The sequence below is a fragment of the Cupressus sempervirens genome, chromosome 9 (genome assembly GCF_028749045.1).
Source record: "Cupressus sempervirens isolate cs-2001-9-10 chromosome 9, ASM2874904v1, whole genome shotgun sequence".
Lineage (NCBI taxonomy): Eukaryota > Viridiplantae > Streptophyta > Pinopsida > Cupressales > Cupressaceae > Cupressus > Cupressus sempervirens.
In genome coordinates, this window is record NC_143126.1 from 469,230,089 (window position 1) to 469,374,267 (window position 144,179).

Below are 144,179 nucleotides of genomic sequence, written 5' to 3' on the forward strand. Positions count from 1 at the left end.
ATTAATTAGAGACACTTTTTTATTTAATTATATAACCTCATTTAATTAATTAGGATTGGCTTCTTATTTAATTAAATAACTTTGTTTAATTAATTAGAAGTAAGTACTCTGTTTAATTAAATAATTTCATTTAATTATATGAAAATTCTTTTTGAAATTAGTCAACTCAAGTCAACCGTGGCTAAATCTAATTAACTTTTGGTCAATATGATCTTTGCGTATGTAAATATGAGAAAATGTGAGTATGAATTCTAGCAACAATTTGATGCAAATTCTCATTCAACCTTCCAAAATGAAGAGATGAGGGTCTCTTAAATAAACTTTCTTGAAATTTATCAACAGTTGAGATCGATTTCAATCAATGGTCAGGATTAAAGGTGAAGTTCAGTCATAAAGGGAGATTTTCAAATTAAAGGGAGTTAATATATTTAATTTGAGTAAAATAAGGAGTTAACTGATTCAATTTGAGTAGAAAAAAGAGTTAACTGATTTAACTCATTTTTTATCAATAGTGAACTCGAAATTTCCCTTTTTGAACTAAAGAGAGATTTTGTTGAGATATTTAATTTAATAAAATGAGATATGCTCTCATAATTACTTTTTCTATTTAATTAAATAATCTTTAATTAATTAGAGGCAACTTTCTTATTTAATTAAAAAACTTCATTTAATTAATTAGGAATGGCTTCTCATTTAAATAAATAACTTTGTTTAATTAATTAGAAGAAAGTACTTCATTTAATTAAATAATTTTATTTAATTATTTCAAAATTATTTTTGAAATTAGTCAACTCAAGTCAACCATGGTTAAATCTAGTCAACTTTTGGTCAAACTTGATCTTTGCGTATGTGAATATGAAAAAATTTGAGTATAAATTCCGGCAACAATTTGATGCAAATTCATTTTCAACCTTTCAAAATCAAGACATGAGAGTCTCTTAAAGAGACTTTCCTAGAATTCATCAACGGTGGAGATTGATTTCAATCAACCATCAGGATTAAAGGTGAAGTTTAGTCATAAAGGAAGATTTTCAAATTAAAAAGAGTTAACAGATTTAATTTGAGTAAAATAAGGAGTTAACTGATTCAATTTGATTAGGAAAAGTAGTTAACTCATTTAACTCATTTTTTATCAATAGTGAACTAAAAATTTCCCTTTTTGAACTAAAGAGAGATTTTGTTGAGATATTTAATTTAATAAAATCAAATATGCTCTCATAATTACTTTTTCTATTTAATTAAATAATCTTTAATTAATTAGAGACACTTTTCTTATTTAATTAAATATCATCATTTAATTAATTAGTAAAGGCTTCTCATTTAATTAAATATCTTTGTTTAATTAATTAGAATTAAGTACTCCATTTGATTAAATAATTTCGTTTAATTATTTCTAAAAAAAATTCGAAACTAGTCAACTCAAGTCAACCGTGGTTAAATCTTGTCAACTTTTCGTCAAACTTGATCTTTGCGTATGTGAATACGAGCAAATGTGAGTATGAATTCCAGTAACAATTTGATGCAAATTCTTGTTCAACCTCTCAAAATGAAGAGATGAGGGTCTCTTAAATAGACTTTCTTAGAATTCATCAACGGTTGAGATCGATTTCAATCAACGGTCAGGATTAAAGGTGAAGCTCAGTCATAAAGGGAGATTTCTAAATTAAAGGGAGTTAATAGATTTAATTTGAGTAAAATAAGGAGTTAACTGATTCAATTTGAGTAGAAAAAGGAGTTAACTAATTTAACTCATTTTTTATCAATAGTGAACTGAAAATTTTCCTTTTTGAACTGAAGAGATATTTTGTTGAGATATTTGATTTAACAAAATGAAATATGCTCTCATAATTACTTTTTCTATTTAATTAAATAATCTTTAATTAATTAGAGACACTTTTCTCATTTAATTAAATAAGTTCATTTAATTAGTTAGGAATGGCTTTTCATTTAATTAAATAACTTTGTTTAATTAATTAAAAGTAAGTACTCTATTTAATTAAATAATTTAGTTTAATTATTTCAAAAAAAATTTTGAAACTAGTCAACTCAAGTCAACTGCGGTTAAATCTGGTCAACTTTTGGTCAAACTTGACCTTTGCGTATGTGACTATGAGCAAATGTTGAGATCGATTTCAATCAACGGTCAAGATTAAAGGTGAACTTTAGTCACAAAGTGAGATTTCCAAATTAAAGGGAGTTAGCAGATTTAATTTGAGTAAAATAAAGAGTTAACTGTTTCAATTTGAGTAGAAACAGAAGTTAACTGATTTAAGTCATTTTTTATCAATAATGAGATATGCTCTCATAATTACTTTTTCTATTTAATTAAATAATCTTTAATTTTTTAGAGACAGTTTTCTTATTTAATTAAATAACTTCATTTAATTAGTTAGGAATGGCTTCTCATTTATTATAATAACTTTCTTTAATTAATTAGAAGTAAGTACTCCATTTTTTATTAATAGTGAACTGGAAATTTCCCTTTTTGAATTGAAGAGAGATTTTGTTGAGATGTTTAAATTAATAAAATGAGATATGCTCTCATAATTATTTTTTCTATTTAATTAAATAATCTTTAATTAATTATAGGCACTTCTCTTATTTAATTAAATAACTTCATTTAATTAACTAGGAATGGCTTCTTATTTCATTAAATAACTTTTTAAAATTAATTAGAACTAAGTACTCCATTTAATTAAATAATTTCGTTTAATTATTTCAATTTTTTTTTTGAAACTAGTCAACTCAAGTCAACCGTGGTTAAATCTGATCAACTTTTGGTCAAAATCTATCTTTGCGTATGTGAATATGAGCAAATGTGAGTATGAATTCCAACAACAATTCGATGCAAATTCTCATTCAACCTTTCAAAATGAAGAGATGAGGGTCTCTTAAATAGACTTTCCTGGAATTCATCAACGGTTGAGATCGATTTCAATCAAAGGTCAAGATTAAAGGTGAAGTTCAGTCATAAAGGGAGATTTCCAAATGAAAGGGAGTTAACAGATATCATTTGAGTAAAATAAGGAGTTAACTGATTGAATTTGAGTAGAAAAAGGAGTTAACTCATTTAACTCATTTTTGATCAATAGTGAAATGGAAATTTCCCTTTCTGAACTGAAGAGAGATTTTGTTGAGATATTTAATTTAATAAAATGAGATATGCTCTCATAATTACTTTTTCTATTTAATTAAATAATCTTTAATTAATTATAGACACTTTTCTTAGTTAATTCAGTAACTTCATTTAATTAGTAAGGAATGGCTTCTCATGTAATTAAATAACTTTGTTTCGTTAATTAGAAGTAAGTACTCCATTTAATTAAATAATTTCCCTTACTTATTTCAAAATTCTATTCGAAACTAGTCAACTCAAATCAATCGTGGTTAAATCTGATCAACTTTTGGTCAAACTTGATCTTTGCGTATGTGAATACGAGAAAATGTGAGTATGAATTCTAGTAGCAATTTAGTGCAAATCCTCATTCAACCTTTCAAAATGAAGAGATGAGGGACTCTTAAATAGACTTTCCTGGAATTCATTAACGACTGAGATCAATTTCAATGAACGGTCAAGATTAAAAGTGAAGTTCAGTCATAAAGGGAAATTTCCAAATTAAATGGAGTTAATAGATTTAATTTGAGTAAAATAAGGAGTTAACTGATTCAATTTGAGTAGAAAAAGGAGTTAACTGATTTAACTCATTTTTTTATCAATAGTCAACCAGAAATTTTCCTTTTTGAACCGAAGAGAGATTTTGTTGAGATATTTAATTTAATAAAATGAGATATGCTCTCATATTTACTTTTTCTATTTAATTACATAAACTTTAATTAATTAGAGACACTTTTCTTATTTAATTCAGTAACTTCATTTAATTAGTTAGGAATCTTGTCAACTTCTGGTCAAACTTAATCTTTGCGTATGTGAATATGAGCAAATGTGAGAATGAATTTCAGCAAACATTCGATGCAAATTCTCATTCAACCTTTAAAAATGAAATGATGAGGGTCTCTTAAATAGACTTTCCTAAAATTCATCAACGGTTGAGATTGATTTCAATCAATTGTTAGGATTAAAGGTGAAGTTCAGTCATAAAGGGAGATTTCCAAATTAAAGGGAGTTAACAGATTTAATTTGAGTAAAATAAGGAGATAGCTGATTCAATTTGATTAGAAAAATGAGTTAACTGATTTAGCTCATTTTTCATCAATAGTAAACTGGAAATTTCCCTTTTTCAACTGAAGAGAGATTTTGTTAAGATATTTAATTTAATAAAATGAGATATGCTCTCATAATTGTTTTTTCTATTTAATTAAATAATTTTTAATTCATTAGAAACACTTTTCTTATTTAATTAAATAATTTAATTCAATTAATCAGGAATGACTTCTCATTTAATTAAATAACTTTTTTTAATTAGTTATAAGTAAGTACTCATTTTAACTAAATAATTTCGTTTAATTATTTAAAATTTTTTTTTGAAACTAGTCAACTCAAGTCAACCGTGGTTAAATTTGGTCAGCTTTTGGTCAAACACGATCTTTGTGTATGTGAATATGGGAAAATGTGAGTATGAATTCAAGCAACAATTTGATGCAAATTCTCATTCAACCTTTGAAAATGAAGAGATGAGGGTCTCTTAAATAGACTTTCTTAGAATTCATCAACGGTTGAAATCGATTTCAGTCAACGGTCAGGATTGAATGTGAAGTTCAGTCATAAAAGGAGATTTCCAAATTAAAGGGAGTTAACAGATTTAATTTGAGTAAAATAAGGAGTTAACTGATTCAATTTGAGTAGAAAAAGGAGTTAACTGATTTAACTCATTTTTTATCAATAGTGATCTGGAAATTTCCCTTTTTGAACTGAAGAGAGATTTTTTTGAGATATTTAATATAATAAAATGACATATGCTCTCATAATTATTTTTTCTATTTAATTAAATTATCTTTAATTAATTAGAGACACTTTTCTTATTTAATTAAAAAACTTCATTTAGTTAATTAGGAATGGCTTCTCATTTATTTAAATAACTTTGTTTAATTAGTTAGAAGTAGGTACTCCATTTAATTGAATAATTTCAAAAAATATTCGAAATTAGTCAAATCAAGTCAACCATGGTTAGATCTGGTCAACATTTGGTCAAACTCGATCTTTGCGTATGTGAATATGAGCAAATGTGAGTATGAATTCCAGCAACAATTCAATACAAATTCTCATTCAACCTTTCAAAATGAAGAGATGAGGGTCTCTTAAATAGACTTTCCTGGAAATAATCAACGGTTGAGATCGATTTCAATGAACGGTCAGGATTAAAGGTGAAGTTCAATCATAAAGGGACATTTACAACTTAAAGGGAGTTAACATATTTAATTTGAGTAAAATAAGGAGTTAAATGATTCAATTTGAGTAGGAAAAGGAGTTAACTCATTTAACTCATTTTTTATCAATAGTGAACTGGAAATTTTTCTTTTTGAACTGAAGAGAGATTTTGTTGAGATATTTAATTTAATAAAATGAGATATGCTCGCATAATAACTTTTTCTATTTAATTAAATAATCTTTAATTAATTAGAGACACCTTTCTTATTTAATTAAATAACTTCATTTAATTAATAATGAATGGCTTCTCATTTAATTAAATAACTTTTTTAAATTAATTAGAAATAAGTATTCGATGCAAATTCTCATTTAACCTTTCAAAATGAAGAGATGAGGCTCTCTTAAATAGACTTTTCTGGAAATCATCAATGGTTGAGATCGATTTCAATCAACGGTCGGGATTAAAGGTAAAGTTCAGGGATAAAGGGAGATTTTAAAAATAAATGGAGTTAACATATTTAATTTGAGTAAAATAAGGAGTTAACTGGTTCAATTTGAGTAGAAAAAGAAGTTAACTCATTTAACTCATTTTTTATGAATAGTGAACTGAAAATTTCCCTTTTTCAACTGAAGAGAGATTTTAATGAGATATTTAATTTAATTAAATGAGATATGCTCTCATAATTACTTTTTCTATTTAATTAAATAATTTTTAATTAATTAGAGAGAGTTTTCTTATTTAATTAAATAACTTTATTTAATTAATTAGGAATGGCTTCTCATTTAATTAAATAACCTTGTTTAATTAATTAGAAGTAAGTAATCCATTTAATTAAATAATTTTATTTAATTATATCAAAATTCTTTTCGAAACTAGTCAACTCAAGTCAGCCGTGGTCAAATTTGGTCAACTTTTGGTCAAACTTGATATTTTTGTATGTGAATATGAGCAAATGTGAGTATGAATTCCAGCAACAATTCGATGCAAATTCTCATTCAACCTTCCAAAATGAAAAGATGAGGGTCTCTTAAATAGACTTTTCTAGAATTCAACAACGATTGAGATTGATTTCTATCAACAGTCAGTATCAAAGCTGAAGTTTAGTCATAAAGGGAAATTTTCAAATTAAACGGAGTTAACAGATTTAATTTGAGTAAAATAAGGAGTTAACTGATTCAATTTGAGTAGAAAAAGGAGTTAACTGATTTAACTCATTTTTTATCAATAGTGAACTGAAAATTTCCCTTTTTGAATTGAAGAGAGATTTTGTTGAGATATTTAATTTAATAAAATGAGATATGCTTTCCTAATTTCTTTTTCTATTTAATTAAATAAATTTTAATTAATTAGAGACAATTTTCTTATTTAATTAAATAACTTCATTTAATTATTTCGGAATGTCTTCTCATTTAATTAAATAACTTTGTTTAATTAATTAGAAGTAAGTACTCTATTTAATTAAATAATTTCGTTTAATTATTTCAAAATTATTTTTGAAACTAGTCAACTCAATTCAACTGTGGTTAAATTTGGTCAACTTTTTGGTCAAACTTGATCTTTGCGTATGTGAATATGAGCAAATGTGAGTATGAATTTGAACAACAATTCGATGCAAATTCTCATTCAACGTTTCAAAATGAAGAAATGGGGGTCTCTTAAATAGACTTTCCTAGAATTTACCAACGGTTGAGATCGATTTCAATCAACGGTCAGGATTCAAGGTGAAGTTCAGTCATAAAAGTAGATTTCCAAATTCAAGAGAGTTAACAGATTTAATTTGAGTAAAATAAGGAATTAATTGATTCAATTTGAGTAGAAAAAGGAGTTAACTGATTTAACTCATTTTTTATCAATAGTGAATTGAAAATTTTCCATTTTGAACTGAAGAGAGATTTTGTTGAGATATTTAATTTAATCAAATGAGATCTACACTCATAATTACTTTTTCTATTTAATTAAATAATATTTAATTTATTAGAGACACCTTTGTTATTTAATTCAATAACTTCATTTAATTAATTAGGAATGACTTGTCATTTAATTAAATAACTTTGTTAAATTAATTAGAAGTAAGTACTCCATTTAATTAAATAATTTTGATTAATTATTTCAAAATTCTTTTTGAAACTAGTCAACTCAAGTCAACCATGGTTAAATCTTGTCAACTTTTGGTTAAACTTGATCTTTGCGTATGTGAACATGAGCAAATGTGAGCATGAATTCTAGCAACAATTCGATGAAAATTCTCATTCAACTTTTCAAAATGAAGAGATGAGGGTCTCTTAAATAGACTTTCTTGGAATTCATCAATGGTTGAGATCGATTTCAATCAACGGTCAGGATTAAAGGTGAAGCTAAGTTATAAAGAGAGATTTTCAAATTAAAGGAAGTTAACAGATTTAATTTGTGTCAAATAAGGAGTTAACTGATTCAATTTGAGTAGAAAAAAGAGTTAACTGATTTAACTCATTTTTGATCAATAGTGAACTTGAAATTTTCCTTTTTGAACAAAAGAGAGATTTTGTTGAAATATTTAATTTAATAAAATAAGATATCCTCTCATAATTACATTTTCTATTTAATTAAGTAATCTTTAATTAATTAGAGACACTTTTCTTATTTAATTAAATAAATTTATTTAATTAATTAGGAATGACTTCTCATTTAATTAAATAACTTTGTTTAATTAATTAGAAGTAAGTACTCCATTTAATTGAATAAATTTATTTAATTATTTCAAATTTTTTTTGAAACTAGTCAACTCAACTCAACCGTGGTTAAATCTTGTCAACTTTTCGTCAAACTTGATCTTTGCGTATGTGAATATGAGCAAATGTGAGTATGAATTCCAGCAACAATTCAATGCATATTCTCATTCAACCTTTCAAAATGAAGAGATGAGGGTCTCTTAAATAGACTTTCCTGGAATTCATCAACAGTTGAGATCGATTTCAACCAACAGTCAAGATCAAAGGTGAAGTTCAGTCATAAAGGGAGATTTCCAAGTTAAAGGAAGTTAACAGATTTAATTTGAGAAAAATAAGGAGTTAACTGATTCAATTTGAGTAGAAAAAGGAGTTAACTGATTTAACTCATTTCTGATCAATAGTGAACTGAAAATTTCTCTTTTTGAACTGATGAGAGATTTTGTTGAGATATTTAATTTGATAAAATGAGATATGCTCTCATAATTACTTTTTCTATTTAATTAAATAATCTTTAATTAATTAGAGACACTTTTCTTATTTAATTAAACAACTTCATTTACTTAATTAGGAATGACTTCTTATTTAATTAAATAACTTTGTTTAATTAATTAGAAGTAAGTACTCCATTTAATTAAATAATTTTGTTTAATTATTTCAAAAAAAATTACAAAACGTGTCAACTCAAGTAAACCGTGGTTAAATCTGGTCAAATTTTGGTAAAACTCGATCTTTGCATATATGAAAATGAGCAAATGTGAGTATGAATTTTAGCAACAATTTGATGCAAATTCTCATTCAACCTTTCAAAATGAAGAGACGAGGGTCTCTTAAATAAACTTTCTTGGAATTCATCAATGGTTGAGATCGATTTCAATCAATGGTCAAGATTAAAGGTGAAGTTCAGTCATAAAGGGAGATTTCCAAATTAAAGGGACTTAACAGATTTAATTTGAGTAAAATAAGGAGTTAACTGATATAATTTGAGTAGAAAAAAGAGTTTAATGATTTAACTCATTTTTGATCAATAGTGAACTGAAAATTTCTCTTTTTGAACTGAAGAGAGATTTTGTTTAGATATTTAATTTAATAAAATTAGATATGCTCTCATAATTACTTTTTTTATTTAATTAAATGATCTTTAATTAATTAGAGACACTATTTTTATTTAATTAAATAACTTCATTTCATTAAATCTGGTCAAACTTGATCTTTGTATATGTGAATATGAGCGAATATGAGTATGAATTCTAGTAATAATTCGATGCAAATTCTCATTCAACCTTTAAAAATGAAGAGATGAGGGTCTCCTAAATAGACTTTTCTAAAATTCATCAACGGTTTAGATCGATTTTAATCAACGGTCAGGATTAAAGGTGAAGTTCAGTCATAAAGGGAGATTTCTAAATTAAAGGGAGTTAACAGATTTAATTTGAGTAAAATAAGGAGTTAACTAAATCAATTTGAGTAGAAAAAGAAGTTAACTCATTTAACTCATTTTTTATCAATAGTGAACTGGAAATATCCCTTTTTGAACTGAAGAGATATTTTGTTGAGAAATTTAATTTAATAAAATGAGATATGCTCTCATAATTACCTTATCTATTTAATTAAATAATCTTTAATTAATTAGAGACAGTTTTCTTATTTAATTAAATAACTTCTTTTAATTAGTTAGGAATGGCTTCTAATTTAATTAAATAGCTTTGTTTGATTAATTAGAAGTAAGTACTCCATTTAATTAAATAATTTCGTTTAATTATTTTAAAATTCTTTTCGAAACTAGTCAACTCAAGTCAACCGTGGTTAAATCTGGTCAACTTTTGGTCAAACTTTATCTTTGTGTATGTGAATATGAGGAAATGTGAGTATCAATTCCAGCAACAACTCGATACAAATTCTCATTCAACCTTTCAAAACGAAGAGATGAGGGTCTCTTAAATAGACTTTCCTTGAATTTATCAACGGTTGAGATCAATTTTAATCAACGGTCAGGATTAAAGGTTTAGTTCAGTCATAAAGGGAGATTTCCAAATATAAGGGAGTTAACAGATTTAATTTGAGTAAAATAAAGAGTTAACTGATTCAATTTGAGTAGAAAAATTAGTTAACTGATTTAACTCATTTTTTATCAATAGTGAGCTAGAAATTTCCCTTTTTGAACTGAGGAGAGATTTTGTTGAGACATTTAATTTAAAAAAATGAGATATGCTCTCATAATTAAATTTTCTATTTAATTAAATAATCTTTAATTAATTAGAGACACTTTTCTTATTTAATTAAATAACTTCATTTAATTAATTAGGAATGCCTTCTCATTTAATTAAATAACTTTGTTTAATTAATTAGAAGTACTCCATTTAATTAAATAATTTTGTTTAATTATTTCAAAATTCTTTTCGAAACTAGTCAACTCAAGTCAATCGTGGTTAAATCTGGTCAAACTTGATCTTTGCATATGTGAATATGAGCCAATTTGAGTATGAATTCCAGCAACAATTCGATGCAAATTCTCATTCTACCTTTCAAAATGAAGAGATGAGGGTCTCTTAAATAGACTTTCTTGGAATTAATCAACGGTTGATATCGATTTTAATCAACGGTCAGGATTAAAGGTGAAGTTAAGTCATAAAGGATGATTTTCGAATTAAAGGGAGTTAACAAATTTAATTTGAGTAAAATAAAGAGTTAACTAAATCAATTTGACTAGAAAAAGTAGACAACTGATTTAACTCATTTTTGATCAATAGTTAATTGAAAATTTCCCTTTTTGAACTCAAGAAAGATTTTGTTGAGAAATTCAATTTAATAAAATGAGATATGCTCTCATAATTATTTTTTCTATTTAAATAAATAATCTTTAATTAATTAGAGACACTTTTCTCATTTAATTTAATAACTTCATTTAATTAATTAGAAATGGCTTCTTAATAGTGGCATGTTGTGATGGTTAAGTTGTTGTGTTGTTATCCTTGCCATCAAGGTTCAAATCTCATGGAGATGAGGTCTCCTATTTGTGGCCTCGCTAGTTCATAGCTCTAGGTCAAAGCATTTACCCCTCTTTCAAGTTCAGTCATAAAGGGAGATTTCCAAATTAAAGAGAATTAACAGATTTAATTTGAGTAAAATAAGGAATTAACTAATTCAATTTCAGTAGAAAAGAGAGTTAATCGATTTAACTCATTTTTTATCAATAGTGTACTGGAAATTTCTCTTTTTGAACTGAAGAGAGATTTTGTTGAGATATTTAATTTAATAAAATGAGATATGCTCTCATAATTACTTTTTCTATTTAATTAAATAATCTTTAATTAATTAGAGACACTTTTCTTATTTAATTAAATAACTTCATTTAATTAATTAACAATGGGTTCTCATTTAATTAAATAACTTTGTTTAATTAATTAGAAGTAAGTTCTCTATTTAATTAAATAATTTTGTTTAATTATTTCAAAATTCTTTTCCAAACTAGTCAACTCAAGTCAATCGTGGTTAAATCTGGTCAACTTTTTGTCAAACTTGATCTTTGCGTATGAGAATATGAGCAAATGTGAGTATGAATTTCAGCAACAATTCGATGCAAATTCTCATTCAACCTTTCAAAATGAAGAGATGAGGGTCTCTTAAATAGACTTTCCTGAAATTCACCAATGGTTGAGATTGATTTCAATCAACGGTCAGGATTAAAGGAGAAGTTCAGTCATAAAGGGAGATTTCCAAATTAAAGGAAGTTAACGGATTTAATTTGCGTAAAATAAGGAGTTAATTAATACAATTTGAGTAAAAAAAAGAGTTAACTGATTTAACTCATTTTTGATCAAATTTTTTTTCGAAACTAGTCAACTCAAGTCAACCGTAGTTAAATCTGGTCAACTTTTGGTGAAACTTGATCTTTGCGTATGTGAATATGAACAAATGTGAGTATGACTTCCAACAACAATTCGATGCAAATTCTCATTCAACCTTTCAAAATGAAGAGATGAGAGTCTCTTAAATAGACTTTCTTGAAATTCATCAATGGTTGAGATTGATTTCAATCAACGGTCAGGATTAAAGGTGAAGTTCAGTCATAAAGGGAGATTTTCAAATTAAAGATAATTAATAGATTTAATTTGAGTAAAATAAGGAGTTAACTGATTCAATTTGAGTAAAAAAGGCAGTTAATTGATTTAACTCATTTTTTTATCAATAGTGTACTGGAAATTTCTCTTTTTGAACTGAAGAGAGATTTTGTTTAGATATTTAATTTAATAAAATAAGATATGCTCTCATAATTACTTTTTCTATTTAATTAAATAATCTCTAATTAATTATATACACTTTTCTTATTTAATTAAATAACTTCATTTAATTAATATGGAATGGCTTCTCATTTAATTAAATAACTTTGTTTAATTAATTAGAAGTAAGTACTCCATTTAATTAAATAATTTCGTTTAATTATTTTAAAATTCTTTTCGAAAATAGTCAACTCAAGTCAACCGTGGTTAAAATTGGTCAACTTTTGGTCAAACTTGATCTTTGCGTTTGTGAATATGAGCAAATGTGAGTATGAATTTCAGCAACAATTCGATGCAAATTCTCATTCAACCTTTTAAAATGAAGAGATGAAGGTCTCTTAAATAGACTTTTCCTGAAATTCATCAACGGTTGAGATCGATTTCAATGAACGATCAGGATTAAAGTTGAAGTTCAGTCATAAAGGAAAATTTCCAAATTAAAGGGAGTTAACAAATTTAGTTTGAGTAAAATAAGGAGTTAACTGATTCAATTTGAGTAGAAAAAGAAGTTAACTGATTCAACTAATTTTTGATCAATAGTGAACAGGAAATTACACTTTTTGAACTGAAGAGAGATTTTGTTCAGATATTTAATTTAATAAAATGGGATATGCTCTCAAAATTACTTTTTCTATTTAATTAAATAATCTTTAATTAATTAGAGACACTTTTCTTATTTAATTAAATAACTTCATTTAATTAATTACGAATGGCTTCTCATTTAATTAAATAACTTTGTTTAAATTAATTAGAAGTAAGTACTCTATTTAGTTAAATAATTTCGTTTAATTGTTTCAAAATTCTTTTCGAAACTAGTCAACTCAAGTCAACCGTCGTTAAATCTAGTCAACTTTTGGTCAAACTTGATTTTTGCCTATGTGAATATGAGCAAATCTGAGTATGAATTCAAGCAACAATTCGATGCAAATTCTCGTTCAACCTTTGAAAATGAAGAGATGAGGGTCTCTTAAATAGACTTTCCTGGAATTCATCAACGGTTGAGATCGATTTCAATCAATGGTCAGAATTAAAGGAGAAGTTCAGTCATAAAGGAAGATTTCAAAATTAAAGAGAGTTAACAGATTTAATTTGAGTAAACTAAGGAGTTAACTGATTCAATTTGAGTAGAAAAAGGAGTCAACAGATTTAACTCATTTTTTATCAATAGTGAACTGGAAATTTTCCTTGTTGAACTGAAAAGAGATTTTGTTGAGACATTCAATTTAATAAAATGAGATATGCTCTCATAATTACTTTTTCTATTTAATTAATTAATCTTTAATTAATTTGAGACACTTTTCTTATTTAATTAAATAACTTCAATTAATTAATTAGGAATGGCTTTTCATTTAATTAAATAACTTTGTTTAATTAATTAGAAGTAAGTACTCCATTTAATTAAATAATTTCATTTAATTATTTTAAAATTCTTTTCAAAATTAGTCAACTCAAGTCAACCGTGGTTAAATCTGGTCAACTTTTGGTCAAACTTGATCTTTACGTATGTGAATATGAGCAAATGTGAGTATGAATTCCAGCAACAATTTGATACAAATTCTCATTCAACCTCTCAAAATTAAAGAGAGTCTCTTAAATAGACTTTCCTGAAATTCATCTAGGGTTGAGATCGATTTCAATCAATGGTCAGAATTAAAGGTGAAGTTTAGTCATAAAAGAAGATTTCCAAATTAAAGGGAGTTAATAGATTTAATTTGAGTAAACTAAGGAGTTAACTGATTCAATTTGTGTAGAAAAAGGAGTTAACTAATTTAACTCATTTTTTATCAATAGTGAACTGGAAATTTCCCTTTTTGAACTCAAGAGAGATTTTGTTGAGATATTTAATTTAATAAAATGAGATATGCTCTCATAATTACTTTTTCTATTTAATTAAATAATCTTTAATTAATTAGAGACACTTTTCTTATTTAATTAAATAACTTAATTTAATTAATTAGGAATGGTTTCTCATTTAATTAAATAACTTTGTTTAATTAATTAGAAGTAATTACTCCATTTAATTAAATAATTTCGTTTAATTATTTCAAATTTTTTTCTGAAACTAATCAACTCAAATCAATCGTGGTTAAATATGGTCAACTTTTGGTCAAACTTGATCTTTGCGTATGTGAATATGAGCAAATGTGAGTATGAATTCTAGCACCAATTCGATGCAAATTCTCATTCAGCCTTTTAAAATAAAGAGATGAGGGTCTCTTAAATAGACTTTCCTGAAATTCATCAACGGTTGAGATCGATTTCAATCAATGGTCAGGATTAAAGGTGAAGTTCAGTCATAAAGGGAGATTTCCAAATTAAAGGGATTTAACAAATTTAATTTGAGTAAAATAAGGAGTTAACTGATTCAATTTGAGTAGAAAAAGGAGTTAACTAATTTAACTCATTTTTTATCAATAGTGAACTAGAAATTTCTCTTTTTGATCTGAAGAGAGATTTTGTTGAGATATTTAATTTAATAAAATGAGATATGCTCTCATAATTACTCTTTCTATTTTATTAAATAATCTTTAATTAATTAGAGACAATTTTCTTATTTAATTAAATAACTTCATTTAATTAATTAGGAATGGCTTCTCATTTAATTAAATAACTTTGTTTAATTAATTAGAAGTAAGTACTCCATTTAATTAACTAATTTCATTTAATTATTTTGAAAATTCTTTTTGAAACTAGTCAACTCAAGTCAACCATGGTTAAATCTAGTCAACTTTTCATCAAACTTGATCTTTGCGTATGTGAATATGAGCAAATGTGAGTATGAATTCCTGCAAAAATTCGATGCAAATTCTCATTCAACCTATCAAAATGAAAGAGAGTCTCTTCAATAGACTTTCTTGGAATTCATCTAGGGTTGAGATCGATTTCAATCAATGGTCAGAATTAAATGTGAAGTTTAGTCATAAAGGGAGTTAACAAATTTAATTTGAGTAAACTAAGGAGTTAACTGATTCAATTTGAGTAGAAAAAGGAGTTAACTGATTTAACTCATTTTTTATCAATAGTGAACTGGATATTTCCCTTTTTGAACTGAAGAGAGATTTTGTTGAGATATTTAATTTAATAAAATGAGATATGCTCTCATAATTACTTTTTCTATTTAATTAAATAATTTTTTATTAATTAGAGACAGTTTTCTTATTTAATTAATTAACTTCATTTAATTAATTAGGAATGGTTTCTCATTTAATTAAATAACTTTTTTTAATTAATTAGAAGTAAGTACTCCATTTAATTAAATAATTTTGTTTAATTATTTAAAAATTCTTTTAGGAACTGGTCAAATCAAGTCAGCCGTGGTTAAATTTGGTCAACTTCTGGTCAAACTTGATCTTTGCGTATTTGAATATTAGCAAATGTGAGTATGAATTCCTACAACAATTCGATGCAAATTCTCATTCAACCTTTCAAAATGAAGAGATGAGGGTCTCTTAAATAGACTTTCTTGATATTCATCAACGGTTATGATCGATTTCAATCAGGGGTCAGGATTAAAGGTGAAGTTCAGTCATAAAGGAAGATTTCCAAATTAAAAGGAGTTAATAGATTTAATTTGAGTAAAATAACAAGTTATCTGATTCAATTTGAACAAAAAAAGGAGTTAACTAATTTAACTCATTTTTGATCAATAGTGAATTGAAAATTTCCCTTTTTGAACTAAATAGAGGTTTTTTTGAGATATTTATATTAATAAAATGAGATATGCTCTCATTATTACTTTTTCCATTTAATTATATAATCTTTAATTAATTAGAGACACTTTTCTTATTTAATTAAATAACTTAATTAAATTAATTAGGAATGGCTTCTCATTTAATTTAATAACTTTGTTTAATTAATTAGAAGTAAGTACTCCATTTAATTAACTAATTTCGTTTAATTATTTAAAATTTCTTTTTGAAACTAGTCAACCCAAGTGAATTGTGGCTAAATCTGGTCAAGTTTTGGTCAAACTTGATCTTTGTGTATGTTAATATGAGCAAATGTGAATATGAATTTTAGCAACAATTCGATGCAAATTCTCATTCAACCTTTCAAAATGAAGAGATGCGGGTCTCTTAAATAGGCTTTCCTGGAATTCATCAACGGTTGAGATCGATTTCAATCAACGGTCAAGATTAAAGGTGAAGTTCAGTCATAAAGGGAGATTTTCAAATTAAAAGGAGTTAACAAATTTAATTTGAGTAAAATAAAAAGTTATCTGATTCAATTTGAGTAGAAAAAGGAGTTAACTCATTTAACTCATTTTTGATCAATAGTGAACTGAAAATTTCCCTTTTTGAACTGAAGAGAGATTTTGTTGAGATATTTAATTTAATAAAATGAAATATGCTGTCATAATTACTTTTTCTATTTAATTAAATAATCTTTAATTAATTATAGACACTTTTCTTATTTAAGTAAATAACATCATTTAATTAATTAGGAATGGCTTCTCATTTAATTAAATGACTTTGTTTAATTAATTAGAAGTAAGTACTCCATTTAATTAAATAATTTCGTTTAATTATTTTAAAATTCTTTTCGAAAATAGTCAACTCAAGTCAACCGTGGTTAAAATTGGTCAACTTTTGGTCAAACTTGATCTTTGCGTTTGTGAATATGAGCAAATGTGAGTATGAATTTCAGCAACAATTCGATGCAAATTCTCATTCAACCTTTTAAAATGAAGAGATGAAGGTCTCTTAAATAGACTTTTCCTGAAATTCATCAACGGTTGAGATCGATTTCAATGAACGATCAGGATTAAAGTTGAAGTTCAGTCATAAAGGAAAATTTCCAAATTAAAGGGAGTTAACAAATTTAGTTTGAGTAAAATAAGGAGTTAACTGATTCAATTTGAGTAGAAAAAGAAGTTAACTGATTCAACTAATTTTTGATCAATAGTGAACTGGAAATTACACTTTTTGAACTGAAGAGAGATTTTGTTCAGATATTTAATTTAATAAAATGGGATATGCTCTCAAAATTACATTTTCTATTTAATTAAATAATCTTTAATTAATTAGAGACACTTTTCTTATTTAATTAAATAACTTCATTTAATTAATTACGAATGGCTTCTCATTTAATTAAATAACTTTGTTTAAATTAATTAGAAGTAAGTACTCTATTTAGTTAAATAATTTCGTTTAATTGTTTCAAAATTCTTTTCGAAACTAGTCAACTCAAGTCAACCGTGGTTAAATCTAGTCAACTTTTGGTCAAACTTGATTTTTGCCTATGTGAATATGAGCAAATCTGAGTATGAATTCAAGCAACAATTCGATGCAAATTCTCGTTCAACCTTTCAAAATGAAGAGATGAGGGTCTCTTAAATAGACTTTCCTGGAATTCATCAACGGTTGAGATCGATTTCAATCAATGGTCAGAATTAAAGGAGAAGTTCAGTCATAAAGGAAGATTTCAAAATTAAAGAGAGTTAACAGATTTAATTTGAGTAAACTAAGGAGTTATCTGATTCAATTTGAGTAGAAAAAGGAGTTAACAGATTTAACTCATTTTTTATCAATAGTGAACTGGAAATTTTCCTTGTTGAACTGAAAAGAGATTTTGTTGAGACATTCAATTTAATAAAATGAGATATGCTCTCATAATTACTTTTTCTATTTAATTAATTAATCTTTAATTAATTTGAGACACTTTTCTTATTTAATTAAATAACTTCAATTAATTAATTAAGAATGGCTTTTCATTTAATTAAATAACTTTGTTTAATTAATTAGAAGTAAGTACTCCATTTAATTAAATAATTTCATTTAATTATTTTAAAATTCTTTTCAAAATTAGTCAACTCAAGTCAACCGTGGTTAAATCTGGTCAACTTTTGGTCAAACTTGATCTTTACGTATGTGAATATGAGCAAATGTGAGTATGAATTTCAGCAACAATTCGATACAAATTCTCATTCAACCTCTCAAAATTAAAGAGTCTCTTAAATAGACTTTCCTGAAATTCATCTAGGGTTGAGATCGATTTCAATCAATGGTCAGAATTAAAGGTGAAGTTTAGTCATAAAAGAAGATTTCCAAATTAAAGGGAGTTAATAGATTTAATTTGAGTAAACTAAGGAGTTAACTGATTCAATTTGTGTAGAAAAAGGAGTTAACTAATTTAACTCATTTTTTATCAATAGTGAACTGGAAATTTCCCTTTTTGAACTCAAGAGAGATTTTGTTGAGATATTTAATTTAATAAAATGAGATATGCTCTCATAATTACTTTTTCTATTTAATTAAATAATCTTTAATTAATTAGAGACACTTTTCTTATTTAATTAAATAACTTAATTTAATTAATTAGGAATGGTTTCTCATTTAATTAAATAACTTTGTTTAATTAATTAGAAGTAATTACTCCATTTAATTAAATAATTTCGTTTAATTATTTCAAATTTTTTTCTGAAACTAGTCAACTCAAATCAATCGTGGTTAAATATGGTCAACTTTTGGTCAAACTTGATCTTTGCGTATGTGAATATGAGCAAATGTGAGTATGAATTCTAGCACCAATTCGATGCAAATTCTCATTCAGCCTTTTAAAATAAAGAGATGAGGGTCTCTTAAATAGACTTTCCTGGAATTCATCAACGGTTGAGATCGATTTCAATCAATGGTCAGGATTAAAGGTGAAGTTTAGTCATAAAGGGAGATTTCCAAATTAAAGGGATTTAACAAATTTAATTTGAGTAAAATAAGGAGTTAACTGATTCAATTTGAGTAGAAAAAGGAGTTAACTAATTTAACTCATTTTTTATCAATAGTGAACTAGAAATTTCCCTTTTTGATCTGAAGAGAGATTTTGTTGAGATATTTAATTTAGTAAAATGAGATATGCTCTCATAATTACTCTTTCTATTTTATTAAATAATCTTTAATTAATTAGAGACACTTTTCTTATTTAATTAAATAACTTCATTTAATTAATTAGGAATGGCTTCTCATTTAATTAAATAACTTTGTTTAATTAATTAGAAGTAAGTACTCCATTTAATTAACTAATTTCATTTAATTATTTTGAAAATTCTTTTTGAAACTAGTCAACTCAAGTCAACCATGGTTAAATCTAGTCAACTTTTCATCAAACTTGATCTTTGCGTATGTGAATATGAGCAAATGTGAGTATGAATTCCTGCAAAAATTCGATGCAAATTCTCATTCAACCTATCAAAATGAAAGAGAGTCTCTTCAATAGACTTTCTTGGAATTCATCTAGGGTTGAGATCGATTTCAATCAATGGTCAGAATTAAATGTGAAGTTTAGTCATAAAGGGAGTTAACAAATTTAATTTGAGTAAACTAAGGAGTTAACTGATTCAATTTGAGTAGAAAAAGGAGTTAACTGATTTAACTCATTTTTTATCAATAGTGAACTGGATATTTCCCTTTTTGAACTGAAGAGAGATTTTGTTGAGATATTTAATTTAATAAAATGAGATATGCTCTCATAATTACTTTTTCTATTTAATTAAATAATTTTTTATTAATTAGAGACAGTTTTCTTATTTAATTAATTAACTTCATTTAATTAATTAGGAATGGTTTCTCATTTAATTAAATAACTTTTTTTAATTAATTAGAAGTAAGTACTCCATTTAATTAAATAATTTTGTTTAATTATTTGAAAATTCTTTTAGGAACTGGTCAAATCAAGTCAGCCGTGGTTAAATTTGGTCAACTTCTGGTCAAACTTGATCTTTGCGTATTTGAATATTAGCAAATGTGAGTATGAATTCCTGCAACAATTCGATGCAAATTCTCATTCAACCTTTCAAAATGAAGAGATGAGGGTCTCTTAAATAGACTTTCTTGATATTCATCAACGGTTATGATCGATTTCAATCAGGGGTCAGGATTAAAGGTGAAGTTCAGTCATAAAGGAAGATTTCCAAATTAAAAGGAGTTAATAGATTTAATTTGAGTAAAATAACAAGTTATCTGATTCAATTTGAACAAAAAAAGGAGTTAACTAATTTAACTCATTTTTGATCAATAGTGAATTGAAAATTTCCCTTTTTGAACTAAATAGAGGTTTTTTTGAGATATTTATATTAATAAAATGAGATATGCTCTCATTATTACTTTTTCCATTTAATTATATAATCTTTAATTAATTAGAGACACTTTTCTTATTTAATTAAATAACTTAATTAAATTAATTAGGAATGGCTTCTCATTTAATTTAATAACTTTGTTTAATTAATTAGAAGTAAGTACTCCATTTAATTAACTAATTTCGTTTAATTATTTAAAAATTCTTTTTGAAACTAGTCAACCCAAGTGAATTGTGGCTAAATCTGGTCAAGTTTTGGTCAAACTTGATCTTTGTGTATGTTAATATGAGCAAATGTGAATATGAATTTTAGCAACAATTCGATGCAAATTCTCATTCAACCTTTCAAAATGAAGAGATGCGGGTCTCTTAAATAGGCTTTCCTGGAATTCATCAACGGTTGAGATCGATTTCAATCAACGGTCAAGATTAAAGGTGAAGTTCAGTCATAAAGGGAGATTTTCAAATTAAAAGGAGTTAACAAATTTAATTTGAGTAAAATAAAAAGTTATCTGATTCAATTTGAGTAGAAAAAGGAGTTAACTCATTTAACTCATTTTTGATCAATAGTGAACTGAAAATTTCCCTTTTTGAACTGAAGAGAGATTTTGTTGAGATATTTAATTTAATAAAATGAAATATGCTGTCATAATTACTTTTTCTATTTAATTAAATAATCTTTAATTAATTATAGACACTTTTCTTATTTAAGTAAATAACATCATTTAATTAATTAGGAATGGCTTCTCATTTAATTAAATGACTTTGTTTAATTAATTAGAAGTAAGTACTCCATTTAATTAAATAATTTCGTTTAATTATTTCAAAATTCTTTTCGAAACTAGTCAACTCAAGTCAACTGTGGTTAAATCTGATCAACTTTTGGTCAAACTTGATCTTTGCGTATGTGAATATGAGCAAATGTGAGTATAAATTCCAGCAACAATTCGATGCAAATTCTCATTCAACGTTTCAAAATGAAGAGATGACAGTCTCTTAAATAGACTTTCCTTGAATTTTTCAACTATTGAGATCTATTTCAATCAATGGTCAGGATTAAAGGTGAAGTTCAGTCATAAAGGAAGATTTCCAAATTAAAAGGAATTAACTGATTCAATTTGAATAGAAAAGGAGTTAACTGATTTAACTCATTTTTTATCAATAGTGAACTGGAAATTTCTCTTTTCGAACTGAAGAGAGATTTTGTTGGGATATTTAATTTACTAAAATGAGATATGCTCTCATAATTACTTTTTCTATTTAATTAAATAATCTTTAATTAATTAGAGACACTTTTCTTATTTAATTAAATAACTTCATTTAATTAATTAAGAATGGCTTCTCATTTAATTAAATAACTTTGTTTAATTAATTAGAAGCAAATACTCCATTTAATTAAATAATTTCTTTTAATTATTTCAAAATTCTTTTCGAAATTAGTCAACTCAAGTCAACCGTGGTTAAATCTGGTCAACTTTTTGTCAAACTTGTTTTTTGCGTATGTGAATATGAGCAAATGTGAGCATGAATTCTTGCAACAATTCGATGCAAATTCTCATTCAACCTTTCAAAATGAAGAGATGAGGGTCTCTTAAATATACTTTCCTGGAATTCATCAACGGTTGAGATCGATTTCAATCAACGGTCAGGATTAAAGGTGAAGTTCAGTCATAAAAGGAGATTTCCAAATTAAAAGGGAGTTAACAGATTTAATTTGAGTAAAATAAGGAGTTAACTGATTCAATTTTAGTAGAAAAAAGAGTTAACTGATTTAACTTATTTTTCATCAATAGTGAACTAGAAATTTGTCTTTTTGAACTGAAGAGAGATTTTGTTGAGATATTTAATTTAATAAAATGAGATATGCTCTCATAATTACTTTTTCTATTTAATTAAATAATCTTTAATTAATTAGAGACATTTTTTTTATTTAATTAAATAACTTCATTTAATTAATTAGAAATGGCTTCTCATTTGATTAAATAACTTTGTTTAATTAATTAGAAGTAAGTACTCCATTTAATTAAATAATTTTGTTTAATTATTTCAAAATTCTTTTCGAAACTAGTTAACTCAAGTCAATCATGGTTAAATCTGATCAACTTTTTGTCAAACTTGATCTTTGCATATGTGAATATGAGTAGATGTGAGTATGAATTTCAGCAACAATTCGATGCAAATTCTCATTAAACCTTTCAAAATGAAGAGATGAGGGTCTCTTAAATAGACTTTTCTAGAATTCATCAACGGTTGAGATTGATTTCAATCAACGGTCAGGACTAAAGGTGAAGTTCAGTCATAAAGAGGGATTTTCAAATTAAAGGTAGTTAACAGATTTAATTTGAGCAAAATTAGGAGTTAACTGATTCAATTTGAGTAGAAAAAGGAATTAACTCATGTAACTCATTTTTGATCAATAGTGAACTGAAAATTTCCCTTTTTGAACTGAAGAGAGAATTTTTTGAGATATTTAATTTAATAAAATGAGATATGCTCTCATAATTACTTTTTCTATTTAATTATATAATCTTTAATTAATTAGAGACAATTTTCTTATTTAATTAAATAACTTCATTTAATTAATTAGGAATGGCTTGTCATTTAATTAAATGACTTTGTTTAATTAATTAGAAGTAAGTACTCCATTTAATTAAATAATTTTGTTTAATTATTTCAAAATTCTTTTCGAAAGTAGTCAACTCAATTCAATCGTGGTTAAATCTGGTCAACTTTTGGTCAAACTTGATTTTTGCGTATGTGAATATGAGAAAATGTGAGTATGAATTCCAGCAACAATTCGATGCAAATTGTCATTCAACCTTTTAAAATTAAAAGATGAGGGTCTCTTAAATAGACTTTCCTAAAATTCATCAACTATTGAGATCGATTTCAATCAACAGTCAGGATTAAAGGTGAAGTTCAGTCATAAAGGGAGATTTCCAAATTAAAGGGAGTTAATAGATTTAATTTGAGTAAAATAGGGAGTTAACTGATTCAATTTGAGTAGAAAAAAGAGTTAGCTTATTTAACTCATTTTTTATCAATACTGAACTGGAAATTTCCCTTTTTGAACTGAAGAGAGATTTTTTTGAGATATTTAATTTAATAAAATGAGATATGCTCTCATAATTACTTTTTCTATTTAATTAAATAATCTTTAGTTAATTAGAGACACTTTTCTTATTTAATTAAATAACTTCATTTAATTAATTACGAATGGCTTCTCATTTAATTAAATAACTTTGTTTAATTAATTAGAAGTAAGTACTCCATTTAATTAAATAATTTTGTTTGATTATTTCAAAAAAAAATTCAAATCTAGTCAACTCAAGTCAACCGTGGTTAAATCTGGTTTACTTTTGGTCAAACTTGTTTTTTGCGTATGTGAATATGAGCAAATGTGAGTATGAATTCTAGCAACAATTTGATGCAAATGTATTGCCTACCCTCGTCCACATCTTTAATTGACATTGTTATTATTATCAGACTATGATAGACTAGTCTTATGTTGATGGATTAGTGGTATTGTTTTGACACTATCAGACATTATGTTATGGATTCAGTGGTTATATGATGAGATCATTTAGATTTTACATTTCATGCATACATGATGATCATTATACTATTTTTAGTTATTATTGATGATTAGATGGATGGTTTATTATCTTATGTGTTTTATTATGGATACTTACCCTATAATTGCATGTGTATGGTCTACGGCGACAACAATACTACGTACCTGCTGTCGGTGCAGTGCTTGCGACTGTAGGTACTGCGTACTGCAACAAGTGTTTTTGGGGTTATTAATGTTAATGTGATGCAAGAAAAAAACGTTTATGTTAAAACATTTATAAACAATCAATTTCTCATTGCTATATAAAATGAAGTCAATCAAAATTGTTAAATCAATTTTATGAAAATGTATTAATATATTTACATATGTATGTATATATATATATATATACATATATACATATATATATATATATATATATATATATATATATATATATATATATATATATATATATATGTATGTATGTATGTATGTATGTATGTATGTATGTATGTATGTATGTATATATGTAATATGTAAATATGTTATTTATAAATTTAAGTTATTTTTATTTGATAAATAATTTATATTGAAGGTTTATTTTCATAAGGTAACTCTTTAATAACTTTCAACTATTTAATAATTTAAATGTTATGTGATGGAATGCTCTATGTATTGGTTGTGATTACTGATTGTTATAGTTGAGATTCTTATTAATGAGACACTTGACTTAACCATTATTTTTGGTCATCGATGAGTTATCCTTGGTTTATTTTCTAGTTGCCATGATGGGACTAAAATGTAAATTTATTTTTAATGTTGTCATGTTGTGACATGTTTGACTTAACCATTTTTGGAGTCTTCGATCAGTATGATTGATATATATATATATATATATATATATATATATATATATATATATATATATATATATATATATATATATATATATATATATATATATATATATATATATATATATATATATATATAGATAGGTTATTGAGAACTATTGGATATTTGATTATCAGTGATACTTCAGTTGCCAATAGAGAGCTGTTGTGTTCATGATTTTCTATAGATGTTAGCTCATGGAGATTTGATGCTTTTATGCATATTTGATGATTTTATGGATTATCTTTTGTGATTTCTAGATTTATGATTCCATGAGCATTAGGGTAGGATATCTGCATGTAGTGATGGGAAGTGGCTTGCAATGGGGGTCGGGGCCCTAAGAGGCTGCCAGGGTAACTCATTGTAAATTGGATTAATAAGCGATAACATTCACACCTAATACTAACTGAATGAACCTAAAAAGATAAGTGTTTTGTTCTCGCCCATGCTTTGAGTGCTTGTACAGACTAGAATGCGAGTAGTGACACGCATGGTTGTGACCTTGCATTTTGTAGTATGTCTCATCAGTACGAGAGGATACTAGTGGCCACATGAAATCAGTATGGACCCATGAAGTTTAGCTAACTACCAGGGTAACTTGTACGTGATAATTGCGATGACACTTTCCCGCTTGCATAGTAGGTTCCTACATATCATTTTGTGCCTCTGAGATTAGATGTCAGATTTTGTGTTTGGAACCTTTGAGTTAGTATACTTTTAGGATTCCTAGACTTATAGAGATATGTGCTATGTGATTTTGATAGCCTATTTGGGACTTGAGATTATCTCCTTAGCACGGTGGGAGTGGACCACTTAGGTACCACGCGGTCGGGTGGTAGTGTATTTTCCACTCTTATTATTTTGAGATTCATTGAGACATCGTGGCTGATGCATCCTTCATAATGGTGGATATGTATCCTTTTCATTGATGATTGGCATATGTTAGATGATGTTATCTTATGATTTTATTTGCATGTTAGATTACTTCTATATATGATGTTGTATTTATTAGGGGTTACATTCCTACTATGTAATACTGATGATTTCTTTGGTGATTTGGAATGTTACGCACGGAGGGATGGCTAGGATCCACGATGGTCTAATGATGCTATTGATGGTTGGGAGGAACCATGCACTTAGTTTATTATGTTTGATCTTTATGATGGATGTATATATTTTCTATGATGTTGTATCATGTGTATCATGTGATTATCTCTACTTTGATGTATCATGGCTTAGAATAGGATGATGCACCTTATTGTATGTATGTATATTATTTTGAGCTTGTCATACCCTGTGACATGTACAGTGGATGATTAAGTATTTAAAATGTAATGTATAAACATTGGAATTATCATTATTATTTCATCTGGATGTTGTACTAGATAGATTCATGTATGTAATTCAACGTTAAAGGATCTTAAAAAATGTAATCTGTTATTTATGTTATGTTTAATTTTCAGATGGACATTGCTATTGCTTCCGTTATTGTGCATAAGTTATTTGTGGTGTTTACTTCCATTAAAAAAAAATGCTACTAATCTTAGTGAAATTCTAAGTTAATTCTTTGGATCCCTTGGCGGGGCATTACATTTGGTATCAGAGCCAGGTTCTACATTGGGAGCTATGGGTATTTTGGAACAACTAGGACTATGAACTATTAAGTGTAACTTTTCGGACTTGATCTGGAGCTTTAGAGATAGGCTCCGCTCCAGGAATTAGATCAATGCTAAAATCAATGTCCCTCTTTGGAGGCATGCCTGGAATCTCACTTGGAAAGACATCTGCGTACTCCTGTAAAATCAGGTGATCTAAAGTCTTCTTCACGGGATCTTCCTCATCAAGATCATTTACCATAACAATAAATATTTGACATCCCTTATGGAAACTTTGCTTCAATTGCATAGCAGAAATCATCCACAGAGATATAGGCCTCGATATCCCAACTATCTTCACATCATTCCCTTGGTCATCTTGGTACAAAATAATATTCTTCCTACAATCTATACTGGATCTATGAGATCCAACCCAGTCCATGCCTAGAACCACATCATAGGAACCAAGGGGTATGACTCGAAGATCCATAGTCATATCAAACCTCCCTAAGCTAAGCCCACACTTAAGAACTATAGAATCCGTGGAGGCCTTAATCCCTGAGGCTAGTTCCACTTGCCAACCATGATCTTGCTTCACCGCATCCAGCTTACACTTAGAAACTATAGATGGTGAAATAAATGAATCTGTAGCTCCTGAATCAAATAATACTGAAAGAGATATACCCTGAATAGCACCTGTGGTCTCAACAACTATTTCGTAATGATCTGCCTGACGCTGATCAACTGCAACAAAAACTCTATAAGCTCTCCCTGCATCACCAACTGTGGGTTCTGAAGCTGTAGGCCTAGGTCTTGAAAAATGAGGTGCTCGTTGTGGACATTGAGCTGCAAAATGTCCAATTTGACCACATGAAAAACATTATGTATTCCTACTAGATCCTCTTCCTATAGGTGGTACATTAGATTGCTGGCGACTGTTCCTGCTTACAAAAGATTGGCTACTTTGACCTGGCTGATTGGACTGATTTTGTTTATTGCACTGAGCATTACAGTTGTTCTTAAAGTTAAAACCTTTGCCACCACCTTGAGTCTGAGAATTTGATCCCTTCTGCTACTACGTCTGCTGAGACTGCTGCTGATACTATTTTCCCTTAGAAAAGAAAGGCTTCTTGTTACCACTTGAATTGAAGTTGCGTTTAGATCCTGATGCTGCTGGTACTACTACAAAACCACCTTGACCGAGGTTGACACTTTTCTCAATAAGGATTTCTCAATGTACCACATCCTTGAGAGTTTTTGGCTCAAATACCTTGACACCCCCAATTATACAGTTACTCAAACCCCTAATAAAGTGTTGTGTCAACTGAGCTGAATTTTCACTGAACCCTGAAAAAGGCATAAGCTCATAAAACTTATGCTCATACTCGGTCACTGACAAAGTGTACTGCTTGAGATAATGAAACTCATCTGCCCTTTGTAGTTTCCATTCCTCTGGTAGGAATTGTTCACAAAAACTCTCTAAGAATAGTTCCCAGGTGACACTGCTCATATCGATTCCCAGCTTCTTCTGCTCAATCGTCCACCAAGTGGCCCCAAAATTCTCTAAATTAGTGATCGCAAATCTTGCCTTAACATTGCTATCAAAATCTTGCATGGCAAAAATCCTGTCGAGGGAAATCAGCCACTGCTCGGCCACATAACTAGAACCTTGCCCATTGAAAGGCTTGACCTTGGATCTTGAAAGATCCTTCATCTAAGTGGACATAATGGACCTCTGATGGTCCTTCCGACGACTTCTAGATTTGGGTCTATGCTCTTGTTCTGTCTGATGCACTTTAGGTTGTTCTTGAACAGGAGGTAGAATTTCTAAAATAGTCTACATCATCTGTCTCAAACCAACCTCTTCAGACTCAACCTTGTCCTCTCTACGGCTCTCTTCCTACTACCTATTAGAGTGCTCTTCCCTGATCTCTACATGAGCCGATCTCTCATGGGAAAACTCATGGGCACTGACAGCTCTGCCATGACCACGACCTCTTCCTCAGCCTCTACCACAACCTCTAATAGAAGACCTATTCCTAGACACCATCTTACAACAGAACAAGGTACTATTACAATCAAAAGACACATGTTTGCAATAGACTAAATTCAATTCTATGTTTAGGTTTAAGTAAAATCTCCAGTTTTGAAAACTAAGTGTTGAAGTATGAAAAATATTCAAGTAACAGTTCAGGTTCTGTTTCAGTTCACCTAGTTTCAAGTTGAAGAGATACACTTAATAGTTCATAGTTCTAGTTGTTCCAAAATACCTAGAGCTCCTAATGTAGAAACTCAGGTTTTGATACCAAATTTAATGCCCTGCCAAGGGATCCAAACAATTAACCTAGAGTTTCACTAAGTTTGGTAACATTTTTTTTTTTTTAACATGAAAGTAAATACCATACATAACTTATTCAGAATAATGGAACCAATAGCAATGTCCATCTAAAAAGTAAACATAACATACATAACTGATTACATTCTTTAAGATCCCTTAACGTTGAATTACATACATTAATCCATCTAGTACAACAACCACATGAAATAATAATGATAAGTCCAATGTTCATACATTACATTTCCAAATGCTCAATCATCCACTGTACATGTCATAGGGTATGAAGGCTTAAAAGAATATACATATGTGAAATAAGGTACATCATCCTATTCTAATCCATGATACATCAAAGACAATCACATGATACATATGATACATCATCATAGAATACATATACATCCATCATAAGATCAAACATAACTAACTAAGTGCACAGTTCCTCCCAACCGTTAATAGCATCATTAGACCATCGTGGGCCCTAGCCATCCCTCTATGCGTAACATCCCAAATCACCAAAGAGATCATCGGTATTAACATAGTAGGAATGTCACTCCTAACATATACAACATCATATGTAGAAAGTAATCTAACGTGAAAATATAAGCATAAGATAACATCATCTAACATATGTTAATCATCAATGAAAGGATACATATCCACCATCATGATGGACGCATAAGCCACGATGTCTCAATGAATCTCAAATGATAAGAGTGGAAAATACACTACCACCCGACCGCATGGTACCTAAGTGGTCCACTCCCACCGTGCTGAGGAGATAATCTCAAGTCCCAAACAGGTTATCAAAATCACATAGCATAAATCCCTATAATCCAGGAATCCTAAAAGTATACTAACTCAAAGGTTCCAATCATAAGAACTGACATCTAATCCCAGAGGCACACAATGACATGTAGGAACCTACTATGCAAGCGGAAAAGTGTCATCACACTTATCACGTACAAGTTACCCTGGTAGTTAGCTAAACTCCACGGGTCCATACTGATCTCATGCGGCCACTAGTATCCTCTCATACTAACAAGGCATACTATGTAATGCCAGGTCACAACCATGCATTCTCACTACTCCCATCCTAGCCTATACAAGCACTCAAGGCATGGGCAAGAACCAAAACACTTATCTTTTTAGGTTCATTTAGTTAGTATTAGGTGTGAATGTTATCACTTATTAATCCAACTTACAATGAGTTACCTGGCAGCCTCTTAGGGCCCCGGCCCCCATTGCAAGCCACTTCCTATCACTACATGCAGATATCCTACCCTAATGCTCATGGAATCATAAATCTCAAAATCACAAAAATAATCCATAATAAAATCATCAAATAAAAGCATCAAATCTCCATGAGAAAACATCCATAGAAAATCATGACCAAAACAGCTCTCTATTGGCAACTGAAGCATCACTGATAATCAAAAGTATCCAATGGCTCTCAATTACCAACAATATATCTCAAACACACTGATCGAAGACTCCAAAAATGGTTGAGTGAAACATGTCACAACATGACATCATCAAGAATAAATCCACATTTCAGTCCCATCATGGCGACTAGAAAATAACCAAGGATAACTGATCGATGACCAAAAATAAGGGTTAAGTCTCATAAATAAGAATCTCAACTATAACAATCAGTATTCACATCCAATACAAAGAGCATTCCATCACATAACCATGGTTGGGATATAAAGATCAAGATTAAAACATCATCGTGGCATCAAAGTCACATAACCCCCAAGCCTCTGGTAGACATCCTATACTGGTCAACACTAGTCAACCCAAAACCGAAAACAATAGCATAAGGAAAACACAATGTAAACACATGTTTTGGTTTTGATAAGATTATTGAATTTTTCCAAATTATAGCAAGTGGAGAAATTTCACGTTTTTCCTAACCCAAGTATTCGTTTGATAGATAAAAGTTTCTCCATCAGACTCAATTTTCTGATTGATTTATATGACATTGTTTGAAAATTGACATTCTCAATGAATCAAAAACTTCAATTATATATTCTAATAATTAAGCTTAATTAAAAAAAAAACTAAGTTTAATTAAATTAATTATTAATATCTCTTCATAATTGACAAGCTTAATAGCAATATCTTAATCATTAAAAGAGTGATCCATTAATTGAGAACTTTATAATAATCATTTATAATTAATAATATATATATACATATATACTTATATATATATATATATATATATATATATATATATATATATATATATATACATAAATATACATCCATACATATAAAAAAAAAAAGTTTATAAAATCAAATATAATAATCAAACCACAATTCGCAAATCACAAAATTGCGTCACAACCTTGGAAGTCAATTCATATATATCTATATCACTGCACAGAGGAGGTACCATGCGGGCCTGCTATCGCAGGCCTGCGATAGTGTCGCAAAGCCTGCGACAGCAGTGCCGCCGGCCTTTGCCACATATACATAGTAGGGTGGGGGTATGGGCTCGGCCATCCCCCCCCACCTCAATTTGCATTAAATTTCTTTTAAAAAAAAAAAAAAAATTGCTTATGCGATTTCCATTCGTGAGTATGCGATTCAATTTTTAAATAAAGTTCAACGTTTTTCAAAAAATGATTTTGATTAATGATTTAAAAAAAAAAAAAATATATATATATATATATATATTATATATACATATGTATGTATATATATACGTATATATGTATATATATATATATATATATGTATATATGTATATATATATATATGTATATATATGTATGTATATATATATATGTATATATATGTATGTATATATATATATGTATATATGTATGTATATATATATATATGTATATATGTATGTATATATATATATATGTATATATATATGTATATATATATATATATGTATATATATATATATATATGTATATAAATATATATGTATATATATATATGTATATATATATATGTATATATATATGTATGTATATAGATATGTATATATATGTATATATATATGTATGTATATAGATATATATATATACATATCTATATACATACATATATATATACATATATATATATACATATATATATATACATATATATATACATATATATATACATATATATATATATACATATACATACATATATATATATATACATATATATATATATATATATATGTATATATATATATATATGCTTGCAGAATTAAAAAAACATCACAACATATAATCATGTATACAGATTTATATATATAATTGCATATATATATGTATATGTGTATGCAGATTAAAAAATATAAACATGTATATACACGGTTTATTTAGAAATTCTAATTTTCAAAAATTTCCTATAAACTTTGATCTCAAATTTATCCAATAAATAATCTAATGGGTTTGGCTATGAATTAACCCTAGCCCCATTTTCTCTTTTTTTTTAAAAAAAAAAATCCATGCATATAAAATTCTCAAATAAATTTAATTGCCCAAATTGAAAATGCATACAATAAAAATATGAAATTTCTCAGAAGACATATCGAAGACACGAAGAAGACATGAATGCATGATGCGGAAATAGCATAAGAAAAATCATAAGAATCTACCCGAATTCTGATGCTAATTCACTTTTCCTCAAAAAACCCATAGAGAAAGCTCCCTTCTTCAAAGTTCTTGAGTCCTCCAATGCTCCAATTGCTCTCCACACTCTCTCCCTAAGCTTCTATGAATGCCTGAATATAAAGAGCTCTCAAGAAACCTTTGGAATGCTTTCTAAAACTGCTGAAAGGTGTCACCAACTAAGCATGGGTCTTTTCCAACCTTTTGATGAGTCATAGAATTGTAGACACCTTGCGCTTAATTGATGCATTAACCCCCGTGTTGTTGACACATGTTAATTCCCATGCAAGCTTATAACTCTAATTTACTTTTTAAATAATTTCTATTTAAATTTAATAACTTTCATTTTAATTTTTATAACTTTTATTATTATTTTTTTATTACTTTATTATTATTTTATAATTATTATTAATTTTAATTTCTAGTTTTCCTTTATTTAATTCCTTTCCTCAATAATTCACATTTAATTAATTACAATCAAAATATCAAAGATCATGATATTTTAATAATTTTTTCAAACAAATAATTTATTAATTAAATCTATTTATTAAGACTTAATTAATGGAAGATTCACCATAGACCTCCAAGATAAAATATGAAAACCCATCATAGAACAAATCATACAAAATCAATCTAAAGGGTTAAAAATCACAAAATATGTCATCAGACACATCTAGTGGGTATTCAACTCTGATACTTGTCCTAACTCACTAGGACAAATGGTTTTTTTAGGTTTGGGATTTGGACTTGAGAATTTATCTCCCTTTTCTTATCATTGAGATAGTATAATAGGGTACGCTCATCTTGGCAATTCAGAGAAGTCGATACCCGGTACCTGTAACCTGCAGAAAAACCATGCATGTACATACAATATTTAATGCTAAGCTAAACAGACAATGGCAGGAAGTGGTGCATCGTGTAGATCCTGACTAAGCAGGTGACTACGACTCCCTTCCTTAACCACATTAGATACGCCATACAATAAGAAAACACGCACACCATACACGTGTAGGTATGGGGTAAGTAACCATAATAAAATACATGAGATAATAAACCATCTAACTAATCATCATTAATAACTGAAAATAATGTAATGATCATCATACATACATGAAATGTAAAGTCTAAATGATCTCATCATATATCAACTGAATCCATATCATAATATCTGATAGTGTCAAAACAACACCACTAAACCATTAACATAAAACTAGTCTACATAGTCTGATAACAATAAGTCTAGAAAAGATGTGAATGAGGGTAGGCACTACATCCACGCCCCCTTGAATTAGGCTTACTCCTGGAAGCCTACAAACAAATAGGGATATAACTCCCTTAATCTAGCTGCATCCTCCCAAGTAGCTGAAGAATCATCAGTAGGGTCCCATTGGACCCTTACTTGCTCGATGGTTCGACCCCTGAGGGTCAACTCTCGCTACTCCAGAATATGAACCGGCTCCAAAGCTAGCTGTCCATCCTCTACCTGCATCGCATTCCAATCAAGAACATGCACAATATCAGGAATATACTGCCTAAGCACTGAAACGTGGAAAACATCATGAATGCGAGCTAAACTGGGCGATAGAGCAAGACGGTAAGAAATTGAGCCAATCCTCTCCAAAATCTTCAATGGTCCCACAAAGCGAGGTGCTAGCTTAGAACCCTTTCCATACCAGATCAGACTCTTTTGCGGTCACACTCTCAAGAAAACCTTATCACCCACAACAAACTGCTTATCTGTCCTATGAGCATCAGCATACTTTTTTTGCCTATCCTGTGCCGCAGTCAAGTGCTCATGGATATGCACTGCCTATTGCTCCATATCAAGAAGCATCTCAGGACCCAACAGGATGCGATCCTCAAGGTTGTCCCAACTCAATGGTGTATGACAAGGACGTTCATATAATGCCTGAAATGGTGCCATGCCAATAGAACTATGATACCCATTGTTGTAAGCAAACTCCACTAGGTAGAGATAGTCCTCCCAATGTGTTTGTCTATCCATCACATACATTTGTAACATATCCTCCAAAACCTGGTTCACCCTCTCTGTCTAACTATCAGTCTCTAGATGATATGTCGAACTGAAGTTTAACTACACTCCAAGCTCATGCTGCAGTGATGTCCAAAATGCAGATGTGAATACAGGATCCCTTTCAGAAATGATCTTTCTTGAAATACCATGTAATCTCACAATGTCACGCATGAAGACATTAGCTACATAAGCTGTTGTGTAGGAAGACCTGATGGGTGAAAAATGTGCCACCTTAGTCAACCGATCAATAGTGACCATGATAGCATCATGACAATGAACAGTCATAGGTAATCCTACAATTAAATCCATGGAGATGATATCCCATTTCTAAGAAGAAATGAGATTTGGCTGCAAAAGTCTAGTCGGGTGCTGGTGTTCTGCCTTAACTCTTTGACACTCAAGACACCTAGCCACAAAATTAGCAATATCTCACTTCATCCCGGACCAAAAGAACAAATGTCTCAAATCAGCATGCATCTTCTTGACACCTGGATGTGCTAAGTAAGGTGTACAATGGGATTTTTGCAGAATCAAGGTGTGAAGCTCATCTAGTAATGGCACATAAATCCTCCCCAAATGTCTCAAAAGACCATCTGATTCTCGAACATAACCTACAAACTTACCTTCCAAGGGTCTCCCCGAATCTATCCCTCTGCACACCTCCTGATACTAGGAATCCGTAGGAAGTGCCTGAAGAATCTGACTCGTCAAATCCACACTAAGAGTCATCGATGTTACCACATGTCTCCTCCAACTCAAAGCATCTGCCACCACATTCTTCTTACCCTGAATGTACTTAACCTCAAAATCATACTCACATAAAAATTCCATCCATTTTCTCTGACGACCATTCAAATTAGGCTGAGTAAAAAATGTAATGAAGACTATGATGATCACTATGTAGCTCAAATTTGTGCCCCAACAAGAAATGTCTCCACCTTGTCAAAGCATGAACTACTATTGCTAACTCAAGATCATGTGTAGGGTAATTTAAGTCATGATCCTTGAGCTTGCATGATTCATACACAATCACCTGTCCATTCTGCATCAACACTGCTCCAATTCCTTCAAGAGAAGCATTTGTACACACCATGAAATCAACTTCTGGTTTAGGTATAGCTAAGATTGATGCACTAGTCAAAAGCTCTCTTGAGCCTCTGAAATGCTTCCTCACATTTCTCTATCCACACAAACTTCTTACCTTTCCTTTGAAAAGAAGTGATAGGATGTGCTATCCTAGAGAAGTTCTGGACAAATCTGCGATAATAACTAGCTAAACCCATGAAACTATGAATCTCTTACACATTAGTCAGGGTAGGCCAATCTATTATCGCCTGAATCTTTGCAGGATCTACTAAAATACCATCACCTGAGATAATATGCCGTAAATACTGAATCTCTGATTTGAAGAATTCACACTTAGCGGCATTGGCATAAAGTTGATTGCCTCTCAAACACTGCAATACCAATTGTAGGTGTTCCTCATGCTCCTTCTGAGTCTTAGAACATATCAATATGTCATCAAGAAACACGAGAACAAACCTGCCAAGATATGATCAAAAAACACCATTCATCAAACTCATGAACACCGATGGAGCATTAGTCAATCCAAAAGGTACCACTATGAACTCATAATGCCCATAGCGAGTTTGAAAAATGGTTTTGTGAATGTTTGCTTCCTTAATACAAAGCTGGTGGTATCCTGACTTAAGGTCAATCTTGGAGAATACTGTAGCTCCCTTGATCCGATCAAATAAGTCATCAATCCTAAGCAAAGGATACCTATTCTTAATAGTCACCTTGTTCAACTATCTATAGTCAATACAAAGGCGCAAAGAACTGTCTTTCTTCTTCACAAAGAGCACTAGAGCTCCCCATGGTGATACACTAGGTCAAATGCTCCCTTTGGCCAGAATTTCCTCTAGCAAAAGACGTAGCTCAACCAGTTCCTAAGTAGTCATACGATAAGGAGATTTTGAGATAGGCTCCACTCTAGGAATTAGATCAATGCTAAAATCAATGTCCCTCTTTGGAGGCATGCCTGGAATCTCACTTGGAAAGACATCTACGTACTCCTTTAAAATCGAGTGATCTAAAGTCTTCTTCACATGATCTTCCTCATCAAGATCATTTACCATAACAACAAATATCTGACATCCCTTACGGAAACTTTGCTTCAATTGCATAGCAGAAATCATCTGCTGAGATATAGACATTGGTATCCCAACTATCTTCACATCATTCCCTTGGTCATCTTGGCACAAAATAATCTTCTTCCTACAATCTATACTGGCTCTATGAGATCCAAGCCAGTCCATGCCTAGAACCACATCATAGGAACCAAGGGGTATGACTCAAAGAGCCACTGCCATATCAAAGCTCCCTAAGCTAAGCCCACACTTATGAACTATAGAATCCGTGGAGGCCTTAATCCTTGAGGCTAGTTCCACTTGCCAACCATGATCTTGCTTCACCACATCCAGCTTACACTTAGAAACTATAGATGGTAAAATAAATGAATCTATAGCTCTTGAATCAAACAATACTAAAAGAGATATACCTCTAATAGCACCTATGGTCTCAACCATTGTTCCCTGATGATCTGCCTGGCGCTGATCAACTGCTGCAAAAACGCAATGAGCTCTCCCTGCATCACCAATTGTGGGTTCTGAAGCTGTAGGCCTAGGTCCTAAAAACTGAGCTGCTCGCTATGGACACTAAGCTACAAAATGTCCAATTTGACCACATGAAAAACATTCTGTATTCCTGCTAGATCCTCTTCCCATAGGTGGTACATTAGATTGCTGGCGACTGTTCCTGCTTACAAAAGATTGGCTACTCTGAGCTGGTTGATTGGATTGATTCTGTTTATTGCGTTGAGCATTAAATTTGTTCTTAAAGTTAGAACCTTTGCCACCACCTTAAGCCTGAGAATTTGAACCCTTCTACTACTGCATCTGTTGAGACTGTTGTTGATACTGTTTTCCCTTAGAAAAGAAAGGCTTCTTGTTACCACCTGAATTGAAGTTGCCTTTAGCACCTGATGCTGCTGGTGCTCCTACAAAACCACCTTGACCAAGGTTGACACTTTGCTCAACAAGGATTGCTTGATGTACCACATCCTTGAGAGTTTTTGGCTCAAATACCTTCACACCCCCAATTATACGGTTACTCAAACCCCTAAAATAGTGTTGTGTCAACTGAGCTGAATTTTTACTGAACCCTGAAAAAGGCATAAGCTCAAAAAACTTACGCTCATACTCGATCACTGACAAAGTGTACTGCTTGATATTATGAAACTCATCTACCCTTTGTAGTTTTCATTCCTCTGGTAGGAATCGTTCGCGAAAACTCTCTAAGAATTTTTCCCACGTGACACTGCTCATATCGATTCCTAGCTTCTTCTCGTCAATCGTCCACCAAGTGGCCCCAAAATTCTCTAAATTAGTGATTGCAAATCTTCCCTTAACATTTCTGTCAAAAGCCTGCATTGCAAAAATCCTATCGAGGGAAATCAGCCACTACTCGGCCCAATAACCAGAACCTTGCCCATTGAAAGGCTTGACCTTGGATCTTGAAAGATCCTTCATCTAAGTGGACACAATGGACCTCTGACGATCCTTCCGAGAACTTCTAGATTTGGGTCTATGCTCTTGTTATGTCTGATGCACTTTAGGCTATTCTTGAATAGCAAGTAGATGTTCTAAAATAGTTTGCATCATCTGTCTCAAACCAACCTCTTCAGACTCAGCTTGGTCCTCTCTACGAGTCAATCCCTCATGGGCAGACTCATGGGCACTGACAGCTCTGCCATGACCATGACCTCTTCCTCGGCCTCTACCATGGTCTCTAACAGAAGACCTAGTCCCAAACACCATCTTACAACAGAACAAGGTACTATTACAATCAAAAGACACATATTTGCAATAGACTAAGTTCAATTCTATGTTTAGGTTTAAGTAAAATCTCCAATTTTGAAAACTAAGTGTTGAAGTATGAAAAATATTCAAGTAACAGTTCAGGTTTTGTTTCAGTTCACCTAGTTTCAAGTTGAAGAGATACACTTAATAGTTCATAGTTCTAGTTGTTCCAAAATACCCAGAGCTCCCAATGTAGAAACTCGGGATCTGATACCAAATGTAATGCCCTGCCAAGGGATCCAAAGAATTAACCTAGAGTTTCACTGAGTTTGGTAACATTTTTTTTTTTTTACATGAAAGTAAATACCATAAATAACTTATTCACAATAATGGAAGCAATAGCAATGTCCATCTGAAAAGTAAACATAACATACATAATAGATTACATTCTTTAAGATCCCTTAACGTTGAATTACATACATGAATCCATCTAGTACAATAACCACATGAAATAATAATGATAAGTTGAATGTTCATACATTACATGTCCAAATGCTCAATCATCCACTGTACATGTCATAGGGTATGAAGGCTTAAAAGAATATACATATGTGAAATAAGGTACATCATCCTATTCTAATCCATGATACATCAAAGACAATCACATGATACATCATCATAGAATACATATACATCCATCATAAGATCAAACATAACTAACTAAATGCACGGTTCCTCCCAATCGTTAATAGCATCATTAGACCATCGTGGGCCCTAGCCATCACTCCGTGCGTAACATCCCAAATCACCAAAGAGATCATCGGTATTAACATAGTAGGAATGTCACTCCTAACATATACAACATCATATGTAGAAAGTAATCTAACATGCAAATATAGGCATAAGATAACATCATCTAACATATGCTAATCATCAATGAAAGGATACATATCCACCATCATGAAGGACGCATTAGCCATGATGTCTCAATGAATCTCAAATTATAAGAGTGGAAAATACACTACCACCCGACTGCGTGGTACCTAACTAGTCCACTCCCACCGTGCTAAGGAGATAATCTCAAGTCCCAAACAGGTTATCAAAATCAGAAAACATAAATCCCTATAATCTAGGAATCCTAAAAGTATACTAACTCAAAGGTTCCAATCACAAAACTGACATCTAATCCTAGAGGCACACAACGAAATGTAGGAACCTACTATGCAAGCGAGAAAGTCTCATCGCATTTATCACGTACAAGTTACCTTGGCAGTTAGCTAAACTACACAGGTCCATACTAATCTCATGTGGCCACTAGTATCCTCTCATACTGACAAGGCATACTATGGAATGCAAGGTCGCAACCATGCGTTCTCACTACTCCCATTCTAGCCTATACAAGCACTCAAGGCATGAGCGAGAACCAAAACACTTATCTTTTTAGGTTCATTCAGTTAGTATTAGGTGTGAATGTTATCACTTATTAATCCAACTTACAATGAGTTACCCTGGCAACCTCTTAGGGCCCTGACCCCCATTGCAAGCCACTTCCTATCACTACATGCAGATATCCTACCCTAACGCTCATGGAATCATAAATCTCAAAATCACAAAAATAATCCATAATAAAATCATCAAATAAAAGCATCAAATCTCCATGAGCAAACATCCATAGAAAATCATGACCACAACAACTCTCTATTGGCAACTGAAGCATCACTGATAATCAAAAGTATCCAATGGTTCTCAATTACCAACAATATATCTCAAACACACTGATCGAAGACTCCAAAAATGGTTGAGTCAAACATGTCACACCATGACATCATCAAGAATAAATCCACATTTCAGTCCCATCATGGCGACTAGAAAATAACCAACGATAACTGATCGATGACCAAAAATAAGGGTTAAGTCTCATAAATAAGAATCTCAACTATAAGTTTTAGTGTTCACATCCAATACACAGAGCATTCCATCACATAACCATGGTTGGGATATAAAGATCAAGATTAAAACATCATCATGGCATCACAGTCACATAACCCTCAACCCTCTGGTAGACATCCTATACTGGTCAACACTAGTCAACCCAAAACCCAAAACAATAGCATAAGAAAAACACAATGTAAACACATGTTTTGGTTTTGCTAAGTTTTTTGAATTTTTCCAAATTATATCAAGTGGAGAAATTTCACGTTTTTCCTAACCCGAGTATTCATTTGATAGATAAAAGTTTCTCCATCAGACTCAATTTTCTGATTGATTTATATGACATTGTTTGAAAATTGACATTCTCAATGAATCAAAAACTTTGATTATATATTCTAATAATTAATCTTAATTAAAAAAAAAAACTAAGTTTAATTAAATTAATTATTAATATCTCTTCATAATTGACAAGCTTAATAGCAATATTTTAATCATTAAAAGAGTGATCCATTAATTGAGAGCTTTATAATAATAATTTATAATTAATAATATATACATACATACATACATATACATATATATATATATATATATATATATATATATATATATACTTGTATATATATATATATATATATATATATATATACATAAATATACATCTATACATATAAAAAAAATAACAGTTTATAAAACAAAATATAATAATCAAACCACAATTCACAATTTGCAAATTGCAAATCGTAAAATTGTGTCACAATCTTGGAAGTCAATTCATATATATCTATATCACTACACAGAGGAGGTATCGTGCGAGCCTGCTGTCGTAGAGCCTATGGCAACAGTGTCGCCGACCTCTACCACATATACATAGTGGGGTGGGGGTATGGGCTCGGCCCTCCCCACCCGCCTCAATTTGCATTAAATTTCTTTAAAAAAAAAAAAAAATTGCTTATGCGATTTCCATTCGTGATTATGCGATTCGATTTTTAAATAACGTTCAACGTTTTTCGAAAAATGTTTTCAATTAATGATATTCATTTTTAAAAAAATTAAATATATATATTATATATACATATGTATGTATATATGTGTATATATATATATACTTGTAGAATTAAAAAAAAATCACAGCATATAATCATGTATACATATTTATATATATAATTGCATATATATGTGTGTGTGTGTGTGTGTGTGTGTGTGTGTGTGTGTGTGTGTGTGTGTGTGTGTGTGTGTGTGTGTGTGTGTGTGTGTGTGCAGATTAAAAAATATAAACATGTATATACACGGTTTATTTAGAAATTCTAATTTTCAAAAATTTCCTATAAACTTTGATCTCAAATTTATCCAATAAATAATCTAATGGGTTTGGCTATGAATTAACCCTAGCCCCGTTTTCTCTTTTTTTATATTTTTAAATCCATGCATATAAAATTCTCAAATAAATTTAATTGCCCAAATTGAAAATGCATACAATAAAAATATGAAATTTCTCAGAAGACATATGGAAGACACGAAGAAGACATGAATGCATGATGCAGAAATAGCACAAAAAAAATCACAAGAATCCACCCGAATTCTTATGCTAATTCGCTTTTCCTCAGAAAACTCGCAGAGCAAGCTCCCTTCTTCAAAGTTCTTGAGTCCTCCAATACTCCAATTTCTCTTCAGGCTCTCTCCCTAAGCTTCTATGAATTCCTGAATATAAAGAGCTCTCAAGAAACGTTTTTAATGCTTCTTGAAACCGCTGAAAGGTGTCACCAACTAAGCATGGGTCTTTTCCAACCTTTTGATGAGTCATAGAATTGTAGACACCTTGTGCTTAATTGATGCACTAACCCCCATGTTGTTGACACATGTTAATTCTCATGCAAGCTTATAACTCCAATTTACTTTTTAAATAATTTCTATTTAAATTTTATAACTTTCATTTTAATTTTTATAACTTTTACTATTATTATTTTATTTATTACTTTATTATTATTTTATAATTATTATTAATTTTAATTTCTAGTTTTCTTTTATTTAATTCCTTTCCTCAATAATTCACATTTAATTAATTAATATCAAAATATCAAAGATCATGATATTTTATTAATTTTCTCAAACAAATAATTTATTAATTAAATCTATTTAATAAGACTTAATTAATGGAAAATTCACCATAGACCTTCAAGATAAAATATGAAAAACCATCATAGAACAAATCATACAAAATCAATCTAAAGGGTTAAAAATTATGAAATATGTTATCCAACACATCCGGTGGGTATTCAACTCTGATACTTGTCCTAACTCACTAGGACAAATGGTTTTTTTAGGTTTGGAATTTGGACTTGTGAATTTATCTCCCTTCTCTTATCATTGAGATAGTATAATAGGGTACGCTCATCTTGGCAATTCAGGGAAGTCGATACCTGGTACCTACAACCTGCAAAAAAACTATGCATGTACATACAATATATAATGCTAAGCTAAAAAAACAATGGCAGGAAGTGGTGCATCATGTAGATCCCGACTAAGCAAGTGACTACAACTCCCTTCCTTAACCACATCAGATACGCCATACAATAAGAAAACACGCACACCATACACATGCAAGTATGGGGTAAGTAACTATAATAAAACACATGAGATAATAAACCATCTAAAAAATCATCATTAATAACTGAAAACAATGTAATGATCATCATACATACATGAAATGTAAAGTCTAAGTGATCTCATCATATATCAACTGAATCCATATCATAATATCTGATAGTGTCAAAACAACAACACTAAACTATCAACATAAAACTAGTCTACATAGTCTGATAACAATAAGTCTAGAAAAGATGTGAATCAGACCAATCAGCCAGCTCAGAGTAGCCAGTCTTTTGTGAGCAGGAACAATCGTCAGCAATCAAATGTACCACCTATGGGAAGAGGTTCTGGCAAAAATATGAAATGCGTTTCATGTGGTTTAGGAAGCTTTGATACGGTAGTGGATCTTCGAGTCATACCCCTTGGTTCCTATGATGTGGTTTTAGGCATGGACTGGCTTGGATCTCATAGAGCCAGTATAGATTGCAGGAAGAAGATTATTAGGTGCCAAGATGACCAAGAGAATGATGTGCAGATAGTTGGGATACAGAGGCCTATATCTCTGAAGATGATTTCTGCTATACAATTGAAGCGAAGTTTTCGTAAGGGATGTTAGATATTTTCTATTGTGGTAAATGATCTTGATGAGGAAGATTCCATGAGGGAGACTTTAGATCACCCAATTTTGCAGGAGTATGCAAATGTTTTTCCAAGAGAGATTCCAGGCATGCCTCCAAAGAGGGACATTGACTTTAGTATTGATCTGATTCCTGGAGCGAAGCCTATCTCTAAAGCTCTTTATCGCATGACTAGTCAGGAATTGGGTGAGCTACGTCTTCAGCTAGAGAAACTTCTAGCCAAAGGGAGCATTTGACCTAGTGTATCACCATGGGGAGCTCCAATGCTCTTTGTGAAGAAGAAAGACGATTCTTTGTGCCTTTGTATTGACTATAAATAGTTGAATAAGGTGATTATTAAGAATAGGTATCCTTTGCCTAGGATTGAAGACTTATTCGATCAGATCAAGGGAGCTACAGTATTCTCCAACATTGATCTCAAGTCAAGATACCACCAGCTTCGCACTAAGGAAGCAGATATTCACAAGACTGCTTTTCAAACTCGTTATGGGCATTATGAGTTCACAGTGGTACCTTTTGGATTAACTAATGCTCCATCGGTTTTCATGAGTTTGATGAATGGTGTGTTACGATCTTATCTGGACAATTTTGTACTCATGTTTCTTGATGACATATTGATATATTCTAAGACTTAGAAGGAGCATGAGGAACACCTGCAGTTGGTATTGCAGTGTTTAAGGGACAATCAGCTTTATGCTAATAAGACTAAGTGCAAATTTTTCAAAACGGAGATTCAGTATTTAGGGCATGTTATTTTAGGTGATGGTATTTTAGTGGATCCTACAAAGATTCAAGCAATAATAGATTGGCTGACACCGACTAATGTGTTAGAGATTCGTAGTTTCATGGGTTTAGCTGGTTATTATCATAGATTTGTCCAAAACTTCTCTAGGATAGCACATCCTATCACTTCTCTTCAAAGGAAAGGAAAGAAGTTTGTATGGACAGAGAAATATGAAGAAGATTTTTAGAAGCTGAAGGAGCTATTGACTAGTGCACCGATTCTAGCTGTACCTGATCCAAAAGGTGATTTCATGGTATGTACAGATGCTTCTCTTGAAGGGATTGGGGCAGTGTTAATGCATAATGGATGGGTGATTGCGTATGAATCATGTAAGCTCAAGGATTATGAGTTAAATTATCTTACAAATGATCTTGAGTTAGCAGCAGTAGTTCATGCTTTGACAAGGTGGAGACATTTCTTGTTGGGGCACAGATTTGAGCTACATAGTGATCATCGTAGTCTTTAGTACATTTTTACTTAGCCTAATTTGGATGCTCACCAGAGGCGATGGATGGAGTTTCTATGTGAGTAGGATTTTGAGGTTAAGTACATTCAAGGTAAGGAGAATGTGGTGGCAGATGCTTTGAGTCATAGGAGACATGTGTTATCATCGATGACTCTTAGTGTGGATTTGAGGAGTCAGATTCTTCAAGCACTTACTATGGATTCCTGGTATCAGGAAGTGTGCAAAAAGATTGATTCAGGAAGATCTTTGGAAGGTAAGTTTGCAAGTTACGTTCGAGAGTCAGATGGTCTTTTAAGACATTTGGGAAGGATTTATGTGCCATTTTCGGATGAGGTTCACACCTTGATACTAGCAGAAGCCCATCGTACACCTAACTCAGCACATCCAGGTGTCAAGAAGATGCATGCTGATTTGAGATGTTTGTTCTTTTGGTCTAGGATGAAGTGAGATATTGCTGATTTTGTGGCTAGGTGCCTTGAGTGTCAGAGAATTAAGTCAAAACATCAGCACCCAGCTAGACTTTTGCAGCCAAATCTCATTCCTTCTTAGAAGTGGGATATCATCTCCATGGATTTTATTGTGGGATTACCTATGACAACTCGACGTCATGATGCTATCATGGTCACCATTGATCGGTTGACTAAGGTGGTGCATTTTTCACCGATTAGGTCCTCCTACATAGTAGATTTTGTAGCTAATGTCTTTATGTGTGATATTGTGAGGTTACATGGTATTCCTAGAAAGATCATTTCTGAAAAGGATCCTCTATTCACATCTGCATTCTGGACATCGCTGTAGCATGAGCTTGGAGTGCAGTTAAACTTCAGTTCAGCATATCATCCAAAGATTGATGGTCAGAGAGAGAGGGTGAATCAGGTTTTGGAGGATATGTTACAGATGTATGTGATGGATAGGCAGACACATTGGGAAGACTATCTCTACTTAGTGGAGTTTGCTTACAACAACGGGTATCATAGTTCTATTGGTATGGCACCATTTCAAGCATTATATGGATGTCCTTGTCATACACCATTGAGTTGGGACAACCTTGAGGATGTAGTGCCTACCCTTGTCCACATCTTTTCTGGACATTGTTATTATTATTATACTATGATAGACTAGACTTATGTTGATGGATTAGTCGTATTATTTTGACACTATCAAACATTATGTTATGGATTCAGTGGTTATATGATGAGATCATTTAGATTTTACATTTCATGCATACATGATGATCATTATACTATTTTCAGTTATTATTGATGATTAGATGGATGGTTTATTATCTTATGTGTTTTATTATGGATACTTACTCCATACTTGCATGTGTATGTTGTGGGTATTTTCTTATTGTATTGCATGTCTGATGTGGTTAAGGAAGGGAGTCGTAGTCACCTGCTTAGTCGGGATCTACACAATGCACCACTTCTTGCCATTGTTTGTTTAGCTTAGCATTATATATATTGTATGTACACACAAAGTTTTTCTGCAGGTTGCAGGTACTGGGTATCGACTTCCCTTAATTGCCAGGATGAGCGTACCCTATTATACTATCTCAATGATAAGAGAAGGGAGATAAATTCTCAAGTCCAAATCTCAAACCTTTGAGCCAATTGTCCTAGTGAGGTAGGACAAGTATCTGGATATTTTACCCGTCGAATGTGTCGGATGACATAATTCATGATTTTTAACACTTTAGACTGATTTTGAGTGATTTTCTCTATGATGGGTTTTCATATTTTATCTTGGAAGTCTATGGTGAATTTTTTATTAGTTAAGTCTTAATAAATAGATTTAATTATTAAATTAATTATTTGAGAAAATTAATATAAAATATCATGTTATTTGATATTTTGATTGTAATTAATTAAATGTGAATTATTGAGGAAAAATGAATTAAATAAAAAAAAATTAGAAATTAAAATTAATAATAATAATAAAATAATAATAAAGTAATAAATAAATAGTAATAATAAAAGTTATAAAAGTTAAAATGAAAGTTATAAATATTTAAATAGAGATTATATAAGAAGTGAATTGGAGTTATAAGCTTGCATGGGAGTTAGCGCACATCTCTATTTCTCAAGTGTCAACAACACGGGGGTTAGTGCATCAATTAAGCACCTGGTGTCTACAACCCTATGGCTTATCTTGAAGGTTGGGAAAGACCCATGCTTAGTTGGTGACACCTTCCAGCTATTTCTAGAAACATTCTAGATGTTTCCTGGAAGCTCTTTATATTCAAGCATTCATAGAAGCTTAGACATGGCGTTGGGAGAGCAAATGGAGCATTGGAGGACTCGAGAATTCTGAAGAAGGGAGGAGCTTGCTCTGCGAATTTTCTAAGGAAGAGCGATTTAGCATCAGAATCCAGGTAGATTCTTGTAATTTTATTTATGCTATTTTCGCATCATGCATTCCCTGTCTTCTTCATGTCTTCCATATATCTTCTGAGAAGTTTCATATTTATATGCATTCTCAATATGGGTAGATTAATTTTATTGGAAAATCTTATATACATTATATAATGCAAATATTTTATTCCTAATTGTAGATATAATCTTTGTGGAAAAAAAAAAAGAAACATACATGGTTATATGTTCAAATCTGCATACATATATATATATATATACATACATATATATATATATACATACATATATATATATATATATACATACACATATATATATATATATGTATGTATATATATATATATATGTATGCATACATATATATATATATATACTAATACATATAGATATATACCTATGTATATAATGTACTGATTTGAGCGATTGATAAAATCGCAGTGGAAAATTTATTAAATCGCATCGCGATTCATATCGCATGAAACAAGTATATATATTATATGTCATGGGCACGATTCGTACCCCACGCCGGCGAAAGGCAGAGACCTTTCCTTGTAGGTCTGCAGCAACAGGGGTAATACGTACCTGCTATCGGCGCAGTGCCTGCAACCGCAGGCACTGCATACCGCAACAAGTATTTTGGGGGTTATTAATGTTAATGTGACGCAAAGAAATTTTTTTTATGTTAAAACATTTATAAACAATCGATTTCTCATTGCTATATAATATGAAATCAATCAAAAATTGTTAAATCAATTTTATGAAAACGTATTAATGTATGTATGTATGTATGTATGTATGTATGTATGTATATATATATATGTAATATGTAAATATGTTATTTATTAATTTAAGTTATTTTTATTTGATAAATGATTTATATTGAAGGTTTATTTTCATAAGGTGACTCTTTAATAACTTTCAACTATTTAATAATTTAAATGTTTTAAATTATTAAATAAGGAATTGATAGTTGGGTGGGGGATGTATCAAAAAAATGTTATTAAATGGAAAATGGATTTTTAGTTCTAATAAGGAAAACTTTTATTTATCCAAAAACAATATATGTGTTCCTCCATTCATTCTTCAAACTTGGAAACTTAAACTGAGATCTCTACATTTAAACTCAAGTTGTAAAACCAAAACATGTGTTTGCATTGTGTATTCTTTATGCTATTGTTTTGAGTTTTGGGTTGACTAGTGTTGACTAGTATAGGATGTCTACTAGAGGCTTGGGGGTTATGTGATTGTGGAGACATGGTGATGTTTTAACCTCGATCTTTATAAATCCAACCATGGTTATGTGATGGAATGCTCTATGTATTGGTTGTGATTACTGATTGTTATAGTTGAGATTCTTATGTATGAGACACTTGACTTAACCATTATTTTTTGTCATCGATCAGTTATCCTTGTTTTATTTTCTAGTCGCCATGATAGGACTGAAATGTGGATTTACTTTTCATGATGTCATGTTGTGACATGTTTGACTCAACCATTTTTGGAGTCTTCGATTAGTATGATATATATATATATATATAGAGAGAGAGAGAGAGAGAGAGAGAGAGAGAGAGAGAGAGAGAGAGAGAGAGAGAGAGAGGTTATTGAGAACCATTTGATATTTGATTATCAATGATACTTCAGTTGCCAATAAAGAGCTGTTGTGTTCATGATTTTCTATGGATGTTAGCTCATGGAGATTTAATGCTTTTATGCATATTTGATGATTTTATGGATTATCTTTTGTGATTTATGATTTCATGAGCATTAGGGTAAGATATTTGCATGTAGTGACGAGAAGTGGCTCGCAATGGGGGCCGGGACCCTAAGAGGCTGCCAAGGTAACTCATTATAAGTTGGATTAATAAGCGATAACATTCACACCTAATACTAACTGAATGAACCTAAATAAATAAGTATTTTGTTCTCGCCCATGCCTTGAGTGCTTGTATAGACTAGGATGGGAGTAGTGAGACACATGGTTGCAACCTTGTATTCCGTAGTATGCCTTGTCAGTATGAGAGGATACTAGTGGCCGCATAAAATCAGTATGGACCCATGAAGTTTGGCTAACTGCCAGGGTAACTTGTATGCGACAATTGCGATGACACTTTCCTGCTTGCATAGTAGGTTCCTACATGTCATTGTGTGCCTCTGGGATTAGATGTCATATTTTGTGCTTAGAACCTTTGAGTTAGTATACTTTTAGGATTCTTAGACTTATAGAGATATGTGCTATGTGATTTTGATAGCCTGTTTGGGACTTGAGATTATCTCCTTAGCACAGTGGGAGTGGACCACTTAGGTACCATGCGGTCGGGTGGTAGTGTATATTCAACTCTTATCATTTTGAGATTCATTGAGACATCGTGGCTGATGCATCCTTCATAATGGTGGATATGTATCCTTTTTCATTGATGATTGGCATATGTTAGATGATGTTATCTTATTCTTTTATTTGCATGTTAGATTACTTCTATATATGATGTTGTATTTATTAAGAGTGACATTCCTACTATGTAATACTGATGATCTCTTCGGTGATTTGAAATTTTACGCACGGAGGGATGGCTAGGATCCACGATGGTCTAATGATGCTATTGATGGGTGGGAGGAACCATGCACTTAGTTTATTATGTTTGATCTTTATGATGTATGTATATGTTTTCTATGATGTTGTATCATGTGTATCATGTGATTATCTCTACTTTGATGTATCATGGATTAGAATAGGATGATGTACCTTATTCTATGTATGTATATTATTTTGACCTTGTCATACCCTATGACATGTACAGTGGATGATTAAGTATTTGAAATGTAATGTATAAACATTGGACTTATCATTATTATTTCATGTAGATGTTGTACTAGATGGATTCATGTATATAATTCAACATTAAGGGATCTTAAAGAATGTAATCTATTATTTGTGTTATGTTTAACTTTTAGATGGACATTGCTATTGCTTCCGTTATTGTGCATAAGTTATATGTGGTGTTTACTTGCATAAAAAAAAAAAAAAAAGCTACTAATCTTAGTGAAATTCTAGGTTAATTATTTGGATCCCTTGGCGGGGCATTACAGAAAATTCTCATTCAACCTTTCAAAATGAAGAGATGAGGGTCTCTTAAATAGACTTTCCTAGAATTCATCAACGGTTGAGATCGATTTCAATCAACGGTCAGGATTAAAGGTGAAGTTTAGTCATAAAGGGAGATTTCCAAATTAAACTGAGTTAACAGATTTAATTTGAGTAAAATAAGGAGTTAACTGATTCAATTTGAGTAGAAAAAGGAGTTAACTGATTTAACTCATTTTTTATCAATAGTAAACTGGAAATTTCCCTTTTTGAACTGAAGAGAGATTTTGTTGAGATATTTAATTTAATAAAATGAGATATGCTCTCATAATTACTTTTTCTATTTAATTAAATAATCTTTAATTAATTAGAGACACTTTTCTTATATAATTAAACAGCTTCATTTAATTAATTAGGAATGGTTTCTGATTTAATTAAATAACATTGTTTAATTAATTAGAAGTAAGTACTCCATTTAATTAAATAATTTCGTTTAATTATTTCAAAATTCTTTTCGAAACTAGTCAACTCAAGTCAACCGAGGTTAAATCTGGTCAACTTTTGGTCAAACTAAATCTTTGCATATGTGAATATGAGCAAATGTGAGTATGAATTTCAGCAACAATTCGATGCAAATTCTCATTCAACTTTTCAAAATGAAGAGATGAGGGTCTCTTAAATAGACTTTCCTGTAATTCATCAACGGTTGAGATCGATTTCAATCAACGGTCAAGATTAAAGGTGAAGTTCAGTCATAAAGGAAGATTTCTAAATTAAAGAGAGTTAACAGATTTAATTTGAGTAAAATAAGGAGTTAACTGATTCAATTTGCGTAGAAAAAGGAGTTAACTAATTTAACTAATTTTTTATCAATAGTGAACTGAAAATTTCCCTTTTTGAACTGAAAAGAGATTTTGTTAAGATATTCAATTTAATAAAATGATATATGCTGTCATAATTACTTTTTCTATTTAATTAAATAATCTTTAATTAATTAGAGACACTTTTCTTATTTAATTAAATAACTTCATTTAATTAATTAGGAATGGCTTCTCATTTAAATAAATAACTTTGTTTAATAAATTAGAAGTAGGTACTCCATTTAATTAAATAATTTTTAAAAATTATTTTAAAATTCTTTTCGAAACTAGTCAACTCAAGTCAACCGTGGTTAAATCTGGTCAACTTTTGGTCAAACTTGATCTTTGCGTATGTGAATATGAGCAAATGTGAGTATGAATTCCAGCAACAATTTGATGCATATTCTCATTCAACCTTTCAAAATGAAGAGATGAGGGTCTCTTAAATAGACTTTTCTGGAATTCATTAACAGTTGAGATCGATTTCGATCAACGATCAGGATTAAAGGTGAAGTTTAGTCATAAAGGGAGATTTCCAAATTAAAGCAAGTTAATAGATTTAATTTGAGTAAAATAAGGAGTTAACTGATTCAATTTGAGTAGAAAAAGGAGTTAACTGATTTAACTCATTTTTTATCAATAGTGAAGTGGAAATTTCCCTTTTTGAACTGAAGAGAGATTTTGTTGAGATATTTAATTTAATAAAATGAGATATGCTCTCATAATTACTTTTTCTATTTAATTAAATAATCTTTAATTAATTAGAGACACTTTACTTATTTAATTAAATAACTTCATTTAATTAATTAAGAATGGCTTCTCATTTAATTAAATAACTTTGTTTAATTAATTAGAAGTAAGTACTCCATTTAATTAAATAATTTTGTATAATTATTTTAGAAAAAATTTCGATACTAGTCCACTCAAGGCAACCGTTGTTAAATCTCGTCAACTTTTGGCCAATTTTGATCTTTGCGTATGTGAATATGAGAAAATGTGACTATGAATTCTAGCAAAAATTTGATGCAAATTCTCATTCAACCTTTCAAAATGAAGAGCGAAGGGTCTCTTAAACAGACTTTCTTGGAACTCATCAATGGTTGAAATCGATTTCAATCAACGGTCAAGATTAAAAGTGAAGTTCAGTCATAAAGGGAGATTTTCAAATTAAAGGGAGTTAATAAATTTAATTTGAACAAAATAAGGAGTTAACTAATTAAATTTGAGTAGAAAAAGGAGTTAACAGATTTAACTCATTTTTTATCAATAGTGAACTGAAAATTTCCCTTTTTGAACTGAAGAGAGTTTTCTTTGAGATATTTAATTTAATAAAATGAGATATGCTCTCATAATTACTTTTTCTATTTAATTAAGTAATCTTTAATTAATTAGAGACAATGTTTTTATTTAATTAAATAACTTCATTTAATTAATTAGCAATGACTTCTCATTTAATTAAACAACTTTGTTTAATTAATTAGAAGTACTCCATTTCATTAAATAATTTTGTTTCATTATTCCAAAATTCTTTTCGAAACTAGTCAACTCAATTCAACTGTGGTTAAATCAGGTCAACTTTTGGTCAAACTTGATCTTTGCATATGTGAATATGAGCAAATGTGAGTATGAATTCCAGCAACAATTTGATGCAAATTCTCATTCAACCTTTCAAAATGAAGAGATGAGGGTCTATTAAATAGACTTTCTTGGAATTCATCAACGGTTGAGATCGATTTCAATCAACAGTCAGAATTAAAGGTGAAGTTTAGTAATAAAGGGAGATTTCCAAATTAAAGGGAGTTAACAGATTTAATTTGAGTAAAAAAATGAGTTAACTGATTCAATTTGAGTAGAAAAAGGAGTTAACTAATTGAACTCATTTTTGATCAATAGTGAACTGGAAATTTCCCTTTTTGAACTAAAGAGAGATTTTGTTGAGATATTTAGTTTAATAAAATGAGATATGCTCTCATAATTACTTGTTCTATTTAATTAAATAATTTTTAATTAATTAGAGTCACTTTTCTTATTTAATTAAATAACTTCATTTAATTAATTAGAAATGACTTCTCATTTAATTAAATAACTTTGTTTAATTAATTAGAAGTAAGTACTCCATTTAATTAAATAATTTTATTTAATTCTTTCAAAATTCTTTTCGAAAGTAGTCAACTCAATTCAATCGTGATTAAATCTAGTCAACTTTTGATGAAACCTGATCTTTGCGTGTGTGAATATGAGCAAATGTGAGTATGAATTCCTACAACAATTCGATGCAAATTCTCATTCATCCTGTCAAAATGAAGAGATGAGGGTCTCTTAAATAGACTTTCCTGAAATTCATCAACGGTTGAGATCAATTTCAATCAATGGTCAGCATTAAAGGTGAAGTTTAGTCATAAAGGGAGATTTCCAAATTAAAGGGAGTTAACAGATTTAATTTGAGTAAAATATGGAGTTAACTGATTCAATTTGAGTAGAAAAAGGAGTTAACTCATTTAACTTATTTTTGATCAATAGTGAACTGGAAATTTCCCTTTTTGAACTGAAGAGAAATTTTGTCGAGATATTTAATTTAATAAAATGAGATATGCTATCATAATTACTTTTTCTATTTAATTAAATAATCGCTAATTAATTAGAGACACTTTTCCTATTTAATTAAATAACTTCGTTTAATTAATTAGGAATGGCTTGTCATTTAATTAAATAAATTTTTTTAATTAATTAGAAATAAGTACTCCATTTAATTAAATAATTTCATCTAGTTATTTCAAAATTCTTTTCAAAACTACTCAAATCAAGTCAACTGTGGTTAAATTTGCTCAACTTTTGGTCAAACTTGATCTTTGCGTATGTGAATATGAGAAAATGTGAGTATGAATTCTAGCAACAATTCGATGCAAATTCTCATTCAACCTTTCAAAATGAAGACATGAGGGTCTCTTAAATAGACTTTCCTGGAATTCATAAATGATTGAGATCAATTTCAATCAACGATCAGGATTAAAGGTGAAGTTCAGTCATAAAGGGTGATTTTCAAATTAAAGGGAATTAACAGATTTAATTTGAGGAAAATAAGGAGTTAACTGATTCAATTTGAGTAGAAAAGGAAGTTAACTGATTTAACTCATTTTTTATCAAAAGTGAACTGGAAATTTCCCTTTTTAAACTGAAGAGAGATTTTGTTCAGATATTTAATTTAATAAAATGAGATATGCTCTCATAATTACTTTTTCTAATTAATTAAATAATATTTAATTAATTAGAGACACTTTTCTTATTTAATTAAATAACTTCATTTAATTAATTAGGAATGGCTTCTTATTTAATTAAATAATTTTGTTTAATTCTTTCAAAATTCTTTTCGAAAGTAGTCAACTCAATTCAACCGTGGTTAAATCTAGTCAACTTTTGATGAAACTTGATCTTTGCGTATGTGAATATGAGCAAATGTGAGTATGAATTTTTGCAACAATTCGATGCAAATTCTCATTCAGCCTTTCAAAATGAAGAGATGAGGGTCTCTTAAATAGACCTTCCTGAAATTCATCAATGGTTGAGATCAATTTCAATCAATGGTCAGCATTAAAGGTTAAATTCAGTCATAAAGGGAGATTTCAAAATTAAAGGGAGTTAATAGATTTAATTTGAGTAAACTAAGGAGTTAACTGATTCAATTTGAGCAGAAAAAGGAGTAAACTGATTTAACTCATTTTTTATCAATAGTGAACTGAAAAATTTCCTTTTTGAACTGAAGAGAGATTTTGTTGAGATATTTAATTTAATAAAATGAGATATGCTCTCATAATTACTTTTTCTATTTAATTAAATAATCTTTAATTAATTAGAGACACTTTTCTTATTTAATTAAATAACTTCATTTAATTAGTTAGGAATGGCTTCTCATTTAATTAAATAACTTTGTTAAATTAATTAGAAGTAAGTACTCCATTTAATTAAATAATTTCGTTTAATTATTTCAAAATTCTTTTTCAAAACTAGTCAACTCAAGTCAATTGTGGTTAAATCTGGTCAACTTTTTGTCCAACTTCATCTTTGCATATGTGAATATGAGCAAATGTGAGTATGAATTTTAGCAACAATTCGATGCAAATTCTCATTCAACCTTTGAAAATGAAGAGATGAGGGTTTTGTAAATAGACTTTCCTAGAATTCATCAACGGTTGAGATCGATTTCAACCAATGGTCAGAATTAAAGGTGAAGTTCAGTCATAAAGGGAGATTTCGAAATTATAGGGAGTTAACAGATTTAATTAGAGTAAAATAAGGAGTTAACTGATACAATTTGAATAGAAAAAGGAGTTAACTGATTTATCTCATTTTTTATAAATAGTGAACTGGAAATTTCTCTTTTTGAACTAAAGAGAGATTTTGTTGAGATATTTAATTTAATAAAATGAGATATGCTCTCATAATTACTTTTACTATTTAATTCAATAATCTTTAATTAATTAGAGACACTTTTCTTATTTAATTAAGTAACTTCATTTAATTAATTAGGAATGGCTCATTTAATTAAATAACTTTTTTTAATTAATTAGAATTAAGTACTCCATTTAATTAAATAATTTCGTTTAATTATTTCAAATTTCTTTTTGAAATTAGTCAACTCAAGTCACATGTGGTTAAATCTGGTCAACTTTTCGTCAAACTTGATCTTTGCATATGTGAATATGAGAAAATGTGAGTATGAATTCGAGCAACAATTAAATGCAAATTGTCATTCAACCTTTCAAAATGAAGAGATGAGGGTCTCTTAGATAGACTTTCCTAAAATTCATCAACGGTTGAGATCGATTTCAATCAACGGATAGGATTAAAGGTGAAGTTCAGTCATAAAGGGAGATTTCCAAATTAAATGGAGTTAACAGATTTAAGTTGAGTAAAATAAGGAGTTAACTGATTCAATTTGAGTAGAAAAAGGAGTTAACTGATTTAATTCATTTTTGATCAATAGCGAACTGTAAAATTTCCTTTTTGAACTGAAGAGAGATTTTGTTGAGATATTTAATTTAATAAAATGAGATATGCTCTCATAATTACCCTTTCTATTTAATTAAATAATTTTCAATTAATTAGAGGCACTTTTCTTATTTAATTAAATAACTTCATTTAATTAATTAGGAATGGCTTCTCATTTAACTAAATAACTTTTTTTAATTAATTAGAAGTAAGTACTCCGTTTAATTAAATAATTTTTTTTAATTATTTCAAAATTCTTTTCGAAACTAGTCAACTCAAGTCAATCGTGAATAAATCTGGTCAACTTTTGGTCAAACTCGATCTTTGCATATGTGAATATGAGCAAATGTGAGTATGAATTCCAGCAACAATTCGATGCAAATTCTCATTCAACCTTTCAAAATGAAGAGATGAGTGTTTCTTAAATAGACTTTTCTGGAATTCATCAACAGTTGAGATCGATTTCAATCAATGGTCAGGATTAAACGTGAAGTTCAGTCATAAAGCGAGATTTCCTAATTAAAGTGAGTTAACAGATTTAATTTAAGTAAAATAAGGAGTTAACTGATTCAATTTGACTAGAGAAAGGAGTTAACTGTTTTAACTCATTTTTGATCAATAGTGAACTGGAAATTTCCCTTTTTGAACTAAAGAGAGATTTTGTTGAGATATTTAATTTAATAAAATGAGATATGCTCTCATAATTACTTTTTCTATTTAATTAAATAATCTTTAATTAATTAGGGACAATTTTGTTATTTATTAATTGTCTGCATTTAATTAATTAGGAATGGCTCATTTAATTGAATAACTTTGTTTAGTTAATTAGAATTAAGTACTCCATTTAATTAAATAATTTCATTTAATTATTTCAAATTTTTTTCGAAACTAGTCAACTCAAGTCAACCGTGGTTAAATCTGGTCAACTTTTGATCAAACTTGATCTTTGCGTATGTGAATATGAGCAAATGTGAGTATGAATTCCAGCAACAATTCGATGCAAATTCTCATTCAACCTTTCAAAATGAAGAGATGAGGGTCTCTTAGATAGACTTTCCTAAAATTCATCAATGGTTGAGATCGATTTCAATCAACGGTTAGGATTAAAGGTGAAATTCAATCATAAAGGGAGATTTCCAAATTAAACAGAGTTAACAAATTTAAGTTGAGTAAAAAATAAGGAGTTAACTGATTCAATTTAAGTAGAAAAGGGAGTTAACTCATTTAACTAATTTTTTATCAATAGTGAACTGAAAATTTCACTTTTTGAACTGAAGAGAGATTTTGTTGAGATATTTAATTTAATAAAATGAGATATGCTCTCATAATTACTTTTTCTATTTAATTAAATAACTTGACTTAATTAATTAGGAATGGTTTCTCATTTAATTAAATAACTTTGTTTAATTAATTATAAGTAAGTAATCCATTTAATTAAATAAATTCATTTAATTATATCAAAATTCTTTTTGAAACTAGTCAACTCAAGTCAACCACGGTTAAATCTGGTCAACTTTTGTCAAACTGGATCCTTGCGTCTGTGAATATGAGCAAATCTGAGTATGAATTCCAGCAACAATTCGATGCAAATTCTCGTTCAACCTTTCAAAATGAATAGATGAGGGTCTCTTAAATAGACTTTCTTGAAATTCATCAACGGTTGAGATCGATTTCAATCAACGGTCAGTATTAAAGTTGAAGTTCAGTCATAAAGGGAGATTTCCAAACTAAAGGGAGTTAATAGATTTAATTTGAGTAAAATAAGGAGTTAACTGATTCAATTTGTGAGGAAAAAAGAGTTAACTGATTTAACTCATTTTTTATCAATAGTGAACTGAAAATTACCTTTTTTGAACTGAAGAGAGAGTTTGTTAAGATATGCTCTCATAATTACTTTTTCTATTTAATTAAATAATCTTTAATTAATTAGAGACACTTTTCTTATTTAATTAAATAACTTCATTTAATTAATTAGGAATGGCTTGTCATTTAATTAAATAACTTTGTTTAATTAATTAGAAGTTCTCCATTTAATTAAATAATTTCATTTAATTATTTCAAAATTCTTTTTGAAACTTGTCAACTCAAGTCAACCATGGTTAAATCTGGTCAACTTTTGGTCAAACTTGATCTTTGCGTATCTGAATATGAGCAAATGTGAGTATGAATTCCAGTAATAATTCGATGCAAATTCTCATTGAACCTTTCAAAATGAAGAGATGAGGGTCTCTTAAATAGACTTTCTTGGAATTCATCAACGGTTGAGATTGATTTCAATCAACGGTCAGGATTAAAGGTGAAGTTCAATCATAAAGTTAGATTTCTAAATTAAAAAGAGTTAATAGATTTAATTTGAGTAAAATAAAGAGTTAACTGATTCAATTTGAGTAGAAAAAAAATTTAATTGATTTAACTCATTTTTTATCAATAGTGAACTGAAATTTTCCCTTTTTGACCTGAAGAAAGATTTTGTTGACATATTTAATTTAATAAAATGAGATATGCTCTCATAATTCATTTTTCTATTTAATTAAATAATCTTTAATTAATTAGAGACACTTTTCTTATTTAATTAAATAACTTCATTTAATTAATTAGGAATGGCTTCTCATTTAATTAAATAATATTGTTTAATTAATTAAAAGTAAGTACTCCATTTAATTAAATAATTTTGTTTAATTATTTCAAAATTATTTTTGAAACTAGTCAACTCAAGTCAACTATGGTTAAATCTAGTCAACTTTTGGTCAAACTTGATCTTTGCGTATGTGTATATGAGTAAATGTGAGTATGAATTCCAGCAACAATTCGATGCAAATTCTCATTCAACTTTTCAAAATGAAGAGATGAGGGTCTCCTAAATAGACTTTCCTGGAATTCATCAACAGTTGAGATCGATTTCAATCAATGGTCAGGATTAAATGTGAAGTTCAGTCATAAAGGGAGATTTTCTAATTAAAGTGAGTTAACAGATTTAATTTGAGTAAAATAAGGAGTTAATTGATTCAATTTGAGTAGAAAAAGGAGTTAACTCATTTAACTCATTTTTGATCAATAGTGAATTGAAAATTTTCCGTTTTGAACTGAATAGAGATTTTGTTGAGATATTTAATTTAATAAAATGAGATATGCTCTCATAATTACTTTTTCTATTAAATTAAATAATCTTTAATTAATTAGAGACACTTTTCTTATTTAATTAAATAACTTCATTTAATTAATTACGAATGGCTTCTCATTTAATTAAATAACTTTGTTTAATTAATTAGAAGTAAGCATTACATTTAATTAAATAATTTCATTTAATTATTTCAAAATTCTTTTCGAAACTAGTCAACCGTGGTTAAATCTACTCAACTTTTGGTCAAACTTAATCTTTGCGTATGTGAATATGAGCAAATGTGAGTATGAATTGCAGCAACAATTCGATGTAAATTCTCATTCAACCTTTCAAAATGAAGAGATGAGAGTCTCCTAAATAGACATTCCTGTAATTCATCAACGGTTGAGATTGATTTCAATCAGCAGTCAGGATTAAAGATGAAGTTCAATCATAAAGGGAGATTTCCAAATTAAAGAGAGTTAACAGATTTAATTTGAGTAAAATAAGGAGTTAATTGATTCAATTTGAGTAGAAAAAGGAGTTAACTGATTTAACTCATTTTTTATCAATAGTGAATTGGAAATTTCCCTTTTTGAAATGAAGAGAGATTTTGTTGAGATATTTAATTTAATAAAATAACATATGCTCTCATAATTACTTTTCTATTTAATTAAGTAATCTTTAATTAATTAGAGACACTTTTCTTATTTAATTAAATAACTTCATTTAACTAATCAATCGTGGTTAAATTTGGTCAACTTTTGGTCAAACTTGATCTTTGCATATGTGAATGAGCAAATGTGAGTATGAATTCCAACAACAATTCGATGCAAATTCTCATTCAACTTTTTAAAATGAAGAGACGAGGGTCTCTTAAATAGACTTTCTTGGAATTCATCAATGGTTGTGATCGATTTCAATCAACGGTCAAGATTAAAGGTGAATTTCAGTCATAAAGGGATATTTCCAAACTAAAGAGATTTAACAGATTTAATTTTAGTAAAATAAGGTGTTAATTGATTGAATTTGAGTAGAAAAAGGAGTTAACTGATTTAACTCGTTTCTGATCAATAGTGAACTAGAAACTTTCCTTTTTGAACTAAAGAGAGATTTTGTTCAGATATTTAATTTAATAAAATGATATATGCTCTCATAATTACTTTTTCTATTTAATTAAGTAATCTTTAATTAATTAGAGACACTTTACTTATTTAATTAAATAACTTCATTTAATTAATTAGGAATGGCTTCTCATTTAATTAATAAAATTTGTTTGATTAATTAGAGATAAGTACTCCATTTAATTAAATAATTTCATTTAGTTATTTCAAAATTCTTTGTGAAACTACTCAACTCAAGTCAACCGTGGTTAAATCTGGCCAACTTTTGGTCAAGCTTGATATGTGCGTATGTGAATATGAGCAAATGTGAGTATGAATTCTAGCAACAATTCGATGCAAATTCTCATTCAACCATTCAAAATGAAGACATGAGGGTCTCTTAAATAGACTTTCCTAGAATTCATCAACAGTTGAGATCGATTTCAATCAACGGTCAGGATTAAAGTTGAAGTTCAGTCATAAACGGAGATTTCCAAATTAAAAGGAGTTAACAGATTTAATTTGAGTAAAATAAGGAGTTAACTGATATAATTTGAGTAGAAAAAGAAGTTAACTGATTTAACTCATTTTTGATCAATAGTGAACTGGAAATTTCCCTTTTTGAACTGAAGAGAGATTTTGTTGAGATATTTAATTTAATAAAATGAGATATGCTCTCATAATTACTTTTTCTATTTAATTAAGTAATCTTTAATTAATTAGAGACACTTTTCTTATTTATTTAAATAACTTCATTTAATTAATTATGAATGGCTTCCCATTTAATTAAATAACTTTGTTTAACTAATTAGAAGTAAGTACTCCATTTAATTAAATAATTTTATTTAATTATTTCAAAATTATTTTTGAAACTAGTCACCTCAAGTCAACCATGGTTAAATTTGGTCATCTTTTGGTCAAACTTGATCTTTGTGTATGTGAATATGAGCAAATGTGAGTATTTATTTCAGCAACAATTTGATGCAAATTCTCATTCAACCTATCAAAATGAAGAGATGAGGGTCTCTTAAATAGACTTTCTTGGAATTCATCAACGGTTGAGATCGACTTCAATCAACGGTCAGGACTAAAAGTGAAGTTCAGTCATAAAGAGAGATTGTCAAATTCAAAAGAGTTAACAGATTTAATTTGAGTAAAATAAGGAGTTAACTGATTCAATTTGAGTAGAAAAAGGAGTGAACTGATTTAACTCATTTTTTATCAAAAGCGAACTGAAGAGAGATTTTTTTGAGATATTTAATTTAATAAAATGAGATATGCTCTAATAATTACTTTTTCTATTTAATTAAGTAATTTTTAATTAATTAGAGACACTTTTCTTATTTAATTAAATAATTTCATTTAATTAATTAGGAATGGATTCTCATTTAATTAAATGACTTTGTTTAATTAATTAGAAGGAAGTACTTCATTTAATTAAATAATTTTGTTTAATTATTCCGAAAAAAATTTTGAAACTAGTCAACTCAAGTTAACCGTGGTTAAATCTGGTCAACTATTGGTCAAACTTGATCTTTGCGTATGTGAACATGAGCAAATTTGAGTATGAATTCTTGCAACAGTTTGATGCAAATTGTCATTCAACCTTTCAAAATGAAGAGATGAGGGTCTCTTAAATAGACTTTCCTGGAATTCATCAATGATTGAGATTGATTTCAATTAGCGGTCAGGATTAAAGGTGAAGTTCAGTCATAAAGGGAGATTTCCAAATTAAAGGGAGTTAACAGATTTAATTAATGTAAAATTAGGAGTTAACTAATTCAATTTGAGTAGAAAAAGGAGTTAACTGATTTAACTCATTTTTGATCAATAGTGAATTGGAAATTTCCCTTTTTGAACTGAAGAGAGATTTTGTTGAGATATTTAATTTAATAAAATGAGATATTCTCTCATAATTACTTTTTCTATTTAAATAAGTAATCTTTAATTAATTAGAGACACTTTTCTTATTTAATTAAATAACTTCATTTAATTAATTAGGAATGGCTTCTCATTTAATTAAATAACTTTGTTTAATTAATAAGAAGTAAGTACTCCATTTAATTAAATAATTTTGTTTAATTATTTCAAAATTCTTTAGGAAACTATCATGCCACATTTCTACGAGATAAAACACAACTATTTTTTTTTTCTTTTTCGAAGATGTTATATTGTTAAAACATCGCTTTCGTAAATGTTAGGTAGATCCTTAGATTGATATTATTATTTTTCTAATGTAATTATTTCAATTATTATCGTTATTATTTTTTTATTATTATAATTATTATTATATTTAAACATCTGTATTGAATACGCATAGTTTAATTCATTTGCTAACGAATTCATTCTTAATTCTTAGACTAAATTGTCTATCTTAAGATTTTTGAGCAAGTCATAATAATTCAAATTATTATTATTATTATCCACCATATTCTAAAAGTGAATATTCATTTAAATCTATATGCTTCCTCCATATCTACAACCTACAAGTGACTAAATCCAATGATCCAAGTAAAGTATAAATATCCACTTAGTCTCCTTATTCAAGATACCAACGCTAAGACCATGATCTTAATAATACAAACCTTAAATTCAATTGCCACATTAAATTAATTAATTCAAAATTTATCCCTTACTATATCCTATTTCCATATAACAATTAAATAAATCTTAATCTCAACCTTCTATCCCACAAATCATAGGAAATTATCTTATGCATTTGTCTATCTATAAAAAAGATACCATTAATTCTTACCCTCTACACATGTCAACAACCAAATTTTCTTTTACTGTTTGGAAAAAGAGAAATTCTAATAATCAAATTTCCTAGACCCACGTGCTCAACAATGAAGTATATTTTCTTCGCCATTAAATATCTACATGCATCAAAAACACCAAAAGGTCTCATCAGTACTTGAGCTGACTTGGTCTGACAAGTCATACCTTGCACTTAATGTTTTCCCCCTCCTTTTCCAGCGCCAACTTCTCCCTCTTTTCTAGGCAGGGAATGTGGGGAGTAGATTTGGATGAGTTTGCAGTGATTTGACTAGAGTTGGTGCCTAGGAGATAATGCAAGTATTGTTTTTTTTTTTGTTAAAACATGCAAATTTCTTCCCCTTCTTCATCATGGTCGCCTTGTGGGGTCCTCCATCCACTTTTTCCTTCCTTTTTGCAAGATAAACTTTAATGTGTTGAGTCATATTGGGTGGTTGCCTAGTGGGATAAGGTAATAAATAGTTTTGTCATGCTAACTACTCTTTATTTATTACTTGATGCTAGTTGTAGGATTATATAGCTTGGACATTGTATATGTATATTTTTAAAAGTTTCCTTGATTTTATGGGAGATTGACTTGGGTTACGTGTTCCATATGAGGCCTCCTCTAATGCTTTAAATATGATGATCAATTTATTATGTTAAAAAGAAGTCCCATAGGTTATAGGGTTCTAGGATCCTAAAGAATACTTTTGATTATTTTAATGTCTGTATTAAAGGCAGATATTTATTTTGCTTCCTCATACATTTTTCAGAGGACTAAATGTGCACCTACAGCAAGCTTATGTCTTAAGTCTTGTATATTTTATATCATCACTTGATTTTCTTCTTCTGTAATCTAGGATATTCAAGGTAAGTTATTGCAAGGATAATTAGGAGATAACTATAAACTAAGTATAGTTTTACAATTGTGATTCATTTAGCATTCAAAACAATAACTTAATCCAATAACTCAACATTTCATGACAAGACTTTATATGAAGTTATCTGGATTATCCCTATCTATGAATTATGAATTTTAGAAACCATTTTCTCAACATTATCTTCTTATGCAGATCTAGATTTGAATGTACATTCACAATTGGTAAACAATGGAACTAAAATGATAATAGCAATCCATCAAGATAATCCTTCCTATGAATATTATCTATTCTATGATATCAGATTTCTTTTGCATTCCACTCAAGAGCATCAAGTAATTTGGATCTCTGATTGGTGTTACCATCCAATAAAACAACAATATTATTACAATGAATTATCTTCAGTGATACCCTCATGATACACAAAAAGGTGGTGAAGTCAACATATCATAATATACACAATGGAAAATACTTTTACTACACATGAGCACTCACAACCTTTCCATTGACAATCAAACCAAGACAGTAGCTTTCTCTTACAATACATTTAGGCTCACATAACAAAATGGAGTTTCTCTCTCTATCTCATCTCAATGCAATATTCTCTTCTCCTCCTATGCACATGGAAGATAACAAGGACTCCAAGTTTCCAAGATTTTTCTCTAAGAACCTGCAAATGCATCACAACAAAACAACAAGGACCATGGGTGCTTTCAACCCAACCATAGGCCTCAAAGAGACCACCCCCGTGCTAGGGGAACAAGGCTCAAAAAAAATCCACATACACACTTGTAAGAACACATAACAAAATTGCAACAAATCCCATCCCAAGGGTATTTCACAAAGGCTCACCATTGGAACCTTGAACATAGGGTGAAGGTGGAAACACAAGGAGGTTTACCATTTCATATCATATTTTCAATAAAACTCATGCCATTTTGGGGCTAAATCAACAAAATACAAGTCCCTTTTGGGGCTTCATAATATCATGCCCTTTCGGGGCTTCATAAACATCTTCCACCACACACACTACCAACACAACATCCTCCACCACACACAACCAATAGCTTTAGCTTCCTACAAACCCATACTTTAGTTACTTCCTTCCTCACCATTTCCTTTTTTTTTTTGTTCTTATCCTCCCCCAAGGCAAAATATGAATATGACAATGGCATACAATGGAGCCCATACTCCAAGGTCCTCAACTATGCAATCCAACTGCTGCCCGTTCACCTTGGACTTCTCTTCCCTTCCCACAAGGGTGAGTGAAAGTCCCACACCCATAAGAACACTCAAGCACAACAAGAAAAAAAACCAAGTAGCAATAAAACAACAGATTTTAAAGAGCACCTTACATTATCACAACACAATATCAACACCCATAATGCAACAAGGAAATAGAGGAAATCCAAACCTCATACTCACAATACTCCACACAATACAACAAGATGCACAATGGTGTCACACTAATCTACATGGAATGAACACCATTCAAACACTCACATGAATGCTACACCACAATACAATGCAATGCATACTCCATTGATAAACTCCACACTTGCAGATTGGCTTAACCATGCTAAAAAAATGAAAAAGGAAAGGAAGAAAGTTTGAGATACCAACCTTGGTCCAAGCTAGGGTAAGGATGGTTGCAGTAGAGCTCCCCTCCTCTCCCTCGAAAACCTAACTGTCTCTAAAATTAGAGAGTGGCCAAGTGGTTTCTCATTTAGCCATACCTATATATATATATATATATCCTTCTCATTTTCGGATTCCATAAAGAATGTCATTTTCATGGGGTCTCCTAGGTCCACTAGACACCCTAGAGGTCATTAATAGCTCCCTAGCCTATAGTACTAACATGGGTGGGGTTAATTTTAATCCCAACTTACCTTAAAGTTACTTTATGACCCTCCCAAAGTTAGGTGATTCAAATTTCAAATTCTCCAAGGTGATGACCTTGTCCTTTTACTGACTAAGGCAATAATCAAATTCCTCAATTGAGGCATTTATAACAAAATAAGGTGGCCACATGACCCATTGACGAATAACATGTCATATCACATAACAAGCACAAGTGTCAAGTGACACACACAAAATATCACATTATATTAAAAAACAATGACTTGTTTTACAATAATACATGAACTAGGCTACTATGCACACATACAATTCACATATACGAAATAAAACACATTACAATTAGGTTTGAATATTTTCCACTGATTCAACCTTGGTTATGTCATGTTTGTAGTAGTTTGAGCCTTAATTCCCCTTTAACCCATGGTCAAATTCTTGCACATTAAACTCGAGCGTCAGTAGTCCAAGAAAATCATATAAGCATATGTAAAATAAATCATTATCTCATACAACATTAGACTTGCATATATTTCATCATCTCAAATTAACTTTCCCTTTCTTAATCATTTCAAATATAACCTTCAAAATATTAAATATCAAAACTTACATATCACATTCGACATTTGAGTTCCATACTTCATTCCTTATAATTACATTACTTCTTCTAAAAATTTCCATGTAAAATGTTCAAAATACTATAAAACTAAACTTTACTTATCAACATAACATGGTCAATTTAATATTCTAAATAACTTCATATTCTATGACAAGATTCTGAATCCATAACTATTGAATCCCTAGGTATGTGGGTTAGGTCTCAATGCATAACAAAATTTATCCTTTAACTCTAATTTCCATTTCAACATTCCCTTCTTATATTACAAGCTTTTCTACCATTCGATTTCTATTAAAGCAATGTAAATAGCTTACAACATGAAATAGAATCATTAAATCCATCAATTATGTCATAATATGCAGAGGTAATTGCGGATCATCAAAATGCAGATATTAAAATGACATACCCCTATAGTCTTAAAAGTGTATCAAACATAGGATTAAAATCACCATAATGCAATTATTTCATTTGTACTATGACGAATTGGGTGAGGCCTCACAGAAACTAGTCAACTCAAGTCAACCGTAGTTAAATCTTGTCAATTTTTGGTCAAATTTGATATTTGCGTATGTGAATATGAGCAAATGTGATTATGAATTCCAACAACAATTCGATGCAAATTCTCATTCAACCTTTCAAAATGAAGAGATGAGAGTCTCTTAAATAGACTTTCTTAGAATTCATCAATAGTTGAGATCGATTTCAATCAATGGTCAGGATTAAAGGTGAAGTTCAGTCATAAACGGAGATTTCAAAATTAAAGGGAGTTAACATATTTAATTTGAGTAAAATAAAAAGTTAACTGATTCAATTTGAGTAGAAAAAGGAGATAACTGATTTAACTCATTTTTGGTCAATAGTGAACTGGAAATTTCCCTTTTTGAACTGAAGAGAGATTTTGTTGAGATATTTAATTTAATAAAATGAGATATGCTCTCATAATTACTTTTTCTATTTAATTAAATAATCTTTGATTAATTAGAGCCACTTTTCTTATTTAATTAAATAACTTCATTTAATTAATTAGGAATGACTTTTTATTTAATTAAATAACTTTGTTTAATTAATTAGAAGTAAGTACTCCATTTAATTAAATAATTTTGTTTAATTATTTCAAAATTCTTTTCGAAAATAGTCAACTCAAGTCAACCATAGTTACATTCTAGTCAACTTTTGGTCAAACTTGATATTTGTGTATGTGAATATGAGAAAATCTAAGTATGAATTCCAACAACAATTCGATGCAAATTCTCATTCAACCTTTCAAAATAAAGAGATGAGGGTCTCTTAAATAGACATTCTCTGAATTCATTAACGATTGAGATCGATTTCAATCATCGATCAGGATTAAAGGTGAAGTTCAGTCATAAAGGAAGATTTCCAAATTAAAGGGAGTTAACAGATTTAATTTGAGTAAAATAAGGAGTTAACTGATTCAATTTGAGTAGAAAAATGAGTTAACTCATTTAACTCAATTTTGATCAATAGTGAACTGAAAATTTCCCTTTTTGAACTAAAGAGAGATTTTGTTGAGATATTTAATTTAATAAAATGAGATATGCTCTCATAATTAATTTTTCTATTTAATTAAGTAATCTTTATTTAATTAGAGACACTTTTCTTATTTAATTAAACAAATTCATTTAATTAATTAGGAATGGCTTCTCATTTAATTAAATAACTTTGTTTAATTAATTAGAAGTAAGTACTCCATTTAATTAAATAATTTTATTTAATTATTTCAAATTTTTTTTCGAAACTAGTCAACTGTGGTTAAATCTGGTCAACTTTGGGTCACACTTGATCTTTGTGTATGTGAATATGACCAAAAGTGACTATGAATTTTAGCAACAATTCGATGCAAATTCTCATTCAACCTTTCAAAATGAAGAGATAAGGGTCTCTTAAATAGACTTTGATGGAATTCATCAACGGTTGAGATCGACTTCAATCAACGGTCAGGATTAGAGGTGAAGTTCAGTCATAAAGGGAGATTTCCAAATTAAAGGGAGTTAACAAATTTAATTTGAGTAAAATAAGGAGTTAACTGATTCAATTTCAGTAGAAAATAGAGTTAACTGATTTAACTCATTTTTTATCAATAGCGAACTGAAAATTTCCCTTTTTGAACTGAAGAGAGATTTTATTGAGATATTTAATTTAATAAAATGAGATATGCTCTGATAATTACTTTTTCTATTTAATTAAATAATCTTTAAATAATTAGAGACACTTTTTTTATTTAATTAAATAACTTCATTTAATTAATTAGGAATGGCTTCTCATTTAATTAAATAACTTTGTTTAATTAATTAGAAGTAAGTACTCCATTTAATTAAATAATTTCATTTAATGATTTCAAAATTCTTTTCGAAACTAGTCAACCATGGTTAAATCTGTTCAACTTTTGGTCAAACTTGATCTTTGCGTATGTGAATATGAGCAAATGTGAATATGAATTCCAACAACAATTCGATGCAAATTCTCATTCAACTTTTCAAAATGAAGAGATGAGGGTCTCTTAAATAGACTTTCCTGAAATTCATCAACGGTTGAGATCGATTTCAATCAACGGTTAGGATTAAAGGTGAAGTTCAGTCATAAAAGGAGATTTTCAAATTAAAGAGAGTTAACAGATTTAATTTGAGTAAAATAAGGAGTTAACTGATTCAATTTGAGCAGAAAAAGGAGTTAACTAATTTAACTCATTTTTTATCAATAGTCAATTTGAAATTTCCCTTTTTGAAATGAAGAGAAATTTTGTTGAGATATTTAATTCAATAAAATAAGATATACTCTCATAATTACTTTTTCTGTTTAATTAAGTAATCTTCAATTAATTAGCGACACTTTTCTTATTTAATTAAATAACTTTATTTAATTAATTAGGAATGGCTTCTCATTTAATTAAATAACTTTCTTTAATTAATTTGAAGTAAGTACTCCATTTAATTAAATAATTTCGTTTAAATATTTCAAAATTCTTTTCGAAACTTGTCAACTCAAGTCAATCGTGGTTAAATCTGGTCAACTTTTGGTCAAACTTGATCTTTGCGTATGTGAATATGAGCAAATGTGAGTATGAATTCCAGCAACAATTCGATACAAATTCTCATTCAACCTTTCAAAATCAAGAGATGAGGGTCTCTTAAATAGACTTTCCTAGTATTCATCAATGATTGAGATCGATTTCAATCATCGGTCAAGATTAAAGGTGAAGTTCAGTCATAAAGGAAAATTTTCAAATTAAAGGGAGTTAACAGATTTAATTTGAGTAAAATAAGGAGTTAACTGATTCAATTTGAGTAGAAAAAAGAGTTAATTGATTTAACTCATTTTTTATCAATAGTGAACTGAAAATTTTTCTTTTTGAACTGAAGAGAGATTTTGTTGAGATATTTAATTTAATAAGATGAGATATGCTCTCATAATTACTTTTTCTATTTAATTAAGTAATCTTTAATTAATTAGAGACACTTTTCTTATTCAATTAAATAACTTGATTTAATTAATTAGGAATGGCTTCTCATTTAATTAAATCACTTTGTTTAATTAATTAGAAGTAAGTACTCCGTTTAATTAAATAATTTCTTTTAATTATTTCAAAATTCTTTTCGAAACTAGTCAACTCAAGTCAACTGTGGTTAAATCTGATCAACTTTTGGTCAAACTTGATCTTTGCGTATGTGAATATGAACAAATGTGAGTATGAATTCTAACAACAATTCGATGCAAATTCTCATTCAACCTTTCAAAATTAAGAGATGATGGTCTCTTAAATAGACTTTCCTAGAATTGATTAATGGTTGTTATCGATTTCAATCAATAGTAAGGATTAAAGGTGAAGTTAAGTCATAAAGGGAGATTTTTAAATTAAAAGGAGTTAATAGATTTAATTAGAGTAAAATAAAGAGTTAACTTATTCAATTTGAGTAGAAAAAAGAGTTAACTGATTTACCTCATTTTTGATCAATAGTGAACTGGAAATTTTCCTTTTTGCACTGAAGAGAGATTTTCTTGAGATATTTAATTTAGTAAAATGAGATACGCTCTTATAATTAATTTTTCTATTTAATTAAGTAATCTTTAATTAATTAGACACACTTTTCTTATTTAATTAAATAACTTCATTTAATTAATTAGGAATGGCTTCTCATTTAATTAAATAACTTTGTTTAATTAATTAGAAGGAAGTACTCCATTTCATTAAATAATTTCATTTAATTATTCCAAAATTCTTTTCGAAACTAGTCAACTCAAGTCAACCATGGTTAAATCTGGTCAACTTTTGGTCAAACTTGATCTTTGCGTATGTGAATATGAGCAAATGTGAGTATGAATTCTAGCAACAATTCGATGCAAATTCTCATTCAACCTTTCAAAATGAAGAGGTGAGGGTCTCTTAAATAGACTTTCCTGGAATTCATCAATGGTTGAGATCGATTTCAATCAGCTGTTAGGATTAAAGTTGAAGTTCAGTCATAAAGGGAGATTTCCAAATTAAAAGGAGTTAATAGATTTAATTTGAGTAAAATAAGAAGTTAACTAATTCAATTTGAGTAGAAAAAGGAGTTAACTAATTTAACTCATTTTTTATCAATAGCGAATTGGAAATTTCGCTTTTTGAACTGAAGAGAGATTTTGTTGAGATATTTAATTTAATAAAATGAGATATGCTCTCATAATTACTTTTCCTATTTAATTAAATAATCTTTGATTAATTAGAGACACTTTTTTTATTTAATTAAATCACTTCATTTAATTAATTAGGAATTGCTTCTCATTTAATTAAATAACTTTGTTTAATTAATAAGAAGTAACTACTCCATTTAATTAAATAATTTCATTTAATTATTTCAAAATTCTTTAAGAAACTAGTCAACTCAAGTCAACAGTGGTTAAATCTAGTCAACTTTTTGTCAAACTTGATATTTGCGTATGTGAATATGAGTAAATGTGAGTATGAATTCCAACAACAATTCGATGCAAATTCTCATTCAACCTTTCAAAATGAAGAGATGAGAGTCTCTTAAATAGACTTTCCTGGAATTCAATAACGAGTGAGATCGATTTCAATCAGCGGTTAGGATTAAAGGTGAAGTTCAGTTATAAAGAGAGATTTCCAAATTAAAGGGAGTTAATAGATTTAATTTGAGTAAAATAAGGAGTTAATTGATTTAAGTTGAATAGAAAGAGGAGGTAACTGAGTTAACTCATTTTTAATCAATAGCGAACTGAAGAGATATTTTGTTGAGATATTTAATTTAATAAAATGAGATATGCTCTCATAATTACTTTTTCTATTTAATTAAGTAGTCTTTAATTAATTAGAGACACTTTTCTTATTTAATTAAATAACTTCATTTAATTAATTAGGAATGGCTTCTTATTTAATTAAATAACTTTGTTTAATTAATTAGAAGTAAGTACTCCATTTAATAAAATAATTTCATTTAATTTGTTCAATTTTTTTTTTAAACCAGTCAACTCAAGTCAACCGTGGTTAAATCTAGTCAACTTTTGGTCAAACCTGATCTTTGCGTATGTGAATATGAGCAAATGTGAGTATGAATTCCAGCAACAATTCGATTGAAATTCTCATTCAACCTTTTAAAATGAATAGATGAGGGTCTCTTAAATATACTTTCTTGACATTTATCAACAGTTGAGATCGATTTCAATCAGCGATCAGGATTAAAGGTGAAGTTCAGTCATAAAGGGAGATTTCTAAATTAAAGGGAGTTAACAGGTTTAATTTGAGTAAAATAAGGAGTTAACTAATTCATTTTGACTAGAAAAAGTAGTTAACTGATTTAACTTATTTTTGATCAATAGTGAAATAAAAATTTCCTTTTTTCAACTGAAGAGAGATATTGTTAAGATATTTAATTTAATAAAATGAGATATGCTCTCATAATTACTTTTTCTATTTAATTAAGTAATCTTTATTTAATTAGAGACACTTTTCTTATTTAATTAAATAACTTCATTTAATTAATTAGGAATGGCTTCTCAATTAATTAAATAGTTTTGTTTAATTAATAAGAAGTAAGTACTCTATTTAATTAAATAATTTTGTTTAATTATTTAAAAATTCTTTTCGAACATAGTCAACTCAAGTCAACCATGGTTAAATCTAGTCAACTTTTGGTCAAACTTGATCTTTGCATATGTGAATATGAGCAAATGTGAGTATGAATTCGAGCAACAATTCAATTCAAATTTTCATTCAACCTTTCAAAATGAAGAGATGAGGGTCTCTTAAATAGACTTTCTTGGAATTCATCAACAGTTGAGATCGATTTCAATCAACGATTAGGATTAAAGGTGAAGTTCAGTCATAAAGGGAGATTTCCAAATTAAAGGGAGTTAACAGATTTAGTTTGAGTAAAATAAGGAGTTAATTGATTCAATTTGAGTAGAAAAAGGAGTTAATTGATTTAACTCATTTTTGATCAATAGTAAACTGGAAATTTCCTTTTTTGAACTGAAGAGAGATTTTGTTTAGATATTTAATTTAATAAAATGAGATATGCTCTTCTAATTACTTTTTCTATTTACTTAAGTAATCTTTAATTAATTAGAGACAATTTTCTTATTTAATTAAATAACTTTATTTAATTAATTAGGAATGGCTTCTCATTTAATTCAATAAATTTGTTTAATTAATTAGAAGTATGTACTCCATTTAGTTAAATAATTTCATTTAATTATTTTAAAATTCTTTTCGGAACTAGTCAACACAAGTCAATCGTGGTTAAATCTGGTCAAGTTTTGGTCAAACTTGATCTTTGCGTATGCGAATATGAGCAAATGTGATTATGAATTCCAGCAACAATGCGATGCAAATTCTCATTCAACCTTTCAAAATGAAGAGATGAGGGTCTCTTAAATAGACTTTCCTAGAATTTATCAATGGCTAAGATCGATTTCAATCAACAGTCTGGATTAAATGTGAAGTTCAGTCATAAAGGGAGATTTTTAAATTAAAGGGAGTTAACAGATTTAATTTGAGTAAAATAAGGAGTTAACTGATTCAATTTGAGTCGAAAAGGGAGTTAACTGATTTAACTCATTTTTTATCAATAGTGAACTCAAAATTTCCCTTTTTGAACTGAAGAGAGATTTTGTTGAGATACTTAATTTAATAAAATGTGATATGCTCTCATAATTATTTTTTCTATTTAATTAAGTAATCTTTAATTAAAGGTGGACACTTATCTTATTTTATTAAATAACTTCGTTTAATTAATTAGGAATGGCTTCTCATTTAATTAAATAAGTTTCTTTAATTAATTAGAAGTAAGTACTCTATTTAATTAAAGAATTTCGTTTAATTATTTCAAAATTAGTCAACTCAAGTCTACCGTAGTTAAATCTGGTCAACTTCTAGTCAAGCTTGTTCTTTGCGTATGTGAATATGAGCAAATGTGAGTTTGAATTCCAGCAACAATTCGATTCAAATTTTCATTCAACCTTTCAAAATGAAGAGATGAGGGTCTCTTAAATAGACTTTCCTAGAATTCATCAACGGTTGAGATCGATTTTGAATCAACGGTTAGGATTAAAGGTGAAGTTCAGTCATAAAGGGAGATTTGCAAATTAAATGGAATTAAATGATTTAATTTGAGTAAAATAAGGAGTTAACTGATTCAATTTGAGTAGAAAAAGGAGTTAATTGATTTAACTCATTTTTGATCAATAGTGAACTGGAAATTTCTCTTTTTGAACTAAAAAGAGATTTTGTTGAGATATTTAATTTAATAAAATGAGATATGCTCTTATAATTACTTTTTCTATTTAATTAAGTAATCTTTAATTAATTAGAGACACTTTTCTTATTTAATTAATTAGGAATGGCTTCTCATTTAATTAAATAACTTTGTTTAATTAATTAGAAATAAGTACTTCATTTAATTAAATAATTTATTTTAATTATTTCAAAATTCTTTTCGAAACTAGTCAACTCAAGTCAATCGATGTTAAATCTGATCAACTTTTGGTCAAACTTGATCTTTGCTTATGTGAATATGAGCAAATGTGAGTATGAATTCTAGCAACAATTCAATGCAAATTCTCATTAAACCTTTCAAAATGAAGAGATGAGGGTCTCTTAAATAGACTTTCCTGGAATTCATCAACGGTTGAGATCGATTTCAATCAACGGTCAGGATTAAAGGTGAAGTTCAGTCATAAAGGGAGATTTCCAAATTAAAGGGAGTTAACAGATTTAATTTGAGTAATATAATGAGTTAATTGATTCAATTTGAGTAGAAAAAGAAGTTAACTGATTTAACTCATTTTTGATCAATAGTGAACTGGAAATTTCTTTTTTTAAACTGAAAAGAGATTTTGTTGAGATTTTTAATCTAATAAAATGAGATATGCTCTTATAATTACTTTTTCTATTTAATTAAGTAATGTTTAATTAATTAGAGGCAGTTTTTTTATTTAGTTAAACAACTTCATTTAATTAATTAGGCATGGCTTCCCATTTAATTAAACAACTTTGTTTAATTAATTAAAAGTAAGTACTCCATTTAATTAAATAATTTATTTCAATTATTTTAAAATTCTTTTCGAAACTAGTCAATTCAGGTCAACCGTGGTTAAATCTGGTCAACTTTTGGTCAAACTTGATCTTTGCGTATGTGAATACGAGAAAATGTGAGTATGAATTCTAGCAACAATTCGATGCAAATTCTCATTCAACCTTTCAAAATGAAGAGATGAGGGTCCCTTAAATAGACTTTCCTGAAATTCATCAATGGTTGAGATCAATTTCAATCAGCGGTTAGGATTAAAGGTGAAGTTCGGTCATAAAGGGAGATTTCCAAATTAAAGGGAGTTAATAGATTTAATTTGAGTAAAATAAGAAGTTAACTAATTCAATTTGAGTAGAAAAAGGAGTTAACTGATTTAACTCAGTTTTGATCAATAGTGAATTGGAAATTTCCCTTTTTCAACTGAAGAGAGATTTTGTTGAGATATTTAATTTAATATAATGAGATATGCTCTCATAATTACTTTTCTTATTTAATTAAATAATCTTTGATTAATTAGAGACACTTTTCTTATTTAATTAAATCACTTCATTTAATTAATTAGGAATTGCTTCTCATTTAATTAAATAACTTTGATTAATTATTAAGAAGTAAGTACTCCATTTAATTAAATAATTTCATTTAATTATTTCAAATTTTTTTAAGAAACTAGTCAACTCAAGTCAACCGTAGTTAAATCTAGTCAACTTTTGGTCAAACTTGATATTTGCATATGTGAATATGAGTAAATGTGAGTATGAATTCCAACAACAATTCGATACAAATTCTCATTCAACCTTTCAAAATGAAGAGATGAGAGTCTCTTAAATACACTTTCCTAGAATTCAATAACAGGTGAGATCGATTTCAATTAGCGGTCAGGATTAAAGGTGAAGTTTAGTTATAAAGAGAGATTTCCAAATTAAAGGGAGTTAATTAATTTAATTTGAGTAAAATAAAGAGTTAACTGATTTAAGTTGAGTAGAAAGAGGAGGTAACTGATTTAACTCATTTTTGATTAATAGCGAACTGAAGAGAGATTTTGTTGAGATATTTAATTTAATAAAATGAGATATGCTCTCATAATTACTTTTTCTATTTAATTGAGTAGTCTTTAATTAATTAGAGACACTTTTCTTATTTAATTAAATAACTTCATTTAATTAATTAGGAATGGCTTCTTATTTAATTAAATAACTTTGTTTAATTAATTAGAAGTAAGTACTCAGTTTAATTAAATAATTTCATTTAATTATTTCAAAATTAATTTTTAAACGAGTCAACTCAAGTCAACCGTGGTTAAATCTAGTCAAATTTTGGTCGAAATTGATCTTTGCGTATGTGAATATGAGCAAATGTGAGTATGAATTTCAGCAACAATTCGAATCAAATTCTCATTCAACCTTTTAAAATGAAGAGATGATGGTCTCTTAAATAGACTTTTTTGAAATTCATCAACGGTTGAGATCAATTTCAATCAGCGGTCAGGATTAAAGGTGATCTTCAGTCATAAAGGGAGATTTCCAAATTAAAGGGAGTTAACAGGTTTAATTTTACTAAAATAAGGAGTCAACTGATTCATTTTGACTAGAAAAAGTAGTTAACTGATTTAACTCATTTTTGATCAATAGTGAACTAAAAATTTCCTTTTTTCAACTGAAGAGAGATATTATATGACATATTTAACTTAATAAAATGAGATATGCTCTCATAATTACTTTTTCTATTTAATTAAGTATTCTTTAGTTAATTAGAGACACTTTTCTTATTTAATTAAATAACTTCATTTAATTAATTAGGAATGGCTTCTCAATTAATTAAATAGCTTTGTTTAATTAATTAGAAGTAAGTACTCTATTTATTTAAATAATTTTGTTAATTATTTCAAAATTCTTTTCGAACTTAGTCAACTCAAGTCAACCGTGGTTAAATCTAGTCAACTTTTGGTCAAACTTGATCTTTGCATATGTGAATATGAGCAAATGTGAGTGTGAATTCGAGCAACAATTCGATGCAAATTCTCATTCAACCTTTCAAAATGAAGAGATGAGGGTCTCTTAAATAGACTTTCCTAGAATTCATCAACGGTTGAGATCGATTTCAATCAACAATTAGTATTAAAGGTGAAGTTCAGTCATAAAGGGAGATTTCCAAATTAAAGGGAGTTAACAGATTTAATTTGAGTAAAATAAGGAATTAATTGATTCAATTTCAGTAGAAAAAGGAGTTAATTGATTTAACTCATTTTTGATCAATAGCAAACTGGAAATTTCCTTTTTTGAACTGAAGAGAGATTTTGTTTAAATATTTAATTTAATAAAATGAGATATGCTCTCCTAATTACCTTTTGTATTTAATTAAGTAATCTTTAATTAATTAGAGACAGGTTTCTTATTTAATTAAATAACTTTGTTTAATTAATTAAAAGTATGTACTCCATTTAGTTAAATAATTTCATTTAATTATTTCAAAATTCTTTTCGAAACTAGTCAACACAAGTCAATCGTGGTTAAATCTGGTCAAGTTTTGGTTAAATTTAATCTTTGCGTATGCGAATATGAGCAAATGTGATTATGAATTCCAACAACAATTCGATGCAAATTCTCATTCAACCTTTCAAAATGAAGAGATGAGGGTGTCTTAAATAGACTTTTCTAGAATTCATCAACGGTTGAGATCGATTTCAATCAACGGTCATGATTAAAGGTGAAGTTCAGTCATAAATGGAGATTTCCAAATTAAAGGGAGTTAACAGATTTAATTTGAGTAAAATAAGGAGTTAACTGATTCAATTTGAGTCGACAAGGGAGTTAACTGATTTAACTCATTTTTTATCAATAGTGAACTGAAAATTTCTTTTTTTGAACTGAAGAGAGATTTTGTTGAGATACTTAATTTAATAAAATGTGATATGCTCTCATAATTATTTTTTCTATTTAATTAAGTAATCTTTAATTAAAGGTGGATACTTATCTTATTTTATTAAATAACTTCATTTAATTAATTAGGAATGGCTTCTCATTTAATTAAATAACTTTGTTTAATTAATTAGAAGTAAGTACTCGATTTAATTAAATAATTTTTTTTAATTATTTCAAAATTAGTCAACTCAAGTCTATCGTAGTTAAATCTGGTCAACTTTTGGTCAAACTTGATCTTTGCGTATGTGAATATGAGCAAATGTGAGTTTGAATTTCAGCAACAATTCGATTCAAATTCTCATTCAACCATTCAAAATTTAGAGATGAGGGTCTCTTAAATAGACTTTCGTGGAATTCATCAACAGTTGAGATCGATTTCAATCAACGGTTAGGATTAAAGGCAAATTTCAGTCATAGAGGGAGATTTTCAAATTAAATGGAGTTAACTGATTTAATTTGAGTAAAATAAGGAGTTAACTGATTCAATTTGAGTAGAAAAAGGAGTTAATTGATTTAACTCATTTTTGATCAATAGTGAACTGGAAATTTTCCTTTTTGAACTGAAGACAGATTTTGTTGAGATATTTAATTTAATAAAATGAGATATGCTCTTATAATTACTTTTTCTATTTAATTAAGTAATCTTTAATTAATTACAGACAATTTTCTTATTTAATTAATTAGGAAAGGCTTCTCATTTAATTAAATAACTTTGTTTAATTAATTAGAAGTAAGTACTCCATTTAATTAAATAATTTCTTTTAATTATTTCAAAATTCTTTTCGAAAGTAGACAACTCAAGTCAATCAAGGTTACATCTGGTCAACTTTTGGTCAAACTTGATCTTTGCTTATGTGAATATGAGCAAATGTGAGTATGAATTCTAGCAAAAATTTAATGCAAATTCTCATTAAACCTTTCAAAATGAAGAGATGAGGGTCTCTTAAATAGACTTTCTTGAAATTCATCAACGGTTGAGATCGATTTCAATCAACGGTCAGGATTAAAGTTGAAATTCAGTCATAAAGGGAGATTTCCAAATTAAAGGGAGTTAACAGATTTAATTTGAGTAAAATAAGGAGTTAATTGATTCAATTTGAGTAGAAAAAGGAGTTACCTGATTTAACTCATTTTTTATCAATAGTGAACTGGAATTTTCTCTTTTTAAACTAAAAAGAGATTTTTTTGAGATTTTTAATCTAATAAAATGAGATATGCTCTTATGATTACTTTTTCTATTTAATTAAGTAATGTTTAATTAATTAGAGACAGTTTTCTTATTTAATTAAATAACTTCATTTAATTAATTAGGAATGGCTTCTCATTTAATTAAACAACATTGTTTAATTAATTAAAAGTAAGTACTCCATTTAATTAAATAATTTCTTTTAATAATTTTAAAATTCTTTTTGAAACTAGTCAACTCAAGTCAATCGTGGTTAAATCTAGTCAACTTTTGGTCAAACTTGATCTTTTCATGTGTGAATACGAGGAAATGCGAGTATGAATTCCAGCAACAATTCAATGCAAATTCTCATTCAACCTTTCAAAATGAAGAGATGAGGGTCTCTTAAATAGACTTTTCTGGAATTCATCAACGGTTGAGATCGATTTCAATCAACCGTCAGGATTAAAAGTGAAGTTCAGTCATAAAGGGAGATTTTCAAATTAAAGGGAGCTAACAGATTTAATTTGAGTAAAATAAGGTGTTAACTGATTCAATTTGAGTAGAAAAATGGGTTAATTGATTTAACTCATTTTTGATCAATAGTGAACTGGAAATTTCCCTTTTTGAACTGAACAGTGATTTTGTTGAGATATTTAATTTAATAAAATGAGATATTCTCGTATAATTAATTTTTCTATTTAATTAAGTAATGTTTAATTAATTAGAGACACTTTTCTTATTTAATTAAATAACTTCATTTAATTAATTAGGAATGGCTTCTCATTTAATTAAATAACTTTGTTTAATTAATTAGAAGTAAGTACTTCATTTATTTAAATAATTTCTTTTAATTATTTCAAAATTCTTTTTGAAACTAGTCAACTCAAGTCAACCGTAGTTAAATTTGGTCAACTTTTGGTCAAACTTGATCTTTGCGTATGTGAATATGAGCAAATGTGAGTATGAATTCTAGCATCAATTCGATGCAAATTGTCATTGAACCTTTCAAAATGAAGAGATGAGGGTCTCTTAAATAGACTTTCCTGGAATTCATCAACAGTTGAGATCGATTTCAATCAATGGTCAGGATGAAAGGTGAAGTTCAGTCATAAAGGGAGATTTCGAAATTAAAGAGAGTTAACATATTTAATTTGAGTAAAATAAGGAGTTAACTGATTCAATTTGAGTAGAAAAAGGAGTTAATTGATTTAACTCATTTTTAATAAATAGTGAATTGAAAATTTTCCTTTTTGCACTGAAGAGAGATTTTGTTGAGATATTTAATTTAGTAAAGTGAGATATACTCTCATAATTACTTTTTCTATTTAATTAAGTAATCTTTAATTAATTAGAGACACTTTTCTTATTTAATTAAATAACTTCATTTAATTAATTAGGAATGGCTTTTCATTTAATTAAATAACTTTGTTTAATTAATTAGAAGTAATTACTCCATTTAATTAAATAATTTCGTTTAATTATTTAAAATTTTTTTTTGAAACTAGACAACTCAAGTTAACCGTGGTTAAATTTGGTCAACTTTTGGTCAAACTTGATATTTGCGTATGTGAATATGAGCAAATGTGAGTATGAATTCCAGCAACAATTCGATGCAAATTCTCATTCAAACTTTCAATATGAAGAGATGAGGGTCTCTTAAAAAGACTTTCCTAGAATTCATCAACGGTTGAGATCGATTTCAATCAATGGTCAAGATTAAAGGTGAAATACAGTCATAAAGGGAGATTTCCAAATTAAAGGGAGTTAACAGATTTAATTTGAGTAAAATAAGGAGTTAACTGATTCAATTTGACTAAAAAAAAGGAGTTAACTCATTTAACTCATTTTTAATCAATACTGAACTGGAAATTTCCCTTTTTGCACTGAAGAGAGATTTTGTTGAGATATTTAATTTAATAAAATGAGATATGCTCTCATAATTACTTTTTCTATTTAATTAAGTAATCTTTAATTAATTAGAGACACTTTTCTTATTTAATTAAATAACTTCATTTAATTAATTAGGAATGGCTTCTCCTTTAATTAAATAACTTTGTTTAATTAATTAGAAGTAAGTACTCCATTTAATTAAATAATTTTATTTAATTATTTCATAATTCTTTTTGAAACTAGTCAACTCAAGTCAACCGTGGTTAAATCTAGTCAACTTTTGGTCAAACTTGATGTTTGCGTATGTGAATATGAGCAAATGTGAGTATGAATTGTAGCAACAATTTGATGCAAATTCTCATTCAACCTTTCAAAATGAAGAGATGAGGGTCTCTTTGTAATGCCCCACCAAAGGATCCAAAGAGTTAACCTAGAATTTCACTAAATTTGATAATCTTTTTTTTTTTAAAATTACATGAAAGTAAATACCACATATAACTTATTCACAATAACGGAAGCAATAGCAATGTCCATCTAAAAATAAACATAACACACTTAACAGATTACATTCTTTTAAGATCCCTTAACATGAATTACATACATGTTTCCATCTAGTACAACATCCACATGAAATAATAATGATAAGTCCATTGTACAAATGTCCTTTCTAAATTACATTCCAGAATGCACAATCATCCACTGTACATGTCGCAGGGTATGAAGGCTTGAAAGAATATACATATGTGAAATATAGTACATCACTCTATTCTAATCCATGATATATCAAAGTAAAGATAATCACATGATACATCCATCATAAGATCAAACATAATAAACTAAGTGCACAGTTCCTTCCAATCATTAATAGCATCATTAGAGCATCGTGGGCCCTAGCCATCCCTCCGTGCATAACATCCTAAATCACGGAAGAGATCATCGGCACTAACGTAGTAGGAATGTCACTCCTAATAAATACATCATATGTAAAAGTAATCTAACATGCAAATATAAGTATAAGATAACATCATCTAACATATGCTAATCATCAATGAAAGGATACATATCCACCATCACGAAGGACGCTTCAGCCACGATGTCTCAATGAATCTCGAATGATAAGAGTGGAAAATACACTACCACCTAACTGCATGGTACCTAATTGGTCCACTCCCACCGTGCTGAGGAGATAATCTCAAGTCCCAAACAGGCTATCAAAATCACATAGCACAAATCTCTAAAGTCCAAGAATCCTAAAAGTATACTAACTCAAAGGTTCCAATCACAAAACAGACATCTACTTCCCAAAGGCACACAATGACATGTAGGAACCTACTATGCAAGCGAGAAAGTGTCATCGCATTTATCTCGTACAAGTTACCCTGGCAGTTAGCTAAACTCCATGGGTCCATACAAATCTCATGCGGCCACTAGTATCCTCTCATACTGACAAGGCATACTATGGAATGCAAGGTTGCAACCATGCATTCTCGCTACTCCCATCCTAGCCTATACAAGCACTCAAGGCATGGGTGAGAACCAAAACTCTTATCTTTTTAGGTTCATTTAGTTAGTATTAAGTGTGAATGTTATCACTTATTAATCCAACTTACAATGAGTTACCTTGGTAGCCTCTTAGGGCTCCGACCCCCATTGCAAGCCACTTCGCGTCACTACATGCAGATATCCTACCCTAATGCTCATGGTATCATAAATCATCAAAATCACCAAAGAAAATCTATAATAAAATCATCAAATATCCACAATAAGAATCATCAAATATTCATGATAAAATCATCAAATATGCATAAAAATATCAAATTTCCATGAGCAACATCCATAGAAAATCATGACCACAATAGCTCTCTATTGGCAACTGAAGTATCACTGATAATCAATGTATCCATTGGTTCTCAATAACCAAAATATGTCTCAATCATACTGATCGAAGACTCCAAAAATGGTTGAGTCAAACATGTCACAACATGACATCATTAAGAATAAATCCACATTTTAATCCCATCATGGCGACTAGAATATAACCAAGGATAACTAATCGATGACCAAAAATAATGGTTAAGTCAAGGGTCTCAAACATAAGAATCTCAACTTTAACAATCAGTAATCACAACCAATACATAGAGCATTCCATCACATAATCATGGTTGGGTTTATAAAGATCAAGAATAAAACATCATCATGACATCACAATCACATAATCCCCCAAGCCTCTGGTAAACATCCTATACTGGTCAACACTAGTCAACCCAAAACCCAAAACAATAGCATAGGAATACACAATGTAAACACATGTTTTGGTTTTGCTAAGTTTTCAAATTTGAATGTAAAAGTCTCAATTTACGTTTCCCAATTAATATCAAGTGGAGAAATTTCACATTTTACCTAACCAATGTATTTGCTTGATAAAGGTTCCTCCATTAGATTCAATTTTCTAATTGATTAAATAATATTTTATTTATAAAAACTTTGTTTGAAAAGTAACATTTCCAATAATCAAAACTTTTATTATATATTCTAATAATTAATCTTAATTAAAACTAATGTTTAATTATTAATATCTCTTCATAACCTTAATAACAATACTTTAAGTCATCAAAAGAGTGATCCATTAATTTAGAACTTTATAATAATTAATTATACATATATACTTATATATATATATATATATATAATAATAATTAATAACAATGCAACCGAAATCAAAATTTATACCAAATCGTAAATGAGATGATGTTGCAAGTCATTTAAACCAAACAAAAAATCGCAATGCGATTTATTAAATTGCGCAGCTATATAAGGTACCGCACCGCAGGTACACTGCGGATCGCAGGTACCTTGCGATCTCGCAGGCCTGCAGTGGGTGGGGTATTAAACACCCGCCTGCCCAACATTTGCATATGTATAAAACATTTTCAAAACGTTTCCACTGCATGATGCGATTCAGATTTTTGATTAAAATTTAACGTTTTTTCAAAAACGTTTTCCGATTAATGATATTCGATTTTGTTAAACAAATACATATATATATATATGTATGTATGTATGTATGTATGTATATAGAATTAAAAATATTACAGTATATGAACATATATATATATATATATATATAGATAGATATATATATATATATATATATATAGATATATATATATATATATATATATATATATATATATATATATATATATATATATATATATATATATATATATGTATGTATAAGAAGATTTACGAATACAATTTCCAATTTTCAGAATTTTTCTATGAAACTTGATTTTCAAAATATCTAATAATTAACCTAATGGGTTTAACTATGAATTTTCAACCCTAGCCCCGTGTCATTTTCAGATCTAAGCATATAGAATCCTCAAATAAATTTTAATTACCCAAATTGAAAATGCATAATGAAATATGAGATTCCTCAAAAGACATATGGAAGACACGAAGATGACAGGGAAAGCAAGATGCAGAAATAGCATAAGTGAAATCACAAGAATCTACCCGAATTCTGATGCTATATCGCTCTTCTTCGGAAAACCTGCAGAACAAGCTCTGTTCTTCAGAATTCTTGAGTCCTCCAATGCTCCAATAGTTCTCCATGCTATCCACGCTATCCACGCTATGTCTAAGCTTCTAGGATTGCTTGAATATAAAGAGCTCTTAGGAAACCTCTAGAATGCTTCTAAAAATAGCTACAAGGTGTCACCAACTAAGCGTGGGTCTTTTCCAACCTTTTTGATGAGCCATAGGGTTGTAGACACCATGTGCTTAATTGATGCACTAACCCCCGTGTTGTTGACACATGAGAAATAGAAAAGTGCGTTAATTCCCATGCAAGCTTATAACTCCAATTTACTTTTTAAATAATTTCTATTTAAATTCCCCTCTCTTATCATTGAGATAGTATAAAAGGGTACGCTCATCCTGGCAATTTAGGAAAGTCGATACCTGGTACCTGCAACCTGCAGAAAAACCATGCATATACATACAATATATATGGTGCTAAGCTAAACAGGCAATGGTAGGAAGTGGTGCATCGTGTAGATCCTGACTAAACAGGTGACTACGACTCCCTTCCTTAACCACATCAGAAATGCCATACAATAAGAAAACACGCACACCATACACATGCAAGTATGGAGTAAGTATCCATAATAAAACACATGAGATAATAAACCATCTAACTAATCATCAAAAATAACTAAAAACAATATAATGATCATCATACATACATGAAATGTAAAGTCTAAATGATCTCATCATATAACAACTGAATCCATAACATAATGTCTGATAGTGTCAAAACAATACCACTAATCCATTAACATAAAGCTAGTCTATCATAGTCTGATAATAATAGCAATAATATGTCCAGAAAAGATGTGAACGAGGCTGGGCACTACACTCTTAAATAGACTTTCCTAGAATTCATCAACAGTTGAGATGGATTTCAATCAACGGTTAGGATTAAAGGTGAAGTTCAATCATAAAGGGAGATTTTCAAATTAAAGGGAGTTAACATATTTAATTTGAGTAAAATAAGGAGTTAACTGATTCAATTTGAGTACAAAATGGAGTTAACTGACTTAACTCATTTTTGATAAATAATGAATTGAAAATTTCCCTTTTTGAACTGAAGGGAGATTTTGTCGAGATATTTAATTTAATAAAATGAGATATGCTCTCATAATTACTTTTTCTATTTAATTAAATAATCTTTATTTAATTAGAGACACTTTTCTTATTTAATTAAATAACTTCATTTAATTAATTAGGAATGGCTTCTCATTTAATTAAATAAATTTGTTTAATTAATTAGAAGTACTCCATTTAATTAAATAATTTTATTCAATTATTTCAAAATTCTATGCAAAACTACTCAACTCAAGTCAACCGTGATTAAATCTGGTCAACTTTTAGTCAAACTTGATATTTGAGTATGTGAATATGAGCAAATGTGAGTATGAATTCCAGCAACAATTCGATGCAAACTCTCATTCAACCTTTCAAAATGAAGAGATGAGGGTCTCTTAAATAGACTTTCCTGGAATTCATCAACGGTTGAGATCGATTTCAATCAACGGTCAGGATTAAAGGTGAAGCTCAGTCATAAAGGGAGATTTCCAAATTAAAAGCAGGTAACAGATTTAATTTGAGTAAAATAAGGAGTTAAATGATTCAATTTGAGTAGAAAAATGAGTTAACTCATTTAACTCATTTTTGATCAATAGAGAACTGGAAATTTTCCTTTTTGCACTGAAGAGAGATTTTGTTGAGTTATTTAATTTAATAAAATGAGATATGATCTCATAATTACTTTTTCTATTTAATTAAGTAATTAAATATAAGTAAGTACTCCATTTAATTAAATATAAGTAAGTACTCCATTTAATTAAATAATTTCGTTTAATTATTTCAAAATTCTTTTTGAAACTAGTCAACTCATGTCAACTGTGGTTAAATTTGGTCAACTTTTGGTCAAACTTGATCTTTGCGTATATGAATATGAGCAAATGGGAGTATGAATTCCACCAACAATTCAATGCAAATTCTCATTCAACCTTTCAAAATGAAGAGATGAGGGTCTCTTAAATAGACTTTCCTAGAATTCATCAACGGTTGAGATCGATTTCAATCAATGGTCAGGATTAAAGGTGAAGTTCAGTCATAAAGGGAGATTTCCAAACTAAAGGGAGTTAACAAATTTAATTTGAGTAAAATAAGGAGTTAACTGATTCAATTTGAGTAGAAAAAGGAGTTTACTGATTTAACTCATTTTTCATCAATAGTGAACAGAAAATTTTGCTTTTTGCACTGAAGAGAGATTTTGTTGAGATATTTAATTTAATAAAATGAGTTATGCTCTCATAATTACTTTATCTATTTAATTAAATAATCTTTAATTAATTAGAGACACTTTTCTTATTTAATTAAATAACTTCATTTAATTAATTAGTAATGGCTTCTCATTTAATTAAATAACTTTGTTTAATTAATTAGAAGTAAGTACTCCATTTAATTAAATAATTTCATTTAATTATTTAAAAATTCTTTTCGAAACTAGTCAACTCAAGTCAACCGTGGTTAAATCTGGGTAACTTTTGGTCAAACTCGATCTCTACGTATGTGAATAAGAGAAAATGTGAGTATGAATTTCAGCAACAATTCGATGCAAATTCTCATTCAACCTTTGTAAATGAAGAGATGAGGGTCTCTTAAATAGACTTTCCTGGAATTCATTAGCGGTTGAGATCGATTTTAATCAACAGTCAGGATTAAAGGTGAACTTCAGTCATAAAGGGAGATTTCCAAATTAAAGGGAGTTAACAGATTTAATTTGAGTAAAATAAGAAGTTAACTGATTCAATTTGAGTAGAAAAAGGAGTTAACTGATTTAACTCATTTTTAATCAATAGTGAATTGGAAATTTCCCTATTTGAACTGAAGAGAGATTTTGTTGAGATATTTAATTTAATAAAATGAGATATGCTCTCATAATTACTTTTTCTATTTAATTAAATAATCTTTCATTAATTAGAGACACTTTTCTTATTTAATTAAATAACTTCATTTAATTTATTAGAAATTGCTTCTCATTTAATTAAATAACTTTTTTCGGTTAATTAGAAGTAAGTACTCCATTTAATTAAATAATTTCGTTTAATTATTTCAAAATTCTTTTCAAACCTAGTCAACTCAAGTCAACCGTGGTTAAATCTGGTCAACTTTTAGTCAAACTTGATCTTTGCGTATGTGAATATGAGCAAATGTGAGTATGAATTCCAGCAACAGTTTGATGCAAATTCTCATTCAACCTTTCTAAATGAAGAGATGAGTGTCTCTTAAATAGACTTTCTTAAAATTCATCAACGGCTGAGATCGATTTCAATCAACTGTCAGTATTAAAGGTGAAGTTTAGTCATAAAGGGAGATTTTCAAATTAAAGGGAGTTAACAGATTTAATTTGAGTAAAATAAAGAGTTAACTAATTCAATTTGAGTAGAAAAAGGAGTTAACTGATTTAACTCATTTTTGATCAATAGTGAACTAAAAATTTCCCTTTTTGAACGGAAGAGAGATTTTGTTTAGATATTTAATTTCATAAAATGAGATATGCTCTCATAATTACTTTTTATATTTAATTAAATAATCTTTAATTAATTAGAGACACTTTTCTTATTTAATTAAATAACTTCATTTAATTAATTAAGAATGGCTTCTCATTTAATTAAATAACTTTGTTTAATTAATTAGAAGTAAGAACTCGATTTAATTAAATAATTTCATTTAATTATTTCAAAATTCTTTTCAAAACTAGTCAACTCAAGTCACCGTGGTTAAATCTAGTCAACTTTTGGTCAAACTTGATCTTTGCGTATGTGAATATGAGCAAATGTGAGTATGAGTTCCAGCAACAATTCGATGCAAATTCTCATTCAACCTTTCAAAATGAAGAGATGAGGGTCTCTTAAATAGACTTCCTTAGAATTCATGAATGGTTGAGATCGATTTCAATCAACGGTGAGGACTAAATGTGAAGTTCAGTCATAAAGGAAGATTTCCAAATTAAAAGGGAGTTAATAGATTTAATTTGAGTAAAATAAGGAGTTAACTCATTCAATTTCACAAGAAAAAGGAGTTAACTGATTTAACTCATTTTTGATCAATAGTGAACTGGAAATTTTCGTTTTTGAACTGAAGAGAGATTTTGTTGAGATATTTAATTTAATAAAATGAGATATGCTCTCATAATTACTTTTTCTATTTAATTAAATAATCTTTAATTAATTAGAGACACTTTCCTTATTTAATTAAATAACTTCATTTAATTAATTAGAAATGGTTTCTCATTTAATTAAATAACTTTATTTAATTAATTAGAAGTAAGCACTCTATTTAATTGAATAATTTCGTTTGATTATTTCAAAATTCTTTTCGAAACTAGTCAACTTAAGTCAATCGTGGTTAAATTTGGTCAACTTTTGGTCAAACTTGATCTTTGCGTATGTGAATATGAGCAAACGTTAGTATGAATTCCAGCAACAATTTGATGCAAATTCTCATTCAAACTTTCAAAATGAAGAGATGAGGGTCTGTTCAATAGACTTTCCTAGAATTCAGCAACGGTTGAGATCAATTTCAATCAACGGTCAGGATTAAAGGTGAAGTTCTGTCATAAAGGGAGATTTCCAAATTAAATGGAGTTAACAAATTTGATTTGAGTAAAATAAGGAGTTCACTAATTCAATTTGAGTACAAAAAGGAGTTAAGTCGTTTAACTCATATTTGATCAATAGTGAATTGGAAATTCCCCTTTTTCAACTCAAGAGAGATTTTGTTGAGATATTTAATTTAATAAAATGAGATATGCTCCCATAATTACTTTTAATATTTAATTAAATAATCTTTAATTAATTAGAGACACTTTTCTTTCTTTAATTAAATAACTTCATTTAATTAATTAGGAATGGCTGCTCATTTAATTAAATAACTTTGTTTAATTAATTAGAAGTACTCCATTTAATTAAATAATTTCGCTTAATTATTTCAAAATTCTTTTCAAAATTAGTCAACTCAAGTCAAACGTGGTTAAATTTGGTCAACTGTTTGTCAAACTTGATCTTTGCATATGTGAATATGAGCAAATGTGAGTATGAATTCCAGCATCAATTCGATGCAAATTCTCATTCAACCTTTCAAAATGAAGAGATGAGGGTCTCTTAAATAGACTTTCCTAGAATTCATCAACGGTTGAGATCGATTTCAATCAACGGTCAGGATTAAACGTGAAGTTCAGTCATAAAGGGAGATTTTCAAATTAAAGGGAGTTAACAGATTTAATTTGAGTAAAATAAGGAGTTAATTGATTCAATTTGAGTAAAAAAAGGAGTTAACTGATTTAACTCATTTTTGATCAATAGTGAACTGAACATTTCCCTTCTTGAACTCAAGAGAGATTTTGTTGAGATATTTAATTTAATAAAATGAGATATGCCCTTATAATTACTTTTTCTATTTAATTAAATAATCTTTAATTAATTAGAGACACTTTTCTTATTTCATTAAATAACTTCAGTTAATTAATTAGGAATGGCTTCTCATTTAATTAAATAATTTTGTTAAATTAATTAGAAGTAAGTACTCAATTTAATTAAATAATTTTGTTTAATTATTTAAAAATTCTTTTCCAAACTAGTCAACTCAAGTCAACTGTGGTTAAATCTTGTCAACTTTTGGTCAAACTTGATCTTAGCATATGCGAATATGAGCAAATGTGAGTATGAATTCCAGCAACAATTCGATGCAAATTCTCATTCAACCTTTCAAAATGAAGAGATGAGGGTCTCTTAAATAGACTTTCCTAAAATTCTTCAACAGTTGAGATCGATTTCAATCAACTATTAGTATTAAAGTTGAAGTTCAGTCATAAAGGGAGATTTTCAAATTAAAGGGAGTTAACAGATTTAATTTGAGTAAAATAAAGAGTTAACTGATTCAATTTGAGTAGAAAAACGAGTTAACTGATTTAACTCATTTTTTATCAATAGTGAACTGAAAATTTCCATTTTTGAACTGAAGAGAGATTTTGTTGAGATATTTAATTTAATAGACTGAGATAACCTCTCATAATTACTTTTTCTATTTAATTAAATAATCTTTAATTAATTAGAGACACTTTTCTTATTTAATTAAATAACTTCATTTAATTAATTAGGAATGGCTTCTCATTTAATTAAATAACTTTATTTAATTAATTAGAAGTAAGTACTCCATTTAATTAAATAATTTCGTTTAATTATTTCAAAATTCTTTTCGAAACTAGTCAACTCAAGTCAACCATGGTTAAATATGGTCAACTTTTGGTCAAACTTGATCTTTGCGTATGTGAATATGAGCAAATGTGAGTATGAATTCTAGCAACAATTTGATGCAAATTCTCATTCAACCTTTGAAAATGAAGTGATAAGGGTTTCTTAAATAGACTTTCCTGGAATTCATCAATGGTTGAGATCGATTTCAATCAACGGTCAAAATTAAACGTGAAGTTCAGTCATAAAGGGAGATTTCCAAATTAAAGGGAGTTAACAAATTTAATTTGAGTAGAATAAGGAGTTAACTGATTCAATTTGAGTAGAAAAAGGAGTTAACTGATTTAAATCATTTTTTATCAATAGTGAACTAGAAATTTCCCTTTTTGAACTGAAGAGAGGTTTTGTTGAAATATTTAATTTAATAAAATTAGATATGCTCTCATAATTACTTTTTCTATTTAATTAAATAATCTTTAATTAATTAAAGACACTTTTCTGATTTAATTAAATAACTTCATTTCATTAATTCGAAATGGCTTCTCATTTAATTAAATAACTTTGTTTAATTAATCAGAAGTAAGTACTCCATTTAATTAAATAATTTCTTTTAATTATTTTAATTATTTTTTGAAATTAGTCAACTCAAGTCAACCGTGGTTAAATCTGATCAACTTTTGGTCAAACTTGATCTTTGCGTATGTGAATATGAGCAACTGTGAGTATGAAGTCCATCAACAATTCGATGCAAATTCTCATTCAACCTTTCAAAATGAAGAGATGAGGGTCTCTTAAATAGACTTTTCTGGAATTCATCAACGGTTGAGATCGATTTCAATCAACGGTCAGGATTAAAGGTGAAGTTCAGTCATAAAGGGAGATTTCCAAATTAAAGATAGAATAGATTTAATTTGAGTAAAATAAGGAGTTAACTGATTCAATTTGAGTAGAAAAAGGAGTTAACTCATTTAACTCATTTTTGATCAATAGTGAACTGAAATTTTTTCTTTTTGAACTGAAGAGAAATTTTGTTAAGATATTTAATTTAATAAAATGAGATGTGCTCTAATAATTACTTTTTCTTTTTAATTAAATAATCTTTAATTAATTAGAGACATTTGTATTATTTAATTAAATAACTTCATTTAATTAATTAGGAATAGCTTCTCAGTTAATTAAATAACTTTGTTCAATTAATTAGAAGTACTCCATTTAATTAAATAATTTCATTTAATTATTTCAAAATTCTTTTTGAAATTAGTCAACTCAAGTCAACCATGGTTAAATCTAGTCAACTCTTCGTCAAACTTGATTTTTTTGTATGTGAATTTGAGCAAATGTGAGTATGAATTCTAACAAAAATTCGATGCAAATTCTCATTCAACCTTTCAAAATGAAGAGATTAGGGTCTCTTAAATCGACTTTGCTGGAATTCATCAATGGTTGAGATCGATTTCAATCAACGGTTATGATTAAAGTGGAAGTTTAGTCATAAAGGGAGATTTCCAAATTAAAGTGAGTTAACAAATTTAATTTGCGTAAAATAAGGAGCTGATTCAATTTGAGTATAAAAAGGAGTTAACTGGTTTAACTCATTTTTGATTAATAGTGAATTGGAAATTTCCCTTCTTGAACTGAAGAGAGATTTTGTTGAGATATTTATTTTAATAAAATGAGATATGCTCTCATAATTACTTTATCTATTTAATTAAATGATCTTTAATTAATGAGAGAGACTTTTCTTATTTAATTCAATAACTTCATTTAATTAATTAGGAATGGCTTCTCATTTAATTAAATAACTTTTTTCAATTAATTAGAAGTAAGTACTCCATTTAATTAAATAATTTCGTTTAATTATTTCAAAATTGTTTTCAAAACTAGTCAACTCAAGTCAACCGTGGTTAAATCTGGTCAACTTTTGGTCAAACTTGATCTTTGCGTATGTGAATATGAGAAAATGTGAGTATGAATTCCAGCAACAAGTCAATGCAAATTCTCATTCAGCCTTTCAAAATGAAGTGATGAGGGTCTCTTAAATAGACTTTCTTGGAATTCATCAACGGTTGAGATCGATTTCAATCAACGGTCAGTATTAAAGTTGAAGTTCAGTCATAAAGGGAGATTTTCAAATTAAAGGGAGTTAACAGATTTAATTTTAGTAAAATAAGGAGTTAACTAATTCAATTTGAGTAGAAAAAGGAGTTAACTCATTTAACTCATTTTTGATCAATAGTGAACTGGAAATTTCCCTTTTTGAACTGAATAGATATTTCGTTGAGATATTTAATTTAATAAAATGAGATATGCTCTCATAATTACTTTTTTTATTTAATTAAATAATCTTTAATTAATTAGAGACACTTGTCTTATTTAATTAAATAACTTCATTTAATTAATTAGGAATGGCTTCTCATTTAATTAAATAACTTTATTCAATTAATTAGAAGTAAGTACTCCATTTAATTAAATAATTTCGTTTAATTGTTTCAAATTTTTTTTTGAAACTAGTCAACTCAAGTCAACCATGGTTAAATCTTGTCATCTTTTGGTCAAACTTGATCTTTGCGTATGTGAATATGAGCAAATGTTAGTATGAATTCCAGCAACAATTCGATGCAAATTCTCATTCAACCTTTCAAAATGAGGAGATGAGGGTCTCTTAAATAGACTTTCTTAGAATTCATCAACGGTTGAGATTGAATTCAATCAACGGTAAGGATTGAAGGTGAAGTTCAGTCATAAAGGGAGATTTCCAAATTAAATGGAGTTAACAGATTTAATTTGAGTAAAATAAAAATTTAACTGATTCAATTTGAGTAGAAAAAAGAGTGAACTGATTTAACTCATTTTTGATCAATAGTGAACTGAAAATTTCCCTTTTTGAACTGAAGAGAGATTTTGTTGAGATATTTAAGTTAGTAAAATGATATATGCTCTCATAATTACTTTTTCTATTAAATTAAATAATCTTTAATTAATTAGAGACACTTTTCTTATTTAATTAAATAACTTCATTTAATTAATTAGCAATGGCTTCTCATTTAATTAAATAACTTTGTTTATTTAATTAGAAACAAGTACTCCATTTAATTAAATAATTTCATTTAATTATTTCAAAAAAAAAATTGAAACTAGTCAACTCAAGTTAACCGTGGTTAAATGTGGTCAACTTTTCGTCAAACTTTGTCATGCCCAAAAAAGATAAGGACAAACACACACAAAAATTTTGTTTTTTCCTTATAAAGATAGTGTTCTTGTGGTTAACTAAGATTAAGCAAGACAACATGGTCAAAAAAGTTTTAGGGTTTAACTATAAAGGAACTAGTCATGTTCAATTGTTATGACCTTAAGGATGCTCTAATTAGTTAGGCCCGTACAACTAAATGAATAAATTGATTGTTGATACATTTTTAATACATTGCCCTAGGCTTAGTGCCATGAATTAACTTCTCTCAACTTCGTTAAACTTCAATCAAAAATTTTAACTTAAATTTTCTCCAACATACTTATAATCATCTAATAATTAGTTTATTGTTTACCATTAAAGTAGATGACAAGAGTAAATTCAATGACTCTATATTTTAATCTAAGCTTTATTTGAATTATCATAAATTTAATCTCATATTAAGATTGATCTATAAAGCTCATATGAACTACTTAATGAAACATAAAAATTTTTCTAATGGAGATATTCAAATTTCACATTCAAAACTTTTAAATTGAAATGAATTTAATATTTCAACATTCAAATCCCTAATTAGTAATTACATTATTACTTAAAAATTAGTACATTAATTCCTAAAGACATCAAAATTACTAATCTAGTTTATAGATAAATGCCATACTTAATTTTAAAAGTATAACAATCTATAACTTAACTAAACATCTAAGATCCTAGCTTGCATACTAAATATCAAGTAACCACAAACATCATTCGAAAAACTAACATGCATTTCCACTAACAAAACATAAATGCTAACTTGAACAATCCTAGGCTATGATATAAATTAACATAAATTAAGTTTTGAATTAACATGATTTAGTACTACCCTACACATGTAATAACTATACTTAACTCAAATTACCATATACAATTTATGTAAGGACTCTCAATTTGAGTTTACATAACATCAATTAGCGTAAGTCTAAACTTGATTAATTTAAGCTACTTAACTCTTAATAATTGACAAAACTTAAACAAACAACCATTACTAAAGAATAACTAAGTCTTAAATTAAAAACTATACTAATTAAAAAATAACTCAATAATCTAATCTACAAAAATTATAATCTAGCTACCAATGAATAACTAACACCTATACTAACTTAGACATGGTAATCTAACTAACTTAAGACACAACTACCTAGAACCACCATATCCTATAACTAAAACCTCCTAACCTTCCCCCCCACCACACAACAACTACCCTAAGCCCACGTGGCCAGGCCTAGGCGTGGGTCACCTCCAAGGCGACGCGCTGTCCCATGCCTGCGCAGTGCAGGCGTGGTCCACCACCGCCCTCTCCTCATTGCGTGTCCTTTCAACAATGGGGTGAGCACTAAGCAAGTGGGAAGAGGTGGTCGATGGAAAAATTAGGAAGTTTGGTTAATATTTAAACTTCATTGCCCCCCCCCTTCCTTCCTTAGTGACATGACACGTCAGGCGGAGCATACCTTTAATGGAAGGTGGGTGGAAAGTCCACGCTTGGCCATGGGAAGGGGAAAATAAATAAGGTTAGGACTTAAATTTTTTTTAAAAATTTAATCTAGTGCATAGGCATAATGACCTAGGTAAGTACATGGCTCCTTAGCTCTACGAGTTAATGCAATAGTTTTATAGGTGAATTATGTCCAAGAATATATTCATTTAAATGTTATAATTGTAAGTGCATTTCATTTATACTCCTTTTATTATAGGGGTTTAATAATGATTTATTAATTTGTTGAAATTTTCAAGGAGTGTCTCAGAGAATATTCTCTGTAACTAGGGAAAAGAATTAAATTTTGCTCCATACATTTTCCACAGAGGTCTTTTAAGCCTGGAAATGCAAACTTTTTTCTTTGATAACCAAGATGAGTTAAACATTTCTAGAGGCAAAATGGAGTTACATTTCTCTAAAGCAATTTGACACACAAGCATGCAAAGGATTATAATCTCCCTAATCAAAATTAATTTTATTCTTTATGAACCTTAACAAGGGATTATGATTCTATATTCAGAATTCAAAAGGTGATGAATAATTATTTCAATTTCAATTGCATTACTAATGGAGCATAAAAATGAATGTGCTAGCTTGGTGATCACAATGTAGTATTTCTAATTCATCAAATTACTTAACCATATATTGAAACTTCAACATCTCAAATTGCATTGTAATAACATAATTGGAAACTTGGAGATCTATAATTTAGTGTCAATATCTATCAACCTATTTTCTCACAACATATGCAAAATTTGGAACCACATGAGAGCAATGCAAGAAGAATTTCTTATTCTTTTCTTTCCTCTATTATTCATCCTGGTTCAAGGCTCCATCGGGAGAGAATTAGTAAGAAAACCTGATATCTTTGCCACTACATCAAATTTAATTACAATTCACATGATATTACAATTCATTGAGTTTTCTTCAAGACTTTCACAAGAGACTTTTATCTAATGTCTTCATTGCCTCAAGGGTAAAGATGGGAGATACAAGAAACAACATGGAGATAACAACACAAGGAGGTAAGAAAAATGAGCATACATTCCCACCCGGTTGCACAATAGGTCCAACAATGAACCAATATAGGGGAAAGGTGGATTTTCTCAATAGGGGAAGTCAATCACCATACCTTCACTTAGCCCTTTCGGGGCTTAAAACTTCAAGAATTTCCATTCTTTCTCAAGGCCCTTTCGGAGCTTTATCCACAAGGATTTTCATTCTTTCCCACATTCAAGAATTCTCAATAACAACAAGGTATGGGATGACAAGTAGGGGCCCATATACCCTACCCTTTCTCCCTCATCTCTCCATGAGAGGAGACTCTACACTATTGAGGTCCAACTAATGCCCTTTCCCCAAGCATGGACACTTCTTCCCTATCCAAGGGTGAGTGTTGCCAAATACATCCCCATGAAAATCTCTCAAAAAAAAACAACCAACACACCAAGAAGGCATATGAATAACTTCAAAGAAAACAAGATAAAATCCCTCCCAATACCACCCTCAACACATAAGCAAGGAATGCATATCTACACAATGTCTCCAACATGATTCAACAAGATTCAAAACATGAACACACACAAAGAACCATTCATGGAGTGAAGAACTCCTACCTTCATAAAGGAGTTACGGAAATGGTAGTTTGAGAAGAGCTTCCCTTTCTCTTTCTTCAATCTTCAAGGCTTCCTCCAAAACTAGAGGATTTGGTGACAAAACTCAAGTTTCTTCAAAAGGCCTCTAAGTATGGTCTCTAACCCCACTAAGCTTCAAGTAACTCAAGATGGAGGTTTGGTTTCACTAACCCAAGTAAAGAGCAACCCCATTTTCGAAATCAGCCTATAATAGGGTTTTTAAGAGACCCTAAGAGTCAACCTAGGAGGCTAATGGGTTGGAAAGTACCCCCACCCATACTCTTATCCATAGGGGTGCTTAAATTTAATGTTTCTAAGCCTTTAAAGGCTTATTAGGAACAATTAAAAGTTAGGAGGATAGTAAGATCAAATTACAACCTTTAAAGAATTACAATATAAGATTAGCACAAAATTAATCAAGAAATTTAACTCCGCTTCTTCCATTGGGTTATCTTGGCTGATTTTCCTGCACACTCATTGCACACATCAGTAGGTCCAGAAATCACGTGCATAATGTGAATAACATGCTAAAGGAAATTATATATAATTTAAAGCATCCACTTCTTAATAAATAGTTGTTTTTCTAATTCTACTCATATTTCTAGCCTTTCGACTTGCATAACCAAATGTGTTAGCATTGCATACATTTTCTTTCATCATTATACATATTTATAAGCATTAAATGACAAAATCAACTAATTGAAGTAAGCATCACACATCGCAAAATAGAATAACAATGTTCAGTGTATCCAATAATGTTCTGACATGTCAGAATGAGTATCAAAATAACAATGTATCATAGGTGCTAGGATGGGTCGAGGTGAGGCCTCACATCCTCCCCCACTAGGCATGAACTTCCTCTTGGAGTTCATCAAAAAGATAAGGGTACTGTGCTCGCATCTGTGCTGCATCCTCCCAAGAAGTTGTAACCTCATCATAGCAATCCCACTGGATTCTAACCTAGTCTAGCTCTCGACCTCGAAGTGCTAGGGTCCGTCGGGAAATAATACAGATGGGTTGTAGCACTAACTGGCCGTCTAACTCCACCTGCAAAGCATCCCAATCTATAATATGAGACTCATCATAAATATATCCTCTAATTACAGAAATGTGAAATACATCGTGGATGCGTGACAGGCTAGGTGGCAGGGCTAAACGGTAGGCAACTGGTCCTATCCTCTCTAGGATCTCGAACGGTCCAATGAACCGAGGCGCCAACTTAGAGCCCTTTCTGAATCAAATCAGACTCTTATGTGGCCACACCCTCAAGAAAACTCTATCGCCAACCTGATATTCCTGATCCATCCTCTTCGCATCTGCATACCTCTTTTGTCAATCTTGTGCCTCTCTCAAGCGTTGCCTAATCAGAGTCACCTGCTGCTCCATCTCCTTAACCAACTGAGGGCCAATAGACACTCGGTCCTCAATCCTATCCCAACTCAACGACATCCTGCAAGGTCTTCCATACAGGGCCTCATAAGGTGGCATACCTATGGAAGAATGGTGCCCATTGTTATAGGCAAACTCGACAAGATGTAGGTATTCCTCCCACTTGACTTGATGGTCCATCACGTACATATGCAACATGTCCTCCAAAACTTGATTCACTTGCTCGGTCTGCCCATCGGTCTGAGGATGGTACGCTGTACTAAAATTGAGCTTAGTGCCTAATGCCAACTGTAGCTCTCTCCAAAAAGACGAGGTGAACAATGAGTCCCTATCAAAGATGATCTTACGGGGAACGCCATGAAGTCTAACAATATTCTGTAGAAACACCTGTGCTATGTTCCATGCAGTATATGTAGTACGCACAGGAGAGAAGTGGGAAACTTTGGTCAATGTGTCAACTGTCACCAAAATGGCATCATGGCAATGAGATGACAAGGGGAGACCAACAATAAAGTCCATAGATATAACATCCCACTTTCACTCCGCAATCTTGTGAGGCTGAAGGAGCCCACCAGGATGCCGATGCTCTGCATTCACCCTCTAACACTCAAGGCATCTCGCAACTATGTTAGCAATCTGCACTCTCATGCCTGGCCAGTGATATAACTACCTTAAATTTTTATGTAACTTCTTGACATCGGGGTGCACTGCATAAGGTGCTCTGTGAGCCTCAAGTATAATGAACTTGTGCAATTCCCCAGTGAGGGGTACGTACATATGTCCTCTATGGTGCAAGAGTCCATCGGGCTCCAAGGAATACTCTGAATACTTCCCTTCTAAGGGTCTCTGAGAATGCACCACCTGACTAACCTCTATATAAAGCTCATCCGCTGGCAAGTGCTAAAGAATCCTTTCCCTCAAATCAGTACAAGTAGTCATAGATGATAACTCATGGCATCTCCTACTTAAGGCATCCACAACTACTTTCTCCTTCCCCTTGATGTAATGAACATCAAAATCGTACTCACAAAGGAACTCCATCCACCTTCTCTGCCTAGCATTAAGGTTTGGCTGGGTGAATATGTACTCTAACCTCTGGTGGTTGAAATGGAGCTCAAATCTATGACCCAGTAGAAAATGTTGCCACCTCACTAAGGCATGAACTATTGCCGCAAGCTCTAGGTCGTGAGTAGGGTAGTTGAGTTCATGAGTCTTTAATTTCCTAGACTCGAACGAAATGGGTTGGCCATCTTGCATAAGAACTACCCCTATGCCATCCAAAGATGCATCAGTGCACACCACAAAGTCTGCGGATGGATCTGATACTGCAAGAATTGGTGCACTCATAAGGGCTCTCTTGAGCTCTTGAAAAGCTCTGTCGTACTTCTCCATCCACTCATTCTTTCCCTTCCTTTGAAGAGATGTGATGGGATGTGCCAATCTAGAGAATCCTGCAATAAAGCGTCGATAATACCCTGCTAGTCCCATAAAGCTCCTCAGCTCAGTGACACTGGTGGGTGCTAGCCAATCCATGATGGCCCTAATCTTCGATGGGTCTACTGAGACTCCATCGCCTGATATGACATGACCCAAATAACATATTTTAGGTCTAAAGAATGCACACTTTGACAAGTTGCCAAACAATTGGTTCTCCCTCAATTTCTGCAATACCTGTCTCAAGTGCTCTTCGTGTTCCTACTCATTATGTGAATATATCAAGATTTCATCCAAGAAGACAACCACAAACTTATCCAAAAAGGTACGAAATACTCCATTCATGAGGCTCATGAATACAGCTGGAGCATTCGTGAGGCCAAATGGTACCACAGTGAACTCGTAGTGGCCATACCTAGTACGAAATGTAGTCTTAGGAATATCGCTATCCACAATCCTCAACTGATGATAGCCTGACTTGAGATCAATCTTCAAAAATATTCGAGCACCCTGTAACTGATCAAAGAGGTCATCAATCCTAGGAAGAGGGTATCGGTTCTTGATGGTTACTTTGTTCAATTGCCAATAATCAATACACAACCTAAGTGATCCATCCTTCTTCTTAACGAAGATCATTGGTGCGCCCCAAGGTGACACACTAGGTCGAATATGACCCTTCTCTAAGAGTTCCTCCAACTAAATCTTAAGTTCACTAAGTTCATGGGTAGTCATCCTGTACGGTGCTCTCGACACTAGCTCTACTCCTGGCACAAGATCGATATGAAAATCCACTGCTCTAGGTGGAGGCCTACCAGGAAGCTCTGAAGGAAAGACATCTACAAACTCCTGCAATATAGGAAAATCATCAAGGGATGGCTCCCCCTCAAGATCTTCCTCTCTTTCACTGATGGTGATAGCAAACAACTGACATCCCTTCCGCATGCACTGTCTAAGCTGCATAGCAGAAATCATACAAAGGGATATGGGTCTCTTAACCCCAAGGATCACTCTAGAGATACCATACTCATCCACACATTCCACTCTCTTTTTTCAACAGTCCATCTTGGCGCTGGGGGCATACAGCCAATCCATGCCAAGAACAACATCATAAGAACCTAGAGGGGTAATACGTAGATCAGACATCGTGGACATGTCTCCAACCTGAATCGGGCAACTATGCACCATGGAACTGACTGCCACTATGGCTCTTGAGGCTAACTCTACCTCCCAGCTGACTTCTTGACTATCTTCCACTAGCCCACAATGCTCCATGACGAAAGGAGATATAAATGAATCAGTAGCTCCGAAATTAAATAAAATAGTAACCATGCTACCTCTTATGCTACCTGTAGCCTCAATAATCGTGTCTTGATGCTCGGCCTGGCAGTTGTCAACCGCTGCAAAGACTCTGTGAGATTTGCCTATGTCGCCAATAGTTGGCTCTGAAAAAGCCCCTCTCTAACCATTAGAGGACTATCCTTGAGAACACTCTCTAGAAATATGCCCCATGCTACCACAAGTGTAACATGGACCTCGTGTATAGGATTGGGCACCCTGTGATCCAGACTACTGTGGGCCTCCTGACCTGCTAGATCCACTAAATCCACCCCTAGAAGACTGATGAGTCTTCGCTGGCTGTGATGGTGGGACCTATACTCTCTGATCTTGCCTCGAAACCTGTGAATGCCACTGCTTGGGCTTGGAGCCCTGATAACCCTGTGAGGGTTTCTGCTACTGCTGCTGCTAGGATTTCTGCTACTGAGGCTGTTGGCCCTTAGAGGACCCTACTGTGTATTTCTGATTCCCTTTCCAAGGGAGTCTCTGCTAGGTAGGGTTTCAATTCTGAGACTGATCCTGTGACTCCTGTCTACCTCAAGTGTCCTCTGCTACTAGTGCCATCTCAACAACCTGTCTGAAGGTGGTAGGAAAGGCCATGCAAACTAGACCCTAAAGTGAAAAATTCAGGCCCATGATAAATCGGTGCACTCGTAGTTTCTCGTCCTTCATGTACTCGACATAAGGAAGGAGATCGAGAAACCTTCTCTCATACTGAGCCATGATGAGACCCCTCTGATGTAATGAATAAAATTCCTCTATCTGCTTCTTCCTGAAATATTCAGATAGGTACCTCTCCCTGAATCTCTCTAGGAATGACTCCCAGGTGAGGGTATCCATACTCACTCCTCCAATGGTCTCCTCCTGATGCCACCAATTGGAGGCATCACCTCTCAACTGATGAACTGCTAGTCGTGCCTTTAGATTACTCCCATACGGACGTAATCCAAAGCATCATTGTAGACTCTGTAACCATGCCTCTGCTACTGTCCCCTCAGTGGAACCGGTAAATAAAGGTGGCCCGAGTCGAATCAACTCCCTGATATCATCTCCTATATGCCTAGGAGGTTTTTCATGTGGGGGTCCTCTCTGGTGTATTGACTCTTCCTTGTGCTCACCCTGTCCCTCTAACTATCTCGATGGGGGACTCCTAGTCCTCTCTCGGACTCTGGGTCTGCCTCCTCTAGGTCCCTCTGCTTCCACAACTAGAATCTGCTGACCTGGCTAAACTACCGACCCTCTACTGAACTACACTGATCAAAGTCTGAAGTGCATCTATAATGTCCTGGTTCGGGTTCAGTGGTGGTGGAGGTGGAGGTCCATCCTCCTGTCCTGATCTACCACCTCTCACCCTACGACCTCTACCTCGCCGGTTGCTCCAAGTAATAGGAGGCATCCTAAACAATTGAATTTTTTAGTTAATTTTAGAAGCATAATGGTTTTAGGTTCCTAGTGTTGAAACACGGGCTCTGATACCAAAATGTCATGCCCAAAAAAGATAAGGACAAAAACACACAGAAATTTTTATTTTTGCTAATAAAGATAGTGTTCTTGTGGTTAACTAAGATTAAGCAAGACAACATGGTTGAAAAAGTTTTAGGATTTAACTATAAATGAACTAGTCATGTTCAATTGTTATGACCTTAAGGATGTTCTAATTAGTTAGGCCCGTACAACTAAATGAATAACTTGATCGTGGATACATTTTTAATACATTGCCCTAGGCTTAGTGCCATGAATTAACTTCTCTCAACTTCGTTAAACTTCAATCCAAAATTTTAACTTAACTTAAATTTTCTCCAACATACTTATAACCATCTAATAATTAGTTTATTGTTTACCATTAAAGTAGATGACAAGAGTAAATTCAATGACTCTATATTTTAATCTAAGCTTTATTTGAATTATCATAAATTTAAGCTCATATTAAGATTGATCTATAAAGCTCATAAGAGTATAGAACTACTTAATGAAACGTAAAAATTGTTCTAATGGGGATATTCAAATTTCACATTCAAAACTTTTAAATTGAAATGAATTTAATATTTCAACATTCAAATCCCTAATTAGTAATTACATTATTAGTTAACAATTAATACATTAATTCCTAAAGCCATCAAAATTACTAATCTAGTTTATAGATACACGCCATACTTAATTTTAAAAGTATAACAATCTATAACTTAACTAAACATCTAAGATCCTAGCTTGCATACTAAAAATCAAGTAACCACAAACCTCATTCGAAAAACTAACATGCATTTCCACTAACAAAACATAAATGCTAACTTGAACAATCCTGGGCTATGATATAAATTAACATAAATTAAGTTTTGAATTAACATGATTTAGTACTACCCTACACATGTAATAACTATACTTAACTCAAATTACCATATACAATTTACGTAAGGACTCTCAATTTGAGTTAACATTACATCAATTAGCGTAAGTCTAAACTTGATTAATTTAAGCTACTTAACTCTTAAAAATTGACAAAACTTAAACAAACAACCATTACTAAAGAATAACTATGTCTTAAATTAAAAACTATCCTAATTACTAAATAACTCAATAATCTAATCTAAAAAAATTATAAACTATCTACCAATGAATAACTAACACCTATACTAACTTAGACATGGTAATCTAACTAACTTAAGACACAACTACCTAAAACCACCATATCCTATAACTAAAACCTCCTAACCTTCCCCCCCCCCCGCACACAACAACTACCCTAAGCCCACGTGGCCAGGCCTAGGCATGGGTCACCTCCAAGGTGGCACACTGTCCCATGCCTGCATAGTGCACACGTGGTCCCCCACCGCCCTCTCCTCATTGTGTGTCCTTTCAGCAATGGGGTGAGTGCTAAGCAAGTGGGAAGAGGTGGCCGATGGAATAATTAGGAAGTTTGGTTAATATTTAAACTTCATTGCCCACCCCCCCCCCCTTCCTTCCTTAGTGACATGACACGTCAGGGGGAGCGTACCTTCACTGGCAGGTGGGTGGAAAGTCCACGCCTGGCCATGGGAAGGGGAAATTAAATAAGTTAGGACTTAAATATTTTTAAAATATTTAATCTAGTGCATAGACATAATGACCTAGGTAAGTACATGGCTCCTTAGCTCTAGGAGTTAATGCAAAAGATTTATAGGTGAATTATGTCCAAGAAGATATTCATTGAAATATTATAATTGTAAATGCATTTCATTTATACTCCTTTTATTATAGGGGTTTAATAATGATTTATTTATTTTGTTGAAATTTTCGAGGAGTATCTCAAAGAATATTCTTTGTAACTAGGGAAAAGAATTAAATTTTGCTCCATACATTTTCCAGAGAGGTGTTTTAAGCTTGGAAATGCAATTTTTTTTTTTTTTGATAACCAAGATGAGTTAAACATTTCTAGAGGCAAAATGGAGTTACATTTCTCTAAAGCAATTTGACACACAAGCATGCAAAGGATTATAATCCCCCTAATCAAAATTAATTTTATTCTTTATGAACCTTAACAAGGGATTATGATTCTATATTCAGAATACAAAAGGTGATGAATAATTATTTCAATTTCAATTGCATTACTAATGGAGCATAAAAATGAATGTGCTAGCTTGCTTATCACAATGTAGTATTTCTAATTCATCAAATTACTTAATCATATATTGAAACTTCAACATCTCAAATTGCATTGTAATAACATAATTGGAAACTTGGAGAGCAATGCAAGAAGAATTTCTTATTCTTTTCTTTCCTTTATTATTCATCCTAGTTCAAGGCTCCATCGGGAAAGAACCAGTAAGAAAACTCGATATCTTTGCCACTACATCAAATTTAATTACAATTCACATGATATTACAATTCATTGAGTTTTCTTCAAGACTTTCACAAGAGACTTTTATCTAATGTCTTCATTGCCTCAAGGGTAAGCATGGGAGATAGAAGAAACAACATGGAGATAACAACACAAGGAGGTAAGCAAAATGAACATACATTCCCACCCAGTTGCACAATAGGTCCAACAATGAACCAATATAGGAGAAAGGTGGATTTTCTCAATAGGAGAAGTCAATCACCATACCTTCACTTAGCCCTTTCGGGGCTTAAAACTTCAAGAATTTTTGTTCTTTCTCAAGGCCCTTTCGGCACTATATCCACAAGGATTTTCATTCTTTCCCACATTCAAGAATTCTCAATAACAACAAGGTATGGGATGACAAGTAGGGGCCCATACACCCTACCCTTTCTCCCTCCTCTCTCCATGAGAGGAGACTCTACACTATTGAGGTCCAACTAATGCCCTTTCCCCAAGCATGGCCACTTCTTCCCTATCCAAGGGTGAGTGTTGCCAAATACATCCCCATGAAAATATCTCAAAAAAAAACAACCAACACACCAAGAAGGCATATGAATAACTTCAAAGAAAACAAGATAAAATCCCTCCCAATACCACCCTCAACACATAAGCAAGGAATGCATATCTACACAATGTCTCCAACATGATTCAACAAGATTCAAAACATGAACACACAAAAAGAACCATTCATGGAGTGAAGAACTCTTACCTTCATAAAGAAGTTATGGAAATGGTGGTTTGAGAAGAGCTTCCCTTTCTCTTTCTTCAATCTTCAAGGCTTCCTCCAAAACTAGAGGATTTGGTGACAAAACTCAAGTTTCTTCAAAAGGCCTCTAAGTATGGTCTCTAACCCCACTAAGCTTCAAGTAACTCAAGATGGAGGTTTGGTTTCACTAACCCAAGTAAAGAGAAACCCCATTTTCGAAATCAGCCTATAATAGGGTTTTTAAGAGACCCTAAGAGTCAACCTAGGAGGCTAATGGGTTGGAAAGTACCCCCACCCATACTCTTATCCATAGGGGTGCTTAAATTTAATGTTTCTAAGCCTTTAAAGGCTTATTAGGAACAATTAAAAGTTAGGAGGATAGTAAGATCAAATTACAACCTTTAAAGAATTACAATATAAGATTAGCACAAAATTAATCAAGAAATTTAACTCTACTTCTTCCATTGGGTTATCTTGGTTGATTTTCCTGCACACTCATTGCACACATCAGTAGGTCCAAAAATCACGTGCATAATGAGAATAACATGGTAAAGGAAATTATATATAATTTAAAGAATCCACTTCTTAATAAATAGTTGTTTAGCTAATTCTACTCATATTTCTAGCCTTTCAACTTGCATAACCAAATGTGTTAGCGTTGCATACATTTTCTTTCATCATTATACATATTTATAAGCATTAAATGGCAAAATCAACTAACTAAAGTAAGCATCACACATCACAAAATAGCATAACAATGTTCAATATATCCAATAATGTTCTGACATGTCAGTATGAGTATCAAAATAAGCATGTATCATTGGTGCTAGAATGGGTCGGGGTGAGGCCTCACAAACTTGATCTTTGCGTATGTGAATAAGAGCAAGTGTGAGTATGAATTTTAGCAACAATTCGATGCAAATTCTCATTCAACCTTTCAAAATGAAGAGATGAAGATCTCTTAAATAAACTTTCTTAGAATTCATCAACGGTTGAGATCGAATTCAATCAACGGTAAGGATTAAAGGTGAAGTTCAGTCATAAAGGGAGATTTCCAAATTAAAGGGAGTTAACAGATTTAATTTCAATAAAATAAGGAGTTAATTTATTAAATTTGAGAAGAAAAAGGAGTCAACTGATTTAACTCATTTTTGATCAATAGTGAACAGGAAATTTCCCTTTTTGAACTGAAGAGAGATTTTGTTGAGATATTTAATTTAATTAAATGAGATATGCTCTCATAATTACTTTTTCTGTTTAATTAAATAATATTTAATTAATTAGAGACAATTTTCTTATTTAATTAAATAACTTCATTTAATTAATTAGGAATGACTTCTCATTTAATTAAATAACTTTGTTTAATTAATTAGAAGTAAGTACTCCATTTAATTAAATAATTTTGTTTAATTATTTCAAAATTATTTTCAAAACTAGTCAACTGAAGTCAACCGTGGTTAAATTTGGTCAACTTTTTGTCAATATTAATCTTTGCATATGTGAATATGAGCAAATGCGAGTATGAATACCAGCAACAATTCGATGCAAATTCTCATTCAACCTTTCAAAATGAGGAGATGGGGGTCTCTTAAATAGACTTTCCTAAAATTCATCAATGGTTGAGATTGATTTCAATCAATGGTCAAGATTAAAATTGAAGTTTAGTCATAAAGGGAGATTTCCAAATTAAAGGGAGTTAACAGATTTAATTTGAGTAAAATAAGGAGTTAACTGATTCAATTTGAGTATGAAAAGGAGTTAACTCATTTAACTCATTTTTGATCAATAGTGAACTAGAAATTTCCCTTTTTGAACTGAAGAGAGATATTGTTGAGATATTTAATTTAATAAAATGAGATATGCTCTCATAATTACTTTTTCTATTTAATTAAATAATCTTTAATTAATTAGGAATGGCTTCTTATTTAATTAAATAACTTCGTTTAATTAATTAGAAGTAAATACTCCATTTAATTAAATAATTTCATTTAATTATTTCAAAATTCTTTTCGAAACTAGTCAACTCAAGCCAACCGTGGTTAAATCTGGTCAACTTTTGGTCAAACTTGATCTTTGCGTATGTGAATATGAGCAAATGTGAGTATGAATTCCAGAAACAATTCGATACAAATTCTCATTCAACCTTTCAAAATGAAGAGATGAGGGTCTCTTAAATAGAGTTTTCTAAAATTCATCAACGGTTGAGATCAATTTCAATCAACGGTCAGGATTAAAGGTGAAGTTCAGTCATAAAGGGAGATTTTCAAATTAAAGGAAGTTAACAGATTTAATTTGAGGAAAATAAGGAGTTAACCGATTCAATTTGAGTAGAAAAAGGAGTTAATTGATTTAACTAATTTTTGATCAATAGTGAACTAGAAATTTTGCTTTTTGAACTGAAGAGAGATTTTGTTGAGATATTTAATTTAATAAAATGAGATATGCTCTCATAATTACTTTTTCTATTTAATTAAATAATCTTTAAATAATTAGAGACAATTTTGTTATTTAATTAAATAACTTCATTTAAATGATTAGGAAAGGCTTCTCATTTAATTATATAACTTTGTTTAATTAATTAGAAGTAATTCGTTTAATTATTTCAAAATTCTTTTGGAAACTAGTCAACTCAAGTCAACCGTGGTTAAATCTGGTCAACTTTTGGTCAAACTTGATCTTTGCGTATGTGAATATGAGCAAATGTGAGTATGAATTCCAGCAACAATTCGATGCAAATTCTCATTCAACCTTTCAAAATGAAGAGATGAGGATCTCATAAATTGACTTTCCTTGAATTCATCAATGGTTGAGATCGATTTCAATCAATGGTTAGGATTAAAGGTGAAGTTGAGTCATAAAGGGAGATTTCCAAATTAAAGGGAGTTAACAGATTTAATTTGAATAAAATATGGACTTAATGATTCAATTTGAGTAGAAAAAGGAGTTAACTCATTTAACTCATTTTTTGTCAATAGTGAATTTGAAATTTCCGTTTTTGAACTGAAGAGAGATTTTTTTGAGATATTTAATCTAATAAAATGAGATATGCTCTCATAATTAATTTTTCTATTTAATTAAATGATCTTTAATTAATTAGAGACACTTTTCTTATTTAATTAAATAACTTCATTTAATTAATTAGGAATGGCTTCTCATTTAATTAAATAACCTTATTTAATTAATTAGAAGTAAGTACTCCATTTAATTAAATAATTTTGTTTAATTATTTCAAAATTCTTTTCAAAACTAGTCAACTCAAGTCAACCGTGGTTAAATCTGGTCAACTTTTGGCCAAACTTGATCTTTGCGTATGTGATGATGATCAAATGTGAGTATGAATTCCAACAACAATTCGATGCAAATTCTCATTCAACCTTTCAAAATGAAGAGATGAGGGTCTCTTAAATTGACTTTCCTTGAATTCATCAACGGTTGAGATCGATTTCAATCAATGGTCAGGATTAAAGGTGAAGTTGAGTCATAAAGGGAGATTTCCAAATTAAAGGGAGTTAACAGATTTAATTTGAATAAAATATGGAGTTAATGATTCAATTTGAGTAGAAAAAGGAGTTAACTGATTTAACTCATTTTTTATCAATAGTGAATTTGAAATTTCCCTTTTTGAACTGAAGACAGATTTTGTTGAGATATTTAATCTAATAAAATGAGATATGCTCTCATATTTAATTTTTCTATTTAATTAAATAATCTTTAATTAATTAGAGACACTTTTCTTATTTAATTAAATAACTTCATTTAATTAATTAGGAATGGCTTCTCATTTAATTAAATAACCTTGTTTAATTAATTAGAAGTAAGTACTCCATTTAATTAAATAATTTTGTTTAATTATTTCAAAATTCTTTTCGAAACTAGTCAACTCAAGTCAACTGTGGTTAAATCTGGTCAACTTTTGGCCAAACTTGATCTTTGCGTATGTGATTATGATCAAATGTGAGTATGAATTCCAGCAACAATTCGATGCAAATTCTCATTCAACCTTTCAAAATGAAGAGATGAGGGTCTCTTAAATAGATTTTCCTGAATTTCATCAACGGTTGAGATTGATTCAATCAATGGTCAGGATTAAAGGTGAAGTTCAGTCATAAAGGGAGATTTCCAAATTAAAGGGAGTTAACAAATTTAATTTGAGTAAAATAAGGAGTTAATTGATTCAATTTGAGTAGAAAAAGGAGTTAACTAATTTAACTTATTTTTTTATCAATAGTGAACTGTAAATTTCCCTTTTTGAACTGAAGAGAGATTTTATTGAGATATTTAATTTAATAAAATTAGATATGCTCTTATAATTAATTTTTCTACTTAATTAAATAATTTATAATTAATTAGAGACACTTTTTTTATTTAATTAAATAACTTCATTTAATTAATTATGAATGGCTTCTCATTTAATTAATTAACTTTGTTTAATTAATTAGAAGTAAGTACTTCATTTAATTAAATAATTTTGTTTAATTATTTCAAAATTCTTTTTAAAACTACTCAACTCAAGTCAACCATGATTAAATCTGGTCAACTTTTGGTCAAACTTGATCTTTGCATATGTGAATATGAGCAAATGTGAGTATGAATTCTAGCAAAAATTCAATGCAAATTCTCATTCAACCTTTCAAAATGAAGAGATGAGGGTCTCTTAGATAGACTTTCCTGAAATTCATCAATGGTTGAGATCGATTTCAAAAAACGGTCAGGATTAAAGGTGAAGTTCAGTCACAAATGGAGATTTCCAAACTAAAGGGAGTTAACAGATTTAATTTGAGTAAAATAAGGAGTTAAACGATTGAATTTGAGTAGAAAAAGGAGTTAACTGATTTAATTTATTTTTGATCAATAGTGAACTAAAAATTTCCCTTTTTGAACTGAAGAGAGATTTTGTTGAGATATTTAATTTAATAAAATGAGATATGCTCTTATAATTACGTTTTCTTTTCAATTAAATAATCTTTAATTAGTTAGAGACACTTTTCTTAATTAATTAAATAACTTCATTTAATTAATTAAGAATGGCTTCTCATTTATTTAAATAACTTATTTTAATTAATTAGAAGTAAGTACTCTATTTAATTAAATAATTTCGTTTAATTATTTCAAAATTCTTTTCGAAACTAGTCAACTCAGGTCAATCGTGGTTAAATCTTGTAGTGCCTACCCTCGTTCACATCTTTTCTAGACTTATTCTTGCTATTATTATCATACTATGTAGACTAGTTTTATGTTGATGGATTAGTGATGTTGTTTTGACACTATCAGATATTATGATAGGGATTTAGTTGATATATAATGAGATCATTTAGACTTTACGTTTCATGTATGTATGATGATTATTACATTGTTTTCAGTTATTAATGATGATTAGTTAGATGTTTTATTATCTCGTGTGTTTTATTATGGTTACTTACCCCATACTTGCATGTGTATGGTGTGCGTGTTTTCTTATTGTATAGCATTTTTTATGTGTTTAAGGAAGGGAGTTGTAGTCACCTACTTAGTCAGGATCTACATGATGCACCACTTCCTGCCATTGTCCATTTAGCTTAGAATTCTATATTGTCTGTACATGCATGGTTTTTCTACAGGTTGCAGGTACTGGGTATCGACTTCCCTAAATTGCCAGGATAAGCGTACCCTATTATACTATTTCAATGATAAGAGAAGAGAGATAAATTGTCAAGTCCAAATCTCAAACCTAAAAAAAACTATTTGTCCTAGTGAGTTAGGACAATTATCAGAGTTGAATACCCACCGAATGTGTCGGATGACATATTTCGTGATTTTTAGCCCTTTAGATTGATTTTGTATGATTTGTTCTATGATGGCTTTTCATATTTTATCTTGGAGGTCTATGGTGAATTTTCCATTAATTAAGTCTTAAATAGATTTATTTAATAAATTATTTATTTGAGAAAATTAATAAAATATCATGATCTTTGATATTTTGATTGTGATTAATTAAATGTGAATTATTGAGGAAAGGAAATTAAATAAAAGAAAACTAAAAATTAAAATTAATAATAATTATAAAATAATAATAAAGTAATAAATAAAATAATAATAATAAAAGTTATAAAAATTAAAATAAAAATTATAAAATTTAAATTGAAATTATTGGAGTTATAAGCTAGCATGGGAATTAACATGTGTCAACAACACGGGGGTTAGTGCATCAATTAAGCACAAGGTGTCTACAACTCTATGACTCATCAAAAAGGTTGGAAAAGACCCATGCTTAGTTGGTGACACCTTCTAGCTATTTCAAGAAGCATTCCAAATTTTTTTTGAGAGCTCTTTATATTCAGGCATTCCTAGAAGCTTAGGGATAGCATTTGGAGTGCAATTGGAGCATTGGAGGACTCGAGAACTCTGAAGAAGGGAGGAGCTTGCTCTGCGGGTTTTCTGAGGAAAATCAATTTAGCATCAGAATTCGGGTAGATTCTTGTGATTTTACTTATGCTATTTTCGCATCATGCATTCCCTGTCTTCTTCGTGTCTTCCATATGTCTTCTGAGGAATTTCATATTTTTTTATGCATATGGGTAGTTTAGTTTATTTGAAAATTTTATATGCATGAATTTGAAAAGAACATGGGGCTAGAGTTTAAATTCACAGCCAAAACAATTAAATGATTTAATGGATAAATTTTGAGGCCAAATGGTTTATAAGAAAATTCTGAAAATTAGAATCTTTAAATAGATTGTGTAAATGCTCATTGTAAAATATACTTAATTAAATTCTGCGAATACACACAAACACATATATGTGTATATATATATATATATATATATATATATATATATATATATATATATATATATATATAAGTTATTTTAAAAAGAATTTGCAAACATTTCTTTAAAAATTATATATGAAAAATTATTATTTGAAACGTTTTTCAAAAAATATATAATATATTTATAAGTCTGAAATCGTTCATAGTAAACTATTTGTAAAAAACATATTCGTATGCGATACGTATGCAAAATTTTTGTTTTCAAAGCCTTTGTTTTAAGAAGTGTGGAGGTTTTTATTCCACCCGACCCATTCTTTAGAGCCGTGGACAGCGGGCCTGCTGTCGCAGGTACTGCGACTGCCATCGCAGGCCCTGCAACAGAGGCAGGCTACACGGCGCTGTCGTATATAAATGGTGGTGCGAGTATAAACTCGTCTTTGTTTATAAATACATTCGGCTTTTTTATAAGTCTCTTAAACAAAATTTGATTTTGTATTAAAATTAAATATTAATTGTTATATGCATTAGTAAATATTGTTATATGTTATTTATTATATATATGTAAATATATGTGTATATATATATGTATATATATATATATATATATATATATATATATATATATAATATTAATATATATATGTGTGTGTGTGTGTGTGTATGTAATAATAATGAAATTTTAATATTCAAAATTATTTAGAGTTTTTAAATAAATAAAATGGGTTTTAATTAATCAAAATTACTTAATTAGAATTTAGTCTAATTAAGGTAAATTTAAAAGTTATAACATTCAAATTATTAAATATTTTAGCCCTTTTCAATATTATAAATTGAGTTATGATAACTTAATACCAGAATAACGTATAACGTATATTCTTAAAAACATTTAGATAATTGAGTTCTAAGAGTTAGAGGGAAAATTTTTTATCTATCAACAATTATGTGGGCTAGGAAAAACATACAAAAAGTTTCTCCATTCATTAACCAACTTGGAACGTAAACTGAGACTTTTGCATTTAAGTTGTAAACTTAGCAAAACATGTGTATTCTTTATACTATTGTTTTGGGTTTTGGGTTGACTAGTGTTGACCAGTTATAGGACGTCTACCAGAGGCTTGGGAGTTATGTGATTGTGATGTCATGATGATGTTTTAATCTCGATCTTTATGAACCCAACCATGGTTATGTGATGGAATGCTCTATGTATTGGTTGTAATACTGATTGTTATAGTTGAGGTTCTTATTTATGAGACACTTGACTTAACCATTATTTTTGGTCATCGATCAGTTATCCTTGGTTATTTTCTAGTCGTCATGATGGGACTGAAATGTGGATTTATTCTTGATGATGTCATGTTGTGACATGTTTGACTCAACCATTTTTTGGACTCTTTGATCAGTGTGTTTGAGATATATTGTTGGTAATTGAGAACCGTTGGATACTTTTGATTATCAGTGATACTTCAGTTGCCAATAGAGAGCCGTTGTGGTCATGATTTTCTATGGATGCTTACTCATGGAGATTTGACACTTCTATGCATATTTGATGATTTTATGGATTATCTTTTTTAATTTTGAGATTTATGAGTCCATGAGCATGAGGGTAGGATATCTGCATGTAGTGTCGGCAAGTGGCTTGCAATGGGGGTCGGGGCCCCAAGAGGCTGCCAGGGTAACTCATTGTAAGTTGGATTAATAAGTGATAACATTCACACCTAATACTAACTGAATGAAACTAAAAAGATAAGTGTTTTGTTCTCGCCCATGCCTTGAGTGCTTGTATAGGCTAGGATGGGAGTAGTGAGAACACATGGTTGCGACCTTGCATTCCATAGTATTCCTTATCAAAATGAGAGGATACTAGTGGCCGCATGAGATTAGTATGGACCCGTGGAGTTTAGCTAACTGCCAGGGTAACTTGTACATGATAAATGCGATGACACTTTTCCGCTTGCATAGTAGGTTCATACATGTCATTGTGTGCCTCTGGGAAGTAGATGTCAGTTTCGTGATTGGAACCTTTGAGTTAGTATACTTTTAGGATTCCTGGTCTATAGAGATTTGTGCTATGTGTTGTGCATAGCCTGCTTGGGACTTGAGATTATCTCCTCAGCACGGTTGGAGTGGACCACTTAGGTACCATGCAGTCGGGTGGTAGTGTATTTTCCACTCTTATCATTTGAGATTCATTGAGACATCGTGGCTGATGCGTCCTTCATGATGGTGGATATGTATCCTTTCATTGATGATTATCATATGTTAGATGATGTTATATTATTCTTATATTTGCATGTTAGATTTCTTTCTACATATGATGTTATATATGTTAGGAGTGACATTCCTACTATGTTGATACCAATGATCTCTTCGGTGATTTGGGATGTTATGCATGAAGGGATGGATAGGGCCCATGATGGTCTAATGATGTTATTAACGGTTGCGAGGAACCATGCACTTAGTTAGTTATGTTTGATCTTACGATCGATGTATATGTATTTTATGATGATGTATCATATGTATCATGTGATTGTCTTTGATGTATCATGGATTAGAATAGGATGATGTACGTTATTTCACATATGTATATTCTTTTAAGCCTTCATATCCTGTGACATGTACAGTAGATGATTGAGCATTTGGAAATGTAATGTATGAACATTGGAATTATCATTATTCTTTCATGTGGATGTTGTACTAGATGGACTCATGTATGTTAGTTAATTTAGATGTAACTCAGCGTTAAGGGATTCTTAAATAATGAAATCGGTTATGTATGTTATGTTTACTTTTAGATGGACATTATTATTGCTTCCGTTATTATGTACAAGTTATATGTGGTATTTACTTTCATGTTAGTGTTTTTTTTTTTTTAAAACTATTTCAAAATTCCTTGGATCCCTCGGCGAATTATTTCAAAATTCTTTTCAAAACTAGTCAACTCAAGTCAACCGTGGATAAATCTGGTCGACTTTTGGTCAAACTTGATCTTTGCATATGTGAATATGAGCAAATGTGAGTATGAATTCTAGCAACAATTCGATGCAAATTCTCATTCAACCTTTCAAAATGAAGAGATGAGTGTTTCTTAAATATACTTTCCTAGAATTCATCAACAGTTGAGATCGATTTCAATCAACGCTCAGGATTAAACGTGAAATCCAGCCATGAAGGGAGATTTCCAAATTAAAGGGAGTTAACAGATTTAATTTGAGTAAAATAAAGAGTTAACTGATTCAATTTGAGTAGAAAAAGGAGTTAACTGATTTAACTCATTTTTGATCAATAGTGAATTAAAAATTTCACTTTTTGAATTGAAGAGAGATTTCGTTGAGATATTTGATTTAATAAAATGAGATATGCTCTCATAATTACTTTTTCTATTTAATTAAATAATCTTTAATTAATTAGCGACACTTTTCTTATTTAATTAAATAACTTCATTTAATTAATTAGGAATGGCTTCTCATTTAATTAAATAACTTTGTTTAATTAATTAGAAGTAACTACTCCATTTAACTAAAAAAAATTGTTTAATTATTTTAAAATTCTTTTCGAAACTGGTCAACTCAAGTCAACCGTGGTTAAATCTGGTCAACTTTTGGTCAAACTTAATCTTTGCATATGTGAATATGAGCAAATGTGAGTATAAGATTCAGCAACAATTCGATGCAAATTCTCATTCAACCTTTCAAAATGAAGAGATGAGGGTCTCTTAAATAGACTTTCCTGTAACTCATCAACGGTTGAGATCGATTTCAATCAATGGTCAGGATTAAAGGTGAAGTTCAGTCATAAAGGGAGATTTCTAAATTAAATGGAGTTAACTGATTTAATTTCAGTAAAATAAAGAGTTAACTGATTAAATTTGAGTAGAAAAATGAGTTAACTCATTTAACTCATTTTTGATCAATAGTGAACTAGAAATTTCCCTTTTTGAATTGAAGAGAGACTTTTTTGAGATATTTGATTTAATAAAATGAGATATGCTCTCATAATTACTTTTTATATTTAATTAAATAATCTTTAATTAATTAGAGACACTTTTCTTATTTAATTAAATAACTTTATTTAATTAATTAGGAATGGCTTCCCATTTAATTAAATAACATTGTTTAATTAATTAGAAGTAAGTACTCCATTTAATTAAATAATATCATTTAATTATTTCAAATTTTTTTGAAACTAGTCATCTCAAGTTAACCGTGGTTAAATCTACTCAACTTTTGGTCAAACTTCATCTTTGTGTATGTGAATATGAGCAAATGTGAGTATGAATTTCAGCAAAAATTTGATGCAAATTCTCATTCAACCTTTCAAAATGAAGAGATGAGGGACTCTTAAATAGATTTTCCTGGAACTAATCAATGGTTGAGATCGATTTCAATCAGTGGTCAGGATTAAAGCTGAAGTTCAGTCATAAAGGGAGATTTCCAAATTAAAGAGAGTTAATAGATTTAATTTGAGTTAAATAACGAGTTAACTGATTCAATCTGAGTAGAAAAAGGAGTTAACTGATTTAACTCATTTTTGATCAATAGTGAACTGGAAATTTCTCTTTTTGAACTGAAGAGAGATTTTGATGAGATATTTGATTTCATAAAATGAGATATGCGCTCATAATTACTTTTTCTATTTATTTAAATAATCTTTAATTAATTAGAGATACTTTTCTTAATTAAATAAATAACTTCATTTAATTAATTAGGAATGGCTTCTCATTTAATTAAATAACTTTTTTTAATTAATTAGAAGTAAGTACTCCATTTAATTAAATAATTTTGTTTAATTATTTAAAAATTCTTTTCGAAACTAGTCAACTCAAGTCAACCGTGGTTAAATCTGGTCAACTTTTGGTCAAACTTGGTATTTGCGTATGTGAATATGAGCAAATGTGAGTATGAATTGCAGCAACAATTCGATTCAAATTCTCATTCAGCTTTTCAAAATGAAGAGATGAGGGTCTCTTAAATAGACTTTCTTAGAACTCATCAATGGTTTTAATCAATTTCAATCAACGGTCAGGATTAAAGGTGAAGTTCAGTCATAAAAGGAGATTTCCAAATTAAAGGTAGTTAACAGATTTAATTTGAGTAAAATAAGGAGTTAACTGATTCAATCTGAGTACAAAAAGTAGTTAACTGATTTAACTCATTTTTTATCAATAGTGAACTGGAAATTTTCCTTTTTGAACTGAAGAGATATTTTGTTGAGATATTTAATTAAATAAAATTAGATATGCTCTCATAATTACTTTTTCTATTTAATTAAGTAATCTTTAATTAATTAGAGACACTTTTCTTATTTAATTAAATAAATTCATTTAATTAATTAGGAATGGATTCTCATTTAATTAAATAACTTTGTTTAATTAAATAGAAGTAAGTACTCCGTTTAATTAAATATTTTCGTTTAATTATTTCAAAATTTTTTTCGAAACTAGTCAACTCAAATCAACCGTAGTTAAATTTGGTCAACTTTTGGTCAAACTTGATCTTTGCGTATGTGAAAATGAGCAAATGTGAGTATGAATTCGAGCAACAATTCGATCCAAATTCTCATTCAACCTTTCAAAATGAAGAGATGAGGGTCTCTTAAATAGACTTTCCTAGAACTCATCAACGGTAGAGATCGATTTCAATCAACGGTTAGGATTAAAGGTGAAGTTCAGTCTTAAAGGGAGATTTCCAAATTAAAGGGAGTTAACAGATTTAATTTGAGTAAAATAAGGAGTTAACTGATTCAATTTGACTAGAAAAATGAGTTAACTTATTTAACTCATTTTGGATCAATAGTGAACTAGAAATTTCCCTTTTTGAACTGAAGAGAGATTTTGTTGAGATATTTAATTTAATAAAATATGATATGCTTTCATAATTACTTTTTCTATTTAATTAAATAATCTTTAATTAATTAAAGACAATTTTTTTATTTAATTAAATAACTTAATTTAATTAACTAGGAATGGCTTCTCATTTAATTAAATAACTTTGTTTAATTAATTAGAAGTAAGTACTCCATTTAATTAAATAATTTCGTTTAATTATTTCAAAATTCTTTTCGAAACTAGTCAACTCAAGTCAACCGTGGTTAAATCTGGTCAACTTTTGGTCAAACTTGATCTTTGCGTATGTGAATATGAGCAAATGTGAGGATGAATTCCAGCAACAATTTGATGCGAATTCTCATTCAACCTTTGAAAATGAAGAGATGAGGGACTCTTAAATAGACTTTCTTGGAACTCATCAACGGTTGAGATCGATTTCAATCAACGCTCAAGATTAAAGGTGAAGTTCAATCATAAAGGGAGATTTCCAAATTAAATGGATTTAATAGATTTAATTTGAGTAAAATAATGAGTTAACTGATTCAATCTGAGTTGAAAAAGGAGTTTATTCATTTAACTCATTTTTTATCAATAGTGAACTGAAAGTTTCCCTTTTTGAACAGAAGAGAGATTTTGTTGCAATATTTGATTTAATAAAATGAGAGATGCTCTCATAATTACTTTTTCTATTTAATTAAGTAATCTTTAATTAATTAGAGACACTTTTCTTATTTAATTATATAACTTTATTTAATTAATTCAGAGTGGTTTCTCATTTAATTAAATAATTTTATTTAATTAATTAGAAGTAAGTACTTCATTTAATTAAATAATTTTGGTTAATTATTTAAAAAAAATTGAAACTAGTCAACTCAAGTCAACCGTGGTTAAATCTAGTCAACTTTTGGTCAAACTTGATCTTTGCGTATGTGAATATGAGCAAATGTGAGTATGAATTACAGCAACAATTCGATGCAAATTCTCATTCAACCTTTAAAAATGAAGAGATGAGGGTCTTTTAAATAGACTTTCCTAGAGCTCATCAATGGTTGAAATCGATTTCAATCAACGGTCAGGATTAAAGGTGAAGTTTAGTCATAAAGGGAGATTTCCAAATTAAAGGAAGTTAACAGATTTAATTTGAGTAAGATAAGGATTTAATTGTTTCAATCTGAGTTGAAAAAGGAGTTTACTGATTTAACTCATTTTTGATCAATAGTGAACTGGAAATTTCCCTTTTTGAACTGAAGAGAGATTTTGTTGAGATATTTAATTTAATAAAATGAGATATGCTCTCATAATTACTTTTTCTATTTAATTAAATAGTCTTTAATTAATTAGGGACACTTTTCTTATTTAATTAAATAACTTCATTTAATTAATTAGGAATGGCTTCTCATTTAATTAAATAACTTTGTTTAATTAATTAGAAGTAAGTACTCCATTTAATTAAATAATTTCGTTTGATTATTTCAAAAAAAAATTGAAACTAGTCAACTCAAGTCAACCGTGGTCAAATCTGGTCAACTTTTGGTCAAACTTGATCTTTGCGTATGTGAATGTGAACAAATGTGAGAATGAATTCCAGCAACACTTCGATGCAAATTCTCATTCAACCTTTCAAAATGAAGAGATGAAGGTCTCTTAAATAGACTTTTCCAGAATTCATTACCGGTTGAGATCGATTTCAATCAACAGTCAGGATTAAAAGTGAAGTTCAGTCATAAAGGGAGATTTCCAAATTAAAGGGAGTTAACAAATTTAATTTGAGTAAAATAAGGAGTTAACTGATTCAATTTAAGAAAAAAAAGGAGTTAACTGATTTAACTCATTTTTTGTCAATAGTGAACTGGAAATTTCCCTTTTTGAACTGAAGAGAGATTTTGTTGAGATATTTAATTTAATAAAATGAGATATGCTCTCATAATTACTTTTTTTATTTTATTAAATAACCTTTAATTGATTAGAGACACTTTTCTTATTTAATTAAATAACTTTATTTAATTAATTAGGAATGGCTTCTCATTTAATTAAATAACTTTGTTTAATTAATTAGAAGTAAGTACTCCATTTAATTAAATAATTTCGTTTAATTATTTCAAAATTCTTTTCCAAACTAGTCAACTCAAGTCAACTAAGGTTAAATCTGGTCAACTTTTGGTCAAACTTGATCTTTGCGTATGTGAATATGAGCAAATGTGAGTATGAATTCCAACAACAATTCGATGCAAATTCTCATTCAACCTTTCAAAATGAAGAGATGAGGGTCTCTTATATAGACTTTGCTAGAATTCATTAACGGTTGAGATCGATTTCAATCAACGGTCAGGATTAAAGGTGAAGTTCAGTCATAAAGGGAAATTTCCAAATTAAAGGGAGTTAATAGAATTAATTTTAGTAAAATAAGGAGTTAACTGATTCAATTTGAGTAGAAAAAAGAGTCAGTTGATTTAACTCTTTTTTTATCAATAGTGAAGAATTTCCCTTTTTGAACTAAAGAGAGATTTTGTTGAGATATTTAATTTAATAAAATCAGATATGCTCTCATAATTACTTTTTCTATTTAATTGAATAATCTTTTATTATTTAGAGACACTTTTCTTATTTAATTAAATAACTTCATTTAATTAATTAGGAATGGCTACTCATTTAATTAAATAACTTTGTTTAATTAATTAGAAGTAAGATGTAGTGCCTGCCCCTAGTTCACATTTTTGTTATCGTTGTCAAATTCTTTTAGACTGATTTTATGCTTTGATTAGTTTTAGAGATACTGGATTTACAATATTATGATATTATTTCATGTCTTGAATTACAAATATATCGATTATAATAGTTTAGTTGATTTCATTTCACATGACGTTAATGATGTTTTGATGATTCCTAGTTAGTAAATGTGGTTTCGTTCATAAAAATGTTAACATGATGTCTTTAATGATGATTATGTTGTATTGATAGAGATGCATTATTATATGTACGAATTTGATGTTAGACTTGTGATTTTTACGATACTTACCCCATACTTGCATGTGTATGGTGTGCGTGTTTATTTTATCTTTCTATCTGATGTGTTTGATGTGGCTAAGGGAGGGAGTTGTAGTCACCTGTTTGTCACAATGTACACGATGCACCACTCCCTGCCATTGCCTGTTTAGTTTAAATATAACTATATACATGTACATGCTCGTATTTTATGTAGGATGCAGGTACCGGGCATCGACTTCCCTGAATTGCCAGGATGAGCATGCCCTATAACAAATACTCAAATGGTGAGAATCGGAAGATAATGATCAGGTCCAATCTTAGCCATAAGCCTATAATACTTGTCCTGCGAGGAGGACTCATAACAGACTGTCTACCCTTTTTAAATCCGTGAGTATTTTTTGCCTATGTTGTTTTGTGATTCTTTAATGAATTTCTATTAATTAATTCTAATTAATAGATTAAATTAATAATTTAATTTAATGGAAAATTATTATGATATTTTGAATATTTAATTATATTTAATTAATTGAGAAATTAATTAAATGTAAAGAATTAAATTGAAGATAAAAGTTTTAAGATTAAATTTAGAACGTGATAATATTAATTTAATTTAATAATAATATATTTAGAGTTCAATTTTAAATAAATGCTAAATATTATTGTTATTTAATTTAATAAATATTTATCAAATTAAATGTTCAAAAATATATTAGAAGTTGAAAGATATTAAATTATGAAAATGATTTAAGTTTGCATGAATAAGTTTAAAATGTAAGAGATTAATTTAAAAAATAAAATATGTGAACTTGATTAAGATATTTTATTATAATGCGCATGAGATTAAAGTTAATAAATTAATCTAAAGTAAAGTAAAGTGGAAAGTTAAATAAAGTAATTTAACAATTCACTTAAAGTGCATGAAGGAAAAATAAAATAATATTTTAATTAAAAGAGAATTAATTGTGCATGAAAGAATTAATTAAATAAAATAATTATAATTTTAGAGTTGTGGAGATAAAAACCCTAAAGGGTAATTAGATTCTATATTAGAGGTTTTCGGGTCATTAGGTGGACACAAGTTTTTCACACACAGGTTTTCAGGGCACACTCAGGTTTATGGAGAGCAATTCGAAGGGTTTGGAAAGAAAAGAATTTTACATGGATTGAAAGATTTTGTTTGCGGTAGGAATTTGCATTTAGTTGTCAGAGATTAGCATCAGATCCAAGTAGGATCTTGTGATTTAATTGTATAGTGGTTTTCGCTTTTCAAACTTCTGTCTGCTCCGTGTCTTTTGCATGTTTTGTTTTCCTGGTATGCAAATATTTGTTCTTGATTGAGAAATATCTGTACATGGACTTAGATGGATACATCGCTGAGTTTACTTTACAGAGTTGTATTTTAATAAGAATAAGATTTAATAAGAAATCCAACAAATACAAGAATCTATTGGATATGGAAATCAGATTTGAGATTGAAAAGATAAATGTTGTCCTTTCTCCAATAGATTTTAGGAACGGAAATTAATCTGAAAAAAGTTTGAATTTAAAATTGAAAATTTCTACATTAACAATTCGAACGGTTAATAATGTTTTTCTCTATTAGAGTAATGTGGAAAAAGAATTTAAAAAAAAATATAATATATAAATATATATATATATATATATATATATATATATATATATATATATATATATATATATATATATATATATATATATATATATATATATATATATATATATATATATATATATATATTAAAAAGGAAGGTATTTAGTAAATTCTTTATAATCATAATTTTATAGAATAAGACAAACTTTTTAATGAAATGTTTAACTAAATATTTTAATAAAATAAATTTTTAAAAATAAAAATAAAAATAAAAAATAAAAATAATTATAAAATTAATTGGGGAGGGGTGGTTAAACCAACCCCAACCCCCCCTTACCTCTTTTAATGCACTGTCGTGCGCAGGCGTACTGCTGTATGCAAGCACTGCCTGCGGCAACAGTCAGCCTGCCGCACGACAGGCACCGTACTCTATATCCGGAGGGCCTTAATCGCTTAGGTTAGTATTAGTATTATTAATATTATTTTTAATTAAAGTTTTTTTTTAATTATTATAAATTTTCAATTGTTAAGTTTATGAAAATCAAAACATATTTAATATAATTAAATTTAATTTGTAATTTAGCTTAAAAAGGTTAACTATCAAGGTTATTAACTGAATTATAACTAATTGAAATAATTAATTATTAATTCTTTTTAATAAATTTTAGTAATATTTATTAAATCGATGTATAATTAATAGATGAATAATAAGGATTAATGTATATTGTATTAATTTAATTAATGTAATTGGATTAAACAATATTGGAAGTTATGGAATTAAATGCTAAACTTATTATTAATTAATGATATTGAGTTTTAATTAAATTGCAATTAAATTTATTTAAAAATCAATAATTATTATTTTAGTGTATTAATCAGATAGTTATCCTTATATCATTTGGAATATGGATTTAAAGTTGTATGAGGGTAATTATGTAATCATTCAAATATAGTAATGGGTTAATTATGAAGGTTAACTGGAAAACTTACTTACTTGAAAACATGTATTAAACTGGAGATTTAAACCTTAATTCAAACAAATATACAGGTGTATTGTATGAGTAATGCTGAGAATCGTATACACTTGAACATACATTGAACACCAAATTGAAACTTTACTTTTGATTTAATTGTGTATTCTCAAACCAAACCCAGAGTATGAAATTGTGTTGTTTTGCTTGTATGGCTTATGCTTGTGGATTCTCGAGTTGTTTAGATGTTGACCAATCTAGGATGTACACCAGAGGTTTGTAAGTTTTCTGTTATACCATTTATGTGACTGGATGTCATGATATGTCTTGTGATTCAGTTTGAAAATTATATTTATGAGGTTTACTTTATGAAGCATTTATGTGTACTTGGGTGGGAGAACCATCCTATTATCAGGTTGCCTATTAAGGAACCAAGTTTGATCTTTAGGGTTGTTGTGGTATGGGACACAACTATTTTTTTATGTGCTTAGGAGAGGTTGTCTAGGTACATGACTTGGGAGTGGCTTGCATAGGGGTCTGGGACCCAAAGTGGTCAGTACCAAGGTAACCTAATGCAAGTTATGTAATAAGTGATAATCTAGTAATTAAAACTTTTGGGGGGAAAACACACTAAAAAGATAAGTTAGATATTTTGATCTACCAATGCCTTCAGTGCTTGTATAGACTAGGGATGGGAATGGGATGAGTGTCTCGTCTTCTTGAGAGGGCTTTCTAGTTTTCCATATGTGTGATGTTGAGGGTCCGGGGTTCAGAGTAACCAGTCTAGGGTAACTCAACGCTTGAGGGTCCGAGGACTATTAAGAGATCAGTCTAGGGTAACTCAAGTAGCCATGTGATGGCACTCCCTAGTATGTAGCCTGAGTCTCCTCTATAGATTTGTGTACCTCTGGTGGTATACTTATTGTTGGTGGTGTATTTATTGTTGGATATATTTTTCGTGGTTATTACTTTCATTGAGGATGATTGGTGATTCATGGATGATGTACTTTTGACATGTGGTTATTGACTTGAGGAGGATTATCTTTCGTTGACTTTATCTTATGATCTTGGTATTTGGTTTATACTTGGTTCATGTATGATGTTTCGTTATGTGGTGTCGGTATTGGATTGAGTGTTCTTTCTTTGGATTATTTTATCTTCTTGAGTAGCATTTGTTACCTTTGAGATAGTTGTGGCCTTTAGGAGTTCCATGCCTAGGAATGTTTTATGTTTGATAACCGTTTGTGGATCGTTCATTATCTTCCCTGCACGGTGGGAATGGAAGCCTGACTAGGTAACCACGCGATCAGGAGGTAGTGTCTTCTTACCATTTGGTTTCCCCCTTCACATTACCAGTTGTTGGATGTTCGTTGCAGAAGATGTACCTTTATCATTCTTATTTCTTATCTTAGAGACTTCTTTTTAGATGATGTATATATGTTATCATATATTTCAATGTATTATATCTCTTCTCACATACCCTGCGACATGTGTAGTGGATGTTTTTTTAGTGGATGTACTTTCATTGTATTGTTTATACTTATGCATTTGCTTATGCGAATTATGTATCTATTATACCATTATGATCTTGAGACATTGTACTTGGAACTTAAACTAATTAATTTAAAATTATTAAATGTGACTCAACGTAAAGGAATCCTTGAGGAATTTAAACTACATCTATAATTGCAAATGTGTATTTGTTGTGTATGTTCATATTGGTTCCGCATTAATGCTATCTTGATGTTGTTTAAACTTCAAAAAAAAAAAAAATAGTTCAATAAACATTGTAACATGTTAGGTTTATTTCTCTTGGGTTTCCGACCAGGGCGTTACATAAGTACTCCATTTAATTAAATAATTTTGTTTAATCGTTTCAAAACTCTTTTTGAAACTGGTCAACTAAAGTCAATCGTGGTTAAATCTGCTCAACTTTTGGTCAAACTTGATCTTTGCGTATGTGAATATGAGCAAATGTGAGTATGAATTTCAACAACAATTCGACGCAAATTCTCATTCAACCTTTCAAAATGAAGAGATGAGGGTCTCTTAAATAGACTTTCGTGGAATTCATCAATGGCTGAGATCGATTTCAATCAACGGTCAGGATTAAAGGTGAAGTTCAGTTATAAAAGGAGATTTCCAAATCAAAGGGAGTTAACAGATTTAATTTGAGTAAAATAAGGAGTTAACTGATTCAATTTGAGTTGAAAAGGGAGTTAACTCATTTACCTCATTTTTGATCAATAGTGAACCAGAAATTTCCCTTTTTGAAATAGAGAGAGATTTTGTTGAGATATTAAATTTAATAAAATGAGATATGCTCTCATAATTACTTTTTCTATTTAATTAAATAATTTTTAATTAATTAGAGACACTTTTCTTATTTAAATAAATAACTTCATTTAATTAATTAGGAATGGTTTCTCATTTAATTAAATAACTTTGTTTAATTAATTAGAAGTAAGTACTCCATTTAATTAAATAATTTCGTTTAATTATTTCAAAATTCTTTTTCAAATTGGTCAACTCAAGTCAACCATGGTTAAATCTGGTAAACTTTTGGTCAAACTTGATCTTTGCGTATGTGAATAAGAACAACTATGAGTATGAATTCCAACAATAATTCGATGCAAATTCTCATTCAACCTTTCAAAATGAAGAGATGAGGGTTTCTTAAATAGACTTTCCTGGAATTCATCAACGATTGAGATCGATTTCAATCAACGGTCAAGATTAAAGGTGAAGTTCAGTCATAAAGGGAGATTTTCAAATTAAAGGGAGTTAACAAATTTAATTTGTGTAAAATAAAGAGTTAACTGATTCAATTTGAGTAGAAAAAGGAGTTAACTGATTTAACTCATTTTTTATCAATAGTGAACTGGAAATTTTCCTCTTTGAACAGAAGAGAGATTTTGTTGAGATATTTAATTTAATAAAATGAGATATGTTCTCATAATTATTATTTTTATTTAATTAAATAATATTTAAATAATTAGAGTCACTTTTCTTATTTAATTAAATAACTTCATTTAATTAATTAGGAATGGCTTCTCATTTAATTAAATAACTTTTTTTAATTAATTAGAAGTAAGTACTCCATTTAATTAAATAATTTCATTTAATTATTTCAAAATACTTTTCAAAACTGGTAAACTCAAGTCAACCGTGGTTAAATTTGGTCAACTTTTGGTCAAACTTAACCTTTGCGTATGTGAATATGAGCAAATGTGAGCATGAATTCCACCAACAATTCGATGTAAAATTCTCATTCAACCTTTCAAAATGAAGAGATGAGGGTCTCTTAAATAGACTTTCCTAGAATTCATCAACGGTTGAGATCGATTTCAATCAACGGTCAGGATTAATGGTGAAGTTCAGTCATAAAGGGAGATTTCCAAATTAAAGGGAGTTAACAGATTTAATTTGAGTAAAATAAGGAGTTAGCTAATTCAATTTGAGTAAAAAAAGCAGTTAACTGATTTAACTCATTTGTGATCAATAGTGAACTGGAAATTTCCCTTTTTGAACTGAAGAGAGATTTTGTTAGGATATTTAATTTAATAAAATGAGATATGCTCTCATAATTACTTTTTCTATTTAATTACATAATCTTTAATTAATTAGAAACACTTTTCTTATTTAATTAAATAACTTCATTTAATTAATTAGGAATGGCTTCTCATTTAATTAAATAACTTTGTTTAATTAATTATAAGTAAGTACTCCATTTAATTAAATAGCTTCATTTAATTATTTCAAAATTCTTTTCGAAATTGGTCAACTCAAGTCAACCATGGTTAAATCTTGTCAACTTTTGGTCAAACTTGATCTTTGCATATGTGAATATGAACAAATGTGAGTATGAATTCTAGCAACAATTCGATGCAAATTCTCATTCAACCTTTCAAAATGAAGAAATGAGGGTCTCTTAAATAGATTTTCTTGGAATTCATCAATGGCTGAGATCGATTTCAATAAATGGTCAGGATTAAAGGTGAAGTTCAGTAATAAAGGGAGATTTCCAAATTAAAGGGAGTTAACATATTTAATTTGAGTAAAATAAGGAGTTAACTGATTCAATTTGAGTAGAAAAAGGAGTTAACTGATTTAACTCATTTTTGATCAATAGTGAACTAGCAATTTCCCTTTTTGAACTGAAGAGAAATTTTGTTGAGATATTTAATTTAATAAAATGAGATATGCTCTCATAATTATTATTTTTATTTAATTAAATAAACTTTAATTAATTAGAGACACTTTTCTTATTTAATTAAATAACTTCATTTAATTAATTAGGAATGGCTTCTCATTTAATTAAATAATTTTGTTTAATTAATTAGAAGTAAGTACTCCATTTAATTAAATAATTTCATTTAATTATTTCAAAATTCTTTTCGAAACTGGTCAACTCAAGTCAACCGTGGTTAAATCTGGTCAACTTTTGGTCAAACTTGATCTTTGCGTATGTGAATATGACCAAATGTGAGTATAAATTCCAGCAACAATTCGATGCAAATTCTCATTCAACCTTTCAAAATGAAGAGATGAGGGTCTCTTAAATAGACTTTCTTAGAATTTATCAACGGTTGAGATCGATTTCAATCAACGGTCAGGATTAAAGGTGAAGTTCAGTAATAAAGGGAGATTTCCAAATTAAAGGGAGTTAACAAATTTAATTTGAGTAAAATAAGGAGTTAACTGATTCAATTTTAGTAGAAAAAGGAGTGATTTAACTCATTTTTAAACAATAGTGAACTGGAAATTTTCCTTTCTGAACTGAAGAGAGATTTTGTTGAGATATTTAATTTAATAAAATGAGATATGCTCTCATAATTAATTTTTCTATTTAATTAAATAATCAGTAATTAATTAGAGACACTTTTCTTATTTAATTAAATAACTTCATTTAATTAGTTAGGAATGGCTTCTCATTTAATTAAATAACTTTGTTTTATTAATTAGAAGTAAGTACTCCATTTAATTAAATAATTTCGTTTAATTATTTCTAAATTCTTTTCGAAATTGGTCAACTCAAGTCAACCGTTGTTAAATCTGGTCAATTTTTTGTCAAATTTGATCATTGCATATCTGAATATGAGCAAATGTGAGTATGAATTCCAGCAACAATTCAATGCGAATTCTCGTTCAACCTTTCAAAATAAAGAGATGAGGGTTTCTTAAACAGACTTTCCTAGAATTCATCAATGGTTGAGATCAATTTCAATCAACGGTTGGGATGAAAGGTGAAGTTCAGTCATAAAGGGAGATTTCCAAATTAAAAGGAGTTAACAGATTTAATTTGAGTAAAATAAGGAGTTAACTGATTCAATTTGAGTAGAAAAAAGAGTTAACTGATTTAACTCATTTTTTATCAATAGTGAACTAGAAATTTCCCTTTTTGAACTGAAGAGAGATTTTGTTGAGATATTTAATTTAATAAAATGAGATATGCTCTCATAATTACTTTTTCTATTTAATTAAATAATCTTTAATTAATTAGAGACACTTTTCTTATTTAATTAAATAACTTCATTTAATTAATTAGGAATGGCTTCTCATTTAGTTAAATAACTTTGTTTAATTAATTAGAAGTAAGTACTCCATTTAATTAAATAATTTCGTTTGATTATTTAAATTTTTTTTCAAAACTAGTCAACTCAAGTCAACCATGGTTAAATCTGGTCAACTTTTGGTCAAACATGCTCTTTGCGTATGTAAATATGAGCAAATGTGAGAATCAATTCCAACAACAATTCGATGCAAACTCTCATTCAACCTTTCAAAATGAAGAGATGAGGTTCTCTTAAATAGACTTTCCTAGAATTCATCAACGGTTGAGATCGATTTCAATCAACGGTCAGGATTAAAGGTGAAGTTCAGTCATAAAGGGAGATTTCCAAATTAAAGGGAGTCAACATATTTAATTTGAGTAAAATAAGAAGTTAACTGATTCAATTTGAGTAGAAAAAGGAGTTAACTGATTTAACTCATTTTTGATCAATAGTGAACTGAAAATTTCCCTTTTTGAACTGAAGAGAGATTTTGTTGAGATATTTAATTTAATAAAATGAGATAGGCTCTCATAATTACTTTTTCTATTTAATTAAATAATCTTTAATTAATTAGAGATAGTTTTCTTATTTAATTAAGTAACTTCATTTAATTAATTAGGAATGGCTTCTCATTTAATTAAATAACTTTGTTTTATTAATTAGAAGTAAGTACTCCATTTAATTAAATAATTTCATTTTATTATTTCAAAATTCTTTTCGGAACTGGTCAACTGAAGTGAACCGTAGTTAAATCTGGTCAACTTTTGGTCAAACTTGATCTTTGTGTATGTGAATATGAGCAAATGTGAGTATGAATTCCATCAACAATTCGATGCAAATTCTCATTCAACCTTTCAAAATGAAGAGATGAGGGTCTCTTAAATAGACTTTTTTAGAATTCATCAACGGTTGAGATTGATTTCAATCAATGGTCTGGATTAAAAGTGAAGTTCAATCATAAAGGGAGATTTTCAAATTAAAGGGAGTTAACAGATTTAATTTGAATAAAATAAGGTGTTAACTGATTCAATTTGAGTAGAAAACACAGTTAACTGATTTAACTCATTTTTTATCAATAGTGAACTGGAAATTTCTCTTTTTGAACTGAAGAGAGATTTTGTTGAGATATATAATTTAATAAAATGAGATATGCTCTCATAATTACTTTTTCTATTTAATTAAATAATCTTTAATTAATTAGAGACACTTTTCTTATTTAATTAAATAACTTCATTTAATTAATTAGAAATGGCTTCTCATTTAATTAAATAACTTTGTTTAATTAATTAGAAGTAAGTACTCTATTTAATTAAATAATTTCGTTTAATTATTTCAAAAAAAAATTTGAAATTGGTCAACTCAAGTCAACCGTGGTTAAATCTTGTCAACTTTTGGTCAAACTTTATCTTTGCGTTTGTGAATATGAGCAAATGTGAGTATGAATTCCAGCAACAATTCAATGCAAATTTGCATTCAACCTTTCAAAATGAAGAGATGAGGGTCTTTTAAATAGACTTTCTTGGAATTCATGAACGGTTGAGATCGATTACAATCAACGGTCAGAATTAAAGGTGAAGTTCAGTCATAAAGGGAGATTTCCAAATTAAAGGGAGTTAACAGATTTAAATTGAGTAAAAGAAGGAGTTAACTGATTCAATTTGAGTAGAAAAAGGAGTTAGCTGATTTAACTCATTTTTTATCAATAGTGAACTGGAAATTTCCCTTTTTGAACTGAAGAGAGATTTTGTTAGGATAGTTAATTTAATAAAATGATGTAGTGCCTACCCTTGTTCACATCTTTTCTAGACTTATTTTTGCTATTATTATTAGACTATGTAGACTGGTTTTATGTTGATGGTTTAGTGGTGTTGTTTTGACACTATCAAATATTATGATAGGGATTCAGTTGATATATGATGAGATCCTTTAGACTTTACATTTCATGTATGTATGATGATCATTACATTGTTTTCAGTTATTAATGATGATTAGTTAGATGGTTTATTATCTCATGTGTTTTATTATGGTTAATTACCCCATACTTGCATGTGTATGGTGTGTGTGTTTTCTTATTGTATGGCGTATCTGATGTGGTTAAGGAAGGGAGTCGTAGTTACCTACTTAGTCAGGATCTACACGATGCACAATTCATGCCATTGTCTATTTAGCTTAGCATTATATAATGTATGTACATGCATGATTTTTTTGCAGGTTGCAGGTACCAGGTATCGACTTTCCTGAATTGCCAAGATGAGCGTACCCTATTATACTATCTCAATGATAAGGGAAGGGAGATAAATTCTCAAGTCCAAATCCTAAACCTAAAAACCATTTGTCCTAGTGAGTTAGGACAAGTATCAAAGTTGAATACACACTGAATGTGTCGGATGACATATTTCATGATTTTTAACTTTTTAGATTTATTTTGTATGATTTGTTCTATGATGGGTTTTCATATTTTATCTTGAAGGTCTATGGTGAATTTTCTATTAATTAAGTCTTAATAAATAGATTTAATTAATAACTTAATTATTTGAGAAAATTAATAAAATGTCTTGGTCTTTGATATTTTGATTGTGATTAATTAAATGTGAATTATTGAGGAAAGGAATTAAATAAAAGAAAACTAAAAATTAAAATTAATAATAATTATAAAATAATAATAAAGTAATAAATAAAATAATAATAATAAAAGTTATAAAAATTAAAATGAAAGTTATAAAATTTAAATAGAAATTATTTAAAAAGTAAATTAGAGTTATAAACTTGCATGAGAATTAACATGTGTCAACAACACGGGAGTTAGTGCATCAATTAAGCACAAGGTGTCTACAATTCTATGACTCATCAAAAAGAATTAAAAAAGACCCATGCTTAGTTGGTGACACCTTCCAGCAGTTTCAAGAAGCATTCCAAAGGTTTCTTGAGAGCTCTTTATATTCAGGCATTCATAGAAGCTTAGGGAGAGAGCATGGAGAGCAATTGGAGCATTGGAGAACTCAAGAACTTTGAAGAAGGGAGCTTGCTCTGCGGGTTTTCTGAGGAAAAGCGAATTAGCATCAGAATCCAAGTAGATTCTTGTGATTTTTCTTATGCTATTTCCGCATCATGCATTCCTATCTTCTTCGTTTCTTCCATATGTCTTCTGAGGAATTTTATATTTTTATTGTATGCATTCTCAATATGGGCAATTGAATTTATGTGGAAATCTTTATATGCATAGATCTGAAACAAAAAAATAACAGGGCTAGGGTTTAAATTCATAGCCAAACCCATTAGATTATTTATTGAAAAAAAATTTGGAATTAAAAGTTTATAAGAAAATTCTGAGAATTAGAATTTATATATATATTGTGTATATGTATGTTTATATCTGCATATATATATATATATATATATATATATATATATATATATATATATATATATATATATATATATATGTATGTATAATATATATATATGTATAATATATATATATATATATATATATATATGTATATATATGTATAATATATATATATGTATAATATATATATATGTATAATATATAATATATATATATATATAATACATATATATATATATATATATGTATAATATATATATATGTATAATATATAATATATATATATATAATACATATATATATATATATATATATATATATATATCCATTATTTATATGCTGTGACACAAAATTCGTATATACATACATATATATATATATACATGTGTATATATTTAATTGAGGAATCGAATTTAATAATCGCAGTGAAATTATATATATACAAAATCGCATTGCGATTTGTATTTGCATTTTTGAAAAATGCTATAAAACTAAACATTATATGTATTGACCATGGGTCGGGTGGATGTACCAACCCGTTTGTCCATCGTATGTAGACCCGTGCACACGGCATCTGCACTTGGTAGAGTGTCAGCGCTGCAAGCTGCATGGTTTATGTGTGGCGATAGTGTATTAACCATTGAGTATGGTCACCGCTAGGTGTAATATGTGAAGCGCTTAACTTATAATAGATGTCATCCATTGAATTTGTATAATTCAATTTTAATATTTCATTTTTTTTTAAATGCGATAATAATTATTATTTATATATGTACATATGTATGGATATATATATATATATGTATATATGTAATATGTAAATATGTAATATCTAAATATGTAATTAATAAATTTGAATTATTATTATTTGATAAAATATTTAAGAATTCATCTTTTATAATGATGAATAATTTTTTAATTTTATAATTTAACTATTAAGATTTAATTAATAGTTTTAAATTATAAAATATATAAAGTATATGAAATTTATTTAAAAGATTGGTGGGGAACAATTTAAATAAAATATTGTAATTGGAAATTGGATTTATAAAGGAAAAATTTTTATCCATCCAAAAACAATACATGAAAAAATGTACAAAATGTTCCTTCAAATTCTTTCTCTAAACTTGGAAACGTAAACCGTGACTTTTGCATTTAAATTCAAGTTGTAAAATTAGCAAAACCAAAAAATGAGTTTACATTGCGTATTCCTTATGCTATTATTTTGGCTTTTGGGTTGACTAGTGTTGACCAGTATAAGATGTCTACCAAAGGCTTGGGGGTTATGTGATTGTGATGTCATGATGATGTTTTAATCTCGATCTTTATAAACCCAACCATGGTTATGTGATGGAATGCTCTATGTATTGGTTGTGATTACTAATTGTTATAGTTGAAATTCTTATGTATGAGACACTTGACTTAACCATTATTTTGGTCATCGATCAGTTATCCTTGGTTATTTTCTAGTCGCCATGATGGGACTGGGATGTGGATTTATTCTTGATGATGTCATGCTGTAACATGTTTGATTCAATCATTTTTGGAGTCTTCGATCAGTGTGTTTGAGATATATTTTGGTTATTGAGAACCATTGGATACTTTTGATTATCAGTGATACTTCAGTTGCCAATAGAGAGTCGTTGTGTTCATGATTTTCTATGGATGTTTGCTCATGTAGATTTGATGCTTCTATGCATATTTGATGATTTTATTATGGATTATCTTTTGTAATTTTTAGAATTATGATTCCATGAGCATTAGGGTAGGATATCTGCATGTAAAGTCGGGAAGTGGCTTGCAATGGGGGTCGAGGCCCTAAGAGGCTGCCAGGGTAACTCATTGTAAGTTGGATTAATAAGTGATAACATTCACACCTAATACTAACTAAATGAACCTAAAAAGATAAGTGTTTTGTTCTCGCCAATGCCTTGAGTGCTTGTACAGGCTAGGATGGGAGTACTGAGACACATGGTTGCGACCTTGCATTTCGTAGTATGCCTCATCTGTATGACAAGATACTAGTGGCCGCATGAAATCAGTATGGACCCATGGAGTTTAGCTAACTACCAGGGTAACTTGTACATGATAATTGTGATGACACTTTTCCGATTGCATAGTAGGTTCCTACATGTCATTGTGTGCTTCTGGGATTAGATGTCAGTTTTTTGATTGGAACCTTTAAGTTAGTATACTTTTAGGATTCTTGAACTATAGAGATTTATGCTATGAGATTTTGACAACTTGTTTGGGACTTGAGATTATCTCCTCAACACAGTGGGAGTGGACCACTTAGGTACCATGCGATCGGGTGGTAGTGTATTTTCCACTCTTATCATTTGAGATTCATTGAGACATTGTGGCTGATGCGTCCTTCATGATGGTGGGTATGTATCCTTTCATTTGATGATTAGCATATGTTAGATGATGTTATCTTATGCTTATATTTGCATGTTAGATTACTTTCTATATATGATGTTGTATATGTTAGGAGTGACATTCCTACTATGTTACTTCTGATGATCTCTTCAGTATTTTGGGATGTTACACACGGAGGGATGGCTAGGGCCCACGATGGTCTAATGAAGCTATTAACTGTTGGGAGGAACTGTGCACTTAGTTAATTATGTTTGATCTTTATGATGGATGTATATGTATTCTATGATGATGTATCATGTGTATCATGTGATTGTCTTTGATGTATCATGGATTAGAATAGGATGATGTACCTTATTTCACATATGTATATTCTTTTAAGCCTTCACACCCTGTGACATGTATAGTGGATGAATGAACATTTGAAATGTAATATTTAAACATTAGACTTATCATTATTATTTCATGTGGATGTTGTACTAGATGGACTCATGTATGTTAGTTAATTTATATGTAACTCAACATTAAGGAATTCTTAAAGAATGAAATCAGTTATGTATGTTATGTTTACTTTCAGATGGACATCGCTATTGCTTTTGTTATTATGTACAAGTTATATGTGGTATTTACTTTCATGTTATTTAAAAAAAAAAATGTTACCAAACTTAGTGAAATTCTAGGTTAATTCTTTGGGTCCCTTAGCAGGGCATTACATTTGGTATCAGAGCCCGAGTTTCTACATTGGGAGCTCTGGGTATTTTGGAACAACTAGAACTGTGAACTATTAAGTGTATCTCTTCAACTTGAAACTAGGTGAACTAAAACAGAACCTGAACTGTTACTTGAATATTTTTCATACTTCAACACTTAGTTTTTAAAACTTGAGATTTTACTTAAACCTAAACATAGAATTGAACTTAGTCTATTGCAAACATGTGTCTTTTGATTGTAATAGTACCTTGTTCTATTGTAAGATGGTGTCTTGGACTAGGTCTTCTGTTAGAGGCCGTGGTAGAGGCCGAGGAAGAGGCCGTGGTCATGGCAGAGCTGTCAGTGCCCATGAGTCTGTCCATGAGGGATCAGTTCGTGTAGAGAGCTGGGAAGAGCACTCTAATAGGCAGCAGGAAGAGAGCCATAGAGAGGACCAAGCTGAGTCTGAAGAGGTTGGTTTGAGACAAATGATGCAGACTATTTTAGAACGTCTACCTCCTATTCAAGAACAACCTAAAGTGCATCAGACAGAACAAGAGCATAGACCCAGATCTAGAAGTCCTCAAAAGGATCATCAGAGGTCCATTGTGTCCACTTAGATGAAGGATCTTTCAATATCCAAGGTGAAGCCTTTCAATGGGCAAGGTTCTGGTTATGTGGCCAAGCAGTGGCTGATTTCCCTTGATAGGATTTTTTCCATGTAGGATTTTGACAGCAATATTAAAGCAAGATTTGCGATCACTAATTTAGAGAATTTTGGGGCCACTTGGTGGACGATTGAGGAGAAGAAGCTGGGAATCGATATGAGTAGTGTCACATGGGAACTATTCTTAGAGAGTTTCTGTGAACGATTCCTGCTAGAGGAATGGAAACTACAAAGGGCAGATGAGTTTCATAATCTCAAGAAGTACACTATGTCAGTGACCAAGTATGAGCGTAAGTTTTATGAGCTTATGCCTTTTTTATGGTTCAGTGAAAATTCAACTCATTTGACACAAAACTTTATTAGGGGTTTGAATCACCGTATAATTGGGGGTGTCAAGCTATTTAAGCCAAAAACTCTCAAGGATGCAGTACATCGAGCAATCCTTGTTGAGAAAAGTATCAACCTTAGTCAAGGTGGTTTTTTAGGAGCACTAGCAACATCAGGATCTAAAGGCAACTTCAATTCAGGTGTTAACAAGAAGCCTTTCTTTTATAAGGAAAAACAAAATCAGCAGCAGTCTCAGCAAACGCAGTAGCAGAAGGGATCAAATTCTTAGGCTCAAGGTGGTGGCAAAGTTTCTAACTTTAAGAACAACCATAATGCTCAATGCAGTAAACAGTATCAATCCAATCAGCCAGCTCAGAGTAGCCAGTCTTTTGTAAGCAGGAACACTCGCCAACAATCTAATGTACCACCTATGGGAAGAGTATCTGGCAGGAATACAGAATTTTTTTCATGTGGTCAGATTGGACATTTTGCAGCTGAGTGTCCACAGTGAGCACCTCAGTTTTCAGGATCTAGGCCTACAGCTTCAGAACCCATAGTTGGTGATGCAGAGAGAGCTCATAGAGATTTTGTAGTAGTTGATCAGCGTCAGGCAGATCATCAGGGAAGAGTGGTTGAGACCACAAGTGCTATTCGATGTAAATCTCTTTCAGTATTGTTTGATTCAGGAGCTACAGATTCATTTACTTTACCATCTATAGTTTCTAAGTGTAAGCTAGATGCGGTGAGGCAAGATCATGGTTGGCAAGTGGAACTAGCCTTAGGGATTAAGGCCTCCACGAATTTTTTAGTTCATAACTGTGGGCTTAGCTTAGGGAGCTTTGATATAGTAGTGGATCTTCAAGTCATACCCCTTGGTTCCTATGATGTGGTTTTAGGTATGGACTAGCTTGGATCTCATAGAGTCAGTATAGATTGTAGGAAGAAGATTATTTTGTGCCAGGATGACCAAGGAAATGATGTGAAGATAGTTGGGATACCGAGGCCTATATCTCTGCGGATGATTTTTACTATGCAAATAAAGCGATGTTTCCGTAAGGGATGTTAGATATTTGCTATTATGGTAAATGATCTTGATGAGGAAGATCCTATGAAGAAGACTTTAGATCACCCGATTTTATAGGAGTACGCAAATATCTTTCCAAGTGAGATTCCAGGCATGCCTCCAAAGAGGGACATTGATTTTAGCATTGATCTAATTTTTGGAGCGGAGCCTATCTCTAGAGCTCCTTATCTTATGACTACTCAGGAACTAGGTGAGCTACGTCTTCAGCTAGAGGAACTTCTGGCGAAAGGGAGCATTCAACCTAGTGTATCACCATGGGGAGCTCCAATGCTCTTTGTGAAGAAGAAAGATAGTTCTTTGTGCCTTTGTATTGACTATAGATAGTTGAACAAGGTGACTATTACGAACAAGTATCCTTTGCCTAGGATTGATGACTTATTTGATCAGATCAAGGGAGCTACAGTATTCTCCAAGATTGACCTTAAGTCAAGATACCACTAGCTTCGTATTAAGGAAGTAGACATTCAGAAAACTGCTTTTTGAACTCGCTATGGGCATTATGAGTTCATAGTGGTACCTTTTGGATTGACTAATGCTCCATTGGTGTTCATGAGTTTGATGAATGGTGTTTTTCGATCATATCTTGACAAGTTTTTTCTCGTGTTTCTTGATGACATATTGATATTTTCTAATACTCAGAAGGAGCATGAGGAACACTTGTGGTTGGTATTGCAGTGTTTGAGAGGCAATCAGCTTTACGCCAATGTCACTATGTGTGAATTCTTCAAATCAGAGATTCAGTATTTAGGGCATGTTATCTCAGGTGATGGTATTTTAGTGGATCTTATACTCACAGACCATGCTACACTTGTGGTGGCATGGGTCATATAGCTAGGGAGTGTTCGTAGGGATAGGCATCCAGTGGTCAGAGCAGGGCTTTTTCAGAGCCGATAGCTAGTGACATGGGTAGATCCCATAGAGTTTTAGCAGCGGTTGACAACTACCAAGCTAAGCATCAGGCCACAATTATCGAGGCTATAGGTATTATACAGGGCCGTATGGTTGCAGTCTTATTTGATTCCAGGGCTACTGACTCTTTTATATCTCCATTTTTTGGGGAGCGTTGCAGGCTAGTGGCAGTTAGACAGGATGTTAGTTGGGAGGTAGAGTTAGCCTCAGGAGCCAGAGTGTAAGTTAGTTCCTTGGTGCGGAGTTGTTAGATGCAGATTGGAGACATGTCCACTAGGACTGATCTACACATTACACCTCTAGGTCCTTATGATGTTGTTCTTGGCATGGATTGGCTTTATGCTCACATCGCCAAGATGGATTGTCGACAGAAGAGGGTGGAATGTGTGGATGATGATGGTATCTCTAGGAATATCTTCAAAGTGAAGAGGTCAGTGTCCCTTCGTATGATTTCCACTATGCAGCTTAGACGGAGCATGCGAAAGGGTTGTCAGTTATTTGCTATCACTATTAGTGACAAAGAGGAAGATTCAGAGAGGGATCCATCCCTTGATGATTTTCCAATCCTTTAGGAGTTTGCAGATGTGTTTCCTTCAGAGCTTCCTGGTATGCCTCCACCTTGAGTAGTGGATTTTCACATAGACCTAGTGCCAAGAGCCGAGCCAATTTCGAGAGCACCATATAGGATGACTACTCATGAGCTTAGTGAGCTAAAGGCTCAGTTGGAGGAACTCTTAGAGAAGGGGCATATTCGACCTAGTGTGTCACCTTGGGGTGCACTGGTGAACTTCGTCAAGAAGAAGGATAGATCACTTAGGTTGTGTATTGATTATCAACAATTGAACAAAGTGACCATCAAGAACCAATATCCTCTTCCCAAAATTGATGATCTCTTTGATCAGTTTTAGGGTGCCTGAGTATTATCAAAGATTGACCTAAAGTCAAGTTACCATCAGTTGAGGATTGTGGATAGTGATATCCCCAAGACAGCTTTTCGTACTAGGTATGGCCACTATGAGTTCACTATGGTACCTTTTGGCCTTACGAATGCTCCACATATATTCATGAGCCTCATGAATGGAGTATTTCATAAATTTTTGGATAAATTTGTGGTTGTGTTTCTTGATGACATTCTAATTTATTCTCATGATGAGAGAGAGCATGAAGAGCACCTAAGATAGGTGTTGCAGAAGCTATGAGAGAATTAGTTGTTTGGTAGCTTGTTGAAGTGTGCATTCTTCAAACTCAAGATACATTATTTGGGTCATGTCATATCAGGTGATGGTGTCTCAGTAGACCCGTCAAAGATTAGGGCCATCATGGATTGGCCAGCACCCACTAGTGTTACTGAAGTGAGGAGCTTTATGGGGCTAGCAGGATATTACCGACGCTTCATTTCAGGATTCTCTAGATTGGCACACCCCATCACATCTCTTCAAAAAAAGGGAAAGAAGTACGAGTGGACAGAGAAGTGTAGTAGAGTTTTTCAAGAGCTCAAGAGAGCCCTCACGAGTGCACCAATTCTTGTATTACCAGATCCTGTTGCAGATTTTGTGGTGTCCACCGATGCATCTTTAGATGGTTTAGGGGTAGTCCTTATGTATGAAGGATGACCTATTTCCTTTGACTCTAGGAAGTTGAAGACTCATGAACTCAATTACCCTACTCATGACCTAGAACTAGCGGCAGTGGTTCATGGCTTGGTGAGATGGCGACATTTCCTTCTGGGTCATAGATTTGAGCTTCATTCTGATCACTAGAGCTTGCAGTACATATTTTCTTAGCCAAACCTTAATGCTAGGCAAAGAAGGTGGATGGAGTTCCTGTGTGAGTATGATTTTGATGTTCATTACATCAAGGAAAAGGAGAATGTGGTTGTAGATGCCTTAAGTAGAAGATGCCATGAGCTTTCATCTGTGACTACTTGCACTGACTTGAGAGAGCGGATCTTGCAGCACTTACCAGCTGATGAGCTTTATGCAGAAGTTAGTTAGTTAGTACATTCTTAGAGATCCTCGGAAGGGAAGTTTTTAGAGTATTCCTTGGAGTCCAATTGACTTTTGCGTCATAGGGGACGTATGTATGTACCTTCCATTGGGGGTTTTTGCGAGCTCATTGTACTTGAGGCTCACAAAGCACCTTATGCAGCGCACCCTGGTGTTAAGAAGTTACATGTAAATTTGAGGCAGTTGTATCATTGGCTAGGCATGAGAGTGCAGATTGCTAGCATAGTTGCAAGATGCCTTGAGTGCCAGAGGGTGAAGGTGGAGCACCGTCATCCTGGCGGACTTCCCTAGTTGCATGAGATTGTAGTGTTGAAATGGGACACTATATCTATGGATTTTATTGTGGGTCTTCTTATGTCATCTCGTCCCCATGATGCCATTTTGGTGATAGTTGACACATTGACCAAGGTTTCCCATTTCTCACCCGTTCATACTACATTCATAGCATGAGATATAGCCTAGGTGTTCTTGCAGGACATTGTTAGACTTCATGGTGTTCCTCGTAAGATTATCTCCGATAGAGACTCATTGTTCACTTCTTCATTTTGGAGAGAATTGCAGTCGTCTTTGGGCACCAGGCTCAATTTTAGTACAACATACCATCCTCAGACCAATGGCCAGACTGAGCGAGTAAATTAGGTTTTGGAAGACATGCTACGTATGTACGTGATGGACCATCAAGTCAAATGGGAGGAATACCTACATTTTGTTGAGTTTTCCTATAACAATGGGCACCATTCTTCCATAGGTATGCCACCTTATGATTTGTATGGGAGACTGTGTAGGACACCCTTGTGTTGGGATAGGATCGAGGATCGAGTATCTATTGGTCCCCAGTTAGTAAAGGAGATGGAGCAACAGGTGATCCTGATCAGACAGCACTTGAGAGAGGCATAGGATAGGCAGAAGAGGTATGCTGATGCGAAGAGGATGGATTGAGAGTATCAGGTTGGTGATAGAGTGTCCTTGAGGGTGCGACCACACAAGAGTCCGATTTGTTTCAGAAAGGGCTCTAAGTTGGCACCCCGGTTTGTTGGGCTGTTCAAGATCCTTGAGAGGATAGGACCTGTTGCATACCGTTTAGCTTTTCCACCTAGCCTGTCATGCATCCACGATGTGTTTCATATTTCAGTGCTTAGAGGATACATTTATGATGAGTCTCATATTATAGATTGTGATGCTTTACAGGTGGATTCGGACAGACAGCTAGCATTGGAGCCTATCCGCTTTATTTCTTGACGGACCCTAGCACTTCGAGGTCGAGAGCTGGACCAGGTTAGGGTCCAATGGGATTGTTACGATGAGGTCATGGCTTCATGGGAGGATGCAGTGCAGATGCGATCTCAGTACCCATATCTTTTTGATGAACTCCAGGAGGAAGTTCATGCCTAGTGGGGGAGGATGTGAGGCCTTGCCCCAACCCATCGTAGCATAGTGATACATTACTATTATTTTGATATTCACGACTCGAGATGTTGAGACATTATCTAATGCTTAGAACATACTTTATTATTTCATGTTGTGTGATGTTACTTTAAGATATTTTTGATGATTCTCATTTAATGTTTCATGTATATGTATGTTGATGAAATCAGTAAATGTAGGATTGAGACTTTGATTTAAGAGATTTTAAATGATTAAGAATTAAGCAGGATGAAGAAGCCCTTATTGATGTATGTTTTAATTTATGCAAATTTTTGATACGTATACATATATATACATGTGATTTTTGCGAGACTACTGATGTGTGCAATGAGTGTGCAGATAATTTAGCCGAGAAACCCTACAGAGAAACAGACCTGATCTCTTTGTGCTAATTTTTGAAACCTTGTTGTTAGTAATTCACGTGTTGTAATGAGAGATATATGTATGTATCTTCTTTGTTCAGTGAATGTTAATGTTCGTAATTATGCTCTTTAGTGTCGCTTGACACTCGTAAAATGTTTATGTGCTTTAGTGTGTTGTTTAGGGTTAGTTGTTTAAGCTTTGGACCCAAGTTGGTTTAGTTGGTGTCAGTTTGCTAATTGGTTTCTTAATCGAGGTTAGTCATTCCTTAATTCGAATTAGTGTTTCATCTGCAAAGTTAGACTAGCTAGATGGTCCTATTTTATTCCTAGATTTTATTCGGCTCTTAACCTCTTTCCTAAGACTTAAATCATGAAATTATTATACCCAAAGGGTATGGGTATGGGTTAGGGGTCTTTTCCAACCCCTAAACCCCTTTTTTTGACTTTTGAGGTCACTCAAAAAGTCTCGTTTTGCTTTTGTGCGAAAATTGACCATGGTTATCTTAAGTTACTTCACCTTAGCTTCACTTAGGGTTTAACCATAGTGTAGATTGAGTTAGGAGTTTCTAGAATTGCTAGTGGGTGGAGATAGTTACTGCCCCTTTTTGGGTGGTTGAGTTGGAGGCTTATTTAGAGGCCCTTCTTGGTCTTGTGGAGGTTGTTACCCAATCTCTACATTTAGAGAGGAGTTCTTGAAGATTGAAAGGAAGGAAGTGGAAACTCTACTCAAAATTTGTTCATTGTCATTACCTCTTTGTGAAGGTAGGAAATTCTCATCTCCTTTATTCATTTTTCATGTTTGCTTCATGTTCATGCTACCTTGTTGTTGTTTCAATGTTTGTATGTTTGTGGGTATATTGGGAAGATTTGAAAACCTTGTTGTTGTGGATGTTTCCCTTTCATGTTTATGTTTGCAATTGTTGTGATTTTTCTTGCATGGGTGTTTTGGTATTACTCACCCTTGGAGAGGGTAGAAGTGACCAATTTTGGGAAAGGTCTGTTTAGTTGGACTCCAACCAGTGTAGAGTCTCTTCTCAGGATGAGAAGAGGGATAAAGGGTAGGGTGTTATGGGCCCCTACCCGTCAGCACAAACCTGGTATGAGTATGACATGTTTAAATGAAAGAATGAGAGTTCTTGGTTATTAGCCCCAATTGGGCATCTAAATTGGTGTTGTGCTTGACTTCTCCTATTGGAAGAATCCACCTTTCCCTAGTCTTGATTCATTGTAGATTATGTTGTGAAAACCTTGTATAAATATGCTTGTTTTGAATTATTCTTGTTCATGCTTTTGGTCACCTGATTAGATTCTGTTTCCTGCATGGTTCTAGAAATGAGTTGCAGAAAACATTATAAATCCCTTGATTTGGATCATGAAGAAAATTTGATTAAATTGTTGAAAATTGGAATTGAGATCCTATTGTAAATTGTATTTTAAACCTTGTTGTAATTGGCAACGAAGCCGGGTTTTCTTCCTGAATCTTTCCCGACTGAGCCTTTGAATCAGGTTGGCCAATAAAATTGGTGTTGAGTATTATTGCTTGTCATGTAATTTAATTGTAAATTTTAAATTTA